General features: G+C 43.5%; 2 protein-coding genes across 5 annotated transcripts; both read right to left on the bottom strand.

The window, feature by feature from the left end:
• Positions 1-1,906: 1,906 nt before the first annotated feature.
• On the bottom strand, positions 1,907-20,911 carry LOC121590893 (alpha-mannosidase 2-like). The gene is made up of 6 exons (XM_041911035.1): positions 20,661-20,911; positions 10,751-11,045; positions 6,688-6,780; positions 6,344-6,538; positions 5,240-5,351; positions 1,907-5,164 (listed from the first exon to the last, which is right to left on the bottom strand). Exons 1-6 carry the CDS (start codon positions 20,909-20,911, stop codon positions 2,253-2,255), a joined length of 3,858 nt encoding a protein of 1,285 aa, XP_041766969.1. The 3' UTR covers positions 1,907-2,252.
• A 5,858-nt stretch (positions 20,912-26,769) lies between these two features.
• Positions 26,770-121,050, bottom strand: LOC121587950 (alpha-mannosidase 2-like). 4 transcript variants are annotated; one of them, XM_041905345.1, is made up of 9 exons: positions 120,303-121,050; positions 86,404-86,483; positions 53,583-53,696; positions 50,959-51,718; positions 35,615-35,909; positions 31,551-31,643; positions 31,207-31,401; positions 30,103-30,214; positions 26,770-30,027 (listed from the first exon to the last, which is right to left on the bottom strand). In XM_041905345.1, exons 4-9 carry the CDS (start codon positions 51,156-51,158, stop codon positions 27,116-27,118), a joined length of 3,807 nt encoding a protein of 1,268 aa, XP_041761279.1. In that variant the 5' UTR covers positions 51,159-51,718; positions 53,583-53,696; positions 86,404-86,483; positions 120,303-121,050; the 3' UTR covers positions 26,770-27,115. The 4 variants fall into 4 exon arrangements, with proteins under 4 accessions (XP_041761279.1, XP_041761278.1, XP_041761280.1 ...); XM_041905344.1 differs by lacking the exon at positions 53,583-53,696; XM_041905346.1 differs by lacking the exons at positions 86,404-86,483; positions 120,303-121,050 and adding an exon at positions 56,572-56,759.
• Between the last annotated feature and the right edge of the window lie 846 nt (positions 121,051-121,896).

Genomic DNA, 121,896 nt, shown 5'->3' on the forward strand with positions numbered 1-121,896 from the left:
GATAACCGGGTGACTAAAAGATATCGCAGAGAATGTAACTACCAATCGCACCATGGGCGTTGGAACTGATAATTCCCATCCCAATCCCAAAGCGGATGCAGATGCACTTTCCCTCACATTTTTTTTTATACCCATCAACTACTGCATATTGCAGGGCTACCACTACTACACTGCTGCTGCTGTTGCTGCCAGCTAAGCTTTCTTTATTACATACCGTCAGCGTATTCCCTCGTTCGAACGGGAGGTGGTGGAAATCATTAGTGTATTGTTCTGAGTAAGAGTAACAACAATTGCGCTAGAGTGTTTGTTCCTGTATCGAATTGTAACAACAATAAAAAAGTAAAAATGTAGACAAAAAGGTGCACGCGAGGTCAACCAATTAATTTTGCTTAAACTTAAAGCTTTACAACAGATTTCTCTAGTTTTTGTCTAACATCGTAAGAAAAGATGGACTTAGCAAGAAGGTGAAAAAAGCGTTAAACAAATAACTATTGTCCTTGAACGGGTGCTAATACTAGAGGCGATTTGTACCGGGTAATGTAAAAAGTGTTCCGGTGTTGAAGAACAGTCATCAGCCGTAGTGAGCTACGATTTGACAACCCTGCACTACGACCCCTCAACGGAACGGAACACTCTTTACCGTTTAATTCACAGTTGGTAGCGGTGTATTAGGCTGTGTGTCCTTGGAATGGAATGAACCGGAGGAAACTCGAACAAGCGTGTGTTGTACATCCCAAAATAATATTTTTCAATCAAGGCAGTTAAAGCGTGTTGTTAATCATTCGCCGGAAAAAGAACGGAACAGTCATGACAAGTATGTGGACGTAACTAGGTAGTAAAATACATAAATATAATCTACAACAGCACCCTCCGGGCCCATTGCATATTTGGGCCATTTTGTTTGTTTGCTATATAATTGTATAAGTTCGTTCCATTCGTTTTTCGCTAAGTCCAGTATGTCTAACAGTACACATCTGCACACACACACACACTCACACGTGTTTTTTCATTTCTTTTACAATACTTTTGTCATGTTCACCTACTTTCTGCACCATGCATTTGCCTCCTGTCACTGCACAATCATTTACTTATTTCTTAAGCTACTGTTTTACACTTCCTAAATTCTTTCCCACGCGCTAGTTGTGTAAGTTATCCCACTTGTCGGTAGTGTTTTTTTATTCACTAAGTGTATTTAGTTGTGTGAGTGTGTCTTTCTCTGTGTGTGTGAACTACCACGTGCTATTAAATTAGTGTTGTGGTTTGCTTTATCATTTTAATAACATGCCTAGTTTTATCTGTGTTTTCTTTAATTGCCCTGCATATCCATCCAACTATCCATCCAACCATCCATCCATCCATCCATTCGCTCATCCGGGATTCAATCCGGGTCCTTGGTTTGGTGTGAACCCTTGTCGATTACACACTATCCTAACGTTAAATTACACTAGCGTCATGTTTTTCTTATGGATGGAAAGTATAGTTCCAGTTTCTCTGTGTGTATGTGTCCAACAGGCGCGTTTGTCTTTTCGCTTGTTAAATGGGGAGTAAAAGGACAGAACGAATGATGATGGTTTCGTTTCGTATGTGCTTGTATGCGTTGCTACATTAGTTTAGTATCCTGCCAACAGGATACGCTTCCGGGTTTGTCCAAACACATACACATGCACACGAACGCACCCGAACAGATCGTTAAAAATATTCCATTAAAATTAACTATTCTCGTAAACTGCATTACGAGTTTGGAAGGGACAAAGAGAGAGAGAGAGAGAGAGAGAGAGAGAGCGAGAGAGAGAGAGAGAGAGAGAGAGAGTGAGAGAAAGAGAGAGAGAGAAGAAAGATTTTGTGTAAAGATGGACAGAGAACGAAGTTAAGAGAGCTTTTTATCCATCCATTGTTGTTTGTGAGATTCCATTCGTTTAGTGATATTTACTGTGGTCATGTGTGGTCTAACGTCTTGGCGCTTGTGTCTGTGGCCAACCGTTTCTCCTAATTGTTGACTAATTGAATACAAACACACACACACACACGCTGAGGAGTTTTCTCTTGTTTTATGTCCTAGAGATGCCCGAAGAGGATTATTTCTTCATCCCTTTCGCCGGCTGCTACCATCTTCCATTTTCCGTTGAGGATACTCTCCCTTTCGACTGTGGAATGCTTGGAATGCGCGCGTCAGCTTTTACGCGATGCTGCCCTTTGGAACTCATCCCCCCTCCTATCTGCGGGAGGGGGGGTTCGTCAGTGCAATGTGGGTTTTACTTTGCAAAGGTCAGATTGTATGTCTTGAGTGCCATCGGCTCGAGATAGATGTCGGTGAAGGAGGCGAGCCGTTCGCCCGGATGCAGCCCGGTCAGTGAGGTCGCCTGGATCGCGTCGATTCGTAACCGCCGGAACAGTTGCAGCTCCCGTGGCTCCGTCGGATGATGCTGATTGATCTCATTATCTCCACCACCTCCTTCTCTTTCTCCACCGCCGCCGCCATCGATGACAGCATTGTTGGCAGGATTGCTAGTGCTGCTGCTACCACTACTACTGCTGCTGCTACTGCCGTTACCGCAGAAGTAACCGATCATCTCCTCGCCGCCTATCCGACAGCTGTACCCTTGCCGCTGCAGTACGAGCAGCGCCGAGCTGGAGGGAAACAGGGGCAGATTGTTTTCGGTGAGCGTGCGCAGATTCAGCACGTGCAGATCGCAAGGAAACTGGACGCGCAGAAGGCGCACCGCTCGGTTCAGCTCGAGCTGATTGCTCTCGTCGTACCGCTCGACGATGAACAGGTTGGCCGGATAGTTGAGCCCGTTCGCTAGCGCATTGGCAAAGATGCTGGGCAGCTGGTACGGGTCGGAGGTAGTGGTGCTGCTTTCCTTCTGCTGGTGCTGCTGTTGCGGCTCCTGTTCCTCCTGCCCATTCGGTGCGGCTGGTTCCACGTTCGGTGGCTGCTGTGCGTCGATCGTTTCTAGCGTCAGCCAAAACCGGTGACGCGTTAGCCGGCTATCGATCACACCTTCGCCCATGCCGCGGTAATCGTCGTACAACGTGCGCCGGTCGAGCATTACCTCCAGCTGGCCCGGCTCGAGGCTTGCCGCACCCTGGGCGTGCGTCGTCAGCAATGTCAGCCGCATCCGATCGTCCTGGATGAAGGCGCCGGACGTGATCGGGAAGTAGTTACCCTCCACCCCGATAGCCGACACCTTGACGCGCTTTTGGTACTGGAAGCCGTTCAGGTCGGAGTAAAACTCCGGGTTTTCGCTAGCGCCATTCTCGATGTCGGTCACGAAGCGCATAAACAGCTCCGTCTCGCGGTTCTTCGGCGGTGCCTCGAAGTCGATATCGTTCTCGATGTAGATCGCGCTATCCAGCACGCTGTTTGAGTTGTAGATGCGCACCGTGTGCGCTAGGAACGGCCCGTAAATGGCGGTCACATCGCTGGCCAGCGGGCCGGACGTGATCAGGATCGTCATGTCGCTGTACTGCTCCAGCACGTCCTTTTCCGAGTTGCGCTGCTCCGGATCGGTCTTGAACAGGTACGCGCCGGAATGGAACTGGGCGCTCTTGTACGCGGCGAACTTGATCGCGCACTGGATCTGCTTGCCCATGTGCTTCTTTGTGACCGATTTGAGGAAGCCGCTCTGCTCGTCGAACAGCAGCCGCATCTTGTAGTTCTCCAGCTGGATGTCGCCCGGCTGCTTGGTGCGCACCTCGAACGCTTTCGTCTTCTCGTCCTGACACTCCGTACAGTACAGCGTGGCCATCTTGCCCTGGTAGCCGTCCTCGTCGTACGCCGCCGTGTAGGTGGTGAGCGAGAGCGGCGCCAGCCGGGCCACAAACATCACCTCGTACTCCTTGTCCGAGGGGACGATCTTGCGCGACGTGTACGACGTCTCAGTAATGTTCCACACCGGGTTGATCTGGATGTCGATCGCTTTGCCAGCCGCGTCCAGTATCTTGACGCGCGGCGTCAGCGTGCGTATCGTGACGACTTCTAGTCGCTCCTGGGCGAGCGCATTGTACACGATAAAGTCCGTGCTGCGGCCCTCCGTCACGATGATGGGCGTTTTGCGCGGCAGCTTGCCAAAGTTGTCCCGCTCGAGCTCGCCGATTAGGAAGCCGTGCTGCTGCTGGTCGTGCGGTTTCCGCTGCACCAGCAGCTCGATCGTTTTCTCCTGCAGCTTCACAGTGTCCTGGATGCTCTCGAACAGGCGCAGCGCGTAGTCGCGCATCACGTTCGCTTTCGAGGTGCCGGTGATGGCGTCATGATGCTGAAACAGCCCCAGATTGCGCCGCGCCAGTATCATCTTTTCGTAGTTCTTTTCGTAAATTTTGAACGCGTTCGAGCTGCCGGTCTGCCGCGCCCGGTTGAACGCGATCGTGAACAGTATCTCAAGGCTGCGCAGGTTGTGCTCGAGCTCGCGGCTCAGTATCTTGTAGTACGGGCGGGTGGTGAAGTAACCGGACCAGTACGCCGGCCGGCCCTCGTTGAAGATGTCTGCGTACACGAAGAAGTCGCCCTTGAGCGTCGGGAACCGATCGTACCGTTCGCGGATCGCGTTAAAATAGTCCACCGGCGTGCCGAAGCTGATCTCAGCGTTGTACTTCGACCGATGCTCGTTGATGTAGTCGATCAGCTTCTTGTAGTTCGTGTACTGCTGCTCCATTTCTTTCTCCTTGTTGTAGCGGAAATCGTCCCCGACCGGGATGAGTGCCACGTTGTGCGGGAACAACGAGGCCGTGCGGGAGTACTGCTCCATCAGCAGGTCCGCCTTGGCTTCGATGTTTTCCGGCGTGATGAACTGCGCCTTGATCGAGTACTCGGTGTACTCGCCCGGGATCTTCCGGAAATCAAAGTTCAGACAGATGAATGGATGCGGACCGCACGAGTGCTTGATCGAATAGATGTCGAACGGCATGTTGTGCGTTAGCATGCTGTGAGCGCGCGCCTGACTGGCGCCACCGTCCGATGGATTTTTCCAGTACGGCGTCCAGAGAAAATCTCCGTACCGGTGGCGGGCAAACCACTGCTTCCAGGCGTAGTGGATGCGCTGAATGATCGTGCCCTTGAAACCGGAAGCAGCAAGCAAATACGGCACCGTACTGCCATGCCCGAACGGATCAATACTCCAGCCCGTCTTGGGCGTTATGTTTAGGTTCGCCTTTACCCACTGGTGTCCTGGAAGTAGGGGAAGTGTATTAGAGCGTTTGAATTCGTAAGCGAATAGCATTTGAGTTTGATGATGCAACTTACCTTCAATTAGCTGATCAACCATTGCGTACAGATGAGCGTTCGCTTCGTCCGTCATCACCCAGCCTCCGGTAGTAATTTCCAATCGGCCAGATTGTACCAATTTCTTTAGTATCTGCAAGTGAAATGACACGTCCGTGTTGTATTGTATGAGTGATTGTAACATAGGGTTTATAAATATGTTTTTTTTTTCTTCCTCGAAGTGGATATGTTTGATAGGCTGCCTACATTTGAGTGATTTCCGTTTAATAATAAAACGATTTTAACCAGTTTGTGCGGAATTATAAATCTTTTTCGCTGCTTTTTCTGTATGAATACTTTACACGGAAAAGCCGCACGAGAATAATATTTAGCTGTAAGCATAAAATTCGGTTCGTTAGCTAGAAATTCCATTTGCCCTTTACATCGCAGCAGTTCTGAAAACATGCTTTGGGTTGGTCTGAGTAAAACAAAATGGTAATGACTGTTAAATTCAAACGCTTGTTCGTCGTTTGGCATAACAACCGATGTGGCTTTATTTAGGTTTTCTAGAATTGTTTTACTACTGCATGGCCGATTAGTCAGTTCTTGTTAGAGGGGAGATAGCATTTCCATTGGCCTGGGAGCCAATATTGCAAAAGCGACTTCGATGGATCTTTTTTTTTATAAAATGACTATTTTAGCACTAGGAGCATTCCTAAACAATCACAGAATCAATCAGATGACAACGAACATCCGCAGAAGGATTTTTGGCTCCATATTAGTGGAAGGACACAAACGCCATTCTCGTTATTAGTGAAGCACATTATACTTTTGACTGAACATTATTTTGTATTTCACAGAAATAGTAAAACATGCTCATACAAATTCAATCTCAATCCAAAGAACGCTATTTTAAATCTATCAAACACGTCTAAACCAATGCAACTTAAAGTTCATTTCAATTACGATGCGATACGAGCAAGTAAATATGTTCTGGTTTTGGTCTACAATCTATTCTCTCCTTTGTTATCAAATTGTGAAATACTATCATAACCACTCTGATAATAACAACAATCCTCAATACAGAGCTGGACCAAAGCCACCAAAAAGAAATTCCCCACCCATGCCACCCACTGCAACACCTACCCGTTGTTTCGTCGGATGGGCCTGATCCCACCACAGCTGCAGGAAGCTGATTTCACTCCAGATGAACGACATGTTGCCGTACTCGGGCATTTTCGTGACGGCCAGGTTCAGAATTTGGCGCGAATCTGACTGGAAGTAGTTGACGAAGGTTTTCAGCCATCCAGGATCATTGTGCGAATGCGGAACCACCACAATCTTTGCGATAAGAAGAAAGAGAGAGAGAGATAGGGAAAATGAAATTCAATGAGGAAAGTGTGAAAATGCTGTTAATCAGGACAAGTTGGATCATTAAATTGTATAAATTATCAGCAACATGTGTTAGATAGAAGTGTCACTCTTCTTACCTTTAGGGGTGGCCTTTTCAGATCCTTTTGCAGCTTTTCATAGCGCGTTTCGAAATCTTTATCCCAGTATTCCTTGGTTTTCATCCATTCCGGCTGTGGAAGAGAGGATTTAAATGAAACATGAAGTTTACAAGCTTATATTGCTTACATTGTAATTTATATTAGCCTATATTTAAAGAGGAAGAATGTATGAGCTACTACTAATTATGTATCCTGTAATCTTCTAACCCTGATTCAAATACATTAACACGCTCTGCATGTCAAATGGCACCGAAACGGTTTCAGAACCACATCTAATTCCCATCAAACGGTTTAAACCGTTGACGAGCCTGCCGACGATTGCAAATTGGCAGTTAAACGGTCGCAAAACGTTTAACCCATTTTACGATCGACTAACGCCGCCTTCTGCTGTCTTCACCACCGCAGTGGGGGTTGGATTCATGATTTACCGATGTAATAACACTTGAGCTGTGCTAGCAATTAGCGAGCAATCGAAATTGGGTGCGCGCTAAGTATCACCGGCATGCCGTGTTCCCTCACTCCGCGTGCTGATCGTGTCATTATTTGGACGCGACCGAACGTGTGCCCATCGTAGTGAGAGCTTCAATCACCGTATACGCAGTGGTGCACGTTTGGCGTGCTCATCTCGATCTCGAATGGAGAACTGTGTGTAGGATGAAGCTTTAGTGTAAAACAAAAACGAAAGACAGAAGCAATTACACGATACAGTACAGCCAGTCAATCAAGGTGGCAAAACGATGTCAGTCATTTGCATTCCAATTCCACTGGTTCGCTGATTTATGTGTCGAGCACCGCAACATAGCTGGTACATTAATAAATAACTAAACGGCAGTGGCGCACATTATCATGATTTGGGAGTGCGAGAAGGAACGAGTCGTCGGGTGAGGCGATTATAGAACTGAGCAAAACCGTAAAACGCGTGCGTAGAGCTGTAAAATGAAATGCAGAACATAATGCTAAACGGCGACATTTGATTGCAGAATATCGCTGCAGTAGGTTTGAGAGATTTTAAAAACATGCTTCATGCGATATTTGACATTTTGATATTTTATTATGTAATTTTATTATAAGTGAATGAAGCTAATTGAACGCCTTCCTTAAAAAAGAGCTAGAGCGTGCACAAAACGAAACTTGAAGTTAATAATTTCTTCTTCTTCTTCTTCTTTTGGCTCAACAACCGTTGCCGGTCAAGGCCTGCCTGTACCACACTACTTGTGGGTTTTGGCTTTCAGTGACTTATTGATCTCCCCATAGAAGGATAGTCAGTCCTACGTATGGCGGCACGGTCCATTTGGGGCTTGAACCCATGACGGGCATGTTGTTAAGTCGTACGAGTTGACGACTGTACTACGAGACCGGCTTAATAATTTAACACGTTTTTATTCGTACGTCACGAATATAGTTGAAAAACACGGGCATCATGTCCGGGTTTAAATTATATGCATTGCAACAGAGTTTAGATAAAAAATTCAATGTAATGATAACAAACTATTTACGTTCCTTGCCTCTACATTAGCAACTGCATATAGATTAACTTACGCCAAACATTGGTCGTGATGATCGATGCTTATTTATTTATTACAGATGTTTCTTCGAACGTTACAGTTTGTTACACTAGCGTGGGAAGCAGTGGCGGATTAAGGGTGTCGGGGGCCCCAGGCGGAAAGACGAGTTGAGGCCCCCTGTAAATGGTAAATGTTCTTGGGGCGGGAGGGGGGTGGGGGTATTAGCGGCACTATACTTGCTGATGGGATATTGAACTTGAACAGTATAGTAAACTTGAAATGCCATCGGGGTCCCCTTCGATCATCAGTCAACAGGTTCTAATTTTTTTTTGCTGACGGGGGGGGGGGGGTGCAAATGATTCGCCAGCCTCGGGGCCCAACGGCCATCCTTCCGGGGGCCCTGGCCGCTAATTCTCTATCCATACGGCATACTATAGAATGGCGATCTACGGGGCCCCAAAATCGACGGGGCCCCAGGCGACCACCTAGTCCGCCTACCGTTAGATCCGCCACTGGTGGGAAGGGAGGTGGTAACATTTCGAAATGTTTGCGTAACGTAATTGATGGATAACGCCTTAGTAACACGCAGCCGGATAGGTCAAATCCTTTCTGAGGGCGACGATTGTAACGAGGTTTGAACCCACGATGGACATGTTATTGAGTTCGTTCGAGTTGATGACTGTACGCACGATAATGATGCCCGCAAAGCATGATATTGGCATGCCTTTTGTAAATGCCTCATGTAGCAGATAGGAAGTTTGTCAAACAAACTTTATTAAAGAAACCATGCATCGATCGGAAATAAATATATTACTATTCTTATGAAAAAGATTATAAGAACAAAACTCATTCTATTGAGCAACTGCACTGTTAAAAGAGTGGTGGTATTGTTTTCATTTGCAATTGTGTATAAAAACTCTCCGAAAAGGTGAATCTTCTTTACAACAAACGCGTGCCCACATATTTCATAATTTGCTCGTCTTCGCCGCAAACCGACTACGATGGTCTTGAACATAACAAAAATAGCTGTATGTACTGTCGTTGTTAGTCCTTAATAAGTAGTACTTTACATTATTCGCACACAGTCAAACCACAAACCAACTCAACGACTACAACGGTTGCGGTCGTGGGAATGTTTAAACCTCGCTCGGCTCGCGGAATCAGGTCGGTGCGTGTCCCTCCGACGGTACGAACTGTGGTCCATTGCTAAAAGCGTAATGTGTTGTCAGTAGAAACTCCTAGCTTACAACATTCTGCCGTGGGTAACAAAAGGGGTAAAAATCAACGCTCGTGACCGGCCGGTCAGAGCGGTCCCGTCGGAATTTCCAAGGTTTCAACGGAATGGTTTGTTCGGTCATCCGTTTAGTAATGGGCGCAATGTTGCGGTCACTAGTTTGCTCGGGCAGTTCGATAAGAGTGCTCAACTGTATTTTCCATACAGCAATGACATTTATTGAAGGGATGCTACATCAATCGCATTCACATCAGCGAGTTATTCCTTTACTGATGTAAGTTATAGGTAGAAATGTGAAGAAAGTAACATTGAGGACTTGTTCTATTTGCACAATATTATGTTTTCTATGTAAAATAGTGCTATATGTGTGTATATTAATCATATATAATTTAAACGCACACTGCTGATTCATATGAAAGGTATGCTTTGAGTGCGCTCATCAGGTAAGAAGATGTAACAAACTTGTTTGTGGTTCTAGATTAATTTAATGAGATGATTCTGTGGCCAACAGTGATTAGTAATTTGGTTTTGCATAATGCCAAACATGCTGAAAGTTTCCAATTGAGACATTTTGTTCATTCTATCCCTTCTTTTCTATCTCTTTAAGTATCCACCCGAGGGTGAATGACAACAATGATCGGAAAACAATTCCCTTACGGAAACTTTCCTTACGGTTTTCTTGGACTTGTTGTGGAAACTAAATCTTGCGTTCACTCCTATTCTACCTCGCTGACAGCCTTAAAACATACCCAAAAACTTGCATTAAAGGCGCGAAAAAAAGGAAGGAGATAACACTCTCAAACCGATCGCTTGTGCACCCTAATCTTTCCAGCATCAAGCGCTCACCCGCTCTAGAATGGATGATTCGTGTGACGCTATCCATACTTCACTCCCAACCGTAGCCACACTTCTTCGGCCTACCCAACCGAATGGAGATAGAGCTATGAATATTATGCGCATACATGAATATTTTCCTCGCACTCACATGCGGCTCATTTTTGTCAGCCACTCAACAATTTGCATACTCAGATAAGTTTGAGCTCGCACGGAGTCGGTGCCTCGAGGCGGAAATGCTAACAAGGCGGACGGCAGAGGGTGTTGAGCGTGCTAATAAGAAATCGAAGTGATTAAAGGACAATTTCCAATCATCTTCCCTTAGCTCTCATCCACACACTTGGGCCCGGTTTGGTGGTGGTGGAGTAAGTTTTACTGCAGAAACGTGAGGGCAAACGTGTACGATTTCGGATTATGTATGAGTCACCCAGATTGTGAGAATCCCCAGCGCTCTTCGGCTTCGACTTACCTGGAAATCGAATTTTCCATACTCGTCCACGGTGGTGATATCGGTGGGTGCCTCCTCCAGCACGCTGCACTCGTCCCATCGACTACCGAACCGGGGCAGGGGGCCACCGGCACTGTCGGTACCATCCTCTGGTGCGATCCCATCGCCATGGCCGTCCCCATTGTCGCCTCGCACGTTATCACCTGTCCGATCGGCGATGTGCTGCTGCTGCTGCCGGCTGATCGAGTTCAGACTGCTCCGCAACCAACTGTGCCACGAGTGATTTGCATTCGGGCCCGTATGCTGTCCGTTAGATCTATTGGTGTTTTTGGGAAAAGAGATGCAAAATAACGGAACACGGTTAGTATGATTCAAACAAGAGAGGGAGAGAGCAAGTATTACAGAAACAGAAACGAAGCAATAACAACAAAAAGGAGGAAATTTTCCAGCATAACCTCGCCCGGAAGCTGCACAAGCCGTGCTGACGGTGATGGTGGGTGCACATGATGTTATTTCATTATTTGTCGTGGTCATTTGTCGAGTGGTCGAGGCTCATGTATGTACGGTGGTAGTACCAAATGCCAATATTCAAATTCATTCTCTTCGGCGTAATTATATGAGTGTGGTGGGGCATCGTCTCTGCTGTACATGGAACTCCAGCAATTCCAGCTTCCCAAGCGAGTGTGTATGCGAGAGACAGAGGAGAAAAGGTCGGGCAAGTAACAAACTTCAAATGATTTGCATATTATTGGCATCTAGTAAAAGGGTGACCCACCCATGCCTGTGACCGAGGGTGTGAAAGAACGAACCAAAGCTCTTCCGAAAACTATTCGCCAGCATTTGGGTACTTTCGAGTGGAGGACGTTCCGGCGTGTGTAGACCACAACACCAGCTCGTACCATTTTGTCGCTTCCGTTGCTGACACAATGGCACCAGACGACCCATCCGATGGCCTGGATCGGGAGGGCCGGTTGTATGCTCTTTTGATTGTTGTATGCCGCCCGTCACAAAAGCCCATTTCTGACTACGGTCTGCTTCCGGGTTAAAATTCATTCCCACACTTGTGCGACCCGTTTGATGGTGCAGAGAGACCAATGGAGGAGAAGTTACACCCCCGAGTTCGTCGTTTCATTAGAACTGTGAGTTTTGTCAACCTTCATCGTACCGGTGTGGCAAGTTGCCGGACGACCCACACGGTCCCATTGCGTCTATCTTCGTAAGTGTGGCACACTGGTGGCACACGTGAAACCACCCACTTTACCCCGGGAAGTGCAATGACTTGTGTGAAATGAGGTATGCTCTCTTTCTCTCTCTCTCTCTCTCTCTCTCTCTCTCTCTCTCTCTCTCTCTCTCTCTCTCTCTCTCTCTCTCTCTCTCTCTCTCTCTCTCTCTCTCTCTCTCTCTGGCATTTGACACTAACCTCAGACGGGGGAGAAACCGGGGTGTGCACACATCATGAATTAATTTCCATTTTCATTCTTAACAAGCGTGCTGTATTTAACTTTTGTTTCCAATGTTCGACACGCAGAAAGGATTTTGTCCCTGTTTGCGAAAGGATACGACGTGTGGTTTGTGTCCCTTGGGTTGTTTGACAGTTTGAAATAATATACTGTCAAACGACCTTGACGACGGACGATGATTTGGGTTGGTTGCTTGGGAGTGTTGACTATAGCGAACAATGTTATGTAGAACTGTCTTGAAATAATGGGAGCACAGGGCAATATGGATAAATTCTTTTGACAATGTTCTGACTAGGTACAGCGGTAGAGCAACTGTGCGAAATATCTGGTCAATCTATCTGCTAGCTCTTATTTATTATTTGTTCCCCATATGATAATTATTTCATCGTTCACGATGCAAACATTTCACAGACGTTGCAAATCATGCTGGATCTGTCATGAAATCCTTAGCTAGACAAAATTGCCTCATTATCCCCTACTTCTTTCGCACTGATACCCACATACACAGACATATGCGCCGGGTAATGTTATTTCTTCATTCGCTTTTTTCTTGTCCAGTTTGAATCTAGTTTAATATCTAGTCCATTTTCTCCATCCTTTCGTTTTCCTAGCTTTTCTATGTGAAAAAGGTGTCATAACTTTCACCGAAAAATTCAAGCCAGGTCAGTTTCTTATTCCGCTCGTTATTCGGCAGTATCAATCCTGTCAACGGTCCGTGCAGAAGAGATACGGAAGAAAAGTGGGGCAAAGGACTGGGACGGAAAAAGACGAGTTCGACATAACTGGCGTTTTGGCAGTGCAGGGAAGATAAAGTAACATAAACTTTACTTGGGAGGACTACGTTGGAGGAAGGGTACATGAAACGAAAGGTAAAGATACGAAAAAAACCCACACTTACACACGCGGGATACAAACGAACGATCCTTTCTGTTCCCCGTTGGATAGTAATTTTTGATGACATTATTTATACTCAATAAGTTTCGTACATTTGGTTTTGGAATGTGTTTTTGTCCTAATTAAAGGTTATTGATATGAGATGCAATTTATACATTATATTGGAGTGAGGTGTCTATGTTTTTACGAAGGTTCTGGAAAGTATAAACTGTTCTAGCTAAAGAACGGGTGCGTTCGTCGATCTTTGCCTACACTGCGCTTTTAGCAATAAGTTGCTATGCGTTCTCTGTTTGTCCACTTTGCTGCAGTAACGCTTGAATTGCTTATGTTGCCCGTTTCGGTTGTTTTTGATAAGTGTGTCACGTCTGTTATTTGTTCAAATGGACGGCCTGAACTCTTCCGGTTGCGGTGCTATGGTATGATCTGATTTGCTGAATGTGTTATAATGAATGTGTAACAAAGGTGTGGTTTGGCTTTCTAAAATGTGTTACAATGTGTCTATAGCTGATAGTGTGTATTATAATAAGTTCTGTATAGCAGATATGCTACACTGCGATTCCCGCAAAAACTTCTGCGATTTTCGCAAAATCTTCTGCGATTCTCGCAAACACTTCTGCGATTTTCACAAAAGTTTTGCGACTTTTGCAAAAAGTTTTGAGATTTTCGCAAAAAGTTTTGCGATTTTTGCAAAAACTTCTGCGATTTTCGCAAAACTTTTTGCGATTTTTGCAAAAACTTCTGCGATTTTCGCAAACACTTCTGCGATTTTTGCAAACACTTCTGCGATTTTCGCAAAAACTTTTGCGATTTTCTCAACAATTTTCGCAATTTTCACAAAAACTTCTGAGATTGTCGCAAACTATTTTACGATTTTCGCAAAAACTTCTGCGATTTTCGCAAAATGTTTTGCGTTTCGCAAAAACTTCTGCGATTTTCATAAAAACTTCTGCGATTTACGCAAAAAATTTCTGCGATTTTGGCAAAACGTGTTGCGATTTTTGCAAAAAGTTTTGCGATTTTGGTAAAACTTCTGCGATTTTCGCATAAAACTTCTGCGATTTTCGCAAAAAACTTCTGCGATTTTCGCAAAAACTTCTGCGATTTTCGCAAAAACTTCTGTGATTTTCGCAAACACTTCTGCGATTTTCGCAAACACTTCTGCGATTTTCGCAAACACTTCTGCGATTTTCGCAAAAACTTCTGCAATTTTCGCAAAAACTTCTACGATTTTCGCAAACACTTCTGCGATTTTCGCAAACACTTCTGCGATTTTCGCAAAAACTTTTGCGATTTTCTCAACAATTTTTGCAATTTTCACAAAAACTTCTGAGATTGTCGCAAACTATTCTACGATTTTCGCAAAAACTTCTGCGATTTTCGCAAAATGTTTTGCGTTTCGCAAAAACTTCTGCAATTTTCATAAAAACTTCTGCGATTTACGCAAAATAATTCTGTGATTTTAGCAAAAAAATTCTGCGATTTTCGCAAACACTTCTGCGATTTTCGCAAAAAGTTGTTGCAATTTTTGCAAAAACTTCTGCAATTTTCACAAAAACTTCTACGATTTTCGCAAAAACTTCTGCGATTTTCGCAAAAACTTCTGCGAGTTTCGTGAAATGTTTTGCGATTTTCGCAAAAACTTCTGCGATTTTCGCAAAAACTTCTGCGATTTTCGCATGATCTTCTGCAATTTTTGCAAAACACTTCTGCGATTTTCGCAAAAAATCTGCGATTTTCTCAAACACTTCAGCGATTTTCGCAAACACTTCTGCGATTTTCGCAAACACTTCTGCGATTTTCGCAAAACTTTTGCGATTTTCGCAAAAACTTTTGCGATTTTTACAAACACATCTGCGATTTTCGCAACAACCTCTGCGATTTGCGCAAAAAGTTTTGCAATTTTCGCAAAAACTTCTGCGATTTTCGCAAAAACTTCTGCGATTTTCGCAAACACTTCTGCGATTTTCGCAAAAACTTCTGCGATTTTCGTAAAAACTTCCGGATTTTCGCAAAAACTTCTGCGATTTTCGCAAAAACTTTTTCGATTTTCGTGAAAAAATCTGCGATTTTCGCAAAAACTTCTGCGGTTTTCGCAAAAAACTTCTACAATTTTCGCAAAAAGTTCTGCGATTTTCGTAAAAACTTCCGGATTTTCGCAATAACTTCTGCGATTTTCGCAAAAACTTTTTCGATTTTCGTGAAAAAATCTGCGATTTTCGCAAAAACTTTTGCGATTTTCGCAAAAACTTCTGCGAGTTTCGCAAAAACTTCTGCGATTTTCGCAAAATACCTCTGCGATTTTCGCAAACACTTCTGCGATTTTCACAAAAAGTTTTTCGACTTTCGCAAAAACTTCTGCGATTTTCGCAAACACTTCTGCGATTTTCGCAAACACTTCTGCGATTTTCGCAAACACTTCTGCGATTTTCGCAAAAACTCCTGCGATTTTCGCCAAAAACTTCTGCGATTTTCGCAAAAAACTTCTGCGATTTCCGCAAACACTTTTGCGATTTTCGCAAAAAGTTTTGCGATTTTCACAAACACTTCTGCAATTTTCGCAAAAACTTCTGCGATTTTCGCAAACACTTCTGCGATTTTCGCAAAAACCTCTATGATTTTCGCAAACACTTCTGCGATTTTCGCAAAAAACTTCTGCGATTTTCGCAAACACTTCTGCAATTGTCGCAAAAAGTTTTGTGATTTTCGCAAAAACTTCTGCGATTTTCGCAACAACCTCTGCGATTTTCGCAAACACTTCTGCGATTTTTGCAAAAAACTTTTGCGATTTTCGCAAATACTTCTGCGATTTTCGCAAACACTTCTGCGATTTTCGCAAAAACTTCTGCGATTTTCGCAAACACTTCTGCAATTTTCGCAAAAACTTCTGCGATTTTCGGAAAAACTTCTGCGATTTTCGCAAAAACTTCTGCGATTTTCGCAAAAAACTTCTGTGATTTTTGCAAACACTTCTGCGATTTTCGCAAACATTTCTGCGATTTTCGCAAACACTTCTGCGATTTTGGCAAAAACTTCTGCGATTTTCGCAAAAACTTCTGCGATTTTCGCAAAAACTTCTGCGATTTTCGCAAAAACTTCTGCAATTTTCGCAAACACTTCTGCGATTTTTCCAAAAACTTCTGCGATTTTCGTAAAAAGTTTAGTGATTTTTGCAAAACGTTTTGCGATTTTCGCAAAAACTTCTGCGATTTTTGCAAACACTTCTGCGATTTTCGCCAAAACTTCCGCGATTGTCGCAAAAACTTCTGCGACTTTCGCTAAAACTTCTACGATTTTCGCAAACTCTTCTGCGATTTTCACCAAAAACTTTTGCGATTTTCGCAAAAACTTCTGCGATTTTCGCAAACACTTCTGCGATTTTCGCAAATACTTCTGCGATTTTTGCAAAAACTTCTGCGATTTTCGCAAACACTTCTGCGATTTTCGCAAAAACTTTTGCGATTTTCGCAAAAAACTTCTGCGATTTTCGCAAAAAGTTTTGCGATTTTCGCAAAAACCTCTGCGATTTTGCAAAAAATTCTGCGATTTTCGCAAACACTTTTGCAATTTTCGCAAAAACTTCTGCAATTTTCGCAAAAAATTCTGCGATTTTCGCAAAAAGTTTTGCGATTTTCGCAAAAAGTTTTGCGATTTTTGCAAAAAGTTTTGCGATTTTCGCAAAAACTGCTGCGATTTTTGCAAACACTTCTGCGATTTTCGCAAAAAGTTTTGCAATTTTTGCAAAAACTTCTGCGATTTTCGCAAAAACTTCTGCGATTTTCGCAAACACTTCTGCGATTTTCGCAAAAACTTCTGCTGTAATGAGCGTTCAGCTGTACCTCAAGTACCGTCGCGGTAGGTCAGTTTTTACTGACATGAGCCGAGGTGGAATAACACTTTTGTTCGAAGCGGACTTTTCAACACTTGATCGTCCAGGCTATCATAGAAACCTTTAGGAGGTTTCCCTTACTGGAAACGTTGGAGTTTAGAAGTCTTACCTTGGGTAGGGGGACATAACTAAACTCTTGAAATAAGTTGGAAGGCGAAGTATTAGGAAGCGTAACGTCCTATCTTGGCAGTCCGAACGAATCTGACCTGCCACGGTCGGATTTGGTTTTATTTATACTCAATAAGTTTCGTACATTTGGTTTTGGAATGTGTTTTTGTCCTAATTAAAGGTTATTGATATGAGATGCAATTTATACATTATATTGGAGTGAGGTGTCTATGTTTTTACGAAGGTTCTGGAAAGTATAAACTGTTCTAGCTAAAGAACGGGTGCGTTCGTCGATCTTTGCCTACACTGCGCTTTTAGCAATAAGTTGCTATGCGTTCTCTGTTTGTCCACTTTGCTGCAGTAACGCTTGAATTGCTTATGTTGCCCGTTTCGGTTGTTTTTGATAAGTGTGTCACGTCTGTTATTTGTTCAAATGGACGGCCTGAACTCTTCCGGTTGCGGTGCTATGGTATGATCTGATTTGCTGAATGTGTTATAATGAATGTGTAACAAAGGTGTGGTTTGGCTTTCTAAAATGTGTTACAATGTGTCTATAGCTGATAGTGTGTATTATAATAAGTTCTGTATAGCAGATATGCTACACTGCGATTCCCGCAAAACTTCTGCGATTTTCGCAAAATCTTCTGCGATTCTCGCAAACACTTCTGCGATTTTCACAAAAAGTTTTGCGACTTTTGCAAAAAGTTTTGAGATTTTCGCAAAAAGTTTTGCGATTTTTGCAAAAACTTCTGCGATTTTCGCAAAACTTTTTGCGATTTTTGCAAAAACTTCTGCGATTTTCGCAAACACTTCTGCGATTTTTGCAAACACTTCTGCGATTTTCGCAAAAACTTTTGCGATTTTCTCAACAATTTTCGCAATTTTCACAAAAACTTCTGAGATTGTCGCAAACTATTTTACGATTTTCGCAAAAACTTCTGCGATTTTTGCAAAATGTTTTGCGTTTCGCAAAAACTTCTGCGATTTTCATAAAAACTTCTGCGATTTACGCAAAAAATTTCTGCGATTTTGGCAAAACGTGTTGCGATTTTTGCAAAAAGTTTTGCGATTTTGGTAAAACTTCTGCGATTTTCGCATAAAACTTCTGCGATTTTCGCAAAAAACTTCTGCGATTTTCGCAAAAACTTCTGCGATTTTCGCAAAAACTTCTGTGATTTTCGCAAACACTTCTGCGATTTTCGCAAACACTTCTGCGATTTTCGCAAACACTTCTGCGATTTTCGCAAAAACTTCTGTGATTTTCGCAAACACTTCTACGATTTTTGCAAACACTTCTGCGATTTTCGCAAACACTTCTGCGATTTTCGCAAAAACTTTTGCGATTTTCTCAACAATTTTTGCAATTTTCACAAAAACTTCTGAGATTGTCGCAAACTATTCTACGATTTTCGCAAAAACTTCTGCGATTTTCGCAAAATGTTTTGCGTTTCGCAAAAACTTCTGCAATTTTCATAAAAACTTCTGCGATTTACGCAAAAATAATTCTGTGATTTTAGCAAAAAAATTCTGCGATTTTCGCAAAAACTTCTGCGATTTTCGCAAAAAGTTGTTGCAATTTTTGCAAAAACTTCTGCAATTTTCACAAAAACTTCTACGATTTTCGCAAACACTTCTGCGATTTTCGCAAAAACTTCTGCGAGTTTCGTGAAATGTTTTGCGATTTTCGCAAAAACTTCTGCGATTTTCGCAAAAACTTCTGCGATTTTCGCATGATCTTCTGCAATTTTTGCAAAACACTTCTGCGATTTTCGCAAAAAATCTGCGATTTTCTCAAACACTTCAGCGATTTTCGCAAACACTTCTGCGATTTTCGCAAACACTTCTGCGATTTTCGCAAAACTTTTGCGATTTTCGCAAAAACTTTTGCGATTTTCACAAACACATCTGCGATTTTCGCAACAACCTCTGCGATTTGCGCAAAAAGTTTTGCAATTTTCGCAAAAACTTCTGCGATTTTCGCAAAAACTTCTGCGATTTTCGCAAAAACTTCTGCGATTTTCGCAAAAACTTCTGCGATTTTCGTAAAAACTTCCGGATTTTCGCAAAACTTCTGCGATTTTCGCAAAAACTTTTTCGATTTTCGTGAAAAAATCTGCGATTTTCGCAAAAACTTCTGCGGTTTTCGCAAAAAACTTCTACAATTATCGCAAAAAGTTCTGCGATTTTCGTAAAAACTTCCGGATTTTCGCAATAACTTCTGCGATTTTCGCAAAAACTTTTTCGATTTTCGTGAAAAAATCTGCGATTTTCGCAAAAACTTTTGCGATTTTCGCAAAAACTTCTGCGAGTTTCGCAAAAACTTCTGCGATTTTCGCAAAATACCTCTGCGATTTTCGCAAACACTTCTGCGATTTTCACAAAAAGTTTTTCGACTTTCGCAAAAACTTCTGCGATTTTCGCAAACACTTCTGCGATTTTCGCAAACACTTCTGCGATTTTCGCATAAACTTCTGCAATTTTTGCAAAAACTTCTACGATTTTCGCAAAACTTTTGCGATTTTCGCAAAAACTTTTTTTCTATTTTCTTGAAATGTTTTGCGATTTTCGCAAAAAGTTTTGCGATTTTCGCAAAAAGTTTTGCGATTTTCGCAAAAACCTCTGCGATTTTCGTAAAACCTTCTACGATTTTCGCAAAAACTTCTGCGATCTTCGCAAAAACTTCTGCGATTTTGTTGGTTTCAGTTGGCTTTCAGTGACTTATTGATTTCCCCCCATAGCAGGATAGTCAGTCCTACGTATGGCGGCACGGTCTATTTGGGGCTTGAACCCATGATGGGTATGTTATTAAGTCGTACGAGTTGACGACTGTACCATGTGAAAATCGCAGAAGTGTTTGCGAAAATCGCAGAAGATTTTGCGACAACCGCAGAAGTTTTTGCGACAATCGCATAAGTTTTTGCGATAATCGCAGAAGTTTTTGCGACAACCGCAGAAGTTTTAGCGAAAATCGCAGAAGTTTTGCAAAAATCGCAAAACTTTTTACGAAAATCGCAGAAGTTTTTGCGAAAATTGATACTGGGCTTATTAATCTCATTTTGCGTCTTCTTGTACACCAGGCACTCTTTTAGTTCATCCCAATGACATTTTACATTGAGCGTATTTAAATGGCGCTGCAGTGCAATCTGAGGACGGATGTTGGAACCTTGGGAACAAAGGGTCTTGCAATAACAATGCAAAGTCCTTCATACACCAAGAAACTAGGAATAGTAGTAGGTCCACCAAGTGCAGAAAGATCGTTTTACTGCGTTAGCTCCAGGTTGTGCTCGTTCTTTTAACTGTTTGCAATTCCCAGTACTATGATTGATCTAGGCGTACTCAATTGTTGTCTAACGTTATAAAATATGTTATGTTTTTTTCTGCGTTATTCTGTTTTTGTATATAAAGTAGTTCATAAGCATTAGACTTTACTCGCAAATATATAGTTCCCTCAAACGTAACGCGTTTTGATTTTGTTACCGTGTACTTCTTTTACCAGTTTACTGTGGAAGATGAGTAAAGTGGCTTCACCACAATCACCCGCACTCATGGAGTGGAAAGAGTCCGGAAAGCACCCATTCCTAACTTTAGCAGTTCTTCGGATGCAATATCCAGGTCATCCACGACTCCTGCTACCTCGACTATTCCACCTAGGTTGTACATCCGATAATGATCGGTAAATTGTGGGTCAGCTGCTATAGCGTTCGGCTGCATTCGGTCGCTAACGGTGATTCGTATCCGGTTAGTGCGAACACGAAATACATTGGTTACCCCAGGATTGCTTTTATGCAGGGATGTTGTGATAGCCACAAGGTTGAGATCGTTATATCCGGGCATCATGAAGACGCGAAAGTCTCCCCCGTAGCAAGAAGGGTGTTCAGGATGTTTTGCCTTGTCAGTCGACATTGGCGTGACTGCAGCAAGAACTTTTTTGCTACTGGCTCCTTCCTCTACTATTGTGGGTGCTTTCCTCTTCTTATGGGATACCGTGCTCAACCCTTCATCAGAGGAAACATTACAATTTTCATATTGGCCATATTGGCCACAATAGTTGGAGGCAAACAGATATCATTGTTTAAAATAGATACCGCGGAGAAAAAAGCAAAGAATGAAAATGAAAAAATGAAATGATAAATAAAGAAAATAAAAACCAAAGTACCAATACATTAATACAATACATTAATATAAGAACTTTTTCATCAACCTAACATCAACACGCATTGATATCTACTCACAGAGGCGGAGACGGTAACGGTCACACTCTACACAGTGGCGGATCTAACGGTAGGCGGACTAGGCGGTCGCCTGGCGCCCCGCCGATTGAGGGGCCCCGTAGATTGCCATTCTATAGTATGCCGTATGGACAGAGTACTTGCGACAAGGGCCTGGATGGCTCTATGCCCCCCCCCCCCCCCACGTCAGCAAAAAATTTAGAAGCTGTGACTGATGATCGAAGGGGACGGCATTTCAAGTTTACTGTTCAATATCCCAACAGCAAGTTTAGTGCCGCTACTCCCCCCCGCCCCAACAACATTTACCATTTACAGGAGGCCTCAACTCGTCTTTCCGCCTAGGGCCCCCGATACCCTTAATCCGCCACTGACTCTACACATTCAGCACAATACACACTTGTCGCACTGCGCACGCTAGGCATGTGGTGCGTTATATGATACACACTCGTTACACACAATTAGGACTTCACACTTACCAGAACACACAGTGATACAACAAAAAGGGCAGTCGGTGTACTTTCGGCTTTGAGCGATTTCGATCTGTTGCTGTCGAGCGATCGTGATAAGCATCCGATCGCATCGACGGTTGGCGACAGCATGACAACATGTATTTAATATTCCTCGGAATTCGGAGCAACATTGTTTATCTTGATTTCAATTCCGGACAGCCGGGCTGCTGCTACTCTGGGTACGTGGATATTGATTTGCTCTAGGATACGCGGTGCGTCTATCGTTCGGGTCAGAACTCCTGCTACGAACAGAGCCTGAGCATTTTTCCTGTGGTTGCTTAACGTTTCAAGACATAGTAGTAGACAACGCGATTCGTAGGGTGGCAACTGAGGGCGTTCATTCCAGGGCCTATAATTATTGACAAATTAACACGGTTATGATGATTTCTAATGATTGAAAACCATCAAATACAATGTTTAAAGCCCACATTTCGAAGATCCATGCAATGGTCTTTTTTATGTTGTTTTTTTTTTTATTTGTTTTCATATGCTATTATGTTTATGCTTCAGTTCCACGCATTCTAGATTGATCCTAAGAAAACTTGAAATTTTATGACCTCCTCGCTTTGGGCTGGTAACTGAAAAGATTCATTACCTGGTGCATATGCACGCTTTCGTCCTGCATGCATTTTTTCTCCTACTTTCTTTCGGATGCAATATCGGATGTACCCCTTCCAAAAATATTTTTATTACCCTACGCTTCGTCCGTGTTCATTACGCTTATCGATGAACTCAAGAAACGGGCCGTTCCCAAAATATATGTTTATTTAGGCCAGCGATCTTGTTCTCATACGACAAATAAAAAAGTTTAAATTTCATCTCAAAAATAGCCGTTTCAAATGAGACATTTCGTTAAAATTTAAAATCGCCTCAAACCAACCCGTTGCTGCCCCAACACCATGGGTTTCACAATATTTAGTTTCTTATACTAGGGAAAGAGGGAAACATAAATAAATAACAAACTTACACAGGAAGGACGATCTAGGAGTTGTTAAACAGACGGATACGGAATGTTGATAACGGTAATAATGGAAATCGAAAAGCCTATGATTAATGTTGAAAGCCAGGGATCGTTTTGAGCGAAAACCGAACGGTGTGGAGGGATGAAAATCGGAGGTCTATCACGTAAACGACGCGATGGAACATAAAGCGGAAGGGAAGAAAGGAGAGAGGGAACGTCAAGCTTATGAGAAAGCAGACTGGAAATGAAGTAGGACTGCGTATTTGAATGGCGAGATTTAATATCTGTTAGGCCCAATAGTCTGCAGCGTAGAGGATAGGAGGGTACAGGAGTGCTATAACCGCGCAGAAATCTACGCGCTGCAACCCGTGTGAATTTCCTCTGTAGCCCCTCTCTAATCTCTGCATAGCAATGCTTCCAGCAGTAGTCCACACTACACAGGCGTAGTCCAATACCGAACGAACCCAGCAACCGTCTCGAAAATAAGCTTTCGTAAGAATTTAACATTTAATTAGAGCAACAGAAACAGTGTATCCAGGCACATGATAATTATCTATGATTTACGTGAAAAAAGTAATCATATTAATCTAATTTAATTTTTTAATGTTAAAGTTTGTAAAATGTATCACTTGGGGCAAAATGGTCGTTCCAGCTTGGAGCAAAATGGTCTTTATGTTTTGACAGGAGCAACATGATGAGGCTTTGGTATAAGCTAGGGTCGCTACAATACACTAGCTTTACATAAATAAAACTGTACTGTATATGTACTATATCGCCAGGAAAAATTACTAACAACACGTGAATTATTGAAATATGCCAGCATTTGACTAAATTATTCAACTTCTTCTATTTGGCATAACGTCCTACGCGGACATGCCGGCCTTTGAGACTTAATTCAAGTAGCCGAATAGTCAACCTTTGCTACGGGGGGACGGTCCATTCTGAGCTTGAACCCATTATAGGCATGTTATTGAGTCGTTGGAGTTGACGACTGTACCACGGGACCGCCCCAACAAATCACTTAAATACTTAAATTCAACAAAACACTTAAACACTAAACTTAAATTTCTACTTTCACAATTCTACCGCGATGCAAGAGCTTAAGCCCAAGCCTGAAGTTCAATGTTGTGGTCCATTTTGTCCCTTTGTTTTGATGTGTTTTGACATTTTGTGTAAGACAATTTTGCCCCATAGCAAGACTATTTTACCCCACACAATACATTTTCACGACTTTTAACATTGATTTTTAAAATCCATTTTAAACGTATATATTTGTTATTAATGGGTCATCTTATGCGTCAGATTGATGTTAAAATAACAATGAAAAGTGGTTTAATCAATAAGATACAGATCAACATCCTATACCGGTCCATTTTGCTCCGCTTTCCCCTACTTCGGTTGAATGCAAGAGGAAAACTACACCCAAACCCTATTGTCAGTATGACCGTAGTCCTGTCGACCCAGGAGGACACTGACTCTCAAAATTTAGTGTCCGGACGTAAATATAAGTAAAAAACAAAAAAAGGTGTAGTGTGCGTGTTAATATGAAGATTATAAATGAAATTTTAAGGCTGTCCTGAGTATAAACCAAAACGTCCGTAATTTGAAACATACACTCGAAACTGTCCAGAATATGAATCAAACTATTGTTGCCGTCATTTTTTTTTCTTAATTGTAGAAGCCAAGATCATAAAGCCAAGATCATACAACATATCCTACACGGTTAATGATTTCTTTCGATATAAGCAATGTTTCAATAGTCTTTTTTTTGTTAAAATATCATTTAATGTATTTTTTCCGCTTCCAATCATTCATCCCCATGCCGGTTTGTTTTCCATTAACTCTCTATTATTAGTGGTATTCACATTCGTTTCTCGCTTAATTTGGTTTGTTAGCTTAAACTCCAACCCACCCAACTACTACTACCACCCATGCGGGAAGTCACATCGATCCCACCTTTTCCACATTGCCCTTGTCGGCGCAAAGTGGATGGAAGGAAAAAGATCAAGCGAACAACACGCGACTCCTCGATCATAAACCCTTGCCACACACGCTGTGGTCATTCGTCGCTTCCTCTTCTTAGTGACGATAACCGGGTGACTAAAAGATATCGCAGAGAATGTAACTACCAATCGCACCATGGGCGTTGGAACTGATAATTCCCATCCCAATCCCAAAGCGGATGCAGATGCACTTTCCCTCACATTTTTTTTTATACCCATCAACTACTGCATATTGCAGGGCTACCACTACTACACTGCTGCTGCTGTTGCTGCCAGCTAAGCTTTCTTTATTACATACCGTCAGCGTATTCCCTCGTTCGAACGGGAGGTGGTGGAAATCATTAGTGTATTGTTCTGAGTAAGAGTAACAACAATTGCGCTAGAGTGTTTGTTCCTGTATCGAATTGTAACAACAATAAAAAAGTAAAAATGTAGACAAAAAGGTGCACGCGAGGTCAACCAATTAATTTTGCTTAAACTTAAAGCTTTACAACAGATTTCTCTAGTTTTTGTCTAACATCGTAAGAAAAGATGGACTTAGCAAGAAGGTGAAAAAAGCGTTAAACAAATAACTATTGTCCTTGAACGGGTGCTAATACTAGAGGCGATTTGTACCGGGTAATGTAAAAAGTGTTCCGGTGTTGAAGAACAGTCATCAGCCGTAGTGAGCTACGATTTGACAACCCTGCACTACGACCCCTCAACGGAACGGAACACTCTTTACCGTTTAATTCACAGTTGGTAGCGGTGTATTAGGCTGTGTGTCCTTGGAATGGAATGAACCGGAGGAAACTCGAACAAGCGTGTGTTGTACATCCCAAAATAATATTTTTCAATCAAGGCAGTTAAAGCGTGTTGTTAATCATTCGCCGGAAAAAGAACGGAACAGTCATGACAAGTATGTGGACGTAACTAGGTAGTAAAATACATAAATATAATCTACAACAGCACCCTCCGGGCCCATTGCATATTTGGGCCATTTTGTTTGTTTGCTATATAATTGTATAAGTTCGTTCCATTCGTTTTTCGCTAAGTCCAGTATGTCTAACAGTACACATCTGCACACACACACACACTCACACGTGTTTTTTCATTTCTTTTACAATACTTTTGTCATGTTCACCTACTTTCTGCACCATGCATTTGCCTCCTGTCACTGCACAATCATTTACTTATTTCTTAAGCTACTGTTTTACACTTCCTAAATTCTTTCCCACGCGCTAGTTGTGTAAGTTATCCCACTTGTCGGTAGTGTTTTTTTATTCACTAAGTGTATTTAGTTGTGTGAGTGTGTCTTTCTCTGTGTGTGTGAACTACCACGTGCTATTAAATTAGTGTTGTGGTTTGCTTTATCATTTTAATAACATGCCTAGTTTTATCTGTGTTTTCTTTAATTGCCCTGCATATCCATCCAACTATCCATCCAACCATCCATCCATCCATCCATTCGCTCATCCGGGATTCAATCCGGGTCCTTGGTTTGGTGTGAACCCTTGTCGATTACACACTATCCTAACGTTAAATTACACTAGCGTCATGTTTTTCTTATGGATGGAAAGTATAGTTCCAGTTTCTCTGTGTGTATGTGTCCAACAGGCGCGTTTGTCTTTTCGCTTGTTAAATGGGGAGTAAAAGGACAGAACGAATGATGATGGTTTCGTTTCGTATGTGCTTGTATGCGTTGCTACATTAGTTTAGTATCCTGCCAACAGGATACGCTTCCGGGTTTGTCCAAACACATACACATGCACACGAACGCACCCGAACAGATCGTTAAAAATATTCCATTAAAATTAACTATTCTCGTAAACTGCATTACGAGTTTGGAAGGGACAAAGAGAGAGAGAGAGAGAGAGAGAGAGAGAGCGAGAGAGAGAGAGAGAGAGAGAGAGAGTGAGAGAAAGAGAGAGAGAGAAGAAAGATTTTGTGTAAAGATGGACAGAGAACGAAGTTAAGAGAGCTTTTTATCCATCCATTGTTGTTTGTGAGATTCCATTCGTTTAGTGATATTTACTGTGGTCATGTGTGGTCTAACGTCTTGGCGCTTGTGTCTGTGGCCAACCGTTTCTCCTAATTGTTGACTAATTGAATACAAACACACACACACACACGCTGAGGAGTTTTCTCTTGTTTTATGTCCTAGAGATGCCCGAAGAGGATTATTTCTTCATCCCTTTCGCCGGCTGCTACCATCTTCCATTTTCCGTTGAGGATACTCTCCCTTTCGACTGTGGAATGCTTGGAATGCGCGCGTCAGCTTTTACGCGATGCTGCCCTTTGGAACTCATCCCCCCTCCTATCTGCGGGAGGGGGGGTTCGTCAGTGCAATGTGGGTTTTACTTTGCAAAGGTCAGATTGTATGTCTTGAGTGCCATCGGCTCGAGATAGATGTCGGTGAAGGAGGCGAGCCGTTCGCCCGGATGCAGCCCGGTCAGTGAGGTCGCCTGGATCGCGTCGATTCGTAACCGCCGGAACAGTTGCAGCTCCCGTGGCTCCGTCGGATGATGCTGATTGATCTCATTATCTCCACCACCTCCTTCTCTTTCTCCACCGCCGCCGCCATCGATGACAGCATTGTTGGCAGGATTGCTAGTGCTGCTGCTACCACTACTACTGCTGCTGCTACTGCCGTTACCGCAGAAGTAACCGATCATCTCCTCGCCGCCTATCCGACAGCTGTACCCTTGCCGCTGCAGTACGAGCAGCGCCGAGCTGGAGGGAAACAGGGGCAGATTGTTTTCGGTGAGCGTGCGCAGATTCAGCACGTGCAGATCGCAAGGAAACTGGACGCGCAGAAGGCGCACCGCTCGGTTCAGCTCGAGCTGATTGCTCTCGTCGTACCGCTCGACGATGAACAGGTTGGCCGGATAGTTGAGCCCGTTCGCTAGCGCATTGGCAAAGATGCTGGGCAGCTGGTACGGGTCGGAGGTAGTGGTGCTGCTTTCCTTCTGCTGGTGCTGCTGTTGCGGCTCCTGTTCCTCCTGCCCATTCGGTGCGGCTGGTTCCACGTTCGGTGGCTGCTGTGCGTCGATCGTTTCTAGCGTCAGCCAAAACCGGTGACGCGTTAGCCGGCTATCGATCACACCTTCGCCCATGCCGCGGTAATCGTCGTACAACGTGCGCCGGTCGAGCATTACCTCCAGCTGGCCCGGCTCGAGGCTTGCCGCACCCTGGGCGTGCGTCGTCAGCAATGTCAGCCGCATCCGATCGTCCTGGATGAAGGCGCCGGACGTGATCGGGAAGTAGTTACCCTCCACCCCGATAGCCGACACCTTGACGCGCTTTTGGTACTGGAAGCCGTTCAGGTCGGAGTAAAACTCCGGGTTTTCGCTAGCGCCATTCTCGATGTCGGTCACGAAGCGCATAAACAGCTCCGTCTCGCGGTTCTTCGGCGGTGCCTCGAAGTCGATATCGTTCTCGATGTAGATCGCGCTATCCAGCACGCTGTTTGAGTTGTAGATGCGCACCGTGTGCGCTAGGAACGGCCCGTAAATGGCGGTCACATCGCTGGCCAGCGGGCCGGACGTGATCAGGATCGTCATGTCGCTGTACTGCTCCAGCACGTCCTTTTCCGAGTTGCGCTGCTCCGGATCGGTCTTGAACAGGTACGCGCCGGAATGGAACTGGGCGCTCTTGTACGCGGCGAACTTGATCGCGCACTGGATCTGCTTGCCCATGTGCTTCTTTGTGACCGATTTGAGGAAGCCGCTCTGCTCGTCGAACAGCAGCCGCATCTTGTAGTTCTCCAGCTGGATGTCGCCCGGCTGCTTGGTGCGCACCTCGAACGCTTTCGTCTTCTCGTCCTGACACTCCGTACAGTACAGCGTGGCCATCTTGCCCTGGTAGCCGTCCTCGTCGTACGCCGCCGTGTAGGTGGTGAGCGAGAGCGGCGCCAGCCGGGCCACAAACATCACCTCGTACTCCTTGTCCGAGGGGACGATCTTGCGCGACGTGTACGACGTCTCAGTAATGTTCCACACCGGGTTGATCTGGATGTCGATCGCTTTGCCAGCCGCGTCCAGTATCTTGACGCGCGGCGTCAGCGTGCGTATCGTGACGACTTCTAGTCGCTCCTGGGCGAGCGCATTGTACACGATAAAGTCCGTGCTGCGGCCCTCCGTCACGATGATGGGCGTTTTGCGCGGCAGCTTGCCAAAGTTGTCCCGCTCGAGCTCGCCGATTAGGAAGCCGTGCTGCTGCTGGTCGTGCGGTTTCCGCTGCACCAGCAGCTCGATCGTTTTCTCCTGCAGCTTCACAGTGTCCTGGATGCTCTCGAACAGGCGCAGCGCGTAGTCGCGCATCACGTTCGCTTTCGAGGTGCCGGTGATGGCGTCATGATGCTGAAACAGCCCCAGATTGCGCCGCGCCAGTATCATCTTTTCGTAGTTCTTTTCGTAAATTTTGAACGCGTTCGAGCTGCCGGTCTGCCGCGCCCGGTTGAACGCGATCGTGAACAGTATCTCAAGGCTGCGCAGGTTGTGCTCGAGCTCGCGGCTCAGTATCTTGTAGTACGGGCGGGTGGTGAAGTAACCGGACCAGTACGCCGGCCGGCCCTCGTTGAAGATGTCTGCGTACACGAAGAAGTCGCCCTTGAGCGTCGGGAACCGATCGTACCGTTCGCGGATCGCGTTAAAATAGTCCACCGGCGTGCCGAAGCTGATCTCAGCGTTGTACTTCGACCGATGCTCGTTGATGTAGTCGATCAGCTTCTTGTAGTTCGTGTACTGCTGCTCCATTTCTTTCTCCTTGTTGTAGCGGAAATCGTCCCCGACCGGGATGAGTGCCACGTTGTGCGGGAACAACGAGGCCGTGCGGGAGTACTGCTCCATCAGCAGGTCCGCCTTGGCTTCGATGTTTTCCGGCGTGATGAACTGCGCCTTGATCGAGTACTCGGTGTACTCGCCCGGGATCTTCCGGAAATCAAAGTTCAGACAGATGAATGGATGCGGACCGCACGAGTGCTTGATCGAATAGATGTCGAACGGCATGTTGTGCGTTAGCATGCTGTGAGCGCGCGCCTGACTGGCGCCACCGTCCGATGGATTTTTCCAGTACGGCGTCCAGAGAAAATCTCCGTACCGGTGGCGGGCAAACCACTGCTTCCAGGCGTAGTGGATGCGCTGAATGATCGTGCCCTTGAAACCGGAAGCAGCAAGCAAATACGGCACCGTACTGCCATGCCCGAACGGATCAATACTCCAGCCCGTCTTGGGCGTTATGTTTAGGTTCGCCTTTACCCACTGGTGTCCTGGAAGTAGGGGAAGTGTATTAGAGCGTTTGAATTCGTAAGCGAATAGCATTTGAGTTTGATGATGCAACTTACCTTCAATTAGCTGATCAACCATTGCGTACAGATGAGCGTTCGCTTCGTCCGTCATCACCCAGCCTCCGGTAGTAATTTCCAATCGGCCAGATTGTACCAATTTCTTTAGTATCTGCAAGTGAAATGACACGTCCGTGTTGTATTGTATGAGTGATTGTAACATAGGGTTTATAAATATGTTTTTTTTTTCTTCCTCGAAGTGGATATGTTTGATAGGCTGCCTACATTTGAGTGATTTCCGTTTAATAATAAAACGATTTTAACCAGTTTGTGCGGAATTATAAATCTTTTTCGCTGCTTTTTCTGTATGAATACTTTACACGGAAAAGCCGCACGAGAATAATATTTAGCTGTAAGCATAAAATTCGGTTCGTTAGCTAGAAATTCCATTTGCCCTTTACATCGCAGCAGTTCTGAAAACATGCTTTGGGTTGGTCTGAGTAAAACAAAATGGTAATGACTGTTAAATTCAAACGCTTGTTCGTCGTTTGGCATAACAACCGATGTGGCTTTATTTAGGTTTTCTAGAATTGTTTTACTACTGCATGGCCGATTAGTCAGTTCTTGTTAGAGGGGAGATAGCATTTCCATTGGCCTGGGAGCCAATATTGCAAAAGCGACTTCGATGGATCTTTTTTTTTATAAAATGACTATTTTAGCACTAGGAGCATTCCTAAACAATCACAGAATCAATCAGATGACAACGAACATCCGCAGAAGGATTTTTGGCTCCATATTAGTGGAAGGACACAAACGCCATTCTCGTTATTAGTGAAGCACATTATACTTTTGACTGAACATTATTTTGTATTTCACAGAAATAGTAAAACATGCTCATACAAATTCAATCTCAATCCAAAGAACGCTATTTTAAATCTATCAAACACGTCTAAACCAATGCAACTTAAAGTTCATTTCAATTACGATGCGATACGAGCAAGTAAATATGTTCTGGTTTTGGTCTACAATCTATTCTCTCCTTTGTTATCAAATTGTGAAATACTATCATAACCACTCTGATAATAACAACAATCCTCAATACAGAGCTGGACCAAAGCCACCAAAAAGAAATTCCCCACCCATGCCACCCACTGCAACACCTACCCGTTGTTTCGTCGGATGGGCCTGATCCCACCACAGCTGCAGGAAGCTGATTTCACTCCAGATGAACGACATGTTGCCGTACTCGGGCATTTTCGTGACGGCCAGGTTCAGAATTTGGCGCGAATCTGACTGGAAGTAGTTGACGAAGGTTTTCAGCCATCCAGGATCATTGTGCGAATGCGGAACCACCACAATCTTTGCGATAAGAAGAAAGAGAGAGAGAGATAGGGAAAATGAAATTCAATGAGGAAAGTGTGAAAATGCTGTTAATCAGGACAAGTTGGATCATTAAATTGTATAAATTATCAGCAACATGTGTTAGATAGAAGTGTCACTCTTCTTACCTTTAGGGGTGGCCTTTTCAGATCCTTTTGCAGCTTTTCATAGCGCGTTTCGAAATCTTTATCCCAGTATTCCTTGGTTTTCATCCATTCCGGCTGTGGAAGAGAGGATTTAAATGAAACATGAAGTTTACAAGCTTATATTGCTTACATTGTAATTTATATTAGCCTATATTTAAAGAGGAAGAATGTATGAGCTACTACTAATTATGTATCCTGTAATCTTCTAACCCTGATTCAAATACATTAACACGCTCTGCATGTCAAATGGCACCGAAACGGTTTCAGAACCACATCTAATTCCCATCAAACGGTTTAAACCGTTGACGAGCCTGCCGACGATTGCAAATTGGCAGTTAAACGGTCGCAAAACGTTTAACCCATTTTACGATCGACTAACGCCGCCTTCTGCTGTCTTCACCACCGCAGTGGGGGTTGGATTCATGATTTACCGATGTAATAACACTTGAGCTGTGCTAGCAATTAGCGAGCAATCGAAATTGGGTGCGCGCTAAGTATCACCGGCATGCCGTGTTCCCTCACTCCGCGTGCTGATCGTGTCATTATTTGGACGCGACCGAACGTGTGCCCATCGTAGTGAGAGCTTCAATCACCGTATACGCAGTGGTGCACGTTTGGCGTGCTCATCTCGATCTCGAATGGAGAACTGTGTGTAGGATGAAGCTTTAGTGTAAAACAAAAACGAAAGACAGAAGCAATTACACGATACAGTACAGCCAGTCAATCAAGGTGGCAAAACGATGTCAGTCATTTGCATTCCAATTCCACTGGTTCGCTGATTTATGTGTCGAGCACCGCAACATAGCTGGTACATTAATAAATAACTAAACGGCAGTGGCGCACATTATCATGATTTGGGAGTGCGAGAAGGAACGAGTCGTCGGGTGAGGCGATTATAGAACTGAGCAAAACCGTAAAACGCGTGCGTAGAGCTGTAAAATGAAATGCAGAACATAATGCTAAACGGCGACATTTGATTGCAGAATATCGCTGCAGTAGGTTTGAGAGATTTTAAAAACATGCTTCATGCGATATTTGACATTTTGATATTTTATTATGTAATTTTATTATAAGTGAATGAAGCTAATTGAACGCCTTCCTTAAAAAAGAGCTAGAGCGTGCACAAAACGAAACTTGAAGTTAATAATTTCTTCTTCTTCTTCTTCTTTTGGCTCAACAACCGTTGCCGGTCAAGGCCTGCCTGTACCACACTACTTGTGGGTTTTGGCTTTCAGTGACTTATTGATCTCCCCATAGAAGGATAGTCAGTCCTACGTATGGCGGCACGGTCCATTTGGGGCTTGAACCCATGACGGGCATGTTGTTAAGTCGTACGAGTTGACGACTGTACTACGAGACCGGCTTAATAATTTAACACGTTTTTATTCGTACGTCACGAATATAGTTGAAAAACACGGGCATCATGTCCGGGTTTAAATTATATGCATTGCAACAGAGTTTAGATAAAAAATCAATGTAATGATAACAAACTATTTACGTTCCTTGCCTCTACATTAGCAACTGCATATAGATTAACTTACGCCAAACATTGGTCGTGATGATCGATGCTTATTTATTTATTACAGATGTTTCTTCGAACGTTACAGTTTGTTACACTAGCGTGGGAAGCAGTGGCGGATTAAGGGTGTCGGGGGCCCCAGGCGGAAAGACGAGTTGAGGCCCCCTGTAAATGGTAAATGTTCTTGGGGCGGGAGGGGGGTGGGGGTATTAGCGGCACTATACTTGCTGATGGGATATTGAACTTGAACAGTATAGTAAACTTGAAATGCCATCGGGGTCCCCTTCGATCATCAGTCAACAGGTTCTAATTTTTTTTTGCTGACGGGGGGTGGGGGGGTGCAAATGATTCGCCAGCCTCGGGGCCCAACGGCCATCCTTCCGGGGGCCCTGGCCGCTAATTCTCTATCCATACGGCATACTATAGAATGGCGATCTACGGGGCCCCAAAATCGACGGGGCCCCAGGCGACCACCTAGTCCGCCTACCGTTAGATCCGCCACTGGTGGGAAGGGAGGTGGTAACATTTCGAAATGTTTGCGTAACGTAATTGATGGATAACGCCTTAGTAACACGCAGCCGGATAGGTCAAATCCTTTCTGAGGGCGACGATTGTAACGAGGTTTGAACCCACGATGGACATGTTATTGAGTTCGTTCGAGTTGATGACTGTACGCACGATAATGATGCCCGCAAAGCATGATATTGGCATGCCTTTTGTAAATGCCTCATGTAGCAGATAGGAAGGTTTGTCAAACAAACTTTATTAAAGAAACCATGCATCGATCGGAAATAAATATATTACTATTCTTATGAAAAAGATTATAAGAACAAAACTCATTCTATTGAGCAACTGCACTGTTAAAAGAGTGGTGGTATTGTTTTCATTTGCAATTGTGTATAAAAACTCTCCGAAAAGGTGAATCTTCTTTACAACAAACGCGTGCCCACATATTTCATAATTTGCTCGTCTTCGCCGCAAACCGACTACGATGGTCTTGAACATAACAAAAATAGCTGTATGTACTGTCGTTGTTAGTCCTTAATAAGTAGTACTTTACATTATTCGCACACAGTCAAACCACAAACCAACTCAACGACTACAACGGTTGCGGTCGTGGGAATGTTTAAACCTCGCTCGGCTCGCGGAATCAGGTCGGTGCGTGTCCCTCCGACGGTACGAACTGTGGTCCATTGCTAAAAGCGTAATGTGTTGTCAGTAGAAACTCCTAGCTTACAACATTCTGCCGTGGGTAACAAAAGGGGTAAAAATCAACGCTCGTGACCGGCCGGTCAGAGCGGTCCCGTCGGAATTTCCAAGGGTTCAACGGAATGGTTTGTTCGGTCATCCGTTTAGTAATGGGCGCAATGTTGCGGTCACTAGTTTGCTCGGGCAGTTCGATAAGAGTGCTCAACTGTATTTTCCATACAGCAATGACATTTATTGAAGGGATGCTACATCAATCGCATTCACATCAGCGAGTTATTCCTTTACTGATGTAAGTTATAGGTAGAAATGTGAAGAAAGTAACATTGAGGACTTGTTCTATTTGCACAATATTATGTTTTCTATGTAAAATAGTGCTATATGTGTGTATATTAATCATATATAATTTAAACGCACACTGCTGATTCATATGAAAGGTATGCTTTGAGTGCGCTCATCAGGTAAGAAGATGTAACAAACTTGTTTGTGGTTCTAGATTAATTTAATGAGATGATTCTGTGGCCAACAGTGATTAGTAATTTGGTTTTGCATAATGCCAAACATGCTGAAAGTTTCCAATTGAGACATTTTGTTCATTCTATCCCTTCTTTTCTATCTCTTTAAGTATCCACCCGAGGGTGAATGACAACAATGATCGGAAAACAATTCCCTTACGGAAACTTTCCTTACGGTTTTCTTGGACTTGTTGTGGAAACTAAATCTTGCGTTCACTCCTATTCTACCTCGCTGACAGCCTTAAAACATACCCAAAAACTTGCATTAAAGGCGCGAAAAAAAGGAAGGAGATAACACTCTCAAACCGATCGCTTGTGCACCCTAATCTTTCCAGCATCAAGCGCTCACCCGCTCTAGAATGGATGATTCGTGTGACGCTATCCATACTTCACTCCCAACCGTAGCCACACTTCTTCGGCCTACCCAACCGAATGGAGATAGAGCTATGAATATTATGCGCATACATGAATATTTTCCTCGCACTCACATGCGGCTCATTTTTGTCAGCCACTCAACAATTTGCATACTCAGATAAGTTTGAGCTCGCACGGAGTCGGTGCCTCGAGGCGGAAATGCTAACAAGGCGGACGGCAGAGGGTGTTGAGCGTGCTAATAAGAAATCGAAGTGATTAAAGGACAATTTCCAATCATCTTCCCTTAGCTCTCATCCACACACTTGGGCCCGGTTTGGTGGTGGTGGAGTAAGTTTTACTGCAGAAACGTGAGGGCAAACGTGTACGATTTCGGATTATGTATGAGTCACCCAGATTGTGAGAATCCCCAGCGCTCTTCGGCTTCGACTTACCTGGAAATCGAATTTTCCATACTCGTCCACGGTGGTGATATCGGTGGGTGCCTCCTCCAGCACGCTGCACTCGTCCCATCGACTACCGAACCGGGGCAGGGGGCCACCGGCACTGTCGGTACCATCCTCTGGTGCGATCCCATCGCCATGGCCGTCCCCATTGTCGCCTCGCACGTTATCACCTGTCCGATCGGCGATGTGCTGCTGCTGCTGCCGGCTGATCGAGTTCAGACTGCTCCGCAACCAACTGTGCCACGAGTGATTTGCATTCGGGCCCGTATGCTGTCCGTTAGATCTATTGGTGTTTTTGGGAAAAGAGATGCAAAATAACGGAACACGGTTAGTATGATTCAAACAAGAGAGGGAGAGAGCAAGTATTACAGAAACAGAAACGAAGCAATAACAACAAAAAGGGAGGAAATTTTCCAGCATAACCTCGCCCGGAAGCTGCACAAGCCGTGCTGACGGTGATGGTGGGTGCACATGATGTTATTTCATTATTTGTCGTGGTCATTTGTCGAGTGGTCGAGGCTCATGTATGTACGGTGGTAGTACCAAATGCCAATATTCAAATTCATTCTCTTCGGCGTAATTATATGAGTGTGGTGGGGCATCGTCTCTGCTGTACATGGAACTCCAGCAATTCCAGCTTCCCAAGCGAGTGTGTATGCGAGAGACAGAGGAGAAAAGGTCGGGCAAGTAACAAACTTCAAATGATTTGCATATTATTGGCATCTAGTAAAAGGGTGACCCACCCATGCCTGTGACCGAGGGTGTGAAAGAACGAACCAAAGCTCTTCCGAAAACTATTCGCCAGCATTTGGGTACTTTCGAGTGGAGGACGTTCCGGCGTGTGTAGACCACAACACCAGCTCGTACCATTTTGTCGCTTCCGTTGCTGACACAATGGCACCAGACGACCCATCCGATGGCCTGGATCGGGAGGGCCGGTTGTATGCTCTTTTGATTGTTGTATGCCGCCCGTCACAAAAGCCCATTTCTGACTACGGTCTGCTTCCGGGTTAAAATTCATTCCCACACTTGTGCGACCCGTTTGATGGTGCAGAGAGACCAATGGAGGAGAAGTTACACCCCCGAGTTCGTCGTTTCATTAGAACTGTGAGTTTTGTCAACCTTCATCGTACCGGTGTGGCAAGTTGCCGGACGACCCCACACGGTCCCATTGCGTCTATCTTCGTAAGTGTGGCACACTGGTGGCACACGTGAAACCACCCACTTTACCCCCGGGAAGTGCAATGACTTGTGTGAAATGAGGTATGCTCTCTTTCTCTCTCTCTCTCTCTCTCTCTCTCTCTCTCTCTCTCTCTCTCTCTCTCTCTCTCTCTCTCTCTCTCTCTCTCTCTTGGCATTTGACACTAACCTCAGACGGGGGAGAAACCGGGGTGTGCACACATCATGAATTAATTTCCATTTTCATTCTTAACAAGCGTGCTGTAATTTAACTTTTGTTTCCAATGTTCGACACGCAGAAAGGATTTTGTCCCTGTTTGCGAAAGGATACGACGTGTGGTTTGTGTCCCTTGGGTTGTTTGACAGTTTGAAATAATATACTGTCAAACGACCTTGACGACGGACGATGATTTGGGTTGGTTGCTTGGGAGTGTTGACTATAGCGAACAATGTTATGTAGAACTGTCTTGAAATAATGGGAGCACAGGGCAATATGGATAAATTCTTTTGACAATGTTCTGACTAGGTACAGCGGTAGAGCAACTGTGCGAAATATCTGGTCAATCTATCTGCTAGCTCTTATTTATTATTTGTTCCCCATATGATAATTATTTCATCGTTCACGATGCAAACATTTCACAGACGTTGCAAATCATGCTGGATCTGTCATGAAATCCTTAGCTAGACAAAATTGCCTCATTATCCCCTACTTCTTTCGCACTGATACCCACATACACAGACATATGCGCCGGGTAATGTTATTTCTTCATTCGCTTTTTTCTTGTCCAGTTTGAATCTAGTTTAATATCTAGTCCATTTTCTCCATCCTTTCGTTTTCCTAGCTTTTCTATGTGAAAAAGGTGTCATAACTTTCACCGAAAAATTCAAGCCAGGTCAGTTTCTTATTCCGCTCGTTATTCGGCAGTATCAATCCTGTCAACGGTCCGTGCAGAAGAGATACGGAAGAAAAGTGGGGCAAAGGACTGGGACGGAAAAAGACGAGTTCGACATAACTGGCGTTTTGGCAGTGCAGGGAAGATAAAGTAACATAAACTTTACTTGGGAGGACTACGTTGGAGGAAGGGTACATGAAACGAAAGGTAAAGATACGAAAAAAACCCACACTTACACACGCGGGATACAAACGAACGATCCTTTCTGTTCCCCGTTGGATAGTAATTTTTGATGACATTCCATAAAATTTCATAAACTTTCGTGCCTTGCTTTTGCTTACGGAGCCCTAAACCCCGTCCACCTCACTTTTTGTTTTCTCTGAGGATGACTTTCCCGCAACTTTTCTCTCGCCTCTCGATTTGAACTTCCCAAAGTGAGCCTCTGTGTTGTGTGAGTTTGGGGGTTATTGTGTGGCATTTGGTGAGGCTTTTCTCGCTGATGATTGCCGGCTCAGTTGTTGTCCAGTATGGTCGGATGTGAAGGATTATTAGAATTTATTAGGAAGGCACCGAACGAATGAAAACTAAATTATAACCCATTATAAAGCTAGAAGCTTTACTTCATATACGTTCATAGCATTTAGCTGTACACAGGAATGCGGTGGCATAAAACATAACCGATTTGTATGATTTTATTTCCGTATCTTTTGTGGTGACAATCCTGATCCGAAAATACAATAATCGATGATACTGGATGGAGTTATTTTAATCCGGGGACAACGTACTAGGAACGATGCAAAAAATCGATGACCAAAGGGGTTGATCATAAAAACATAACGAAGCTCGCCTGAAATAATACCGACAGTCCGAATATTGGAGAAAAATTGCCCTCCGAGTACTCCCTGTGCCACCAGATACGCAGCTCCACTCTTGGCCATTTGTTGCCCCAAGCAGAAGCAGACCCCATCCCTTTCCATAAAATAACGACCAAAATATAAAAATTCACCTACCAACAACGAGTTGGTAGCAGCAACCCAAAAAGGGTCCACCGAGGTTTGTCCACTTTCATCCACCGCTGTCTTTCGTACGCTTTCTTTATTCGAAATTTTATTATGAGCGTTTAATGATGCGAAAATATATGGATTGGTCCACATCGTCACAGGACTTTGGTGCGGCATCGTTCCGGCATGGCATGTGGTGTGGGAATTTGTTGGTATGGACCGGGGATTCAGTGTAGTAGGAAGAACATTTGCTATTCGGTCGTGGCAAAACATGATTGGAATGGGAGGGTTTCGAGGATTTTTGGTAGCTGTGGTTGTTGTTGTTGTGGTGGTGGTGGTTCTGCGAGAACTTATTGTTGTTGGAAATTTTATTGTACCTCCCACAACAGCTCTAACAATGCAATTCCACATCAAACTGTTTTCATGTGAGCACGCGGCCGCTATGTATGGAAGGTTGATATATATTTTTTATCTCTATCTCGTTCGCTTTCGTAGCTACAGCATTGGCTGGACCGTTTGGTTTGTCTCGATTGAATATTGCATCAAGCTATTAATAGGAAGTACTGACGGTAAGTGTACTGGAAAGTGCGATTTTTCGATGTTTTGTTTTTGCCACTCAGACAGAAGTAAAGGCGAGAAAGGAAGCAAATGAACGATCTCCGTGAGCAACAGCACATGAACGAAAGCCTTGCCGCAAAACAGAAGGATACTCGCTCCCGGAGATGACTTACATTCAACGTTAGACGAGTAGCGTAAATCACGGACACGTGTAACAAATGTTGTTTTCTCGCTCTCGTTCACTCTTTCCTTTTCGTTCTATCTCACTATGTTGACGTACCATTTATTACCACACTCTTGCGCTCTGTGCCGAAAATCGGTTGCGTTCGCTTATATTTATTGTTGAATGATTTTTCCGATTGAACGAGAATTGGTAAATTGTGAATTTTCAATATCTTGTGTGGAGCGGAGAAATAAAGTATCGAAATCCTTCCCGAGGCAGTACAAGCAACGTCCCGAGCTGGGAGAAGGTGATTGGACTGGCGTGGAAACGCGCGAATTCGCGTGCTGTAACTACCCTTTCGAGACTCACAAACAATGGTAGTAGTAGTAGTAGGGACGTATGTGTACTGAATGAAACTCGCCACGGTTCGCCCTGCTTTGGCTCAATTGTATTATTCGCCTGGCTGCCTCGGAACTGGTCCGCAATTGTAGTGTGTGCTTCTCGCGCGCGCGTTTTCCCGTACCGCCGGCAAGTGGCAACCAGGCGTCTCCATTTTGTTCCACTACTAGCTGTGATCGCTAGAAACGGAGGGGGAGGAAATCGCGACCGCCGATGGGGGTAGACGTGCCATATCAAATGGTTCTGGCCACCTTTATGGCTACCCGTTGTCAATTGGCAGCAGGGGTGTCACACACGGCACTGAGTGAGTGACGGTGGACGTGCGAACTCCCGGACCTGCTCCTGCGTGTTAATGTGACAGTGAGCGATGGCAATAAAAAAGGCTAAATTGTCGAAACGATTTAGAAACGCCGTCGTTTCGTCGGCTCCTCTCGGCGATGGTGAGAATTTGAAATCTCGAAGGAACGCTTTAGACAGAAACCCGTGCTGACGGTGACGTGTGCCAGAGCCCGACATGACGGTGACACGCGAATATAAAATTAAGAGCCGCGATTGAGCTGATGACGGATGTGCATTTCGGTGAATTTGGCATTTTGAGGAGGGTTAAGTGACAACAATATGGGGTATATTTTATGTTCTTAAATAGTTTAAAGTTTGATTGATTGAATTATTATAACAACAAAATATACAAAAAAAAAACAATAAGACAGTTTGCTTCTTGTGAATTAAACAATCATTATATCAAATTTAGTACAATAGTCTAAATAAAAAGGATGTTTGAAACTATAGCAAACATAGCTAATACAAACATAAGTAAAACACTTTAATTAGTAAATCAATATAAACTACTTTAATTTAGATAAGGTTTAATTTTGATGTGAACGGTTGGCAGAGATCATTCAAGGAAACCATTTCATTTTACGCCAATAAAATGCATATTCAACCATTAGAGCGCCCATTAATCACATTGAGACATATTCATTAAAAGCATTTTCGAACTTTTTTTTGATGTTTTCCGTTAATAAAAATAAAAATAAAAATTATAATAATGGTAATAATAATAATAATAATAATAATCATAATAATAATGGTATTAATGATAATATTAATAATAATAATCATAATAATAATAATAATAATAATAATAATAATAATAATAATAATAATAGTAATAATAATAATAATAATAATAATAATAGTAATAATAATAATAGTAATAATAATAATAATAATAATAATAATAATAATAATAATAATAATAATAATAATAATAATAATAATAATAATAATAATGGAGATAATAATAATAATAAAAATAATAATAATTATAATAATAATAATAATAATAATAACAATCATTGCCATTATTTGTGTAAAGTCTATTTTTTGTATACATTATTACAGAACTCTTTCCTTCGTCCAAAACTATTAAAACATCAAACTCTTGCAAGTGTTCTTTAAGAAGTTATGTTATTTGATTACGCTAAAAAATCTGTGTCTTGTTGTGGGCTTTAACGAAAGAGTGACCTTTTATCTTTATCTTAGCCTCGATAGGGATTCTTGGGGAATGTTCGGCCCGTTCAGTGGTAGACTCACACTACACTAAACTTTGTATGTGTCGTCCTGTTTGTAATGTAACACTAACAATGTACATTTTATTGACTTTGTCATCATCCTAAATTGTTGTTTAGTTTTTAGTTGAGGATCATACTAGCATGGGAAAGGAAAGACATTATTATTATATGAAATGTAGAACTATTAGCAACTTTAGTAGATATAAAACTATATCGGTCGGTCGGTCTGGTGGTACAGTCGTCAACTCGTACGACGTAACAACATACCCGTCATGGGTTCAAGTCCCGAATAGACCGTGCCCCCATACGTAGGACTGACTATCCTGCTATGGTAACAATAAGTCACTGAAAGCCAAGCTCACTTCATTAGTGGGTACTGGCAGGCCTTGACCGACAGCGGTTGTTGTGCCAAAGAAGAAGAAGAAGAAAACTATATTCCCTCATTACAGGAACAATAATATATTGTTTCTCCTGCCTAGAGTAACGACTTCATGCCGGCCTCTACATGATATTAGTAGTATGCAGTCCGATAACTCAGTCCTTGCTACGGGGGAACGGTGCAAATGGGACTTGAATCCATAACGTCTATGTTTTGAAGTCGTACGAGTAGACGACTGTACTACGACACTGCTCCACATTTATTAATTTTTTTATTTATGTATTTATTAACGGAAGGAAGGTCTGATACGACCTTTTTGATTAGGGAAACCATAAAACGTTATAAATCACACAAAAAATGCATTTGCTATAAATAATTTTATAAATAAAAACTAGAAAAAAAACTGTAATAACAACTTAAAGTAGATATTCTGGACAACTCGAAAGCAGATAACACGAGTGAGCATCCGTATCTAGCATGAAAGCTTAATGTATTGATAAAATATGTGTCTAAAATTCTCATCTTAGTTCGACCAAATGTTTATGGATAGCCCTCAAATTGACCTCAATTCCTGTGTCAAGTTTGAACCCTAGTTTAACTTAGTTAACCACCGCCCTGCTCCCATTCGTTTGCACCGGGGACGTTAGGCGGAGCAGCGACGCAGCATGGTTTCGAGACTTGATATCGTTAAACCAGATACATTAGATGAATACCCATGTGAGGCAACGGATTCGCACGTGATTGCAATCCGGACACAAAGCAGACTCGACTCAGTCGACGGTAGAAAAAAAAGCGCCCTAATCAAATAGACCACGCTATAAACAGTGACCACAGTGGACGGACTAGACCAATAGACGGGAACGGTCAAGCAGCAGCTCGCTCCAAACCGGAACCAAGGGGCGAGATCACCGCCGGACTAATCCAATTGTTTCCTAATATACCGAACCGCCGAGATGTGGACGTGAACGGAGAGAAATGGAAGGATACGCCTTTTTTTGGGGGGGTTGCTCTCCCGTACACTTTCAAGCTCAACCGACCGTCGATGCTTGTGCCGAGGACACTGTGGTCGTGTTTGCCTTTCCGTCCATTAGTGTCCTGGGTGATGTACGCCGCGAATGAGCAGAGTCCGGCAGAGTGCCATAATGGACCCAGTGTGAACCGAAATCCGATCGGACGGTGGCATCGCTTGGCGAATGATATGTTTTTATTCCACCGTCGTTGCCGCGTCGTTCGCAACAAGGGAATAATTGTGTTCCGTGCGCGGTGTTGCAAAGATAGATGCCATTTTCTTCCAGGAATATCTCTCGCCGGTACAATTGCTTCCGGAGGGTTCGTGTGCAATTCCCGAAGGATGGATTACGCAGCTTAGGTCATACATTTCGCGAGCAAACGCAGAGCACTCTCTCTGACAATCTAGTGCGGGCAGAATGGTGTCATCCGCAATGGAGACGATGATGGCGATGATGGTGATGATGCAATAAGGTTTACCGGAGCTCACACGAATTCCCAATAGTCCCGGATTCACTCCCTTCCCCGATTGATGGCGGCTCCAAACGCAGACATCTTTTGAACAGAAGCCACGTGGGGATGGCTAAACGCTGGACATGTACACCGGCTAGTAGTGAGACGATGTAGAACACAATAGTCGGTCATTTGCTACCCAGTCCAAGTGGCGAATAGTTGATGAGAAAGAAAAATGCTATCTGTGTATGGTGTTGGCTGTTGGTTCGTCCAGCACATCGCCAGCGGGATCGTTTCAAACACATTTGTGCCGGGGGAAACAATGACCTTTCTATAATGGCGACAAAAAGAGGGAATAACATCCTGCGAAAGAGTTGGTATGCCTGTGTGTGTATGTACGTGAACATAATCCAATTTGTACTACAATGCAGATCCATTCCCATATTGAGGTCGCAGTATGCCGAGCAGTGTCACTTAAAAAGCTACTGCAGGCTTTCTTTCTCACGCAGACACCGCTAGTTCCATGTACGTCAATACGAAAATGTTCGTATGTGGGCGTATGCCGTTGACAGACAGTTAGCCATCACACTCTGAGGGAGATAAGGTGATGAAACGGTGGAAATTTCAAGAGCATGTTTTACTACTACTGCCTTTCCTACGCGGTAGACGAAAGATATTTCAACGATCTAGCGACGAACGACGTGTGGCACTATTCGTTTCTCGTGTGTAGAGAGGTAATGGTGCTTCCCCAGGGATAGGGTACCCGTTCTGTACTTATTTTTTCTCTCTCCAAAAGCACACCCTTCAATTGAATTTGATGTCGAATAGATTGCGGCGCATGCTATTGGCATTTGAGCTTGAGTTTGATTCTGACAGCTCAACACCACCGTTGACAAATGCATCGTCATGTGCGGTGAGTGTATGGTAAGGCTTACGGAAGCAAGATCGGTAGCTTGTTTGAAAGGAGACAACACAATATTGGGTATGCTTTAACTAACTTTTTAAAGGAATGAAATAATATACACACTATTTATAGAAATAGTTCATATCAAAGACGTTACACTTTATCTCAGATGGTAAGCATGTTACGAGTATAATAATACGTGCTACTCTGCAATTCTGTATGGTCTTATTTACGTTCTTAACTTCATAGAGTTGTATGAATATATATTTGATAATACAGAAATGTTAAAATGCTGTCAATATCGTTGGTACCTTGGTAGAAACTGGGGGTTATTTGCGATTAAAGATTACTGTACTATCATTAATTGGATCCAGATGTTTTGTCCATGTCAATGTGTGTCAATTTCAATAAGAATGACTATAACATGAATTTGTTTAATGGACACCAAATTGTCCAATTGTACCTCCGAGACATTCTAAATGCATCTCACACTCCTTCTGAAATCAACAGAACACTCACATACACGACATAATACCGCACTCGGTAAGCAGCCCGATTCGTACCAAACTTTGCTTGACCGAGCATTCACAACGGTAAACCGCAAATGAAGAAACGTTGTTTGCAGTCACCGAGAAAGAGAAGTCACGAAAGCATCAGCTCTCACACGGCTTGGCAAAGCATACCCAGCAAAGTCACCAAATCCATTTGCAGTTCTGAAACGACGGACGATGGCGGTTGACAAAGTTGTCCGGGCTTGGTGCATGGCAACAGGATTATGGTTACCGGTGTTGTCTGTCTGGCACATCGTACGCCCGCAGTGTATAGGGCAACACAGGGCAAGACAGTACCGGGAATTGAATCGGATCGAATCTGCATAATCCAGCGTTGAGTCACCGGGCAGGAAGCAACATCGGGACGAGTTTCTTCCACGGTAACATTCCAACACACATTCGGCGAAGCATCCTTGTGCTGTGGCTGCCCACAGTGTCCGGGGCAATGCAGGTTCATTTTCAATCAGTAATTACATTACTACATGTCATGTCAACACAGAACTGTCACCATAAACCTCCTCCGCAGCAAATGGTCGTATGTTACTATTGCCAGGTAAATTTCGGTAATCGACTACTAAAGCGTAAAAACCCAACACAGTTGGGCCGTTCGTGTCGTTCGATGGTGAAATACATTGAATTGCAGGAAAAAATTAAATACATTCGGTTGTCCTCGAGGCAGACATTGGAAGGATTGGTTAATGTACCACGTCGTACGGCAAACATCAAAGCGATGTCACTTTGAAAGGCGAAGCCAGGGAACTGAAAACTGAGTTGTGTCGGCAGATTTGCTGTTGCTTCTGCCGTGTATCGTACACGGTTGAATCGTTTCTGGAGCACACTTTATCTTCCAGCCTAGCCCCGAAAAAGTTTCTCCACCCAAACACAAACAATTCTAGCGAATCTTCTGCTGCTTCTACTATCTTCACGTCAGAGTTGTGGGACGGAAAAGGGGTTATTTGAGTTTTGTTTCTTGCTGGTAAAAGTTCTGGTAGCTGCTTTTCCAAAAAACGGCGCTTTTTCGCTTTGACAGTCCGTACATTTAACGTTTCCGGGAGTGGAAAGTAGTTAAAAGGTCAAGATAAAACCAACCGATTCCACGAGAATGAAACGGTCGATAAGCAAACAGTAAGTAAAAAAGTAATTAAAATCAAGAAAATTAAGGTTTCCCAGGATGTGACAGGAAACGTATTGCGATAAAAATGGACTTCCACACCACACCATTTAGGCAAAGAATAAATAATTATTGAGAGGGCAGGAGGGTGAGTTAGCGTAAAATGAATTCTTTGTATCCTTCCCTACAGGAACTAATTTCATCTACAAGATTTAACACACTCTGTACTGAGCAATGAAGGGTTTGTAACGACTCAACGTTTGTCAAGTATAGACTTCACTTGCATGCACCAATAAATTAGGCTTAACTTTGAAGCGTTCTTCAAGCGTACAAGTTGAGCATCTTCTCGCTTTCTCCCCCGCTTCCCCTCGCCCTTTCCGGTCATTTGTTGGCCGTAATTGCCTATCAAACAATTTATTTATTTTTACTTCCCCAACATCCCACTGCCACGCGGGGCGCTTCTTGGTGAAGAACTGGGGTGCTGCTATCGGGTGCGCAACATCCCAGCCAAAGTGCTTGCTGGAAGAAAGTTTGCCCACTTCGAGTCAAAAGCAATCGAAAGCCAACCAACCGAAGCGGTCGATTCTACCGTTCGCGAAAAGAAGGCCCGGGTAAAAGAGTTGGAAAATAGAAAGGGGAAGAAAAACAACACGTGAGCGAAGAGCGAGGGCTGTTCCAATATTTTCCTCCTTAAACATCCGCCCTCGGGGAAAGCAGTGGTTGTAGTTGCATCACACGGTGCTAGAATCTAGGATGTACACCCAGGGACATCACTCAGTGGTGCAAGTTTGTTGTGGTGGATGGGAATATTGTCGTTTGTCGATTGCACTGGCTCACTAAGCGTGTATTTGGGCCTACTTCATACTCTGATTGCTTTTTGTTAGTTCTTCTGTCGGAAGGATAGGAACCAACGGTCGATCCAGTGGTATAGCTGTTAGTGGGTTCAAATATCGTATGGAACTCATCAATTGGTCGAGCGATCCTCTCTGTTAAATGTAGCGAATTAAATATGTATCGATAGCCAAGCCGATTAGATTAAGCTAGGATTAATTTATTAGAAACTGAAAATAATTTTAATTTAAAATTAGTACAATAATTGTTTCTTGGATTTTAATGTGATGTTTGTATTATTATCTCTAATAGAATAAATCCTTGAGGCTATTGCAAGGACTGTTAACGTAGAGAATTTCCTTCTAAAGTAAAATGCAGAAATTGCTTATACGAACTACACTTTCGGTCGAAAGAATTTTCCAGCTCGCAGTATTTCAGGGATTTAAATAAGATTGAGATTAGTATCGTAAATGATTCGCCATATTGTAGAGCAATAACACCATAAGTATCACTAGGTTTTCAATTTTATGCCATTCATTGAAAATTGGTCACATTCGACATCTCATCTTTGTGCCTCAACGACTAATGCTCATCTCAACGACTGAGATTTAGGATTACATGATCGCTGCTAATTCTTCAAACAAAAAGACTTTAACTATGTATACCTGCGTAAGTAATCAAATAGGTATATTTGCTTAGGAAAATTCACTCTCTGTATGGTAAACCGTTGAATAGACTACAATGATGATACCTATTCCTTGCAAAAACACATTAACGTCCCACTGTGCACAAGATTGAATTTTCTATCGATTAGATTTACACGCGCATTGCACTCTCGTTGTTGCAGTTATACGTCCCACTTTCAAGGAAAGCAGCAGCAGAATATTCTCACGCCACTTTTCCCAACCCGTAAAGCATGTATAGCACGATTACGTTGGCCCACGCATTGACATGGACACATTGTACTTAACCGTACCGCATTGGCCAGCAGGCATTAAGCGGAACGGGTATGGATTGGTGATGTGGGCATGTGTTGGTGCGCGTGCAGGAATATTTATGCTCACTTATATCTCGCTTTATGTGATTTTTTATTGCCTTCAGATAAAGGCTTGCTCGCCCGGCCTTCTAAGCGGGCGTTGTATGTTCGGGGCCGAGAAAGGGGGTAAAACATCGGCCCCAAGCATTATCGGGCAGGAAGCAAGAGGAAAAGTGGGATAATGTATGGTCTGCACCAACACTTCTTGCGCTTGCCACACACCAATTCATCGACATTACCTTCCTCCCATTACATTTCATCCCGAGCATCTAGCCTTTCGACTTCCGATCGATTATATGCTGAAGCATAATACTCTATCCGCCCTGCCAACTGCCCCAGGCGCTGATACTGTACCACCAGTTAGTGAGCCCGAAAATATGACATTAGAAACCGGGCAGAAGCGGAAGCTACGATCGACCATTCTCGTCAGCAGAATCGTCTGGATGGCAGGAAGGAAGTTCTACCTTAATGTAGGTTAGCGCTTTCCCGCGCTCATACACATGCTGTCCCGCCGCATTTAATGGCACTAAGACTAGGGGCACCATCGGCGGCGAGAATTATGGGCAAACTTCAGTGTGCCAGTGTGACAATTTTGTCGTACTTTTATTTCCTTCCCGTTCTTTCGCCCTGAAATCGGCGCGTTACATTTCATAATTGGTCTGCGGAGCGATTGCGAGCGAATTCTGCAAGCACAGTGCTCGATTCCCGGTTAACTGCGAGCTCGTGGGTTAATTTTGCGAGATTTATTACATTTTGGGCAAATATATGGGCCTTTGTTGATGCCGCACGCTCGCATGCCGCTTAACGGTAAGTTGCTACGAGCGAGAATTATTTACATATTTACTTCAGTGTCGACGTCTAACGCTGATCCTTTTAGTCATGATTCAATCAGAATGCCGTTTTGCATGAGAGCAGCGTTAATTGTTGCGTAGGCTTCATTCTTGTATGTTATATTGATTGGTATTAAGCTCAAGAAGAACTCAATTTTTGTCATCCTACTATAGAACGCTTAGCCTATTTGATTCACTTTAAATCTTTTCATGTTTCGAAAATCCTTTCAACAGAGTTTCGCGTTTATCAATTCTTTAGCTATCAGAAACCATCAGTAATAGGAAAAAAGGTTATTGATTAAATCTAACCAAAGTGTATTTTAAGTATAATATTAGTTTCAAACATTAGATAAGAATGCAAAGCCAATAGAAGGGTAATAATGTACATATATGTCTATACAATTTTTCTTAACCCACTGTAATTCTCATGTATTTAACCCGCTGAGGTAGTATGTATTTAAGGCAGCATGTATTTTTTGAATCATTTTCCCATACTATTGTGTTTCTGATTCATTTGATACATTTGCTCCTAAGATCAGTTATTTCCGGAACTGTGACACATACACATCAATGAATGTGACACAGATTCTCGATCATTCAAACCACTTTTGCTGTAAAAATGATGTCGCAGTCACATGTACCCCCAATGTTAAAAAGCATGGTACTTTAAAGGTCGATATTTGAAGAAGTTTACGATAAAAAATATTTTGATTATTTTTTTAAACAAATATATTTGGCTTACACACCTGAGGTTAGTTTTTTTTTTATCCAGGCGGTGGCCCATTGTGTACTGGTTTCAATATGAAATGTCAGTCTCACAAAAATGTTTGTGTAAAAATGATTGATAGAATAAATTGTTTGTAGTTAAATCATGGGAATATAAACTGCTGGATTTTTTTCCCAAGTTTTGAATATGGTATAGAACATAATACGTCAGATAGGCTTCTTTTGATGTTGATTTGTCGATTTACAACGGCAAAAGTTTTGCAATCGTATCTTATCAAAACCTTAAAATGACCAAACCTCTTTCAATTCCCTTAAAAAAATTGTTCATGGAAACTTGAACGTTGGTTTCTAGACCATTTAATTTATTTTTTTTTAATCTGAATTGCTTGATTTTATTTTGTGTATACAAAATATATTGTAATAGTTTTGTACATAACTGTTTGTACCTGTTGTGTTAATGTCTATGAAGCACCAGCAAGTTTTCAAACACATAAACAAAATGAATTACAGTAGAACGTCGATTATTCGTGCTTGGAACCGGACGGTTGCTGGTTAATCAATGTCCATGGTCTTGTTCGCCACCTTTCACCAGCTTTAAAATTTAGGCTGGTTAATCCACCCTTTGTTATAAAGTAAGCAATTTCATGTAATCTTTGTTTTTAAAGTAATCCTCCCCAAATGTATAATTCTTCTTAATTATAATATTTCGATGGATCACATGTCCAGCTTCGTAGCTTGTCCAGCTTCGTAGAAAACGGTTCGGATCTTGTCGTCAAATAGCTGCTATCGTTTCATGTGATCCCTTACCTAGACTCAACCGTTCCGTTGAGAGGACTGTTCCGTTTTAATGACAAAAAATCTTGACATGGTAATATAGCGTGCATTTGAATGACCGTCGGTATTAGTTTTACTGCTTCAATATGTAGCTTCCAAACAACTTTCCGCTCCCGCAGTAAATGCCTACGTAATGTGGGCTCCGTACTAAACTACCCGCCCATTGTTACTACCGCACCGGCACATGCCCGGGCAGATCTTTTTGTCCCGATACAAAACTCAAATAAACTCTTCAGCTCGCAAAATCAATTCCAAAAAGTCATACAATTTCGACTTAAGCACGAGCAGCCATAATCCCAAATTGGCTCTCATAACTTCCACTCTCTCCACACCACACCGCCCCAACCCAACCGCTCTCCAGCAGGCAGGGAATCCGGAACATTCGCTAACGTCAGCTTCCAAGTGGTCCTCCAATAAAACATAAAACTTTGCCCCGTAAAATTATGAGGGTGTGTGTGTTTGTAAGAGAGAAGCACGGAGAAAGGGAGCACCAAGATGATCTGTTCACCCCCTCGCCGTGTAAACGTTGGATCGATTTTTGCACGCAACATGCCGGCCTGCACGCCCTGCAACCTCTCTGCTCGCGCTATAACAATCCGTGTTTCGCTCGCTGTCGAATAGCCAAACAAATCGCCCGTTCCGGTACGGAAATGTGTCAGTGTTTACCCCGCGGAATAAAACAAAAAAGCACACACGCACGAAAAAGGATTCGCCCTGGTAATCGGCTGGAAATGAGGCTGCGTGGTGTGGTGAAATAATGGCGAATGTAAATTCGCCAGACAGCGATGATAAAGAGGCGTTCAGTGGCATTTTTGACAGGCCCGAAACAAACAGAACCCGAACCCGCACGCAGTTATCCAGCAAAGCCGAATAATAAAAGTCAGGGTATGTTATGGACTTACCGTTTCTGATGGGCTAAGCCCGCTGCCATCGGACCGCCGGACGCATCTTTGCCGTCCATCCCCGTCGGAGCGGATGGTCCGGATCCAGCCGGCGACGGTTGCCCCATGGAGATGTAGTACAGGCAGAGCAGGATCGTCACGAACGCAGACAGCAGCCCGATACATCGTGGCGAACCGCGTCGAAACAGCTTCATCGTCATGTTATCGTTATCTTTTCTGTTTTCTGTTATTTTGTTTTGCTGTTTTACCGTCCCTCTCTAATCCGATCTAGTTTTGCCAACTTGTCAAAAGTGCCCCCTTTTGAGATGTGATCACCACAACCAACGTGTTGGTACACCCCAAGCAATTTACATCAAAGTTTCCATGCACATTAAGCAAACACATACACACACAGTCACGCAATGGAATAAAACAACAGCACGTGAAAGGAAAACGTGACACTTAACGTAATGAGAAATTAAAATCAACTAAACGAGTATGAGATCCTTTTAACTTGCGAACGCGCGCGAATCGCTGTATCGAGTTGGGGCTGTGTACACGTTTACGTTTCACTCCTGCATTGGCATCCGGTTAGCCGGTGTGCCTCAGGTCCAGGCTCCGCTGGGTTTGCCAGGCAGCTGTCGGTGGTACTTCAGGGTGTAGCAGCGCATTGACAACCGCCATAGTCGTCCGTCGCTCGGCGCTTAGTCAAGTGAGTGATTCGCACTTTCAGCGGATGTAGCACGTTGTACCCGCGCTCGCGGACAGTCGTCTTTGGAATCTGCAACGAAAGAAACGCGGGGATAATGTAAGATTAAATGCAACTCGTTCGGCTGTGGTGCTGGTATCTTGTTGGCTTATTTATGTTTTCTGATTCGCATGCAACACAAAGCCACCGCAACGTTATGACCTCTGTCAAGGTTGCCGCTGAGCAACAACGTGGCAGTGCCCTGCAACGGGGGTGGAGTAGTAGTAATTTGTGCCTTTTGTTTGCCTTTTTCTTCACCATCCACACACAGGGGAGATTGAGATTGTCAGCTTAAGGGGTTGCATTCAGCCCTGTGCCTCTCTGCTTGGCCTAACAAAGTCAATTGATCGCCCAAACACAGTGCCACGGTTCTATTCTATACGGGAGATATCCTGCGGTGGGGTTACTGCTAGATGCTGCTGAGCACGAACGTTTTCAGCAGCGTGGGAGATGCATCATCATCCAGGGTTCGGTTTAAGTGGCCCCTATGGATTAAACTCACTCCCCACAGCATGCCATTTTACAGTACAACAGGGTAATTCTGCTGCTGCTGCTCACCGGGAGAGTGTCGGTTGGTAGAACACGGAAGAGCTCGCGATGGTTGGTCAAGGGTGGCGGGGGTTTTTCGAAGCAGCAGCAGCAGCAGCAGGTTCCATAAAAATGCATAATCATGAATATATTTGTGCATCGCGTGCTGCACCACCCAGCGACATGTGGGCCTCGGGTATAGAGGGTTTGCGAAACTATCAGGGGTGAGATATATAAAAAAAAAAACGGGGCCATGTTTCGAGATGAGTGAGCAGGGGTAAAAGGATGGTTTTAAATTATACATCATCTCGATGGTTCTTCGATGTGTGTTTTTTTTACTGTTGCACCCCAATGGCGTACTGTATTGGGAGGGACAAACGATATTCTAGCACCGTTTGGGAATGGTACCATCACCGCGCTTGAGTTTGCAGCTTGCATTCAAAACAGGGTACTTTAAAACGGATGCTGACTTTAGCCACGTACGGCTGTAATGCTCCGATTCAAGGATTCTGTTTTAAGCTGTATTTTGTGCGTTTCCAAAGAGTAGCAATTGTGCTGTGAAATATGTTTCAGTTTAAGCTCGTACCACAATGTAAAATCGCACTGGACCATGCGTCACCATGCATCAATTTATTCCTGTTGATAGAATGGTTGAGATTTTAATAGGATGAAATTTGCCATACAAATGTAGCATGTTTCAAAAACTACAGTTATCGTAAAGGTGACGCATTTATGCGTGTGTAAAGGCCAACTGACCTGCACTAGTAGACACAATCAATTGAGTGCAAAGTGCGAAAAGGGTAAATATTGTTGCGTAGTGTTTTACAGATAAATGAAACCAATAAATGCATTTTGATAAATTCCACGAACACAAGAACAAACGTAACTGAAACCCCAGCAACAGTTACACACGATATGCGTTTTTCAGATTTTTATGAAATGTTTTTGATTTACATGTATTTTTCGGTTGTGGTAAATTAAAACCTCTTTGTTAATATTAATTTCATTGATACACTCACAGTCCTATCGATGTTGCCCTATATTGGAACAAAAAAGCCGTATATTGTCAATAGTTACATATAAATGAAGCGAGGACTCGATTTCGGTCGGAAAACTGTTGAGTAAGACTATTCCGGGAAAATTTGTCTGCAATGTTTTGTAAAATTATACGATCATACCATCGTGTAACGGTTTCTTATGATTACAGATTAAGTAGATGATGCGTAAATGTTTCAATGAAGAAAACATGAAAATAATACACAATAAATATATTGATAGCTTTATAATTACATTTAAAAGAGGCCCTGATAACGAAAGAAAACGATTGAATGCTAAGAGCTGGACAACGGCATACTGATCTAGGACTTACTTAATTTAGTTCAATTGATGCGTTGTTAAACACCTTTGTATGACTTCAACCTCATTCTTCATGCACTGTAATTGCTCAATCTGTCACCAGGTATATGAAGCAGCTGGAATCGATCTGTAAAGTAAAGTGATGGATTTACTTTTCACAAGCTGTGTACATATTACACCATACTACATCAGGTTTGTATGTAATACAGCTGTATTTGATCAAAGCGATTCTTTTGAGATGCTCCTGCTAAGATTGTTCAAATATATATATTTTGAAGCCATGATGATTTAAATTATATTCAATTGATATGGAAAATGATTGTCTATAAATTTTATCTGACAGCGATTTTGTAGATGGGAATCACACAATGAATGAATCAATCAATTTAAACAGACTTAATTTAATAAAATCATAAAAGAACATGTTTAAATAATTATATTTTCGTTAGTTGTGAAATGCTTTCAGCCCACGTTTAGACATTTCTTCTTCTTCTTCTTTTGGCTCAACAACCGTTGTCGGTCAAGGCCTGCCTGTGCTTGGCTTTCAGTGACTTATTGAACCCCCATAGCACGATCCATTTGGGGCTTGAACCCTTGATGGGCATGTTATTAAGTCGTACGAGTTGACGACTGTACTACGAGACCGGCCTACGAGACATTTACATTTTATTAAAAGATAATCAAAAACAGATAACAGCTTACTACAAAGAGTATCGATTAGTCAAACTTTTGAGGATCATCGCTTAGCCTAGCTCGTTTGATCAGAAAATGTAAACATTATGCAAAGCGTAACAGTTTTTCCGTGCATCGAAAACACATTGATATTGATATTTGTCTGCACATAATACACACACACGTATGTATCATCCACGTGCCACTCGGTGGCGTAACGTCCATGCTCTCAAAAACGATCCGAAACTGAACGTGGTTAAACGGACGAAACAACCAGACGAAGCTGAAATTGCGTATTTGTTCTGTGTATTGTTTGCACACATCGATCGTGCTCATGTAACAGAACGTTAATGCAAGAAAGCAGGAAGCTCGTCGTAGCTCGCCTTCTCATTGCTTTCAGATAAATATGTACTCCTAAAACACGTACCGAAAGCCCCACACTTCCCACCCGCTCGAAGAGCCCTAGTGCTCTGGAGCTTTCACATCCTGGCTGCGACCAATTCCCACTCGAAAGGGATTACGTTATTAGATTGTTTCGAGTAGGTGAGCTGCTAGAATAATCGCACTGCACGTATGTGTGTATGGGCCATACGATCCGGTGCTGGGATTCTCTACGGTTTCGAGTTTTCATCCATCACACGTTTCAATCGGCTTTTGTTCCCGTCTGCCAAACGCAACACTCGACGGCGATTTGAGGATGGTGTTACCACCTCTTACACCCTAGCTACCGGTAAACAGGATGTGTGTATGGCTCGCAAACTGGCACTGATAAATCTCTTTCCCACACTCCCATACTCCGCAGCCGGTTCATCCCCAACCTGCGCTTCCGATGAACAATTGCGTGCTAATCAGCTCCGGCCGGTTGTTGGGAGATCTGCCACACGAGAGTATAGCACCCTAATACGCCCTGAGGGTAGGTATATGTGTGCTACGCTGGTTGGCATGATTTAAGTCTCATGCGTCTGATCAAGATGTAATTCATTAAATGAATGCACAGAACTTACCGTCGGACGTTAGGTCGGGTGGGTCCAGACTGAGAGCTGAACGGACAAGGGCATCTGATAGAGTCGAGAACAGAATTCAACCTAAATCTCTGTGTTTAACATGTTGCTTGTGGCGATGATTGTCAATTATTCATCTCTCTCTACCGACAGGGTCAAATGAGGGGGGGGAGGGGGGGGGATTTGCATTGCTCGCCAGCAACAGAATGGTTGAATATGGACGGTGGAGAAGGAGAGTAGAATGCAAAGAAACAAGAAAATGAAAACCCTTGCCGTAAGATGAGGTCTGGGTAAATTTTGCACAGTTTCCGCTTATTTTGCGAAACTGGAAAAATGGACAAACATACCCTTAAAGACACACACACATACTCTAGGATGTAGAACAAGAAAGGGCACGTACCACGATCGTTCCACAATCGGCTTCGCTAATTAATACTAATTTTTGAACCTTTTGTCCACCGTTTCGTTGGTTAATTAAAATTCATAAACAGTCCGGTCGCTCCGGGCGCTTGCAATAAAGACGCTTCTTTGCTGTTGTACGCGCCGTTTCGGCAGGAATTAAGGAACCGGGCTATTTTGCGTTCCCTTTGCTTCCGTGTGCTTTGCTTCGTGACCGGCACACAATCAAGGGACAAAACTGATCCTTGCAAACTCGAAATCATACGATAAAAGCTACCATCGTCGTCATGTTGTCCTTCTCATGGCACTTGTGCGCTGTTTGTCTAGCCAGCACTTAAGAGGCAAAACAGAAATAGAGTGAAGCGTTTGGAAACAGGAACAGCCGTGTAGCGAAGAGCTACGTGAATTCGCGCGTTCTACCATTGCGAGAATGCTGAAATGTTCACAAATTGAATTTGTGATGGGCGGTTTAAAATGACGAGTTAGCAAAAGTGTGTTTGATAAGGATGATTTCTGCACCCCACAACAACATTTTTGTAGGTTATCATGCTCTTTTAATGCTTCGTAGCTCATTTACTATATGAATTAAGGCAAAAGATTCTTTTGTACTGGTGTTCTGGTTCCATTGTTCCAAGAATTATTTGTGAGACCAGTTTGGTCAACTGCAGTTTTGTGGCTCTATCCATGTTACTCAAGCGCCACAGATGGTATTGATTTAGCTTTGATTTCAAAGTATGCTCCCTATTAATTCACTATCCCCACAATTAACTTATCACTACTTTTAGTATCATCCATAGGATGAATTGCAATATCGTACGTATTATCGCATTATTACCGGTTTCCTACCACCATTATTCGGTTATTCTATTATTAAAATAATGGTGCATTGCCATCGGTAGGACGCTGTCTACAGAATTGAATTCACCTTACCTTGCTTCACGAACACTAAAGATGCGCACTGGCCCGAGGTGCATTACGGCAAATTCCGCAACAATCCCAACGGTTGTAGCTATTCTTATCGCAACTATAAACTGCCCTTTGCACGACTGTCCAACGACCGGCTGGTAGTGAATGAAGCGTTCACCTGCCAGACACAAACGGACCGAACGGGAGCTGAGCTAGAAAGCCGCGCGCATAGGCACAGCTAACCATGATTTATGCCACCCGATGAACGTGGCCCGGTGCTCTAATTAAATACCGCAAAGGAAGGAGGTAGGACGGAAGGAGGTTTTCGATGGGATGGGTCGATTTTTTATGGTCCATCATCACGAGAGTGGAAGTGCGATACGATGTTCAGTTTAGTAAGCGTCTGTTTGTTGTCGCATGTCGTTTTTTGTATCTGTTTTATTCAGTTTGGCTCAATGCAATTGGGGAAAACTTGAGTGCAGTTAGACGACGTCGCTGCACGATGGAACGATGCACGCTTTGCGATGCTGTGGTTTTGATGATGATTGGGTGTACGATGCACGATTGTTGTTTTGGTTCAAGGGAGATGATGATAAAAGTCACGGGAGTGCAAGACTGTCAAAAAAGTAATAATAAATATACATTTTTTATACTAGGTCATCAAAAAAGATTAATTATTGCTCAACAGAACACACATTACTTTGGATAACTGTAAATAATATGGAACACACAAATAAACAGATATACAAAGATATTTCTGGAAAACAGTTTCAATTTATTCGACAACAAATTTCATCAACAACATGGTTACACCATTATTTTTCTGAAGCAATATTTTTTTTAATGTTCATTTTATCGTGTAGTCTAAAAAATATCGTGTGCAAATTTTTTTTTATTTTTTACCGTTTTACTGTTATTATTTGTTTAGAAAAAGATGGCCCTTTTTTATTTTGACAGTTTTTATAAGGAGATCAATGAATAAAATGTAGATACCTCCAAGGATTAAGAAAAGATTCATCGCTTGATCATGATAAAGCTTCATTCACATGATCTAGATAAAGCTCATAAAATAATTTAATTAAAAGTAAAATTGTACAATCTGCTGGTTGACGAATTACCGAAAACACACTGAAAAACAGAAGGATTTTACTCAAACATTTTATTTCAGCTCCTCCATAACAAGTCAAACAACATTCCCGTTTCGTTACCCTACCGTTTACATGTTTTCACACCTTCAACTACAAACTTGTTGCAATTTTCCATGACAGTTTGGCGCATTGCAGCACTTTCCCACGATGCGATGGCAAACAATGGAATAGAAGCCCCGCTTGCATTTACTTTCCCCCCTGTACTCTTGATCGATTTTCCCAACCCTGGGCCTTCATTCAATAGAGTTGTTTGATGCTAAGCGATTAAAAGATCATTTGTCGTGCCGCACAAATTGATCAATTGCAGGCTGTTTCGTTAATCGTGCTTGTGTGCTTGTGTTCGGTGCATTTCTGCATGCTCTTGTATTCCTAAACCGAGTCAACTCGAATACACGTTGTAGGTGCACGTTGAGGTGCTCGAACCGCCTGTCAGCACGACGGTACGTTTTCGATTGGCGGGAAAAATAAACGAACCCATTTCATCGAGCAACATGGCGTAAACAAATCTTGCACGATATTATTTGTTTTGTTTTTGATTCGTTGAAATTTCACAAAGAGCAAACAGCAATCGTTCCCAGATGGCATGACAGTGCTGGCAACCACCATGCCATCGTGCTGAGCAATTCGTTGGAAAAGTCAAATCGATTTGAATCGACCCGCACCCGGCTGCTTGCGATTGTGCTGTGCAACACGACGCAACACGATTGATGGCATGCGTAGTACCCATTCACAACGAGCCAATCGATCAATGATCCCGTTCTTTACCCTGCACTGCGCCCACAACGCCATCTTGAGAACCGCTGATAGTTCTCGTGCGTGACGAGCGGAAATTGTCTACCGTCGCCGCGCTTAGACAACTCAGACCCGTCAGTCACGTAAACGGGAAAAAGTAAGGCGCCTCCGCCCAACGCCACACACATACACAGCTGCAACGATTGATTTTCGGGATCCGCAAGGCAAAGGGACCGCAATTGGCCGTATCGGGCACGGCAGTACGGAATCCAGCGCGCGATCGATTGATATTTAATTTGCGTTTGCAAATGCACAAATTCTGCAGATGCACGGATAGCGCCGTCCGCACACACCGGTTATTCCGCACACAGCAAGTTATTATTCATTCGAGCAGGTTCTCGAGACCAATGCCGCACCCGCAAGACGAAAACCTCGACGACAACTTTATCCGAAGCCGGAAAATTGCATTCGTTCGTCTGCGGCAACGGTAGGCAACCGACCGGTGGTTTCGTTTGCGTGTATCTGCCGTGTCGGATCGATTTTCCGCGCACGACTAGTTTCGGGGTGGTTTTGCAACGAAGTTATTCGAGGAAGTCGTCCACCCACCTCGCCGCCCAATGCTCGTTCGCGTGCGGGTGTTAGGAACAGGGGTAGGAAAGATGCACCAGGCAGAGCATAATTGCTGTTAAATCAAGCATAAGCTGCACGATCTCGATTCCACGATTAGGTGGTCAATTGTGCTCTGGTGACTCGAAATTAGTGTTGGGAATTTCGTTAAAAAAAGGAACGGAACGGAACTAGTTCATTTTTCAAAAAGAACGGAACGTGAACCTGGGGTGCAAAAGAACCGACCCAGAGCTTAGAAGCCAAACTGTCATCCAGAGGGGGGGGGGGGGAGATTTTGTTACTTGTTACAGGATATGAAAAGGCGTTTCTTCATTCTGAAATCATATCTGACACCAAATCTAGATGGGTTCAACCTATGCCCAATAAGCTGTACCAGCTGTGCTAATATAAAGCATCAAAGCCTTCCCGTACCACTAATAGGCTTGGCTATCAGTAACTTATTAAATGCCGATAGCAGGATAATCATCCCAGCGTATGGGATCCATTAGCACGATCCATTCGAGGCTTTTACCCATGCCGATGTTATTGAGTGGTACGAGTTGATGATTGTATCACGAGATTGACTTATTATTTGAATTTCACTTACTATTTAAAACAAATAGTTTTTTTTTTCACATAAATCGTTTACAAGATCACGGCACTCAAACGGTTGTCGAATGGAACAGAATGCTTCGAATCGAATGGCCAAATATTGGAATCATGCCGAGTGCCAAGATCAAGTGGATATCGGGGCATAAAAAATAAATACATTTTACTTTTCGTTGTTCATACTCGCATATTATAATACATCTTTTCCAACCCGTTCTGCCATATGAGTACAGATTTTAATTTTATAATAGTTATTTGTCTAGTTAAGACAAGCTAAATTATAACAAAAAGTATAATAAATGTTACAAATTGCACCATAATACCAAATGCAACACCATTTTTGGCTTCGCTTATCACGATTTTTATAAACGATACGCGACGAAGTGCGATGAATATTCCTGTGAGCATGAGAGAGTGCACAGGCAACACATACTGTGTGAGAGAAAAAGTGAACAGTTATCTTGCACGCAGCAAGCAACAGCCGGACAAAACCGGTTTTTTTTTTTTTCAAAGAACGGAACGCACGAACGATAGCACCTTGCTAACAATATTGAAGCGGCAAAGACTGGAACGGAACGGAGTGAACGGAAAGAACGAATTGAACGGAAAGGAATGAACGGAAAGAACGAAATGAACGGAACGGAACGAAATGAACGGAACGGAACGGAACGAAATGAACGGAACGGAACGGAATGTCCGGAATGAACGGAATGAACGGAAAGAACGGAATGAACGGAACGGAACGATGTTGTATAAAGGATCGGAACGGAACGGCCTACATAAAGAACGGAACTTTTTTACTAGGTTCGGACCGGAACGGCCAACACTACTCGAAATTGACGCGCTCATTAAAATTTACCCACTAGCTCTGTGTGATGATATTGTCATGAGTTTCGGTTCATGAACCCGACACTGCAGTGCAATCGGGCACACGGTCCGGCACGAACCTGTACAGGAGTCGGGCCTGAACTATTTATCGACCCGTGTCCCAGCTTAGCGAGGAGCGGGGTGAAAGGAAGAAATAAACCGAGCCAGATCTAGATTCGAGATATGCTAGTTGGACCGATTATTGGCATTTCTAGATCTGCCCTACCCGTTCGCGTCATCGTTCGATCCCGCCGTACTGACACAACGCCAACCGGGCTAGCGCTTCATATGCATGACAGATATGGGCCAAACGATCCGCATTGTGTGCACCACTGACAATGTGTCTCGTCGCGTCTGGAAAAGGTTTCCGTGATTGCACTACTCCCGACGAGCGAGATTAGATTAATGTGCTATCCCATCATGCTGGACCCGACGATGATGATTGCAGCTGGTTTAAGGTTGAAGCAGTACCCATCTTTCAATGCTTGTGAGGTTATCGGCCTTACCGAACCAATAGAATTGGCCATAAATTACATTACAGAAAAAAAAACATAATTGTTTGATTATCAAGAGAACATTATGACATGTTTTGCGTGTAGGTAAACATGCTCCACTAGGTGATTTAGTTATAACCGACATAATAACGTGTGTATTTAGCAAAACGATCTAGATATCAGTGTAATAACACTTATAAAAAGCACTGAACGCAACTGAACTAATCATATCGGTTAAATCAAATAAATCATGCATAAAATACAATTATTTATATATGAATACAATTGAATTATAAATTGTATAAAGTTATGTTTATGTTAAATAATCAATGCATTCAATTTCCCTTTTAATGTATTTATCAAAAAATTAAGAACAAACATAAATGTTAAATCTTTCTTAAAATTCTAACAGGTAAAAAATTATAAAATGGCTTAAACTGATTGATCATTTCTGATTGATTAAAATTATTGATCATTTTACTAAAGTTTTAATGGAAAAAATGCTTGTTGGCACTCTTGCCCCAAGCTCCGCTTCTCAGTAGAAAACGTACAAAACAAATATTATTCAATTTTGAGCAACCTCATTAACTAATTTTTAACCACCAAGAACAAGATCCCCGAGCAAAACTTTTAGCTGAATCAATTAACCATTAGCTGCCGACTTTACTGTCGGTATGAAACAAAAAAAAAAAGCTGTCGGGACACGTTAACCCATCATTACATGTTCATTATCACACCACTTCGTAGTTTTTTTTCCACACACTGCCACCAACACCACATCCTGGTTCGCTCATAAAGCTTCCCATTATCACATTACCTCCGGGGTAGTCGGTTACATTCCACACGTGCACCGTGGCACATGTATTTCGTACGAAGCGATATCAAAGTAGGTGGTGTAATTGAATTACAAGCCCACCCGAATGAGCACGGCGAGCAACGCCATCCACAAAACCAGTGGTAGCTAATCTTAACCGTTCCTTCGACATTTGTTACTCCCCATTCCTTGCTAACGGTGACGCGCGGGAGATACCGGGATGGTGTTATATCGGTCTTTCCTCGTTTGATCCTTTGATTACCGTTTGTGCAGCCCGACGCTCGGGTGCTTCACTTTCGCTTACCGGAACACCGAGAAATCATCATTGTGCAACATTACAGGGTACAGGGATGAACAAAATGCTAGGCGCAAAAAACACCATTCTCTCTCCCTCACACACACACACACACACACACACACACACACATACTCGTCCCGTGAACCATGCGATGGCGCAGAAATGGTTCGATACCGTGGGATGGCGCTCACCGGAACACGCTGCTATCGAGATGCTGTTTGTCTTATGGGTGACGTTGAAGCAGGAAAGAGAATCATATTCCTTCTCCCACACAAAGCACCTCTTCCACTTCCGACCACTGGGGCGTATCAAATCAGAGGACAGGATGCTCGAGCTAGAGATAGCCACCCCGACGTCGGTCGCTTTTGTTTCAATTCTTCCGGCTTTTTTCGCCTGTCAGGGAAAGAAAAAATGGGACGGGAGCTATGGTGGCAGCGGAGAAGCCAGGGCAAATGGAAGCATGACGATGGAGGGTAAAGCTCTTTGCTAAATTGATTTTAATGGGCGAATCCTGGATTCTCTCCCGCGAGCTCAACCCCACCACCAGGCACCAGATGGACGGTGAACCGTGGCCACCCGCTTTGTGTGTGTATGTGTGTGGACAGGGCAACAAAGTCGGTGGCCATAGTGGGCAATAAAAGTCAGCTCAAATTTAGATTTAAACCAATTTGCGACCCCAAAAGCCAATGGCGAGACTAATGCTTTCGAGAGGTGCACTGCTGGCCGGTTGATTTTCCCCACGGATTGAATGCAGTGTTCCACTATACACCGGATGCATTAAAATCGATCAGCGATTGTGTGTGCTTGCAATAGCGCAAAAAAAAACACACATAGTGGTCCGCTGTTTGGTCAAACATTGTGGCGTCACCGATCAAATGACCCAAAACGCGCATGATAGCCTGTTCTTTCCACCCAGTGGTCTCGGAAAGTGCTGCACAATGTGTACAAAGGAAAGTTCGCTTTTCGATTACGATCGGCATGGGACCGAAAATGGGGCAAAAACGGTTCGATGAGCTTTTGGTGGTTTATTTTTTTATTACTTTTTCCGCTTGTTTTACTCAATTACAGAAAGGACTAAAGCATTGGGAGGGGGAGAGATGACCAAAAAAACCGGGAATGGAAAGTATGTGCGAGTGCGTGTGGCACACTGAAAGGTTACGGCTCGCAGTTGATATTGCCTTTCACCCCCGCCAAGCGCGACCACTGCCGTCGAAACTTCAATTGAAATCCACGCAACGGTTACTCGGATGGGAAGAAAATCAAACACCTCCTCCTACTCCTTCCGCCCGTCTCAGACATCCACCGACGAGAACGTGGTCCGGTCCACCGAACCGGAACACACAAATAAAAATCAGATTAATATTGAATGGGACTCACGTACCGGTAAGGTCATGAAAACGAATCAAAATCTCGCCACACCGCTTGTGCGAAGGAAACAGAAACAGTTGTAGCAGCAGCAGGAAGAAAATAGGAAGCATTACTGCGAAAGCTGGGGGCTCGGGAAGTTGCAGCCGGTTGAGTAAGAAATAAATTTTTATTACTTTTTAAATTCCATCCCCGCTCTGTGAGGATCGGTCCTGAGGTAAACGCGAAATCGGCTTGGTGCGGCAAGTGTTTCCACCGTGCGTCTCCATCAACAATGTACGGTGTGTGGTGTCATCAAGCGCTGCAGCGTTCGCTTTCTAGGAAATAAAAAAGAACACACACACAGACACAATGTAACAATACCCGGCGTGTCGTAAAATGCTCCGTTTGACTTGGTACACCAAAATCAGAGGGAAAAAATGTAGCAGTATCATCAGATGCCGTACGCCACCACTTTGCACCACTTTACGACCACGCCATCTCATCCCGAATCTTGGAACCGGATTAGGGTGAAATTTTTGCCGCAAAGGGGTGGCATCATCCACTGAGCTTGAAGTGTCCTAGCAACCGAAAGGATGTGGAAAGGGAAGATACTTGTTTCGTGTCGTTCATACGCCACCGTTCGTAGTATTTGCAGAACAAAAAAAATCTAAAATCACCCGATAAGAAGCGAATAAAATCGATTACCCGCGGGCAAAGTGTGTTTTGCTTTTCAGCGCGAACAGAACGCTTGCCTGCAGGGCGCTAAGAAATGATAGGAGAATAAAATTTAAGCTACCCCTCACAGCCGCGACCTGCGTGTCCGGTGTGTGGCGGGGTGCACCACCACACAAAAAAGCGGACGTTCTTCTCTCGCGCCCTCCGGCAGCTCATCTCGGGTGTGGTGGAATTGTGTAAACATAGCCGATTTCTCAACCAGATTTCCCACAGCTTCCCGCAGGTGACAGTTGCACGTAACGAGCCGGTAAAGGATGTCAGTTGCGGTGATATTATGGCGACAGACGCATCATCATCATCATCATCATCATCGTCATCGTCGTGATCCTTGTATCATTATCGTTCTTATCGGTGTGATATCGTGTAACCGGTTTTGGTTTCTGTCTTGTCGCGATTTTGTGTCGGAAAAGGAACTGTTCCGACGACGAGGACGACGACAATCGAGTAGTGCTGTTGCTGTTGCTACCGTCCCCATTCATCATCATAACCTCCATCTTCCGTCCCTGCGCTATGGGGAAGGGTGGCAAATATTTGCATAATACTATCGACCGAACGCCCCGAAGGACATTGGTTTTTCACAGAACCATTTCCCATCGGGTCGGTGCGGCATGCGGTAAAAAATGAATTCTATCCTATCGTGCGCCTTACTTCTTAGCAATATCCATCACTCCTCGATCCAATGTGCACATGCCCAGTTCCACAACTGCAGGACAACAGACGCAACGCTGTGATTGTGGTGTTGTAAGGCAAAGTGTGTACAACGGCTGGACGGGGGCGACGGACAACGAAGACGGGAAGGACACAACCGACAACGTCCATTTGTTCGCAGAGCTGTAACAAGTTAGGCAACGTGTCGCTTTCTTTTCCACCGTTGCAACCCCTTTTTACTAAGTTGTCTGCTTTCGCGTCCGCTTTGCTTCGTTATCCAGGCGCTGTTTTCTGGGTTTCGCGTTCTCCCTTTTCGCACTCTTTATCCTCGTTCGACATCGCGGTGCGCTTTGTTGCCTTAATCTCTTACCCATCTTGCCGTTGACATTTTCCTAATTGAAATCGAATTGAAAGAAATGGAGCGCATACCCGACCCACACGCGCGAGGCTGGACAAGCTGCTGCTACACCCGGTGAAAAGTGACGCCGCACCATTCCTGTAACGTAACGCTTTCCCCCCCTAGGCACGTTCAATAATATTTGATAGGATTTTGCTCATCCTTCGTCGTCGCTTCGTAGTAGCGTGGTTCCCTTCTGAAAGACGCACACCTAGCAGCAGCCAACTTGCCATTCCATTTTTTTTTTTCAATCAAAAGTTTACGAGATTTTCCACACGTACCGGGCGTTTCCCGTTCGTGGGCGGGGTAATCGAAGAAATTTTATTAACTTTAATGCATTGCATTACCAATGTTTGGATTTCGGCAACACCAACCAGTCTACCCTGCTTTGCTGCTTCCGCATCCATTCTCTCGGTAGGGTGAATGCGTGCATGACAGTAAATCAATAGACTGCTGACGGAAGTCGGAATGAGAAAATGATGCGATACACCCAATTTGTGAAATCGGGAAAACCAAACTGAGAACACTGAATGATGCGTTCGGTGAGCTTTTCTTGTGAAAATTGAGTAGCTTGTCGGTCAATTAAAGCAATTCGAAGAAAATCTATGTACAGCTATGAACATAATGTGGCATTTATTTGCAAGGCAAAATGTTATAACACGTTTATTGCGTATCAATAGTCTCTAAACTAAAAATTAATCTTGGTAGCCTGTTGCTTTTAACAATTCCGAACAAATACGTACATGTGTAAGCTTATCATTGAGTTGATCTTGTGTAATATGTAATATCTGCAACAGAGGAATAGGCATGTATGTTCACTGTTCAGCAATACAGGGCACCCGTGACATTGAGATGGATATACTGGGAAACATGTTATGTAAGACAACTCTGATGTTGACATACGAAGATGATATATAAATCTTGGGCCAGTATCTCATATGTATCCAAAGACCCAAAGCCGACTAGACGACATTAGAGAACTTTGAATTGCACATTAACGATGCAATGACCAACTTTATCGAAATCGAGTTTCGTGAAAGCATGTTGACAACTAAGCGATCCTTTTTTTGGCGGAGACTATGCTGTACTTGTATTACTATGAGTTATAGCACTGCGTCCAAACGAAATTCACTGTCATCGGGGTTCGGGATGTTATATCACATAAGTGGGATAGCGTGGCGTAGCGATGAGTCATATGAGTTACAAAGTGTAACTAGGTTGCAGTAATTTGGCTTTGTAGTTTGTATGGCATGAAGATATCACCAAACTGTTCAGTTCTATTTGGCCATACGTACAATATAAACGCTTAGTGCTAGGCAGGTACCGATGCTCCGTCGCATAATTTAAGTGTTATGTTTGGTACAGTCGAAGCGTTTTTATTTAAAATACATTGGATAGCGTATACATGTTACAAGCGATAATAAAGAATACAACCTTTAGTTCTAGACTTTTACATAATCTCTTGAGAAATCCATATAAAACTTGCTTTAACCGTAGCAATAAAACAGTTTTTTGCCAAATCGATTTTTTTACTCGTAGCCACTAGAATATCATACGCCGAAACATTTTAAGTGTCTACTGCGGTTCTCACTCATTTTATGGTTTGCCAAGCCTGGAAAGAATATGCGGCAGCGCTTTGCTTTAAAATTAATGCTTCCGCACTGCTCGGCGATGTCGCCGCTGCCACACACGAGCAAAACATCATCCAGAGCGCGGTTAGACGACGGTGAACGACAGATTGCTTTAGGCGGATGTTATTTTTCACGGTCGGATGTCGATGTGTAACAGGCCGTCGAAAGACATCGGACGTGTGGCCGGCCCGCAACGGTTCCATGTTCTGGCGCTCGCCGTCGTGACGCAAAAACGGAGGAATCACTCAAAATGCTTTGGATATGTTGTTGCGAAAATAAAACAATTTTTGTCGATTGGTGCCAACATCTCTCGGCTCAGACGGACCGAAAAGTGGAAGAGAAGCGGCACGTTGGAAGTATGTTGAGACCTTCCCTCTCAGTGTGGGCGCACATTCGGCAGCATATGCTCACACGTGAAAATGAAGCATCCACAACAGAGCGGCCTGACATGGTGCTCTTAGGTGAACACCTTTCATCCCATTCCGTCGTAGTGCGAGCAGCGTTTATTTTTTTTCGATGCTGCTTGCCCCACTTTGTCCACTTCGACACGACTTCCGACTCATAGAAGAGCGGTGCGGAGCTTTGCGTACGATTGACGCGCTTGTACCGGGCATCGCACGATCATGGATGAAGTTGCTACACCGTAGTGGTGGCTGTTGCTGCGATAGACGGCGTCAACGCGTCTCCACGTTTGCACGCTGAAGTAATTGTACATGAAAGGCTTCCAACGGCATCAAAGATTCCTTTTCATCCCCATACATGAGGGATACCCACGGGAGGGATTTGGGATGCTTAGTATGTGTTAATAAAATTGTATTTCCATTTTTTTAATAATAAAAACAACTTGGTTGCCGTACCAAAACGTGTGCCCCAAAGAAGCGTAACTCAAGCTTCTAAAGCCAACTTGGACATGGAACGGATGGGACGGTCATGGATAAACTCAACATGGTTTAGGTTATGTTTTGTCGGTCCATAACGGAAATTGCAGATTTTTCAAAAACTTTTTCTTTACTTTCAGCTCCGGTCTCGAGTTTTCAATTAATTTATGCGAGTAATCGATGCTTTGTTCAGCAACAGGAATACAAATTCAGCGTATCGTTTCGGTTTTGCTGCTAAGCCTGATTCAGCCGAATAGGTTTTCATCAGATTTTTTTTGTTTCAGAAACGTGCACATTTTAATGGAATAAAAGATATAAAAGTCAAGAGGCGATCTCAAAAGGATACGTCGGATCCCGTTTAAATGTGTTGGTAAATAATTATGAGTGTAATGAAATTAATCCACTTCTTAAGAGCTTTCATTAGGGAAAAGGAATCTAATAACACACTTTTCGCCAACATTTTGAGTTTCACCCAACCTAAATGGTTTATAAAAACAAAATTCCAGTTTTTTCCAACGTTTGGGGAGTGTAACGAAGGCAAGCTCTTGGTTTTCTGTATCGAGTTCCAATAACTAATCTGATATTCTTCGTGTCAGAAATTTAAAATACACACTTACTTACTTATCCGGCACTACAACCGCTTTGCGGTCTTGGCCTGCCTCAGGAGTGTCCGAAACCGCTCACGGTCTCGCGCCTTCGTCTGCCAGTCCGTTATCCCGGCCTTAATGGCGGACGCCTCCACGCCATCTTGCCACCTCAATTTGGGCCTACCACACCTCCTCTGTCCTTGTGGACGGCCTAAAAAGACTTTACGGGCTGGGTCGTCCGTTTCCATGCGTATAACATGGCCAGCCCACCGGAGCCTGGCGAGCTTTATACGCTGTACGACAGTGAGGTCGCCGTACATCTCGTATAGCTCGTCATTATAGCGGCTCCTCCATTGTCCTTCCACACATACGGGGCCAAGTATCCTTCTGAGCATCTTCCTCTCGAACGCGGCTAAGAGGGTTTCGTCAGATTTGGACAGTGTCCATGTCTCAGAGGCGTATGTGAGTACTGGTACTATATAGGTACTATATAGTCCCAGCTTCGTCCGTCGCGACAGGTTCTTTGAGGTAAACTGCTTTTTCAGGCTGTAGAATGACCGGTTGGCAGCCAGCATCCTTGCTGACTAAAATACACAAGCTGATTCAAAACAGGTACGAATTCTTCCCCGTTTGCTTTGCCTCACTCAGGACATAAATCAGGACATTTACAGACGGCTTTACATTATTGCCTTTTAACGTTCGGTGTTGTTTTGGCGAAAGACATCATATTTCAGTGAAGTGCCACGTTTAAATGCGATTTTTTTTTACGTCTGAAAGAAGGTGTGACGAGAACGAAAGGAAGCCCCAAAGCCAAAATTGGAGACCCAAGGAAGTGGCGAATTTGTTTTGCTTTCCCCACGAAAAAGAGACGTTGTTTGTACGAAGGGAAGGTGAAGATTTATTTTCAAAAGTTTGCGCCCAGTGCCGAAGAGCGTGATAGCAGGCACCGCGAAGCGCGGACTCTTATTTTACGGCAATTAGTTGATTTAATTATTCATGCTATTCCTCGTGTCGTCAATCTGAGGTGAAGAAGGAAGTGGAAAATGATCTCTCTTGTTTCTGCTCACATTACACCCCGTAGTTTCCACGGTGACGGTAAAATCTGTTTTCGTATAATCTTTCACTGGACGTTTAGTCGAGCACGTCGCCGAACCGACTATTCAAACCACACTGGACCCACATGGGTGTCCGTCGCATTGCATTTCCTTTAACACGCAATAGACGAAATTCAGTTCTCAATACATTACTGTCTACTTATACGGACTCTTTTGGACATAGAGAGAGAGAAAGGTTGCCACGCTCCCGGCATGCCCTGTTCTCTGCTCAACGTGACGATTGAACGTGACGCGAACACTTAGCTGGTTCTGTTTCGTTTTGCTAATTCAATTTTTCGATACGCCGTTGTTATGCCCTTCTGAAATTTTCGTTTTTAGTTGTTCAGAGACTGAAAGAGAGAAAAGCGAGAGATATGTACACATAGATATATAAATGAAAGGCAGATTTACTCTACCTATCCTAAGGGACATAAACGTGTGAAAGTACATTAGCTCAGTGGAACTGTTACATAACGGGGCGAAAGAAAAGACATGCCGAAGCGTGTATCATGTGTTGTAAATAGATCGAAACGGAACAAAACGTTGAAAGAATCTCCAGTTCCCCTCCAGCAATGCTGATAATGCGACAAAGAATGTTAAGAAACGCCATCCAAACGCCAATTTGCTTCATATCTATTTCCAGCACTGTACAACCGAGTCGCACCAACCGAGTGCGAGAATCGGTTCCATTGTAATGCGCCAGAAGGTGGTATTGTCATTTGCAAATGCAACCTTCTACCCTGCCCCGGGATGTGGTGGCACAGTGGATCACATCTTCTGAGAGCTTTCACACTCCGCCCGATACCTTTTATTGAAAGAAAATGCAAATGAAATGAAAATGTCATCCCTTTAATTTTAGATTTTATTGCTTTTCTTTAGCCGGTGGCAGTCACACGAAGCTGAGGGCCGGAGATCACATTCGCGGTTCAAAAAGATCCGTGCCGTAGCGACGTGACCGGGTTGTGGAATGTGTTTTCTGGGATGGAATATAAATTTGCTTCCCGGTTATTGTTCGATAGCAAGCGACAGACAAGCGGTTATTGTAAAAGCTTTCGCGTCGCTGTTTGGTGCCGGGTATGTAGTGTATACTATATACGTGGCATTATTATTCGCACGTTTGGTTTCACAACGTAATGTCGAAAAAAAAACATTATGGTAAAAGTATTGGCTTGTTGTACCTAAACTAGATGCAACACTAATGTTGGAAGTTGTTTGTTTTAAAACGATAGTATCAACCCCGTTTACTACTTATCGTAAGAGCATCTTGGTTAACATGGTGCAATGTATCTTACTTTAATTTTCTGCAAGAATAAATGCTCTCTAATTCGATTGCACTTGTCACATTCTATTGAAGGAAGTACCGACGCAGTGTTCACTAATGGAGTTCACATAGAACGACAAATGGCCACCATTTCTCTTCCTACGTCTAACACCCATCGCATCGAATGTGTTAGCAGGTCATGGGATAATGAAAATAAATTTTCATTTAAAAACAAATTATGTTTCCATCCAAGCACTTGCCCTTTTGGTCCGTTAACCTAAGGCTGGCAAAAAAAAGGTCCGCCCATTTTCCTCGCACCGCACCGCACCGAACAAATCGCCATCACCGATCGAGGACGAACTTTGGATCGTTCTCTACTATGGATTCTTTTCTTGTTTTGCCGCTAGCCGGGCTTTTGCCGCTGGCAGGCCGGACGACAAGGCGCGGGGGCATAATTACTCCCGCTTGGATGAATTATAATTGGATTTTGTCTTCCGAGATTGAGTCCTGTACGCGAAGGCTCGGGCCGGGTCAACAGCAGAGTTTTTCACCGCTATCGCAGCAGGAGATCGAAGCCGAGGGCGTAAAGAAAGTGCTGTGCCCAAGCCGGAGGAACTTTTCTACACGGGTTGGTACACATTTGCTCACGTTGGTTTGTTCACCACGCGCCATGCAAACAAGGAATGGGTGGGTAGGTGAAACGAAGCAGCTAACTTTACCTTCAGACGGCGACGTTCGATTTTATTTTCTTCACATCGCAATTGGTACTAAGGACCAGACACGCACAGTGGGCGCAGGACGAGCGCAGGCGAGTAAAACACCTGCTGATTCCTTGAACACTCAGTGACACTGTTCTTCACGAACAGTTTGACGTCATTGTGCATTTTGCTGGCCTTTTTGTTGGCGACAGGTAGGCGGTCAGTGCCAATACGATGCATTTGCAACTCCCTAGCAGCCTCCTCCCAGTCACTCACACTGACATTCGTTACATTTGGCACGAGACGCAACAACACGCAAGGTAGTGTGCAAGTGACCTGCGATGATAAACATTCGTCATCGCATATAGCAGCTCTTCCTCGTCGCCGTAGCGCTGAGCTGTTGGTTTCTGTTGTGAGATGCTGTGCATCAGCTTGCACCGCCGATCGCATCACACGTCCAGCAGTTGGGCGCGACAAACAACCACGATGACACCGGGCAGTAGTATGTGATTTACTTTGGTTTGGTGCCAAATTGAAATTTGTTCCCCCGAGACAGCTCCGTAGACGAATCCTGGGACCATATGCACATCTGCGCTAGTCCTTTACATAAGATTACATGCGTGCGTGCGCGCGCGCTCACGACTCTAACGACAGCCCCAAGAAACACGCGACAAGAAGTGTGCCAAAAGATGGGCCAACCTTCGGGACAGCCGATTGGGACGAGATTTTACACACAACCGACCATCTCAACCGTCTCGGTTAGCTCGGTAAATGGAAGCATCATTGCCCGTCTGATTGACTATGTTTGGCCACAGAAAGGTCATCGGGTTTGGGAGCAGGTGCATCAAGCGCATTACTGTAGCAAAAGATGTAAATGTGCTGGTGTTTTGTTTTGTTTTGCATAACTATACGAGATTGTTTTGCTGATTTTAAATGGCAAAATGTGCTTAGAAACACAATTCGAAATACTCGTGTGGTTGAAAATTGCGATCATCATGTTAATGGTGTTGACGAAGCTCGCTCGATAAAATGATGCTATTTGGAGGGAGCTAACATTCTCATCAAAGTAAACCAACGCTCAAACCATCAAGAGACCAAAATAATGAAAACACATTAAAACTCGCACAGAAGTCGAAAATAAGCAAAACAGAAAAGGTCGAAAAGGGTCCGTAATGCTAATCCATGGCAGTGGAAGTCATCTCAGATATACCCTCTTACTCTGAAATGAAATCCAACCAAACGAACACACACACACACACACACACAATCACCAAGCTAGGCGTCCTAAGCTCGTGTTGGAATGATAAGGCATAATCAGGATATTATGCTTCGGCTTACTTGGTCTACGTCTCAGTTTCCAGCACGCTCAGAATTGATGAGTAAGGAGTAAATTCAGAAAACGCTTCAATATTCTCGGCATTCTTCCGAAACCAAAAACACTTTCCGGAGTTTGTGAACGAACGCATTGCATACCGGTCACGGAGTACGGTATGTGCCGGAATGAGCTAAGGCTGTACCACAAGGGACAGCGACGTTTAGACTGGATAGGGGAGGTCGCCTCAGATAGTGGCAGACGGTCGGCCGGACGGCATAAATGGCGTAAGCGTATATAAGTAGATTGGAAAATTCTACGCTACGTTTCCTAACAGGTTCACCACTCGCTCACCTGGGCGGCAGCGGCCGGGCTGTGCCGGTGGTAGAAGAGATGTACACCCATTCCGATACGTCCAACAACGCTCATAAAAGTCATCGGGAAAGATAAATCCAGAAAGCAGAGCATCACACCGAAAAGATGACACATGTTTCGTTGGTGCGTAACGCGTTTCTTTTTTTCCTTTTCAATGGGTGTTTCCCCTCTTGACGCATGGGTGTTGTATGGCGTCGCCTCCAATATCCGTCTCTTCCCTTTTATCCAACGGTGAGTGTTGATGATGATGAGAAACAGAAGAAGTTAGCATAAGAACTAATTCGTCCGTTGACGACGAGCGTCGACACGCGTTCGGCGACGCTGCCTCAATGCTGCTGTCAAGCTAACGCGAGGGACGAAAGCAAGGGGGTTCCGCCAGCACTCCCTTCTGACCGGAGCATTGGGTTAGAGTGTGGAGGTGAAGTGAGTTCCCTCCCGTCCTGTTGGTCTCATGCTGCCGAACCTCTAATATTAGCCGTTTTGCTATTTTTGGCTTAATGTTGTTGTTTAGTTTTCGTACACGGTGCGATGGCGCTATTTCCATCGCAAAGTGAGGGTTTTTTTTACTCTGGCGTGGAAAACATGACGAACGAGGAAGCTGAATGGCAACACAAGGGAAACTTTTACACATCTTACACATTTCGGAACAAGGTAAGAAAATGAGCTGTATGTTTATGTTGTCTGTATATGGATCTTGCTCAAAATGGGACAAGATTTGTTCTGGTTTTATTATCTTTTGTTACTGCTGAATTTTATTTCTTTAATTTATTTATTTATACTGAATACTGAATATTGAATACTGAAAATAAACACAAAAAATAATGATAAATATAAAAATAAATTCATCTTTTGTCAATTTTTCATACTAAACAAACAACAACAGAAGCATCAATACATTCCCTAGGTTTTTTCCACATACAACAATGAACATAATCATCGGAATGTTCACAGAAAAATGAATGTTTCTAGTGAAGTTTCTAATGAATCATAAACTTCGTTATTTTGGATCAGTATATCAAGAAAAAATTTAACAAAATTAAGATACTGTTTCAATTACATTCTCAAATAGTTGTTGCATAGTTTTATTCCGCGAAAGAATCTAATAGAATTTTTTTTTTGTTTTATGTATATTCACATTATTACGGTTTTAGAAGAAAAATAATCCTTTGAAAAAATCTAGCCGTTCTTTTGCAATTGTTAACATTTCGCTTCCCTTTAGGTGGTATTGTATCATTACGGTAGTAGTTACAAGGATGGAAAACATATGGGATCATCATGCGAAGACGAAGCCCGCCAGCCAGGTGAAGCGATGGATACAAATAGAGGGAGGAAATGATACCATGCCCCAGTGCTCTACAGTGTTTTGTTTGTTTTCTTTCTGGCCAAACACACTTTTTACTGCCTTGAGTCGGTATCATGATATTGCCACAGTTTCTGTGTGGAGCTCGTGGAACTGGTGGAACAAGCACGACGTACCATTGTTTATGCTACACTTCATCTCAATGGAACACGATAGTTCCATCTGCAGCGCTGTAGAGACGCGAATGTTACAGTACAGACAGTTGAAGAGCATTTGTTTTCGCGTGCGGTAATTGCGGTAGCATAGATACAAGGTCAAACAAGCTGCGGAAGGGTCTCAGCATTGTTGATTTGCTTTTACTCTGTCTCTTTTTACTGTTCATGTGCATTGGCATGAGCTGCATTTTTTTCTTTCGTGGGGAGTTAAGTTATGTTCGAACATGTGCGAATACACACATGAAGAGAGGGGGTGAGAGAGGCGTATTAAAATGAAAAAGCACGTGAAATTAGCATCCTAAACATTTCCATTACCAATATGGTCAAACATAAAATGCACTTTTTCTGCGCAATGTCCAAATTCAAATGGATCAGCCTTAGTCCAGTCTTAACTGACGATCATTACTGAACAATCGGATTAAAACGGTCATGCAATTAACTCATGAAACAAACAGACGTTCGCAGGTTCGTTTGTTCCTATGCCAGGGACGGAATCTCGGATGTCCAAAGCCGTACAGCTGACATTGTACACACACACACACACACACGCGCGCATGCTATAAATTCTTCACCCATCAGGCGTTACCACGAGAGCATGTTACGTTTCACGAAACTTTGCTTCTTCTGCAGCCCAGCAGATGGAGGACCTGCAGCGACAGCCGATGAAAAGTGTTGCCAGAAAAGTAGTTCCACAGGTCGGTTTGGCGATTGCTTCACCGAGCGAAAACCACTTCACCAACCACCAGAGAGAGAAAAGCGAAAAAGCAACGAAGAGCCACAATGTGAGTGCGTTGGTGGTGGTGGTGGTGGTGGTTAGATGGTTGACTTTTGGTTGACCCAGTCGCCACTAGAGTGGCAAGCCACCGGGAAACGGACGAAAGCCATGCCTTCCCCCTCCAGCAGGCCTTGAGTCCATTCGGTAGAGCAAATAATAGCAACCGGACCTCGCTTTCACCGAAGCGGTCTATAAATTATTCTACAACATTCACACTTGGTCAGTAACCGACGACAGATTCTTGCCAGTTTGTGTGGGAGCGAAAACAAAAACAGCCAAAAAGTTTGTGACAGGATTCGATGCTACCCTCAACCTCAGGATGGCAAATAAAAACAAAAAATAAAACACTGCTAAAGAAGTTGAACAAGTTTTCAAAGCATTCTGGTGGTGGGGACCGTGTTCAGACATTTATAAAGATCTACCACATCGCAATGTCGCAGTGTCGTAAGCGATGCGCAGGTGAGCACTGTAGGCACCAACAACAAGGCTTCTGATCCTGATCTGGATGAAAAGTGCGGCAAAAGCAAAACGATGTCGTCGGTCAGCGACTGTGTGCAGCTGTACCGTCTCGTCCCGAATTGCGCTCGGTTGAGGTGATATGACCTAAGGGTGAACTCGATTGTTTTGTCCCCCATCCCGCTGAAAAAGGACAGTACCTGGCCGGGTGGCGGCACTTGCGTGATGAGTATTGTGCAGTGTTGTGAGCGAGAAGGTTAGTATGATATCCATTATCATCCGGGGAGCGTTGGATTGAACGGAGCTGGTGCGAAAGATTCGACACGATGGCCACGCAACGATCGCAATTGAAATGAAAACAGACAAAAGGCCTGAAATGCAACGCAGCCAACCGCGAAGAATGTGTGATGCGCTTGGAGGAGATGGGAGCGCAAGGGCCAACAGGATTGGCAGCATTGGCCAGGATGACAAACTTTGATCACCAACCAATCCTCACCCCAAATTGCACCAGTGCGTACGCATGCTGCATACGCACGTTTGGCAACCTGCAACCACCATTGATGTGCGCCCGGTGGCAATGATGTGATCACCATTGACAGCTATATATATATCGAGGCTGCTCGATTGTATCGTGTATCGCTGCTCCCGGGGGCATCCATTGGAGAGAGGCTGCTACTGCTGCTTCTTTTGCCGTTTGAGGTGCTACCCGATGCCTTTGATGAGTGCGTTGTCAACCGTGTTTGCCAATCGTGTGTTCCGTGTGTGTGTGTGTTTGTGCATGTAGAACAACCGGGGCCAAAAAGGCTGAGCATGTTGATTACTCTGAAAAATGTCAGTAGCAATTTTGGGAATTTTCGACTGTTTCGTGTCGTTGGAACGCTGGTTGTCTTGTTGTACGGTATGTTTTTTGTCCAGCGTTAACATGTGTGTATGTGTATGTGTGTCTGTATGTTTTTCGTTCGGAGCCCTTTTTTGCTTCCTTACAATTGATGCTGTCTGCATTCGCGTAGGCTTTCTCGGAAAAACTCGGAACCGCGTGATACAAGACGATAGCAATCGCATCTGCTATGCAGTGAGTGTGGCGAGTGGCGTAGGGGGCAAACGAGCAAACGAGAGATGACATTGTGCACCACACGCGGAAGCCCAATTTGAGCGAAGCCCAGCTCAACTTCCCAAACAAAGAAGACAAATTACCGTCAAAAGGGACCGATGCTGCTGTGGCGAGGGCAAACAAGGGCCACCGTTGGGCATGATTCGCACGAAAGAACGCAAACCCAACTGCAGCGGAATGCAGGAACGATCGCCTCATTCCTGCCCCATGTCACCAATAAATAGGATTGGCTGGAAGGGAACAGCGAGAATAAAAAGGAAAAGCAACAAACTACAGGCAACTATCTCGCAACCGATGGGAGGTGGCGTGTGCTGGCATCGCACAAACGCCTGACGTTGCGGCACATGTGTTGCGAAGTAAATTCGTGCGACAGAGAAAGAAAAACTGTAAACCGGAAAAGCTAATTTATTTCGCAGTTTTCTCCCTTAATACTACAATTTATGACGATTTTGCAAGTAACTTGTTCTAGGTCTTTGATTTGACAACGTTGGTTACATTGGCAATGGGGCCTTTCACGATACTAACCAGCTTTTTTATGGAGTTTGACAGTTGGCGGCATGTCAACACTCCATAGAACACCAGACACAAAACTAGCCTGCGATTATTAGTCTAGATTATTTTAGCCTCAAAGCTAGAATTAGATTCGAGTACCTGCTCAAAAAATGTCAAAATAAGGTCATATTTTCATTTATCCCAAAGTGCATTCAGACGATGGAATCTAGAATCAAAGTGTATGTTAATCGGGTAATATCATAGCCTGTTTTTATAACCAAATTTGAACGTCACTTTTTAACAGGATGGGTGAAAACATTGCTCTAATAGGCTTTCTGGTAACTTGACGAATACACAAAACATTCTTAATGTCTTCTTGCAGAAGCACAAGTGATAAAAATCAACCTTCTAAATACATACACCTTGGGATAAGCCCACTTGTATATAATACTCACTTTGATAGCTGCTCGAACACTACTATACAATACAAACAGCTGACAGGATGAAGTTTCAGCCTTCGGTCTTAACAGGGAAAAGGTCTTAACAGGGAATCTTGGTTACATGTAAGACCAACGGCTTTGACACATTGGCTTGTTTTAAAAGAAACATTATGATCATAGGTCGAACACATTTAGTTTCTGTCACGTAGACATAACTTTTCGTCACACTATACCTGGCGACTGCATCAGCATCATTCCATTATACTCGGAATACCAGAGCAGACCTGTCTGCATCACAAATCTGGATAGATAAACGATGCTTCAATTAATATCAAATATCGTATTACCAGTTAATAGGAAATACCTTATCAAGAATAATGTATTAGAAGTTTATAATTAATTTTAAGATTATTTGAAGATAAGGATGAAATGTCTATGAGAATAAATAAACATTACATATTTTGTTGCGTCTGACATTCATACCCAGTACTATAGTATTTTCAATAGAAAAACTGTTTAAATTAAACGAAACCTCGTCTGATTTAGGCTCAAAGCTTCAATTACCATCCCTATTCGGCAAAGTAAGATGCAAAACTATTTCTCCACATCCCATTAATGTGGCCCAAACGAAAACGTAAGCGGCTCACGGGTACCTGAAAGTTGACCCCTCGATACTCCGTTTCAACGACGCGTCGATACCGATGTTGGTAGGTGCAGAACGAGTTGCCCTGACGATACGTCCGGTTGTTACGGCCAAGCATTTTTAATTTGTTTCACCGAAGTGTTTCCCGCTGGAAAATGTGTATGCCAAAGTTATGCGCTTATTTGTGTTGTCTTGCCAATGCTTGCGCCAATGCCGCAAAGCTTTCAGTTCCCCCTCGGGAAGGACCGAATTGGATTGGATGGATGGTTCGTGAGGATGTGATGGTATTTCCTTTCCTGGAGTCTCATCTCGGGCCACCACATTTCGAAACAAAAACTCCTTCCGTGCGAGAATCGCCTAGCGATGCCCCAAGTGGTGCTGCTGCTGGACTCGTTGAAGTTGTATTTCCTTTGGAAAATTGTCCCACTGATCCTAGCCCCCTCAGAGCTGTTTCATACCGGCTAGAACTCGGTGAACTTTCGCCACGGAGTAGTAGTGCCTTCGCTTGTAAGAAAGATGGAACAAGGAATAGCTCAAAGAAGGTAAAGTACGGACAAGGATTTTAATTTGCATATCATTTTCAGTCGACCAAAGTCGGACCGTACCGTGCCGACGGAAGCAAGTTTAAATTTCGTCTTAAAATGATGATCCCAGCCCGTGGTGTGCCCGTGAGATGGGTTTCGGATTCCTTTTTTAGTTTTTCTTTTATATGTAAGAGTTTGTCGTTTTCAAGTGGTTTCGTTGGATTTGGAAACTGATCTTTTGCAATATTATCATTTCATTCTTTCTTTCTTTCTTCAATACTTCATGAGAGACGTCGCTCGCTAGAACATTATTCCTTTCCGCACTCAACTTTGTAGCACACTTGACAAAGTGAACTATATTATTTATTCGACTGTCAGCGCAAGTGTGTCAAAGGGTTTGGCGGGATAAAAAATATTACTAACGAAATCATTGCTGAATTGTACGTACAAACATGAAATAGAAACGTCACTCGGCACAAACAATATAGCCTTCGCAGAGTCACCGGCAGTGGAAAACCTCTTTCAAACAAACGAAGTCGAAAAGGCGAATTGTATGAAATTTTCATTCTCTAGTCTACCGGTAGAAACGTTACCCCTTTTTCAAATTTAGATCAAATGTTTACTAGCTTTAGCTGAAATGAAACTCCCCCACCAAAGGAAAGGCCAGGATCACACTGTCGTTCCTCCTGCTATCGGCCTTGGCTTGCAAAAGCAGAACGACGATTTTTTGAAGAGTTCTTGATGGTACGCCTTTATGGGAAACTACGCCGAAAATCCAAAACGAAGAGAGGTAACATCAAGTCAGGATTGGTTTTTCGAGCCAAAATCCTACCGACTGGATTGGAACAATGCCACTGAAAGGCGAATGTCACGTGCCGCACACTTTAGCAGGTAAAGCAACGCAAGATTTGACTGCAGTGAAACTTCAACGCAAAGGTATTTCTATCCTCACACACTCCCTCCTCGTACCACATCCGGGAGTTGGGAGGGAAGAACACACCGAACAATTCAACCGGTGGCAGACGACGACGCAGGAAACGACAGCAAGATTATGGTAAAAGTCGGATCATTTCCGTTCGGCACTGCTTGCTTTGGAAACTGACTTTTAACTACTTTTGCTTGATGCACAACGAGAAAGGTAACTTCGGATACATACACACACGAGCATTGGAGCGAAAAAAGGGAACTCCCGATCTCTTTCCTTCCCCTTCTAAGATGATGATTGATGCAAAGCAAATTTTATCATTTCGAATATTTGCCGATATGAGAATTGATTTGGGGAAAAGGGATTTCCTCGTGCGCTGTGCGTTGCTTACGCTCCCACCCGAACTGCGTGTGGTGTCTGGGGAATGCTTTCCAGAAACCGGCAAACCGTTTTCTATCCCCGAAATGTTTCGTGGCAAAGTGAGACGCGCGTATGATTGATAAATTCCGACATTCTTCAAAGCTTTCCCCAAAACGGTGCTTCACTTTATGGTTAGCATTCCCTTCCCATCCACCCGACCCGTGTGATGTGCTGCGTCCACTGCTAACGTTGGCAGACTGTGGCATGCCGTTGTAGATTTATGAGATCTCGGGATGCATATTTTGTTTTCGTATCGCTTTATCTAATAAAGTAGATCGCTTTACCGCAAAAGGAAAATTCTTTTCTTTTGAGGGGCAAATATATGTTGTGATGGCAAATGTTCAGGCCGTGCAGGCCTCTCGAGCGAAAAGGGAGACGGCAAGTATTTTTGGGACTGGTTGTTTTCTTGTTGACTCATATCTTAAGTAGATACTTATAAGCGAGTTGAGAAGATACTTGCCCGTCTAGCTTTGCAAAGCGTATGTTTGCAGAGTGTACGTCACATCTGTTTGGTACATGTTTTATGCGCACGATTTAGGCATTCTGTCTTCCAATTTACAGCATTCTCAAGAGATTTATCTATTTCTTTTGCAAAACATTAGAGCAATTCCTCACCAAGCGATAACTGATGCGGTGGTTTGTGTGAAAATATTACCAAGAATCATCTGAATAACGGATTTAAATCGCTCCCTTACGTGTATTGTAACTTAATAATTCAGCACTTCTGCGGGTGCAATGAAATCGCTATAAATTAAACAGGTAGGCAAGGGGATTGTGTTTAAATCCCCACATGAAAGATCATGTTCTCGCGTGGTATGAGAAACATTGTCCGGCGAGATATTCTATTCACAACAACAAAAAAAAAAAAAAAAAAACAGTCGGCTTTACCGTGTCGATCCGACGAAAGGTCAAACGCTACCGTTCATGCTGCAGCTTCATGCTAAAGCCGCGCTGGGGCTACTACCTAAACAAAGAAGAGTATGTGCACATACATAAATTTAATCCACACCGCACCGCAAACGAAATATTGCCATCGATGGACAATCGTCCGTCAAGAGGAAAACGCTTGCAAGTGCTCCCACGTACATGCCATTGTTCTATACTGAATACAGGAACTCAAACACATACACACATTCACTAATCCTTACATCCTTCGAGTTCCATTCATTTGCCGGTCCACTGGTCGGCAGATTCCACCGGGAACCATCGGGGACCATCTGTGGCTCAATGGACTTTCTCCACCGGGGCAGCTGTTTCTAATTCCATGCCATAAATAAACACATTCACCACATCGCTTCGGTCGCTCGATAGCTTTGCATGCTGAAAGTATGCATGAGATAAATGACCACCGAACGCCGGACACTGCCTCTAACTAGCGAGTTCGTCCACTTCAATTGAATGGACCGTGCAATTTCTTTTACAGCGCTCGCCCGCCGGTAACAATATTTTAAATTCAGGGGATTAAATTTACATCGATTAATTAAAATTTTATCCGATTTGAATTTCAATTCTAACCTCACCGCTGGAGCCTAGACTTGTGAAGAAAACGATTTCTACAGGGGTGGCACTTTTGGGAACAGCATTCAAAGATCTTTTGTCTTTGGTGGCAATACCGGAAGAGAATCATAAGCTGCCTACCGGAGTCGTAGCCAGATGTTGATATCTCGCGTGGAGATCGTTTGGAATGTAAAGAATTAAACTTGAACAGTTTTTTCCACAATTCAAAAGGTGGGAACAGCTTTTGGTGAGAATAACCGTACCATGGGTACCAGAGCTGGAGCGTTGAAAATTTTTGTTAAAATTCCACGACAATCAACATTGCCAGCAAGTATGTGCATCTTGCAATGATAGTCCTTTTGCTCAGAGCATACTCACAGGTGTATCTGGCGTGAAAAAGATTATGGTTTGTTAGCCGAGTTGCTTTTTAAACGAGCAGTACCAAATCAGGAGGTTTGGCAAGTCCCAGCACGTGAGTGAGTTTACCGGAAGGATAATATTTTCATATGTTTGCTTATAGACGACTATTCAAACGGAACGAATTATTGACAGCTGCTAGGAAGTATATCAAAACATCACAACTGTATTTATAGCTGAGCGTGAACGAGACGTGATTCCTGTCACAGGATAGAACGAAAACAAATTTGAATCATCTTTCCAGTTTTTTTTTGCCTGCCACTTATCGCAAAATTTACGGAAAAAGGGATATCTCCTTTTCTTTTGACGTTTGCTTTCCTAGAACCTAGCAATGTTGTTGCTAGCTGACATTGAACGACGTGTTTACGGAAATGTGGGATTTTTACCGGTCTGAGAAAATATCAGTTTACCTTTACTTTTGAGGACATGAAAGGCAAAAATGGAAAGCATATTGAGAAAGAAAATCGGTAGATTTGTTGCAATAGAAGTGTAGTCATAATATTAACTCGAAAAAAATTCAAATAAATTTTTCTTGTTGTGTACGTCATTCGTCAACGATATACGTACGATTGCGCAATCTGTTCGAAGGATAATCTGTTGCTGAGTTACTGTCATCAGCAACGTGAAGCAAAATTTTTTAATCATTAGCCCTCTTTGGCCATATTCGGTATACATCCTAGGGAGATTTGTATAAGTACGTAATATTTATATTTTCTGTAACACCTCCGCGCAGAAAGCTATGCTCAAACCAAAATGGGGGGAAAACTGTGCTGAATATGTGTCTGTGTCTGTGAGTTGGTTTTTTTTGTGTGTTTTTATTTCACCAAACTTCCCACCGAGGTCGAATCAGTTTTGCATAAACTCCAATTCCTTTGCGGTAGCACGTTCGCGGCTAGATTGAAATATAACGAAAATTGATGATGATGTGCAAGGGATGGAAAATGGAGTAAACAAAAAAAAAAGAAAAAAGAAACGAAAGCAAGACGATCCAGAAACCAAAAACGATATTCCCCGCGTGTGTGTGTTCCCCGATCGTGCAGCAGTGGCAAGCAAAATAATATTGAAAATGAAAACAGGCGAGTGAAAAGAAAAAAGATAAACAGAGCATTTTCCACAGGACCTTTGTTTGGACGCGTGTCCCTCCGCCCTGGCTGGGAAGCGTGACGAAAGCAAAGTTTTTAGAGGTGTGTACACGAGAACGCCACGGTCCACGCTAGACGGCGCTCGTCTCGGCCACGATGAGTTAAGCGAGAAAGAGAAAGACCCTTTTGGGGCGTATTTTGTTTGGGGAAGGAGGAAGGAGAAGACTTGGATTGGACGTCGAAATGAATTTCCGTAGATGGGAAGGACCCATATTGCTGTGGCGCGGGAGTCTAACACTACTCTTTCCCATATTCTACGGCACCGACAGGTAAACAGATTTATTTTCCAGTTAATTTATACCGCTTTTCTTTGGCGATCGTGAGACAACACTTGGCAGTCAGTCTCCAGGTTCGCTTGCTATGGTATTCCCCATGGATTTGGCGTATATGCGCAGTGTAGGATATGGCGCAGGACCGACACCAGATGAATGGAAAGCGGCAAGATAATTCTGATGAATTGATCCATTTTTGTTTAAGTATGTAGTTGGAGGTTTGGAAACGTGCCGTGACCATGAATTTGAACAAACTCATCAATTACTTTGAGACATTGGTGTGTAATGTCCAGTCTATTTAGAAAGTTCCAAAAGATATTGAGAAGATATTGCAGCAATGCATACAAGCCATGCGAGAATTCCGATACAAACGCATAACTATAAATACATTCACACATTTAAAATTTTCATGATAAAAATTGGTTCATGTTCATATTTGTTTCCTAATTTACTATTTCAGAATACTTTACAATTGTATAATATCAAAGCACCAACGCTTAAATATTTCGATATCAATTTAACAGAGTTCCGCATCGTCATTGAATGTTCTTGAACCAATCACCAATAAATACATCGAGCGATTTCAAATATTATAATCATTTTGTTTGCCCAACAACCAAACGGGTATCGTTCATGGTGGTGGTATGTATAAACATGCTTTTTCGTTCAGGTTTTAGGCACGTTACCAATTCGTTTGGTATTCAGTATAGTAATTCTACACAAGCAGAAATGTTTGCTAATAAAGCTTAAATATTGATTGGTAACGTATTTTGTATATCAGGCGTGAATTACGCTGTTCCACAGTGTTTAAAATATTATTTCAACCTGTGTTAAGTATAGTATAAATAATATAATGTGGTATTCAAAAAAACGCTTGTGATGTGAAATAAAATATTCAGTTTTTGGCTAAATTACCCACAAGCCCATGCTGGCCTGTACAGGATTTTAAGGCTTTGTCGCATCGAATAAATCACCATACCGACTTTAGACGAAATAATATACTTCAAATAATGCCACTAATGTAGAAACTTCAACAAAAGTTAAAAAATAATAAATGCAAGCATAGCAACGTTCTGCACCACCTTTGTTACACTATCTACACTAGATATCTGGGTTAGGTGAAAATCGTGCAAAATAATTCACCAACAAGTGATAAATAGCCAATCGTTTGCTGTTGAGTTTTGCTCAATTACATCCCCAACACCTTGCTTGCTTCCAATGAGCGCATATATAGCAAAACCACCCCAAGAATCAGTTCAAAAGCGTCAGGTTGTGCTGCGTGAGTGCGCCCGGCCGCTAGGACGTGATTGAAAGGTGTCGATAGAGTGCCGTAGTTGAATATGAGAGCATCTTTCACGACACACTAACACCAGGCAGAATGCAATGGGTAAATTAATTCGTTTCATTTGTTACTTTCGAACGTAAGAGCGTGTACCTGTTTCCGTTCACTCAATTGCGTCTGACAGCAATTGTGTCCGACAGCTATGCTACCTTCGTCCCAGAATGAACCATCTCATGTGCAGATCGTATTTCTTGGTATCACAAGAAAGTGGTTGCATTAATAGAGCACACCGAGCTACAATATTGATGGTAGTGTAGTGTGTGGTGGTGGTACATGACAAGAATGATGTGTCCTATCCTGGAGAACAAATTATCGTCAACAGTTCATTGGTTCACATAATTTCTATCGGTGCCTGCGTTTCGCATAAAAATTCTGAGATACTGGGATTTGTGGTGAGCTATCGACTGCAATAAATAGCGTGTGGTCTACATTGTTAAAGGTACAATAATACCTCTTTCCATTCCATTTGAATTGACAACTTGAATACTAAATCGCCAAAGAGGATTCCCACAATGCAGTGTTTTATTTTCCGTAGCCTGATGGTGGTTTGGCAACAGTTTGCTTGATGTGAATGACACATTCAGCATTGGCAAAGAAAGCTATCATTTTCCAAATGCACCCCACCCCACAGAGGGGAGGGAAGCGGGTATTACGTCATTACGGCTAAGACATTTGTCATCATCGCTTGGCAGCCAATTAATATTCAACTTTTCTTTGGCTAACCCAGCGGTCCAGTTCTATCGGACGGTTCCATTAATCATCCGAGTGAGCAGGTCGTCGTTTGTCCATTAGCCGCTGGTGACAAATGAAGGCCACGGATCATCGGTGAGCTCTGAAAACTTTCAAACGATCCTTTTGCTTTATCTTGTAAGACGTTTACTTCCCGCCACACAAGCAGCGATGGGCGGAAGGGTGAAATAAAAATCGATAGGGCACAAAAATCTGTTGCTTTTATCGTTTATTGGAGGGGAAAAATGAGAACAGTAGAATCTAATGACACTAACAGGGGCCTACCGAATATGTCCGCTAATGACTCATTTAAAAATATTAGCTTTCTTCAACCGTGATAAATATTATTCTTCTTCTTCTTCTTTTTGGCACAACAACCGCTGGCGGTCAAGGCCTGCCTGTACCCACTGGTGAAGTGGGATTGGCTTTCAGTGACTTATTGTTACCATAGCAGGATAGTCAGTCCTACGTATGGGGGCACGGTCTATTCGGGGCTTGAACTCATGACGGGCATGTTGTTAAGTCGTTCGAGTTGACGACTGTACCACCAGACCGGCCCAAATAAATATATAAATATAATATTATTATAACAGGATAACATTTGATAGAAGGAAAATATGCTTACCATACAGATTCATTATGCTGTTACAAGCAGTACATCCTTTCTTGCAGATATAGATGGAGATGAAAATGACAATGATATATCTGTAATGATAAAGATTGAAATAATCAATTTATTTATATGTACCACAGTGGAATTATAAATTTATGAAAAAACCTCACCAACCAGATTTACGCTCACGAGGCAAATATTTTGTTTCTGATTTGGTATTGGTCAGCATGTGTACCGCATAATTAGGCTGCTACGAGACTTTTGTCACACACAGCAACCTATTGCAGAAATAATCACCCTATGTATGATGTGTAAGCAATGTGCAGCATACGGAAGTGAACCGCTTTAATGAGACGTAAATTTAAATCCCCTTTTAATGAAACAAAATTTCGCCCTCCTGTACATGATGTTTGTTAATTAAAAAATAATTTCAATCTCATTCCTGTTCGGCTGGACACGAAACATTCTCGCTTGCATCATTTCCAGCGCATTTCGGAACACAAAAACAAAAACAGCATTTCCGTCCCTAAAATTGGCACCGCGCTTACAAGCAAAAACGACACCAGCCATAGCTTGATCCCATCAATTAATGTACTGAAATCATTCCACCGCGGCAGGGATCGAGTTATGCGAAAGGCCCTCGGTACCACCACAAACCGAAGAGTCAAGGGTGAGGGAAAGGGTTGCGAGAGGGCAGCACACCATAAGCACAAATATTCGTGCGGAAAACAATTTCAAACATTACCAACGGAATCCTGTGCCGCTCGTGCTGGGGAACGGTGTGAACAAAAAAACATCCAAGTGTGGATTTTGAGACGGATCAAGATCGGCGTGCCAAAATTCCGAACCCCTCCCCCAACCTTCGGTAAAACGCCGGGGACGGGGCGACGGGGAAATCAATTCTACATTTAATTTTTCAACCCTTCGACAAATCAGCCGCGCAACGTACAGGTCACGTTTGCGGAAAGCATTAGAAGGGCAAAATGGCAAAGGGAGGAGGCACCAGGTGTGGGTGTTTATAGCGTTCGATCGTAAGCTTCATTCATAAAAGATGAGCATGCGGTGCCCCCTTCCACCATACGCTTGCATGTAAATGGATCAGCAGCTGGAAAAGCTCAGAGCCGAGAGTTTTCCGCAAAACAGGCAAAAAAAATGACACCCCACTAATAATTAATCCAGCACAATGTTTACGAACACGAAATGTGGCCAGAATGTGCTGTGTGTATTTTGCTGCCAATTTCAACCGCCCTTTAGCACGCATACACACCCCGCCATACACCTACCTGCCCGCTCGTTGTTACGCAACTGCTTTCGGGGCGACTAGTTCGTGTACTCCGCAATAGTTTGGAGTATTTTAGTGTGAGCGTTAGATATGAGATCACACGCCGTGCTGGTGTCGGTTCTAGGTTTCAAATATGTATGTACATAGGGAGGGTGCAAACGAGAGCGAACAGGGTCTAAACAATAGAGGTGAGGAGAAGAGACAGCCGCCGGTCGATAGGACTTTCACCGGCGAGTTAACAATTATCATAAACAGCTTTCCACTTCTCGTTGCGTTCGGGGGTTTGAACTCGCCCTCCCAAAGGCACGCTTACCCGGCGAGGAAATGGTAAGGGTATGTGTAGTTACAATCGAAAATACTCGGTGCTACCGTGGAAATTAAACCGTGGTAACCGCTGTGGTTCAACTCTAAAGTATAGAAAATGCAATACAAAACCATCGGCATGAGTTTTGCGTGACACGCATTCGCGGACATCACGCGGGCCCGCACGCTTGATCTACCGTGCGCCCCCGGTTAATCAGCACTGTTCCGAGCAACAGCGTCACGTTGCAAGCGGGTTACCATTATTCATAGGGCCAGTAGGTCGAGCTTTGCGCTGCACAACATAGCATGGGCAAGGTAAATGTGAAATACTGCTACAGGTTGAGTACAGGTTGAAATAATGCTGCCGGCTGCTGCTTTGCTCTGTACGAGAAGGGCCTGTATGATGATCATTATGCAAAGAGACAGACATAAAAACGCACCGAATTTGGAAAGCTAACAAACCGGGTAACAGGTGAGAGGACAAACTTTGCCCAAATTAATGACATTCTCCTGTTTGCCATTGCTACAGAACGCTCATAAAGAAGCCATGTACAGCGGAAACTATACCGGCTGTTGGCAAAAGTTTCCTTAGCTAAATACACTCGGCATGCGAAAGACCAACTGCAGGGTTTGGGGAGTCATTTTTCAAAAGCTGCTTTTGACAGAGTTTATTTTAATTTTTGATACAAATCTTATTGTTGCATTTTGCCTAGAAAAGAACAACTCTTTAAAAACAATAATGAATATAATACATATTGTTATATCTTGTTATTATTGTTATATCTTGTTATGTTACGCGGTACACCTAAATCCCTCTCCACGGTAGCACGCATCACGGGCACGATGTAATCGGTTCGTTTAGCATAATTTAAAGTAACAGCAGCAAGTGGCGCATGATTCAGTCGGATTCAACACATCCGAAAACATCCAATCTCGGGGCTCGCGCCACTGTGAATGAGCAAACCTTTCGTTTATCTTTCTCCTTATCCCTCTTTCTCTTTCTCGCTTTTCCTTTGCTATGGGGCCAACGAGTACCATCGAAGGTGGTCACTGAAGCGGAGCATGCTAACGCAGCGTAACGATCCCTACAGAATCATATCGAGCGCGCGTGGTCGAAGAATGCAACGCTAGTGCGAGACGCACGTTGGATCTGGAGCTGCACGTTGGATCTGGAGCTGCACGTTGTTCTGGAATGAGGTGGAACGAGGAACATTATGCTGTTTCCCCCGGCAGATTCGTGTTGATTCCGACACGGTTGAATGGTCGGTTGCAGTTACAACTCGCGATCAGTGCTCTGTCGGTGGATCGGTGCCGCTTCTTCGGCAACATTGAGAGCAAGCAAAAAACACTCCAGAAAATATGGTGCTACCGCTGCTGAATCATCGATTTAGATGGTTTATGCGTGTCGGTGGGGTTGGCAAGCGTCATGTTTATTTATATTTCACAAGAAAGAAAACACAAACTAGGATGACACTGGCGGGAGTAAAGCAAAACTTTACGGCCCATGTTTTGCAGCCCAAGTAGCTATTTGTCCAACCATGCTGCTTCGGGTCGGAAAAGTGGGTTAATGTGAAGCGGTACTTAACGCACCGCGCATAGATTGTTTGTTGTTGAAGTGGCGTCGTAGGTAGTTTAGTATTGCTTAACTTTTCTCTGCACCTTCTAAGCAAGTTTTGTTCTACTGCCACCGTTGTAACATTGTTGCCAACAGAGTGCTAATTTGTACCATCGTGCATCGTTTGGCCAGCGACTTACGTTTTAGTAGCAGGTGTTTCGGCTATTGTTCATGCAAACCGTGACCTCGGAGAGGTTGTACAATTTTTACGACGGTTGGTAAACTAGACGATGCATTGTGTTTTTTTTTTTGTTGTCAGAGAATAGTGACACAATGGACGTGTAAGCGGCAACAACAAAAATCAATGTTTTCATGATTTAGGTCCCTTGAAACAATCTCGCCGTATTTTAAGCGTTATCGTACTGTATTGATGGTGACGGGTCGAGCAGCAGTGGCCATTTTTGCAGCCACTGCCGTCACGCCATGCTTCCGCGCTAAAATAGAGGCCGATGACATTTTGCTGCTGGAAAACAGTAGCAACACAGCAGCAGGGCGGCACGGCACTGCTACCCAGGAACGGAAGAACAACCACAGCGGCACAGCGTGCTGGGAAACGGTCCCTCTGCAGTATGGCGTCATATTTCTTCGGTTTTTGATGAATGAATGATGGTATTTCCCTTTCGCAAGTCGGCTTCCACGTATCTTTTTTTGTTTTTGTTTTTGATTTCTTTCTAGCTTTTCAATTTTGCCTCCCCCCTACCCCCCCCCCCCCCGTGTCCTATTGCAAACGCTGCCATTTCTGCTAAGCGATTTTATTTCATCCGCTCATCTTTCTGTACCTTGCTCCATCCCCAATGCCCCGTTGGGAAGCCCGGAATGGATGGTGCTGGTGCTGCGGATGTGCATGGATTCGATTTTCATGCTCCTTATTTTTCAAGGGATGGGGAGCATTTGTTGTTTTTTTGTTTTGGTGTTGTGTGCTTGTTTCGTTTATGCGCTATGGCACACTGAGCTCACGAGATGCGATCACATTTACAGTGAAACGTCACACCAATCGGCCGTCGCTCGTTGCACTCCCTACACGGGGTACTGTAGAGCGGCATATTTGGTGGCGGCAATCCAGCGGAGGGGGATTTATGAGAGCACACTGATGATGTTATGATTGAGAGCCGGCAAAGGGTAAAGCTGATTTGCTTCGGTAGAGCGTAACAGGCAAAAAAGAGGAGTACAAAGTAACGGAACCAAACACTTGATCACGGTGCGCCGGGCATCGTGCGGGTTGTCATCGGTGTAGTACGCCAAGCAATCTTTCTATTACTGCATTTTGCAGTCTTTCTATTATTTATAAAGAACAGCGTACTTTATGAATATAAATACATTTCAACACATCGACAATTACAGCGTGTATTAGACGTATGTTGGCAAAATCATAAAACCAATCAATGATCTAACAGGAAAGACATTGTAATTGGAAATTATTTTGACAAAAATACTACCGAAACGTTCGTCCAAAAGAGCCCACGGCATAAACGCCGTTTACTCTGCAAATATATTTGTTACTTTCCCTTGTAAAATGTTATTAGTTTAAAATAACTTTGTAGGATAAAAAATATGATACAAAAACCAACCAACTTCTTGTTATTCACGCCTGTGCGCATCCATTGGCCTGGCAATGATTAAAACTATCATAAACTAGTGGATTCTAAAATAGATTCACGAATATCGCACTGACGTCAATGGATGTATCGTCGCTCAAGTATGTAGTTCCACCTCGCTCGCATTATTATGCTGCACGTACGCAGCGAGCTGCATCTTCGTACCGCCCGTTCATCAGATACTTCATCAATTCTACCCATCGCTCATCGTCTTTCTGCCCTCGCCTTTCCATTCTCCGCCGATCACGGTACCTATGGATGGAGGATTAAAGCCGTCTCCAAAGCTCGCGCGCTACTTGATTGATGTGAATGGGGCGTCGGAGAAAATGCATGGTATCTGAGCGAACGCCAGCAGCCGGCGATTGAGGGTAATGTATCGCCTCTTTGCTTGTCACACACACACACACACACACACACACACACACACACACACACACACACACACACACACACACACACACACACACACACACACACACACACACACACACACAACACACACACACACCACACACACACACACACACACACACACACACACACACACACACACACACACACACACACACACGCGCACACACGCGCACACACACACACACACACACACACACACACACACACACACACACACACACACACACACACACACCACACACACACACACACACACACACACACACACACACACACACACACACACACACACACACACACACACACACACACACACACAAGGGCATAGGCTAACATCATCATCAGCGCATGGGTCCCGAGTTGGTGGTAGAGGCTGGAAAACCGAATCCTTCAATGAGGATTTATTTAAGGAGCTCTTAGCTTTCGGAGATTTCGGCGAAGCCGTCAGCGCCTCCGTCAGCCTACATTGCGGCTAGGTCAGATCTTAAAAGAGCGATTAAAGCCAGTAAAAGGCAACACTTCCTCAAGCTATGCGACGAAATCGCTCGGAAGCCCTGGGGACTTGCCTTCAATACACTCATGAACAAGGTAAAGTCTTCGGAACCTGTAGAACAGTGTCCTGTAAAGCTGAAGAGCATTATTGAAATCCTGTTTCCAACACATGCACCACCGAACCTCAGTCCTACGATCAACACGCCAGAGACTGACCCTGTGCCTGTAACGAGACAGGAGATTATTAACCTGGCTAATCGATTAAAATGTGGCAAAGCTCCTGGGATAGATGGCATCCCCAATATGGCGATCAAGGCTGCTATGTTGGCATACCCTGATGTGTTCAGAAACGTGCTAATGAACACCCTGACTACCGGCCAGTTTCCGTCTATGTGGAAAAGACAGAAATTAGTCTTGATACCAAAGCCAGGTAAGCCGCCTGGCCACCCTTCAGCTTTGAGGCCCTTGGGGCTTGTGGATAACCTGGCCAAAGTGCAAGAGATGGTGATTTTGGACCGCCTTACAAAATACACTGAGGGACCACACGGTCTGTCTGACCGTCAATTTGGCTTCCGGAAAAAACGATCTACAGTGGACGCGATACTGGCGGTGCTGGAAAAAGGTAATGCGGCGTTTCAACGGAAGCGATGTGGAGCCCGATACTGTGCGCTCATCACCATCGACGTGAAGAATGCCTTCAACAGTGCTAGTTGGGAGGCAATCGCGGCAGCGGTAGAGCGCATGAAGATTCCCCCGCACTTGTGCAGGCTGTTGAGGAATTATCTTGACGGTCGCGTGTTGCAGTATGATACGGCGGAAGGAGTGAAAACAAAAACCATCACCGCAGGCGTACCCCAGGGATCAGTGCTTGGTCCCACCCTGTGGAACGTCATGTATGATGGAGTACTGACCCTCGCCCTCCCTCCTGGTGTCGAAATCACTGGTTTTGCAGACGACATCGCTATTACTGTCTCAGCCGTGTCTATTGAGGAGGTAGAGATGCTTGCCACCGACGCAGTCGGTCGGATTGACCGGTGGATGCGGGATGCAAAGCTAGAGATTGCGCATGCGAAGACTGAGTTCATCGTCATCAGCAGTCACAAGGTGCCCCAAAAAGCATCGATAATGGCAGGAACTGTACAAGTCGAGTCTACCAGATCGCTGAAGTATCTTGGGGTAGTCATTGATGACCGACTGAAATTTAAGAGCCACCTCGAGGAAGCCTGCAAGAAGGCCATGAAAGCAATAAATGCACTAGCGGCATTCACTCCAAACATTGGCGGACCGAGTAGCAGCATTAGGCGCCTTCATGCTAACTGCGCCATCTCGGTGTTGAGGTACGGAGCGCCGGTTTGGGCGCATATACTACAGGAGAAGCAGCACCAGAACACCGTGAATAAGGTGCACAGGAAGTTGGCCATGCGTGTTGCTAGCGCGTACCGTACCATTTCGTACGAAGCGGTATGCGTTATTGCGAGCATGATGCCTCTTCGCATCACCCTCGAGGAGGACTCGAAGAACTTCCGGAAATCGCGTGCGGGGGGATCTTTCACCGAGACTGCCAAGAAAGCCTCAAGGCAAGCATCGATGCGGCAATGGCAGAACGAGTGGAGTAACTCGTTGAACGGAAGATGGACCTACTTGCTGATCCCCGACGTTGCAGCATGGCTAGACAGGAAACATGGTGATGTGGACTACTTTGTCACCCAGGTTCTTTCCGGCCACGGCTGTTTTAGAAGCTATCTGCACAGGTTCAATCGCGCCTCTTCATCTCGGTGCCCTGTGTGCAAGGATGAGGATGAGACGGTGGACCACGTCATGTTCCACTGCCCCCGATTCGCCGAGGAACGCCTGCAGTTGAACGAGAGTTGCAGAGTAGAGGTGGGCCGTTCTAACCTGGTACAAGCCATGCTGCAGCACACCGACTCATGGGAGGCAGCGGCAACAACAATGCGTCTGATTCTGACCAAGCTGCACCAAAATGGAAGCAAGACCAGCAGCTCGGCGATATTTAAATTCGTCGTGAGTGTATGTGTTAGTGAACACGTGAGTGCGCGGCGGAAAAAGTGTCGTTTAGTGCCTGGTGTTTCGCGTCGTCGTCATGACCGTTTTGTGTTCGCGTGATAACTGTCGAATCTGTCTCGCGAACTTTGGCTCATCGTGCAGTAGCGAGGATGAAATGCTAATGCATAAGCCCTTCCCCAAGAAGCATACCGAAAGGTGAACCCATGGGGAAGGGTATATGGCCCAAGGAGGGGGTTTACTGGGTAAGAATCCCATGTCAACACCCGTGCGACAACGGGAGTCTTTCGAAGATTCCCCCTCCTTGTAAAACAAAAAAACACACACACACACACACACACACACACACACACATTCGCACACCTTCACGCAAACAGCGACCTCCAGAAGGGTGAATTGAGGATGTTATTTCGCTGCGCGCTGAAACGAAAAATATCCGCCGGAGTGCAGTTTACCTTGAAATTGCGAACAATTTCATCGTGTGTAAAATGTTGCTTTCTCGGATAAAGATCAAAATTCTTTCCATGTTCAAGTAGCGTGCAAAAAAGGCCTCTTTCCGGTTTGGCATAACAGATACGCAAGAATAAATGCATAAGTTGATAGTCGCCCAAAGCAGCGAACGGCGACATCAATCTTTCGGTTCCCGAGGTTCATGTGAGTGCCCATCAGAAACCTTCGCGATAGGGATCAAGGGATCTGCCTTTGTTGTTGCTGCTGTGGTTTTCGCTGCCTGTGCTGAATTTTTGTACAAACCTTCTTTAGATTGCTGCTCCAGGTGCATCCTGCATAAATCGAACAGCTTGGTTGGTTGGATTTGCTTGCGGGCAGCAATGGGCCGAGCGGGCGATTTCTGCGATCGTATCGCACATCGTCAGAAGGCATTGCTCCCAAGAGAACACGTCACCGGCAGCCCGGGTAAATGGGTTCCCACGACGTGGAAGTGAGCGTACCGAGGGCGGTCCAACGCTAAATTATAGTAATCATCGATGAACGGAACAGTGCAGCATGATTTTGTAAGGGGAAGATAAAGCACCACTTTACGGTACGACAGGAAGAAACAAGTGGCGACCAAAGCCCCATGAACAGCCAGAACATGCTGTAAATTTTTTTTTACAACCGAAGGGTTTTGGTGTGTATGGTTAGGATTGATAAAATCGATTAAATAAATGTATTCACAGCTAAATGACTCTGAACATCTAAAAAAAAAACTCCAGACACAAAAGATGATTATGAGAGATGTTACTGAAATATCAATGGTCTAAAGCAGATTTTTTCTACTAAAATGTAATTGTCTCTCTGTCTCTCTCTTTATCTCTCTTTTCTCTGTGTCTCTCTATTTGTTTATTTCTCTCTCTCTCTCTCTCTCTTTCTGTCTCTCTTTCTCTCTCTTTCTCTCTCGCTCTTTTTCTCTTCTTCAGAATATCTTTTTTTATATATTGTCTCAAGATGCTCTGCAACGTTAGCTAGTGATTTTGCCCATAGTCTTCTTAATTAAGCTTTATCCCCCAAAAAATACGGCAATGTTGAATACCACAACCTGTTGAAGGAAAAAGATTTGAAAAAAAATTCAACGTAAAGAAAGCATCAGGCTCCAGGCCCAGCCTCCTGCTACTACTCGGTAGCTGAAGACCCTTTCATCAAGTCCAAAAGGCTACGTCAAGACTTGTCTGCACTAAACCGCAGTGCCACAAATCTTACTACCAGCAAAGAGGAACCCACTGTAGAAACCATCTCGCCTGCATAAGTCTTCACCGAAAGACAAATGGTAATTTCTCCACACAATAAGCTTCTTCGTTAGAATGAGTTCATTGAAAACACAGCGAAAAACCCCTGGAAAACCAAGCGCATGCTGGTAACGTCCAAAAACCTTGCCCCATTCACCGAGAGTACGGTAGTGACGATTCCTGCCGAAATCTGCCTGCAGTATGCGCACCATTTGCCGGTGCACTTGACTGAAGTTTATAATTCGAAACAGAAGAGAAATAGCTCGTGGCAAACACCGGTATATATATTGAGAAACGGTCCTGGTAGGTTTGCATCGGTGTACTGGCGGCATCGCGTGCGGTAGGTATAACCCCAAACTCAAAATCGGAAATTCCGTCGGGTTACTTCTAGGGCTTTCTTCGCCATGCTTGAATGATGCTTTTGTGCACTACTACAACGACAATGACGATGATCCTAATGATGATGAGGATCCGGACAATGACGCTCTTTGCTCTGGTGGTTTTTCATAATTTTGTCTCCACGGGGTCTTTGAACATTTTGGAGGAGAGCATGGAGCTTTCGTCCGTCCGTTACACCAGTCGCATGCCACTGCCGCTGGCAGGTGGTGTAGATGAGTTGGTGACCGACGCTCTGTCTTTTGTTTGTTTGGTTTTCGTTCACCGGAGCGTTTAATCCGGTATCGCACGGCAAACGGGATGGTAGGGGAAATTACCTCCGTAACTGTATTACCTTGCAGCGTGGAAAGATTTAATACGGCTTAGAAGGAACGGTTGAAGTTTTAGACGAAGTTTAGGCATGGTAGCATACGCTCATCACTTACCAAAGAAATTGTCGTTCGTAGAATTTAACACTTCTTGTGGAGGGATGTCATAATTGTAAGAAGAATTTATGTTCAGGAGATTTCTTCGAATTAAACCTCGAAGTATTCAGTATTTTTTTATGATTTTCGTTAGGCAGAATGAAGTTCATAAACGCAAGATGTACGACCTAAACTGAGTATGGGCTCAAATTAGAAGTAACTAGACCATCTGTTTCACAATAAATTTCGAAAACGCATCTATTTAATACTTATTTATGAAAACATCTCTGAGATAGGGCATAGGAATAATATTGAATGTTCCATTTGAAGTAAGTGAGAAAGGTTCAGCAATGCCAGCATTAAACATTAGTACAAAACTATCCAATAACATTTAAGATGATAAGTAAACGATGTTGGACCAAAAATCAGAGGGACAAATTCAATTCAGCAAACAAACAAGAAAGTTGACAAATGGTGAGATTTGAGAGATTTCACTGTATTGCAAAAATGCATGTTTCTAATTGATTTATGATTCCTATTTAGTGCTTTATAAACAAAATTTCGATATATATTCAGAAGTTAGACTTTAAGTAATGTAGTATAGCTTTTCGGTATAGCTTATTGCTGAAATCATAATCACACTTATAAGTTTGAAACGTCTAACACCAACCGTATGCTTTAATTTAATCACTATTAAGAAAACAGCTCCATACCAGCATAAGATAACCCAAACAACCACACTAAATCATGAGCCGATTGAGATGGTTGGTTGTGCGCTCGTGGACGTGTAAGCGGATTCGTGTAGTGCTCATGCTTTAGGCAACCGTCGGCTCCGCACTGCATATCAACATGTCAGCTTTACGGATTACGATTAGCATTATATGCTGGACGGCACGCACGCAAAACAAGAATGCAAATAATCTCCCTGTTCAAATGTTTGTTCACACTCCGCCGGCAAATGCCGATGACCCGTCGCCCTCTCGCTGACGGTGGCTATCATTGCCCCAAAACCAGGCGGTGTTGCGCTAATCTGTGCTACTAAGAATTTAGACGGCGGTTCGATGGGAATTGGCAAAGACAACAAAGTAGAAAAAGAAAGATACCAGCCAACTCAATATGCCATCAGCCGTGGTACGACCGCAAACACTCGCCACAGCCGGGCGCCTCTCTATTAGCGGCACCCCGTTTGGCACACAATCATTTTGGATTATTTGATTGGCAGTTAAAACCGCGTTCTCGCCGAGCTTAAACTGTTATTAATTATCACCCTCATCATCCTTTATCCCTGTAGCCATCTGATGCGGAAAAAATGGAACATAGACTCGTTACCCTAACATGGCAGCTCATCATAATGCGTAGCTCGTTTTCTAACGCTACCCAACAACAGGACCTTCGAGCGCCAACAGTCACCACAGCAGCACATATATTAGATAGAGTGCAGATTAGCTCAATGAAGAGCAAACTGGCGGTGCGAGAATCATAAATCCACAATTCCGCGTGCAAAAATTGAAACTAACGTTTGATGCTTTGTCTATCGCTCATAGCTTGAGCGAGCTACGCACATGGGACAACACTAATTGACTCGCGCTAACACGTTTGGACTATTTCCTGCAAAGAAAAATATAAACTGAAGTTTTCTTCAACAAAGAATAGTTTGAAGTTTTTTTTTCACTAAAGTTTAAACAACAAAGTGATGATTTTTATGTTAAATTTGATCCCTTTGATCTTTAATATTATTACGTTTCAATAACAGTATACGCAGAGGGAAACGTTGACAAAACTTTTATTTTGCACTGCTCTCCCGTAACCAAGCCGACTATCTACATGATCCCGCTGGTGAAAGGGATTGTTTGTTTGCACAATTAAAGTAGTCCCTGCAAAAGACTGAAGATTTCGGGGATTGGTTCTTATTGTCGTTTTACATATGTTTCGCGGTGTGAGCGCGCGCGCGGAGGAAACAAATCAGCACCACACTACTACTGTTAAGCTGAAACCCTCGGTCGCGGCTGACCAAAAAGCACACCGATCAACCGATCTCGGTTGCGTGGAGAGTGCGGATTGAGATTGGGAAGGCCAATGTCGGATAGGAAACCACAAACTGGAAGGAACCTGCTCCGAGAGCAAACCGGTTCCCAATCGCGTAGAGCTTAATCAGACCTAAGTGCTCGGTGTATGTGTGTGCGTATGTGCCCTTGTGTGCCGAGAGGGTGTGAAGTTATCTCAGAATGAACCGACAGCATCCCCCTCCTCCTTCCAACACCACCAATACCAGGCGGAAGTGGAAGGTGTGGCGTTTGGGCGCAGAATATTAAGAGCGAAGCAGGAAGGTATGAATATATTCCAATTTGGTACCGATTCGAACACCGGGAAAGGGAGGGGCTACAGCTCTCCAGCGGCATATATATATGATTTAAAGGCATCATGTGTGTGTATGTGTGTGAGCATTTGAAGCACAACAAAGATGGGTCGGTGAACTGGCTATAGGCCGAATGATGCTGTTGCTCAGCTGCCATGGTGGAATGCAATATTGAATATATTCCCCGCGGAAGAAACCTTTAGTTTTTTATGCGAATTTCAGATTGGGTTATTCGAGTGGGCAGCCCCCCGGGTAACGATTGGCGAGTTCTCCCCGCTTACTATTCTTCAGTGAATCGGCAAACGAGACGTCGATATCTTGGTGGGTGCGCTAAATATAGATTTCGGCGCAGAGCTTTCAGTGTTTCCATTATAGTGCGCTGGGTGTCGGTTGGGTCAATTTCGACTACGGCTAGCGACTTGCAGGAGTAGCGAAGGGGAGTTATCTGGGCGATGTGGTTCTAGCGCCCACCCACGGATAGTGGTAACCATGTGCTTGCGGAGACTTACCAAGCACACATCAGAGCCTAACCAGCATAAACATGGTTTTTGGGGAACGACGTCTTGTTTGAGCTTGTTTCTTGCAAATAATCTCAGTCTGAATGGTATACGGAATGGTATCTTAACACATGCACACACACATATATATACTCATGCGCTGTCAACTTATACATTTTATCCCGAAATCCCCTCCATTTCCAGCAGGTTGGTGCAAAGTGAAACATTCATGATGGTATATTTTGCTGAAGTTAATCGAGCGAAAACCCTCCGCGCCAAGGGTAATGGTGAACAACGAGGGCAGAAATCACGTCACAGACACGGGCCCAGACAACGATGACGGGTCCTGTGGCCGAAACCGACCACTTCCTTTCAAGTGCCGGTTGCTCGGTCGACAAGAGAGATGCAAATGATTGCTAAGAACAGACGGCAAGAAAGTGATGAGACATGCGGGCTTGGGAACCATAAAAGATTGAGAAGACGCTCGCGCAAGACACAAGGCATGGTGCGACGGTTGGGTGAGGTGAAAGCAGCAAGGCAAGTAGAAAGTAGAAAGAAGCAAACAAAAAACTACAAGCATATACACTGCTCTAATATTGAGCTTGTGGAGCGAAAGGTCCTTCTCGCTTCGATGGAGCATGCATCTCGAGCTATGAGCAGATAATTACGTCGTTAGCATATCCTTTTCCTTTTCATTGGCCTTGCACGCCGCCTTCGCTTGGGTGGGCGTACACGCTCAGGGAAGTTTAAAGGAGTTGGCAGGAACGTACCGGATACGAGGGTGTGGTCGGCTACGATGCTGTTTGTTGTTAGTGTTCGGTTGTTGCACCGAGGCCATTTCTTACCATGTCCTGATTATGCACTGAATGCCACCAGGTACAAAAATTGTGCTTGGAAGGAGGGGACGAATCGGTTACATTACACCGGGCTGGCCGTACCGAGGCTGGTGAAGGGGTATAGGCGAAATAACACCTTTCGCGTCCCTGTCTTCAGCCTAGCCATCGCCTAAGTTCAAAGGAAACCGATCTGACTTGGGTTTTGATGTCTTTTCGAGCTACACCGGTATACTGGGCCGGTGGCCTGGTTGAAATGTGAATCTCCAGCATAGGGTGGCTTTTATGCAAAGCAGCTGCGAAGCGACAACGACAACGGCGAGGCGCACACAACTTGCAGGCAATCATGTTGGATACTTTTGCCACGACGATCATTTCTATATCTTTCGAACTTTGTTGCCTTTCGCCGTGAAGGAATGCTATCGCTCGTAAGTGCGCGCACTGGCAGAATTGTAGACACCATGTTTATGGACACATTGCGGCAGGAGTAGGAGGATTGGTGATATGCAGGAACCAGGATTTCTGTTTGGCAAGCCATACAAAGACCAGGACAGGCACATTTGCCACCATGGCGTCATTATCGTTCGTGCTCCTGTTACAACAAATGGTTCCTTTTATGTTGCTTTGGAATCGCATGCTAGTGTGCGCCCGTTTCAAGAGTAAACCTTCGCCCTAGCCTGAACACCTTATACGCCGTCACGTGTGTAGAGGTCGGTGTGCATCATTAGTTCCTTATTTATAAACATATACGAACAGCAGACGCAACATTGCTACACTCTTTCGATACCAGGTTCGGTATAACGGTAGGATCGGGCACCCAAACCACCATGTATGACGCGTGATGAAGTCTGGTTCTAGCGAAAAAAGCATTTTTATTTGCAGCATTGCAACACAAAAAACCTTTTCAGCAAGGCACAATCCGAACTACTATATGTGCTAATTAGTCCGAAAAGGATTGAATAGATTAAAATTGTACTCACACTGTAGCACCTCACTCGGGCTGCATATTAATTTAAGCTGAAAACAAAACTTCCCCCAACGACGCTATCAACGCGGGTAATCTAGTGGGTTTATTATTTTGAGTTTTCCCTTACTTCCGACTGCGCCAAATAATTGTTACCCATGCTATGTGCGCACAACACAGCCATGTTTGGCGCTACACTGATTTGGAGAATAATTAACAAATTAGCTTGTCCCATTCACTGCTCATTTGTAGACGCATTGTGCTACGCTACCGGGCCGGTAGCAGTGTGTGACATCCGGCAGCATTATTGTGTCGGGTCGGAACACGTCTGAAACCTACTTGCACCACTCGCACTAATTTTCCTACTGAATGATAGATCGGCCGGCAGAAACAAACTATCACAATTATCAAACCTCCACCCATCCATATCGCAATGTTATGTTATGGTTATGTAATGACTTTGATGATTTTAATGAATTTATTAGCTACCTCTTTGTTGCATGGCACATGGTCGTAATTGGTTTGAGCATAGTGTGAAAGTTTCTGTTCTTTGCTTAGTTCATTCAAAAATAAATCCTAGTAAAGCCCGGATTACAGTTCCAGTCAAATTGAACGTGAAATTTTGGGGTTTTCTACTACATTAAATTAAATATTAAACAGAATATGGCTTATCGTACACCAAAAGTAGGAATATTCAATTCTCCAACTATTAAGACTATTAAAATATTGAATTAATAAATAAAATGCATTTCCGTATGATTTTCCGCTTTGTAAACGATGAGAAAATAATAAAAATTTAGCAGCATTTCATTTTAATGCATTCATTATGAAAGCGATGAATAAGAAATTAGTTGAATTGTATGCACATTTTTAGAAAGTCAATAGAGAAAACGTTTGATAATTTTTTGCATGGTACAAACAAGAATAATGGCAATATATCCAGTTCTACATCTCTTAACCATAGTTACACAGTAGTAGGTACAAAGCGAATAGTCAGTTTCTTACGCAACGGCTCAACAGTGACCATGACTTATATCAAATCACACCAGTTGGAGCATATATGGCATACGCTTAAACGATTCTAATCTAAAAACGAATGTTTGCTTTCATTCCCAACAAACATACGGCCTGTTCGCGAGGTGGTAGTTGTATAAACAAAACTCACACCCAACAAAGCCCTCCTCGGCGCACAGTGCAGACCGTTTCTGATAAGATTATTTGGAACAGTAGGAATAATTAGAATGTGTCATTGCATGTTTTATTTGACATGTGATTCAGGCGCTTCGAATCGCGTCGCACTAGGTGCTTTGTTCGGTTGACATCTCCGGATGACAGTCTTAATATATCGACTGAGTATACTAAAAGCAGCTAGATTTTCTCATCCCGATTCCGGGATAAGATGAAGCGGTTAGACAAACTTATAGACGCACCATTCCCTCTGCACTCAGAAGGATAAGGCAACAAGCAATTCTGTTCGTAGTTCATTTGTGTGACATCTAGCACACAATCATCCCATTGGAATCGCAGCGACGCCGCGTTGCAGTCATGATATTGAAATCGTATGTTTTCTTGCGTTAATGGCAAACAGAGAGGACGAAACCATAAAGAAGCAAAGCGATTCGGTGGATTACTTGTGTCAGCCAATCGATCGATGTGAAGATTATACGCTAACGCTTCACAGATGGCCGAACGAAAACCCACACTCACCCAAACTGTTGACTCGTTTCGCGTGTAATAAAACGCTACATAATTTTTGGAATCTTTTGCACCAAAAGGTCGTCGGATGAAGGAGGCGCTCGCGGGCACACAAGTTCATGTGACCCATCGTTGGCGTTGCCATCGGGATGCCTGACCTCAATGGTTGTTTCGCTTCAACACTCGTTATGGACAGATAATCGTTATTAAACGTGACATATCATCCAACGTGTATGGCGGCAGTGGGCGAGCAAGCAGACGGTCATTGAACGATGGCTGCTTCCAGCTGCTGTCGTCGTTGTCGTTGCTGAAGGATTCGTTTCATCCCCTCCGTATGGTTGAAATGGCAGCATGTGCGAACCTCCCACTCACACAAACGCACTACCCCGAATCCTGTCGTTCGATATTGCACCCATATTTCACCGGTTTGCTGAATACCACTTCCCAGCAAGCACGTGATAAGAAGGGCCAACCAGTGGCGATGAAGGTAGTGTGGGGGAAAAATTGGAATTTGATGCTTTTCACGACGTAATCGCACATTGTGCAACAGGCACAGAGCACAGGCGCTTCTGTATGTGCTCGAACCGCTCCCGAAAAGGGTGGGATGCGTCTGTGGGTTATCCAATCGTACTGAAGAATGGCTCCCGTTTGGATGCTCTGTACCGATCGTTATCGATAATCGACGCCGCACTGGTAATATGAGCTCTGTTGTACACTTGCTCCAAAACTTAACAGCGCCAGAGTATCATAAGAGAGGTTGCTTCTGGAGCGTAACCACAATGCGCCACAATGACAGCGTATTGCCAAGAAGCAAAAGGGACTAACGCGTACGAAAAAAGCAGCTGCTACAAATTGTCCTCGGAATGTGTGTTGTTTTCGATCAGTCGCTTCGTTGTACGCTCATGGCATGGCTGGAGCCAGTATCATGTAGAGCGAAAGTTATTGCTATGTGCGATGGATGTGCGATTTTTTTCGATGCGTTGTTGATATTCAAATAATTTCTATGAAACGAGAGACAAACAAATCCTGCCGCTCGAACAGCAACAGTCTTTGTCAAAAACATGTTTTTCTGCTACCAAAAAGCAATTCGTACTCTGTTGATTGATGTAGTTCTATCGAGAGAAAAAAACAACGGTTCAAATTAGATTATTCTTTATATCCATTAAAAAGGTCTCAGTCAGTCTTAAACAAGCATTCTTGAGGGATTTTAAATTGTTATGAAAGGAGCCGTCTTCTAGTCAAGCAATACGATTGATCTATGGTCAAGTTTGTCGTCAGTAGGTGCCTTCCAACGCCTGCCATGAATCCAGCACTAACGAATTCTTTCAAGTCATCAATCGTCCTCACAATGCGATTTCCTTGGTCACTGTTCGTAGTAGTAGTCGTAGTAGTAGCAGTAGTGGCAGTGAAGTGTGCTACCGTGCGCGACAACAACTTCATCAACATCCTGTCTTGTTTTCTTTTTTCCGTAACCATTGCCAAATCGATTCAGAGTGTGAAGAAAATGGCAAAACTGGCTGATCATTGGATGTCAATTTGTTGCTGCTGTCAAACGAAAATCCGCAAACCTCGACTCGTTCGGGCATGAGTACGGGAAGAAGGCAAAAGGAGCGAAATCTCTTATCCGGCCGGCAAACTCCCATAAGAGACCTAGATGATGACAGACTGGTTGGTTGGGTGTTTTTTTGTTGTCTATTTTTCCTCATCTTCCAATGCAATCAACATTACTTCGCTTCGGTTGTCGTCATTCCTCATTCTTTTCGCAGCATAAACACGACTGAAGATGACGAAAGAACGATCCAGCAGTATGGTTGCAAAACGCCCAGTAGCCCTACGGGCGTGTACTAAATGCTACAAAGAAGCCTACCGTCGAAAGCTTTAATTAGATTTCCTCCCGGCAGTAGCCTACTGTGAATGGGAAGCGAATTCCACATCCGTTCTTTCTTTGATACAGTCCTATCGTAAGCCATATTTCCATCGCTTGTTTGTGGTGACCGGGGAGGGTGTTCTATGTAACCCTTTTTGGACTAACTTTAGCGGTTTTTTTTTTGTTAGATGCGTAGTACATTTCAGAAGTCGAGATAATCATAATTAAAAATATGCCGGAAAATAATAATATGGGTGCGATACGCCAAACAAGACGCAGTTAAGATCTACTCGACATTTTCCTCAAAAACAAAGCAAGTAGACAAAACTTTATTGAAACAACTGCTGCTAGTAGAGCTTATAATCAGGGTTAGTAACAAAAACATCCATTGGGATATTAAAAGTTTCTACAATTTGTATCAAACAGACATCAGAACATAGATTATCTAGAGAGATTAAAAAATGGCATTAGAACGCATTGTTTAAAAAAATAATGAAACATTGAATCCGATTAGCATCATCCATTCGACAAACAAATTTTATTGTAAAGTCTTAATACCTTCAACAACCGTCAGAAGTGATGGGCAGTTTTTATTTACAGAATTAAAAAGCATTTACTTGCTGCCTATTTGACCTCTTTTACTGCGCACATTAACAAAGCAGTGTAGAATTGTGTCTAGTTTATCATATTCCATCTAGAATATTCCATCAGTATTTTTTTATGCTACAAACTATGTAGGAGGAATGATTATAAGAGCTGGATTGACGAAGGATAGACAACAATCTTCTAAAGAACCGTTCAAGGAAGGTCATGTTCTTTCGTTGTGTTTAACCGATAATCTCTCTTACCTCAAAGCACAGCCACGTGAATAGTTTTCTCATATTAGTAGACACTTCCCTAAAGCCTTTCCCTGGGCTATTAGTTTAACTTTCTTCATCCGCAATAACTTCCCTCGTTTCCGAAGTTCATGTTCGTGTGCGTCTTCTTTCCAAACCTCAATTTCCTTAGGGGGCATACTAAATGTTAATCGCTGTGAGTAGCACAATCTAAAACTTTGCTGAATGTTGTGTCGGATGGAATCTTTTACAAAACAAAGGCAATTTTGTATCTAAACGACTTGCATCCAGCGCGTTGGTCGATTCTTTCCGGAATGATGAATAGTATGCAATTCTAGCAGCGAATCAAAGCGGGACTGAAACTTTTGGAAAAAAAATAGCAAATAGAAACACAAAATGCCACATAAACGCAAACCCATATTTCAAAGCCAATCCTTGGCGACTCATTTTTCAACTGTCCTTGGTGAGAAGTGTGCTCAGCGTGAGTGGAACAGCAGGAGAAAAAAAAACGATCAAAATGAAACAAAAGTCCAGCCAAAAAAACAACTCCAATTTACTTCGATCTGCCATCGCCATGAGGATCATGATTCCGAAGACGTTTCCAAAACGTGTCCATCTCCTTCTCTCTTTCTCCCCCCTCCCTCTCTCTCTCTCACTCTCTCTCTCTCTCTGCCTCTCCCTTTCTCTCAACCTCTCTCCCACTCTCCCTCTCTCTATCTCTCTCTCTCCCTCTCTCTATCTCTCTCTCTCACTCTCTCTATCTCTCTCTCTATTTCTCTCTCTATCTCTCTCTCTATCTCTCTCTCTCTGTACCTGTCGCTCTGTTTGCCGTTGGAAACAAGCAACTTAAAACGATTGCCCGCATGGAACCGTTCATTTCACTTCACGTTGGAACCGTTGGGTGAGTGCAACCGAAGTTAATGGTGCTTTCGTAAAGTCTTTTCTTGCCCAACTTCTGACCGAGGCTTTGTTTGAGACTGGAGAAGAATTTCAAGAACCCTGCGGGGATTATCTCGCCCTTTGCCTGTCTCCCACCGGGATCCAACGACACAAGGAGAGCTTGTTCCTCGATGTAAGTGTCTGTGTGTGGATGTGTATTTTTAAAAGACTTTTCTCATCCCGCACGTCAGCAGGCGTTTATTTTTTAGTCGGTCCTTTTTATTCACATAAAAGCACTAGAACACTCTTGTGCCACAAACCGGAGTAGTCCTAGCCAGGGCTTCGGCTGCTCGAGTACTTGGCTAGTGTGCTCGGCGGCGTCTCGGCGTGACGATGAGTATGCCAGCTGTCAGCTGGTGCTGGCTAGCGGAGTTTGTATCGCGTACGCGCGCGCTAACCGTGGCAGACAATCTCTTTGTGCATATTTTACTTTGCGCGGTCGGAGGAGTACCAGAGAGCGCCGGAAGTTAGCGTGCGTGGTGATGGTGGTGGTGACGGGGTTGGGGATTAGACTGCTGACACGTTTCGAGCACTCTCGAACTATCGCTCCGACGGCGAGGCACGCCAATGTATCTGTCTGCATCCCTCCGTGCCGACATCGATTGAGTCGTACAGAAATTGGAGCTCACCATCAGGCAGGCAATCGTCGGATGAAGATGGGACGCCAATTGAGAGAGAATGAGAGTTTCAACTTTTGTCAAGATACTACTTCCACCCTCGTTCGCCAAATAAGCTTGAAAATGATGATAAATGCTTGCTCTCCGCGGAAAAACTTTCCTACCGCGACAATTCAAAACCCATCCTTTCCCATTTCATCCTTTGCGCGGTTTCACACCATCGCGTGACTGGCACACACAGTCTCTCTTCCCTATAGCGTTTCCTTGTGTACATAAATATTCTAACTGCAGTCATCCTCACCCACGCGTGGATGCGACTTCCGACGACCCGCCCCGTCCCGATTGTGACAGTTGCTTAATTAAACTATCGTTTCGAAATGAGTTCGCTAAGTTGTTGGTTCCAACGCTTCGCGCTAGGTTTGGCAGGAATAGGAATTGTCAGCAGAAAGCTAGGCATTGGTGCGATAGTCCGACTGGCGTTGGGAAGAGTTGACATATTTATTGCACAAGCTGTCCTTTTATCGCGAGTTCACGACCCACAATCGCATCGATCGGATGGAGTTGGTGGCATAAATTAGAATTTTATCAAAAGCCTATTATCGATAGCACCTTCGGGGGCTAGCTTCTTTTGGCTGCCTTTTCTGTTTTTGGTTGCTCTCTCGCTCCGTTTTTTTTTCACTCTTGCAGCGGACAATTGGTCCTATTTCAGCCGGCTTATCTGGAAGATGGAAAACGCCTAAAAGAAGGCCAGTTTTCATCATGCATTATGCATTGGTTCGTAAGAGCTTATCCCGGCTTTACCACAGGAATGTCAAGCAAAAAAGCTTTTAGGGCAACGCAGAACAGCGCTTATGAAGTTATAATCGAATAATTCATACAAATCGCCTTTTCAGTTCATCGAACAAATCAGAAAGCAGTTGGTGTTTGAAAAAATCACCAGCAACGTTTCGCAGCGGAATTACCCGAATAATCACTGCTCCATGATTTGTAACAGTACGCGCCCACGCAGCCGCACATGCAATGAAATGACCCGTATATTTCGTTGTTTTTCGTTTGTGTCGTCTTAATTAAAATGAATTCACTGAAAGGGACAGCTCAAAGGGCGGGCTCAAAAAAGTCGTGGGGAAATTCATTTATAACCAATTTACTGATGCGTCCAATTAACACGACCACGTACACACACGCACACCCCCTCGTCGCATGGTGTTCCTCACTCAGCTCCCTTGCCATATCCTCGAACAAACAATTGATGCAATGGAAGGGAACTGTAGGGATGGCTTTTCATTGTTTAAACTGTCAGACGCAAAGCGCGGCAGCAGTTCGACAATCGGAACCACCGCGCCCTGACTCTTCCGGCCGCATCCTTTTCCATCCATTGCCGTTCCTTGGGCTGAAAATCGTATACAATCGGCCACCATTTGTCTATACGATACGTCAATGATTAATTATGAGTGCGATACAATCGGGTGGCACAAGGTAAATAAATGAATAGCAAGCAAACATCCGAAAGGATTGCCAAAAGTTTAGCACGATTGAACAACTATTTGCAAGTCTGTATTAAATAGTATATGATTGTTGGGATGTACCAAGCATGCTTTAAGGAACGATTTGTGATATTTTTTAGAATTTAAGTTTCAAGGTTATGAATTTAGGCCGGTCTCATGGTACAGTCGTCAACTCGTACGACTTAACAACATGCCCGTCATGGGTTCAAGCCCCAAATAGACCGTGCCGCCATACGTAGGACTGACTATCCTGATATGGGGGGAAATCAATAAGTCACTGAAAGCCAACCCCACAAGTGGGTTGACAGGCCTTGACCGGCATCGGTTGTTGAGCCAAAGAAGAAGAAGAAGAAGAATTTAGGCAAAACGCTACCTAATTATGGCGTGTCTTCAACTAAATGGCGTGCGAGATAAAAAAATATTCCCTAGTTCGTCAACCGCGCGATTATAAAGCAAAAAAATACTACAGTATTACGATTTAGTTTACGAACTATTGGTTCCCGAGAGAATGGTTACAAAAGGACTTCTTCTCTCAACAATGCAACACTTCACTAAACGATGAGACGATGTTGTGGCTGTGTCACGTACTTTTCGAAGCGTAAAAAAAAGATACTTAATATCTCGAAAATATGAACCGACCGATCGGTCCTTCGGTACGTCCGAAGAGGGAATTGGGGTGGATTATCGTGTGTTTGTTCAGTAAATTGATCGATTCATTTCACATCCTTCTCGATGGCGAAACGCCGGCTCTATCATCCTCCAGACCAGACACACAGTTTGTCAGGTGCTGCAGTAGAGCTCGACTCTTTCATATCTTTTTTTTTTCGAGCTATCCATCCCTACTCTCGTTATTTCCGGACCAGCAGACAGTCTTTGCGACGTTATTTTTCCCGGGCGTACAAAATGCACTTCATCATCCAACGGCCGTGCCCATGGCAGACTGAGGAGCAGGTTTAAGCTTGATATTACCACTTGAAGTTCGGTGCACGGAAATGAAACCTTCTCACCTACAACCCAATTCCACACGCCCGGCCTTCCTCTACGGGAGAGCAACCGATTTTCTTTTCCGATTCCGCTATTAAACCTGCAACCGGCGAAAACATACCTCCACTCACATATAGCTAGCTGATGAAGGCAGCACAGTCTTTGTTCATTTCGTCTCAAGCGAAGAAAGCGATCCATCACACTGGGCCGTAGAATGGATCAGGAGGGAAAACAGGAGCGACCAAAATCCTGCCACGGTAAGCAACCGATCAGCAAAACTCAACCCGAGGACGATGGACGAATGAGAACAAATCAATAAAATTGTTGACATTTCGCCAGTCTTGCGCGCCCTGCTGGAAAAACATGAAATGAAAATGTATGCACCCCGTGTTTGCACTCACCAGCGCCTCACACGGCTGGTTGGTTGTGATGGATGTAACAGGGACGACACGAGACAGCAGGCGCGCGGGCCCAACGAGTTTGCCGGATTTGTGTAGCCGGCTACCATCGTCGGCAAAATCGATTTACAATAGATTGCATGATGCAGGATTATTTTTTATCGTACCAGGCGTGCTTTCATTGTTCGTGCGGTTCCGGATGTACGCTTCGTTTTGCTATTTTTTACGTTTCATACCGGACCGGAAGGATTACGGTGGCAGGACATAAACCGTGGCAGAGCAACGTACACGTTCTGACACTAGGAACGCGCTAGTAGCACAGTGCAGATGGTGTAAAACCACAAACAACAGCAACGTAGCGTGAACTTGGTGCAATAATCTAACCTCGGTGTGGGATTTTTTTCGGTCGGAATGTAGCGGAAATCGGCTAATGATCGTTTCCGGTCTCGAACCGATAAGGATCAGTGAGGTCGAGGGAAGGGAAATTGGAGTGTTTTTCGAGGATTTGTTTATGATACGGGTGTACAGGAACTAGTACTAGCTAGTTACGCGATTGGTTGATGATTTCCTGATGAACGTGGTTGCAATTTTAGTCGTTTTGACATATTAGAGATGGCTATACATATCAAAATTATGTTTATGTATATTTTATGTTTTACAGAGTATTATACGTCATCTTTATGTATGGAAATTTGTTTAATGATTTTTAAGAAATGCTCAAGCAAGTCCGCAAGCATGTCAAAACTGTGTACCGAGGAACTGCACACCTTTTCCTGAATCCATTTGACGCCCCACCAAACATACCACCGTGGTCGAAGCAATCGTTTCATTTAGCAATGGGTCAGCAATGCTACTTACCTCTTACCCAACAATGAGCATAAAAATGCGTTCAAGATGCCACTTCACAGCTTCACAGTGGCAGAAACGCTAAGGTAAGTAGTATAGTGGAAGTGCAAAACTTCACAGCACTTTAAGGTTGCTTACTTTTGTCCGAACAGGCCAGAGAGTGCGAAGAGGGAAGTGATGCAGCAATTTCATTTGCGCAGTATAAAATGCATGCGTTTCCGATGCAACCTCCGCCACCGTCTTTCGTTTGCGTTTACTATGCTCGCGCGCACCATTGCTCATTAATCGTTTCGCTTTATTTGCTGCAACATTTCTACGCTTCTCAAGCAACGAAACTTTGATAAATGCAATCAACTCCAAGCTGCAGCAGCATCGTTGCGATCGAGCATTGGCAGAGTTGTTCTTTTTTCCACTGACAATCGACTACCAAACACGAGTAATGAGTGTTTGAAGTTGGTTTGAAGCAGGAGCAAGAAAATGGCTGGAAACAGCCGGAGGTAGCGAAATTGAGTCGAGGTTTTTAAAAAAAAAAAAACAGCTCAATCGACCCGTTTTCCGTATCGGGGAAAGATGCCATTTGCAAACGCAAATTGATTCGCGAAATGTGTTAATTAATTTATTCCCGTATTCCGATTTTGCGCTCCCTTCCCTCTCGTAGCTGCCTTGAGTGGTGCTTTTCTTTGGGACTGGAAAACTGGAAATACACCATAATGTGATTTCGGATGTGCATAGCATTCCTCTGGCATTGTTGTACGTAGTCTCCGTTTTCAGCCCAGATGAAGACGAAGTTAGTCGCGCTCAATGCTGAAATGAAACGGTGAGACCATCGAATTGTTCAAAATTTCCCTGAGAATAGAAACTTCATTGCCTGCTATCGATACTTTGCGGAAAACAAGCAGCTCGAGAAGATACGGTACTTGCGGGCTATGGGCGAAACTTTTCCGATGTCTAATTCACCCCCGGTGGAAATGTAATTGAAATTGAAGTCTACACCGACTCTCCTTGCCGAACGGGGTGGTGTGTCAGTGTTTGTTGATTTTTCCCGAACTCGGGTGAAGATCGCGCCACCAGCAAAAGAACAGAAATATTAAATCTAGTTGCCACGCACCGCTCCCACCAGCGAAGGAAAAACCAACGCGCACGTTCGGTGCGTTGGCTTCAATAACAATGTGAGCTTTTCTTGTGCCGACGTGTGCTGGCGGAAAACCGTATTTTTGTGCGATACCGGTGCGGGCATAACGGAGGCGAGCAGTAGCTACTCAATTAGAAGAAAATTTCGTGTTGCAATTTTATCGCTAGCACAAAATGTAATTTACCCGCGCTTTTAATAATGCTAGCAACGGTGGTAAAAGTTATGTTCTTCGGGGATGTGTATCTAGTCTTTCGAGCATAAAACCAGGGTACGGTGGTATGATAAGTAAATTTGCGCAAGAGTAAACATTACTCACGTTTCAAATTATATCTTTTTCATGATATTGAAATTTCGGTTGGCGCTACGCAAAGGAACATTATGCGTTATGAAATTTTACGGTTTTAAGTATGTTTTACGTATTCTTAAATATAACCATAGTAATAGATAGTTATTCAACAAAAGAAATAGATTCAAATTAGTATAGTAATGGTTCATTCCAGTTGTTAGGCGAAAAGTCCGCATATTCAACATATTACAGCTTATTCTTAAAAATCTAACAAGTTATCATACGATTGTAACCGCACCCTGCAGAAGCAAAGCGCTCGAAACTAAGTTAGTCTAAAGTCGCAGCAAACTTTCCACTAAACTTCATTAGTATTCGAGAAGCGAACTCCTTTTACTCTCAACACCCATCGACAAAGTTTTCGATGAAGCCGTGCCGGTGCTTCTTGACAAAGGCAGAGTTATTTTAAAGGAAGCCTTGCGATAGATCTTGCAAGCTGTGCTACCGTGGTTTGGACCAGGGCTTTATCCAGCATGGTATTAATTGAGCTTAATAGCAAACAATGGAATTATAGTAATTGGTTTTCCACTGGGAGCTGTGTTTCTACAACTAAACCATAACTTTCCTGTTCCATATGCTTTGTAAAGCGAATAAAACATTTCAGCATAAAACAACATGTTTGTATTAGGGGCAAGGTGAACAGCTGTTTACTGTGTTTCTGTGTTGTAAACATGTATACAATATATTCTTGCGAATCCAGCGTGTTTGTGCAATAATGAAGCCATTTCAAATTTCGTAGATCAATTGATACGGTGGGGCAGGGCAGCTTGCAGTGAAAGTAGGTAAAAAATTTTCAACAAAAATTTCTCTAGCGCACCTTTGTAATTGATCATTTGTTTTCGATCCGTTTCATTAATATATCCATAAACTGACAAAAATGGTAATGGATGTAGTACGGCACCAACCACAGTACCGACTTGAAAGTCTGGAATGGGGAGTAGGGAGTTGTTAACGAATCCGAAGATCTGTAACCACATAGTCCTTCCTTTTCTGGCGAATCCCTGGTGCTATTTCGGCACTACGAGAATTAACGCATTCGCGAAAATTCAGCATAAAGTTGCCTAGAGGCCAAGTCAATTGTGGAAGCGTTCGAGAGGGCAAAATCTAATTGAAATGCCAATTTCGTCAGTCATCCAATTATCATCCAACCGGTGATGATCCAAGTGCTTCCCGCTCAATTGGTTGTCTCACGCTCTCTGTTATGCGATAGGTCTGCGGTACGACGTGAATTCGGTGTGCTGCGGTGTGTATAAATGCTTCATGTTAATTTTGACACTGGAACAACGGACAGTTTGACAATACTGAGTACCAACATAAAGTAGTAGGTTAGAGTTCATACGCTATAGGAACACAGGAAAAGTAGGCAAAGCGCAACTGGAGTAGGGAACACATAATTGGGAACAAGCTTCATTTGCATTGCCCTGTGCATCTGGGGGCAATCGTGTTGGCCGAAACAACCCAAATACATAAAATATCATATAATTGGTACTGGGCGATGTTAGTTTTGATCCAATTAAAAAGTATTTTAGGAAATAATGAAAAGACATTGAATTTGAATATTTTCATTATTATCAAAACCATTTATAAAAAAATCTTCTATAACGTGCCTATATTTTATTGAATAAATGTGTACCAATCAATGCGACCACACTAACTTGTCTTAACTAAAAGTGATTTCTAGATGTGTGAAAAGATTTTTAGGTGAAAATAGAAATGTGACATTAAATATGTGATTATAATCTAATGATTCGCATTGTTACGTGATGTTTTTAATTATAATATAATTTCAATGCAAAGTTTCCCTTGGTTCGATGTTTCCCAAAGACTTATAGATAATTCTCAAAATATTTGAATTCGTTTTACGACTTTCTCTTTTTTCAATGAGCTCTATTTAATTTTTTGATATCCTGTTAGGATATCTAAATTAAAAAATAATATTTAGATTTATATTAGATTCAGATTTCAAAAATATTTTTAAAATACCATTAATTAAAAAAACACGAAATATCGGATAATTAACTCTTTGGTACAGTAAAAATTTTGACTATGAATTTAAATATAATGCTATAACATAGATGACTAAACGTAGGAGCTGCGCTTGAGGGAACGTTTTGAGGAATATTTCCACGCATTCGATAGTCAGGTAGTGTGGATCGACAGGTTGGCAGACATGGCTCTATTGTTTTATAACATTTATTATTTGCTTTGTTATTTTATTTCATTGTTAGCCGCCGTGGCATCCTCAATATTGCTTCCCTTTTCCAAGCAATTAACTTCCAATTGAGCCAAGAGTCTGGTTTAGTTACACCCACTTGCCTTTATTCAGCCCGGCGCACCGTTGCGTGCCGCGGAGGCTTCGAGCTTCCGGGAGAAAAGATCGGGGAAAAAATGCTAGGAAAAAGTCAACCTTCCGGTTCCAATCTGTTCGTCCAGCTAGCTAGCTGCAAAACGGCCAACCGAAACTAATCCTGCTTTTTTTGCTCTACAGCATCAACGTTGTCTTTCCATGCTAGGTGAACTTCCGGTCGAAGCGACGTTCTGTTCGGTGTTAGCAAAGTCGTGACTTTTCACAGTACGTGCCTCGCATCGATGATGGTCAAATTTTGATCCTGCAGCAACCTGGCCCTCTTCGCACGGCATACTAGCTTTGAGGGAGGTATTTTGTGGTCCACTTTTGTTACGTTTGTGCCGACATTAAGCGGAGAAAACACCGCGAGCACGCTGTCATTCAGGTGGGAAAACTGTTCCAAATTATAAGCAGTAGGTTAGAGAAGGGCGCCAAAAGGTCAGCAGGTGCAGGAGTTGAATGAGTGTGCCACGACCGGTATCCGATCAACACATCATTTTTTGCGTAAAAAAATAGCACCATGAATAGACAGCCGGGGCTTGAGCGCCACGGTTTTTTTTGGTTTAGTGATATCAATATCGAGACACAACCACATACATACAGGCATTAAAAAACAATTGTACAGAAAAATTCAATTTAAGTGCTTCCGGCTACAATTTATTATTCGACTCGTGCCGAAAAAGCGCAAAGAAAGATCAAACTTTTCATTAACCTTTGCTGATTCTGATGGGTTTGATTGTATTTGATTATTTATAGATCGCTTAGAATAAAAAAAAATGCTGAATTTTCAATACTTTGTACATTTTATAGAGCAAAAAGTAAAATGGTTGGGTCAAGAATTTGCACAATTAAAACATTGTGGCTGAATTATTCAATTATTTAGCGGCTATTTGCACCTTTTTGGGTGGAATAGTAAGTGTTTTAAGAAGAAACAAACAAAGATAGCATGTCAAAAATCTTATAAACATGCTGATTGCATTTCACAGTTCGGAGTACGTTTGATGATTTGGTACCAGACACACGCACACACACCCTGCTGGAAGCGTTAACAGTTTTACGATTGTTTGGCGCTGACGTCATGATTTGGGGCGATAATGTTTGGAAAAAGAGTACAACATAAATAGGTCGACAGAGAATAGGTCGGTAGGAGATACAGTTCAGTTCGGTAGTATGGATAATTTTGCGATGCACGATTCTTAGCAAATACCGGACAGCGTTCTAATTCTGGATACGTTGTTCTATATTTTTATTTCAGCACTCTATGGCATTTTAATTGTTTTATCTTTCTTCTCAATCTTGGACAATACATTATATTGAACATTATATTGGAAATAACTCGTTTGGTTTGATTTTTATTTAAATAAAAACTCATTATATTTATATACATTAGTGTTATACTATTGATTCATACAATTTAAATGATGCTTTAGAGCAGTGGTTTCCAACTTGTGGTTCATGGCATTAACAGAAGTGATTCACAAAAAAATTAAAAGAGTAAGAGAATTCCGGATCAAAGTAAATGAAATTGATTTTTTAAAATAACTATTTTGAAATATATTAATACTTAAACTATAAAAAGCAAATAATACACATACAAACACGGCTAAAAATACACATACTGCTCTTAATACTTACTGCTACTTTCCGTGAAGTCAACATCGGATCTGATTTCATGATATGAAAAGATCTCCTTTAGCAACCACTTCTCTCCCAAAAATCGTAAACATTTTCAGCAAACACCCTTTCTCCGCGCAACCTATCAATTCCAACGAGACGTCAGCAACAGCAGCAATACCGGTTAAGTAAAACAGCATCATAACCCGGCACAATCATTCGGTTGGCGAAAGTGGCACGCCAAGACAAGGCCTACTGGCCGGCCCATTTTTCTGCTGTTTGGTGTCGATCGCGTAACACAAACACACACATATATATATATATAAACACAGTGTGGCGGGCAACGAACTCGATGAACTTGAAAAGCGAGTGGAGTGTGTTGTGAAACGGACAAACCAACCCAAAATATAGGACAAGCGGAAACAAGTACACGGAAGAGGGTGGAAGATCGGTAACCGGCGGTGTCAATTTGCCGCCAAGGGATTAACCGTTAATTTTGTGCCGAAGACGTGAAAGGCACCCATGCAAGAAGAACGTGCGAACGACGGCCGTCGATCGAGCCTTCGGTACGCTTTGCCAGAATGTACGTAGCACTTTGGTTAGGGCTTCTTGATTTTTATGCACTTGAAGCGATCACCATTCGTTCGGCCAGAGGAGGGGATGTCTGAAAGGGAGCTAATAAAAAACACGAATAGTAATGAGCAATCTCCCACCACTCGGGCTTGGAGTGGAAATGCGAGTGTTTATTCGGGTGACAATTTCTGGCGTTGGACTGGCGCCGAAATGAAAGCCAAATGAATTTATCTCCTTCTACACACACACACACCGGAAAGCCTCTATCGCTTTTCGAGCAGAGCTCTATTCTATTCGGAGGGTAATTTAAATTTTCACTCTACTTTCGGTAGACATTAATTCGAGAATGTTGTCCAACGCCAGCGAGCCGTACCTACGGGGCGTTATCTTCTACCGGTACAAAGCCACCGGAAATCTGTCAATTTATGTACGCAAAATGCGTTGCCGTCGAGGGTACGGTTGTTGAATGTGCGCGCTAATGGTTAGCGAACATTTTCCCATTCGAAAGGTTATTATGACTGTTCCTCCCTTTGGCGAAACGACAAGGAAAAAAAACGGTGTCATCCACTGAGTTCTAAGTACGATAAAACAGACCCACAGTGTAAGTCTGCAGAAAGTTTATCCGTATCGTCACAGGTGGAATCGGTTGCGTTTCGACTGCCGTTTGATATTCTGCCAGCGTCGATGGAGGCTTGTTTTTGCCACAATTTTATTTTTACTTCGTTATAATCCGGTACAGCGCCCACTAGGGCTTCCCGTTTTCTTGCCTAAGCGTCTTACTTAGTCAAGAACACCATGTGTACGTGGGTGGAAAATGGGGCGCCCCGGTCGAAGGAAGCCTTTCTCCAGACTGCACATGATGGTCGCGTAAACCTGTGCAACGGACCCGGGTGAGTTGGCCGTAGGGAGCACACACCTAGGAGGCACCCTTTTTTACCCATCTTCCCCCACCTCGGCAGGAAGGAAGACAGAGACAGGGTGGGAAAGGGGAACATGGTTTAGTTATTTAAATATTGCTCGCCCGGTAAGAAGGCATTGTTATTACGTGATGGTCCTGAAGTCGATCTCCATTTCCCTGCCGTCGTCAGCATTTGTGCCGAAGCATTGCATAACGCGCCGGCTCAGTATTCACTTCCGACCCAGTATAGCGGAGCGGAGAAGGGGAGAGGAGTGCAATAGGATACGGACACTGACACCGGGGCCTTCTGTCTTGCGACGGACTGGGAAGTTGGCTGGCATAGGTTGTGCGGTGATGGTGAATAAATGCACACACGCTTTGGCTTGGCGATACAATCGTATTTGCAATTGAAACGAACTGTAAGCAATTTGTTCTTTTCGACCGGTGAATATGATGCCGGATTGCACAACGGCGACGTGTTTCACGCGGAAGGTGTGCGGCCATTACGCTGCTGGTGCTGTCCTTAGTGGGGAGGATGTTGTTGTTGTTGTTGTTATTGTTGTCAGGAGAAAGTGGGAAAAATGGGAATACGAAACCATTTGATGGAACATTGCAATTGAATAATGCAAGCAAGCGGCACTGTGTAGAACAGCGATAAAATGGGTGCCTGATGTGAGCCAGTGTGTGTGTGTGTGGGTCTAATCGCATGATTACACTAGAGAAAAGAGTATATTTAGTGATTTTTGGACTGTGGAATACTTTGAAACAGTCATTAAGATTTTGAAGAGAGTTTCCTTCGTTTATTAATATTAATATCAACAATTTATAAAGGGCCTTTCATTCATTGGAAATCAATAATAAAATAATTAATGGGTAATAATGTATAGAGAATAATCGGCTGAGGCATACAAGTATTAATACAACTCTATAAATACGGAGATATTTTTTTAGAAGGTAAAATAAATGTTGCATAGCTTGATAACATAATTTTGGGAATAGAAAGCTCCATAAAACATTAAAAAGTATAAAAACAACATATTTTCTTTTTGCCAAACAATTGTTGATATACCAAAAGATCGTGGAGTAGTGGAAGTATATAATAAATGCTGTGATACGGAACCCACCGTGTTGTAATAATCGTAATTTTCTAATCAGCATCTGGATCAATTGCTCTTTTATCAATTTGATTCCAATCACTGGTGTATGTTATCAATGTGCTGATTGGATTCCAAGATAACGGACATTTGCCGGACAAAGGCACTAACAGACTATTGATGACATACTGTTACATCTCATGTTTCGCACAATATTTATTGGAAATAATTCCGAATTTCGAAACAAATCTGTCTTATAGCAATAATTTATATTGTTTTTTTACGCAATCAAAACAAAGTTTTTAGACACCAGATTGTAAGTGATGCGTGCTTCAGCAATTGCTCCGAAAGATCCCTTGGAGTTGATACCTCTTGACGAATATGTATTGCCCTCAAATGTTATGACACTATTTTTTGTTGTGCTATATATTTCTAAGCCATTATATTTCGTTTGTTGAACTATTGGTTTTATTTGTAACTTTAGTTATTAATTTAATTTGTCCAACATGAACGATTCGATCGTACATGGTTACCATAATGCATCAGTATTCAATGTACAATCCTGCTCCAATGTGTTCCAAATATCTTCTGAACTGAAGCAAAATAATATTTCTGCTTTCATTCTAAACGAATTCCCTTTTCCTTCTGCATCATGAGTCCCTAGCCACACATGTGCCCATGTCAACAGTACAGATAATGGAACAAACATTGCTCAGCACTTTTACGTACTTGCGGCAAATGCATTTTGCAATGGGATTTTTTTTTTTTTTTTGGCTGCTTGCATTTTGCACACTAGCTCCTTTTTCTCGGCACATGCATTCTTGCAATGCATCGTCTCAAATTCGTCTTCGATCCATCATGTGTTTTCCGCGTTTGGAACGATCCAAAAGGGGACCAGTGTTTCCAAGGAAGGCAAAACTGCTACGCTAATGCTAAAGTAGCTTGTTTTTTGCAGGATTATTTCCGTTCTATTTGGATTACATGATGAAACGAAAACATTACATACATACGCCTCTCTCAGCAGCGCTGAGAAAGAAAAGCATGAAGCAAAACATAAGAGAGTGAGAAAATAAATGCGACACTTTCAGCACGAACCAGCACCCAATTGGGCAGACAAGGATGGAAGTGAACACCAACTCCGCAAACAAGTGCAGTGGTGGTAAGTACCTGCCAAGAACTGTTCCCAACCCAAGAGCGTTTCTATCGCATTTCCGCATCCTTTCGTGTCCTTTTCTCGGCGAAGGAAAATTTTTGACAGGAGCGCAGAATGACACTAACACCACTGCACAGCAGTATGACAACAGAAGAATAAATATTAGCGCTTACCTTATTCCAACAGCACAGACAGCACTTTACGGACTTCGGCCAGTCGATGTGTTTCGTTTCACAAACTACGTTCTAGTAACATTGCGTGTTTTCAGCACTAAATCGACACTGACCTGTGATGAAATTGATCTCGTTTCATAAACAACCCTATACCAGACGGACGCGTTTACACGCACACAGACACAACAATCGAGCACACCGTTCGCATCCGTCACTTGTATCTCGCACACCGATCCGCCGGAGAGGTGGTAAGCGCATCAAAACAAAATCTCGCCTTTTTTCGCTTTCGACCTCTACCTTGATTCGCTGCTGCTGCTGCTTCTTGCGCATCTACACATCACTAATAATAGTTGGCAAAGATGGAACATAAACTCACTTCCTGCCCATTGGCCGACGCAATGCTGCGAACACACGGAGGTACTTTGGGACGGTAATGATCGCAATTATCACACGGGTCAGGACACGACCGTTCCGGAATTCCAATCGCGGTAGCACCACCGTGCACTGGGAGCGTTACTTCTCTGCAGCGACGCCGGTTTTTTCCGTACTTTAATCACAATTTTTATGCACTTTGGATTTGGTGCAAGCGACACACATCACATCACGCAAAAACAGTATACACAAGCGCGCACACACACATACATGACGCGTAAACAATCGATTTCGGTTCAATTTGCCATTCCAAACCAACCGGACGCACGCGTTGTTCACCGTGTCGAGCGGTGGGAAACACAACCGCACGCAGTGAAGAAAGAATTAATTTTGAGAGACTGAGCAGGTTTGCTATGCCGCGGACGCATTGATGATGACGAGAGAGAAAGGGAATGTTTGAGAGAGAAACCATGCGCTGTGTTAGTGTGTTTGTGGAGCTTATTCCGTACCCATCGGTAGGATTTAAAGAACAAAGTATTGAATTGTGAAAGTTATGTTGCAAATGACAATAAACAATAAACAGGAATTTGAAGACATTTGGCAACATTTATTTATTTTTATTCAATGTTTCAAAAAAAAAACTCTATTTATTAGCTGCTTATAGAAATAAATTAGATCGTTGCTTGTAGAAGTAGATTACATTAAAATAAAACAAAATAGATTTTATTGTCCGAAAATAAGGCTTTATGTAAGGATGAGAGTTTTCTTACATTTCTTTGTTTTTCTTATTTAGGAGAAACGGTCATATTCATTAATTTAAAACATTATACATTCTTCCTTTTTTACAAAATTAGATCTATTTCGTCGACCTCCAAGTCTAAAAGTTATAAAGCATTATGAACCGTGTAAATAGGTCTTATGCTTGCATACATTCTCTGAGAGTTGTTTAATGTGTGCAATTCTCTCGTTTTCTCTTTCCTTCTCTCTCTCTCTGTCTCTGTCTCTTTGTTTTCATGCTATTTCACAATATCAGCTGTTGTCTCTTTTATGCGATTGCACGGTACTATGTAAAGTTCGACGAAATTTTATCGGTTTTGTCTTTAAAGCATGATTTATGTATCATTTTATTCATTTTATTAACTTTTTTCAAAGATTTTAAGTAAATCTGTTGGCTAGCATTGTATTCATAGATTATTTTGTAAAAAATATTACATGTAAATAT

The sequence above is a fragment of the Anopheles merus genome, chromosome 2R, assembly GCF_017562075.2.
Source record: "Anopheles merus strain MAF chromosome 2R, AmerM5.1, whole genome shotgun sequence".
In the NCBI taxonomy this organism is placed as follows: Eukaryota; Metazoa; Arthropoda; class Insecta; order Diptera; family Culicidae; genus Anopheles; species Anopheles merus.

What these genes read in the sequence shown, in the direction of transcription:
- LOC121590893 (XM_041911035.1), bottom strand. Translation starts at nt 20,911, where the DNA reads ATGCCCGGATATAACGATCTCAACCTTGTGGCTATCACAACATCCCTG. An exon ending in GCATCCGAAGAACTGCTAAA is followed by an intron (nt 11,046 to 20,660) that starts GTTAGGAATGGG and finishes AAACACCAATAG; the next exon opens with ATCTAACGGACAGCATACGG. An exon ending in TGAAAAGGCCACCCCTAAAG is followed by an intron (nt 6,539 to 6,687) that starts GTAAGAAGAGTG and finishes CTTATCGCAAAG; the next exon opens with ATTGTGGTGGTTCCGCATTC.
- LOC121587950 (XM_041905344.1), bottom strand. Translation starts at nt 51,158, where the DNA reads ATGACGATGAAGCTGTTTCGACGCGGTTCGCCACGATGTATCGGGCTG. An exon ending in GGCTTAGCCCATCAGAAACG is followed by an intron (nt 35,910 to 50,958) that starts GTAAGTCCATAA and finishes AAACACCAATAG; the next exon opens with ATCTAACGGACAGCATACGG. An exon ending in TGAAAAGGCCACCCCTAAAG is followed by an intron (nt 31,402 to 31,550) that starts GTAAGAAGAGTG and finishes CTTATCGCAAAG; the next exon opens with ATTGTGGTGGTTCCGCATTC.